This window comes from Cynocephalus volans, chromosome X (genome assembly GCF_027409185.1).
Source record: "Cynocephalus volans isolate mCynVol1 chromosome X, mCynVol1.pri, whole genome shotgun sequence".
Classification (NCBI taxonomy): Eukaryota; Metazoa; Chordata; class Mammalia; order Dermoptera; family Cynocephalidae; genus Cynocephalus; species Cynocephalus volans.
In genome coordinates, this window is record NC_084478.1 from 108,593,390 (window position 1) to 108,737,568 (window position 144,179).

The 144,179-nt window shown below is 38.7% G+C and overlaps 2 protein-coding genes and 1 pseudogene across 7 annotated transcripts; 2 read left to right on the forward strand and 1 right to left on the reverse strand.

Moving 5' to 3' along the window:
- The first annotated feature begins 20,380 nt into the window (after positions 1–20,380).
- On the forward strand, positions 20,381–80,103 carry LOC134368156 (high mobility group protein B3-like; annotated as a pseudogene).
- Positions 80,104–90,663: 10,560 nt separating this feature from the next.
- CSTF2 (cleavage stimulation factor subunit 2) lies at positions 90,664–115,883 on the forward strand. Of its 4 annotated transcripts, none has more exons than XM_063083650.1 (15): positions 90,664–90,721; positions 91,783–91,861; positions 92,205–92,374; positions 92,977–93,113; positions 93,595–93,714; positions 93,829–93,966; positions 96,533–96,656; positions 104,131–104,193; positions 106,499–106,558; positions 107,205–107,346; positions 108,136–108,311; positions 108,582–108,892; positions 112,564–112,674; positions 113,471–113,596; positions 115,667–115,883. In XM_063083650.1, exons 1-14 carry the CDS (start codon positions 90,664–90,666, stop codon positions 113,591–113,593), a joined length of 1,812 nt encoding a protein of 603 aa, XP_062939720.1. In that variant the 3' UTR covers positions 113,594–113,596; positions 115,667–115,883. The 4 variants fall into 4 exon arrangements, with proteins under 4 accessions (XP_062939720.1, XP_062939721.1, XP_062939722.1 ...); XM_063083651.1 differs by lacking the exon at positions 115,667–115,883 and adding an exon at positions 114,077–114,146; XM_063083652.1 differs by lacking the exon at positions 106,499–106,558.
- Positions 115,884–118,898: 3,015 nt separating this feature from the next.
- Positions 118,899–139,193, reverse strand: NOX1 (NADPH oxidase 1). 3 transcript variants are annotated; one of them, XM_063084135.1, is made up of 13 exons: positions 139,149–139,193; positions 135,640–135,735; positions 131,582–131,692; positions 131,257–131,341; positions 130,575–130,726; positions 130,290–130,471; positions 130,069–130,201; positions 124,086–124,178; positions 123,230–123,465; positions 122,851–123,013; positions 122,300–122,446; positions 121,869–121,993; positions 118,899–119,025 (listed from the first exon to the last, which is right to left on the reverse strand). In XM_063084135.1, the coding sequence occupies exons 1-13, from the start codon at positions 139,191–139,193 to the stop codon at positions 118,899–118,901; spliced, it is 1,695 nt and encodes a 564-aa protein (XP_062940205.1). The 3 variants fall into 3 exon arrangements, with proteins under 3 accessions (XP_062940205.1, XP_062940206.1, XP_062940207.1); XM_063084136.1 differs by lacking the exon at positions 131,582–131,692; XM_063084137.1 differs by lacking the exon at positions 122,300–122,446.
- Positions 139,194–144,179: the final 4,986 nt, after the last annotated feature.

Sequence of the window (144,179 nt, forward strand, 5' to 3'; positions counted from 1 at the left end):
TCTGAAATCTTAAATTCAAGAATCCCCACTTTCCCACCACTGCTCACTCTCTCTCTGCCTGTTCTTCAGCCTCATCAAGACCACAGTTTCTTGAGTTCTCCATTTTCTCTTAGTCTACTTACCTCCTGCTGATCTGTCTTCCTTCTCTACCCATCCTGGACTCCAGAAGCTTCAACATTTGAACCACTCTCACCAGTACCCCCCATATTCATGTACCTTCATCCCTCTGCCACAACTGCCCGTGAAAATCCCAAACCTGTACCAATGCTACAGCTTCCCTTGTCTGCTCCCATACCTAGGTACTACATAATTCCTGCTCTACAGACTCAGCTGGACCCTCACTGTCACCCATAAATCCTGTAACTTGTGCTTGTTCAGTTCCCTTACCTAGTCCCTTCGGGTTCTATTTTAAGTCTTCATTTATCTTACACCCCCACTTCCCTTCCCTCCAGTCCTATCAGGCATCCCTGTTTCATACCTGTAAAAAAATTTTCTATCTATCAGTTCCCTGCCTCCTCTCCCCTATCACTTGTCAATCTGACTCCTTTCAAAAAAAAAATTATATCCCACCCGCAGTTCTCCTGTCAACCATGGGCTGCTGCTGTTTCCAATGCTAATCCTGTTACCAACCAGCTCACTTGAGGTCAGACCTTGCAGAATCAGTAGTAGGGAGAAGAAAACACATTAAGAACAAAAATTAAAAGGCAAGGAGAAAAAGGAAAGCACAGAAAAAAAAAGAAAGAAAGAAAGAGAAAACAAAAGATGGTAAAAACAAGTTCGAACATATCAACAAATATCAAACACACCCTTTAAAATACAGGTATTAACAGACTAGATAAAAAAAAAAACAATCTAGCTATATGCCATTTATAAGGCACACATCTAAAACATAAATTCAAGGAAAGACTGTAAGTAAAAAAGATGGGAAAAGATATATCAGATAAATGCTAACAAAAGAAAGTTGAGGTAGCTATATTAAAATATAAAAGTAAAACTTCAAACTTCTGTGTATTAATAAAACTCCTCTAAATGTATAAAGGAAGATTAAGTATAACTAGAGAGAGAACTTGAAAAATCGACCATCAAAATGGGAGGTTAACATGTCTTTAAAGTATTATTCCAATTACTAATAGCACAAGCAGATAAATAAAATAAATATATAGACAAACTGAACAACAAAATGAACCTGATTTAATGGACATATGAAGAATTCTATAACCAGTTGGAGAATCACATTCTTCCCAAGCACATATAGATCATGTACTCAAACTGATCATGTACTAGGCTGTAATCAAGTCTCAGTAAATTTAAAAAAAAAAAATTTCACACAGACCATGGTCTCTTGCTTCAAGGAAATAAAATAAGTCAATAAAAAAGATAACTTTTAATCCCAATAGTTTTTGAAAATTTAAAAAGATACTTCTTTTTTCCTATTTTTTTTATTGCAACATAATTGAACATATCTGTGGAGTACAGCATTGAATATCAATACCTGTGTGCAATATGTGATGCTCATATCAGGATATTATCATATCGGGATAATAAGTATATTCAACATTATACAATGTAATTGTTTTCTGTGGCCTTTTACCAATTTCTCACTAACCCCCTTCCCCCCTCCCTTTCCCACCTCTGGTGGCCTCAGTTAAAAAGATACCTCTAAATAACCCATAGGTCAAAAAGGGAATCATATTGTGACTAAATATATGAGGGTACTTTAAAAAGTTCATGGAAAGATTTGTATTATCTTTTCATTGCATTTTTCCACAAATTTTTTAAAGTACCTTTGGATCCTTAACATCTTAGAGAAGAAAGCTGCCTCCTGCCTCATCACCACCCCTACCCCCATACCATGGGACAGAATGTTCTCTAGAAATTAAAAAGGGAAACTATGGAATAAAATAATGTTTCGTATGCAATGAATCAAATGATATCTTTTTATGGTAAATGGTACATTACATTTTGAAAACTAGAACTCAGAAAAGAAATGGAGGCACAAATACAGCTACAATAAGAAAACCAGACATGCTGTGACCATTCAGATACTCCCAATTTACAGATACTACAGAGAAATCAAAACCCAAGATAACTGGTTAAAGCTTTTCATCTACATTCAGTTGCAGATGTGTTGTCAAAAGGGCAAGGATTATCTAGTGTGAAGACCATGGCTCAGAAAACATGAGTGTCAGAACCTGAGCGCTCATGGACAATTTGTTCCATGTTAGTCCTGGGATGTCAAGACTCAGATGAAAAATCTTTTTTTTAAAAAAAATATATAGATCCTTGTGGGACCTATGCCAACAAAAAGATATTTTAGAAAAGGTGGCCTGTTTAGTTAGCAGTTATATACATTTATTGCTAAAAAACAGGATAATATTTTAATGCAAATACAAAAGCAAGGGGAAAACTGAAATATCTACCATCAAACTGGAAAACTAACATACCTCTCTCAATTAGTGATAGCACAAGTAGATAAAAAATTAGTAAATATACAGACAAGTTGAATAACACAATAAGCTTGATTTAATGGATATAGAATTCTACATATGTAGAATTCTATATCCAATTGGATATATCCAATCTATATCATAATCCTATAGATTAAAAAATAATAATTAATTAATAACATTAATGCTCACATTAACACAGCTGGTTGTCAAGAAGAGGAAGGGAGAGCTATTTCAAATTATTTCAAATTCTGAAGACCAATTTTAAAAATGAAAAGCTGGGCCAAACTAACACGAAGCATGGAATAACAAAAATGATGGTGTAAGACAGACTCGGGTTTAAATCCTAGCTCTGCTATTTATTAGCTATATGTCCTGGAGGAGCAAGGGCCTAGAATATTAAAAGGATTACCAAAAATATAGAATTCCTTATAAGAATAGTACTCGGATTAAAAATCATCGTTGGTGCTCCCAAAATGGAAACGAATGTGAATTAGGAAAACACCAAGTAATGTCTCCGCACTGGGCAGCAAATACAACAGATTTTGCTTTATCACATTTGTTGAGAACACTAGCACCCCTCTCTCTCTCAAACATGCAAACCACATATAAATAGGAAAATGATGACACTTGGGCTTAAACTAGAAACTTCTACCAGATCTGACCTCCTTGAGGGCAGGCACAGTATTTGGACCTCATATCCCCAAGAGCTTAGCACCATGTCTGACATATGAGTTCAGTAAATGTTTAGTTAAAGTCTTTACCTAGAAATCTATTTGTGTTTATATGTTTAAACTTAAAACCACAGAAACTGAACAGCAGTAATAGAGCTGAGGAAAAATATATATATTTTTTTGTTTTCCTGAGGGAATATGTGTGTTGTGGCTAAAAGCTTGGACTCTGGATACAGACTGCCAGAATTTGAATCCCAAATTCACCATTTACTAGGTGTGTGACATTGAGCAAGTTACTAAAACTCTCAGTGCCTCAATTTCTTCATTTGTAAAATAAATATAATAACTGTACCTACCTTTTGAGGTGGTTTTATAAGGATTAAATGAGTTTTTAAAATATGTAAAGTCCTTAAAGAGAATGTTCTCTAAGTGTTAGCTATTTTTTGTCAGTTTGTATATATGCATTCATGCTTTCAGATTTACTGGGTGTTGGAAAATGATACCAATTTTCTTTTAAAGAACAGCAACGAATTATGAGTTAAACTATATCTAGACATCATTTAAAGCTTCAAGTCATTTTTTTTTATTTTAAAGTGAGAAACTATGCTGACAACCTTATAGATGACAGAAGACTTTCCAAAAAATTGACCCATGCTCAAGGTTAGAAAGGCTGAACTGGTATTAAATTATTCTTCTAAACTTACAAGTAGTAATTATACAATGGTTTTGCATATAAATTCTAATGAATTATTGGTCATGTCCCACCAAAGTGATATGATAAAAAAATATCTTGCTGTTTGGGCTAAGGACAACAGATGATTTTGTTAAAATTTATACCTCACTTAACATGAAAAAATGAACCAGAGTCTTTCAAAGGATATTAGTTTAGCCAAAAAGCTCTGAGTTAAACTGCTCTTGTTAAGCAAATGATACTCTTTTACATGGAAGCTGATCAGTGGTGTGAGATTTATACTGCTGCATGCCAGATTCTGTATATGAATACTTTTGAACAAAAGTATTTCAAACTAATTTAGCTCTGTCAAACAAGAAATGTTATGGTGTCAACATTTTTGAAAGATGAGAATTGAAATTGGGCTACAAATTATAATTGGTCATGATAATTGGGGATTATAAAATGTCAGTGGACTTCTATTTCTGGCCAAGACGGAGTAACAAAGAATGAATTTCTTCCCTGCCTGAAACAACAACAGACAAAATACATGAAACAATGGTTTTCAAGACACTGATCATCAGGCAATGAAGGACTTAATCTCTGAGAGATGGGAAACAAATGAGGTGAGCCCTTTATTTTTCCAGCTTACTGTCTTGAGAGAGTTTCCAGGCCACAGTACTAGGAAGAAGAACCCAGGCAGAGCCTGGTAAATTCCCTGAGTTAAGGAAACAGAGCTGAGTCTGGAGAAACCCAGGTGGTTGGAGTTCATAGGTCAGAATACCTAAGAGAGCTTCAGAGAGAGAAAAAAGGAGAGAGAGAGAGAGAGAAATCTCTTAGGAGACCTACAGAAGGTCTCCCTCAAGTATTCAGCAAAGGACTGATCAGCACATGGTATGCCTGTGAGGAAACTACTCCAAGCCAGGGAAAGAACCACCTGAAAGGATTCAAAAGAACAGTGCCTGTCACTCACATAGGGCCAGGAACAGTGCCTGTTTCCAGCAGCCAAACTGCAAAACCTCATGATTCATAGGGCACTGGCTAGAGGACTCAGAAAGGTCTTGCCTCAGTAGTGGGAAATAATCAGCTGTAGACTGTGCACTCCTCTGGTCCTGCCTAGCAAATCTAAACAGCAAAGCCTGAAAGGATCAATCTGTTTCTAAGTAACTTAAGTGCATGCCAGAACAGAGTGCAAGCATATTTGCAGTAATACAAAAATATGCAGCACCCAACAAGTTAAAATTCACAATATCTTGTACACAATAAAAAGTTAACAGGCATGCAAAAAATCAGGAAAATGGATCAAAAAATGACCAAGAACTGATACAACTATTACAATTAGCTAACAAAGTCATTAAAAACAGTTATTATAACAATTCCATGTGTTCAAAGACTTAAATAGAGACATGGAAAATATATTTTTTTAAAAAATTAAGCCTAAATATATATAAGACAACTACAATGTCTGAGATGAAAAATGCATTGGATGGGATTAACAGCAAATTAGACATGACAGCAGAAAAGATTGTTGAACTTGTACAAACAGCAATAGAAACTATACAAAATAAAATACAAAAAGAAAAAAGGCTGAAAAAAGAGAAAAGACAATTAATGAGCTGTGGAACAACTTCAAGCTGCCTAATATACATGCAATTGCAGTCACCATAGGAAGCGGAGGCACTGGAAAAATATTTCAAGAAAGAGTGGCCTAAATTTGATGAACACTATAAACTCACAGATGTAAGAAGCCTGATGAACTTCAAGCAAAAGAAACATAAAGAATACTATATGACACACCATAGTCAAATTGCTTAAAACCAGAAATAATGAGAAAATCTTATAGCAGTGAGGGCGGAGGGGGGACACGTTACATATATGAACAAAAATAATGATGAAAGTAAATTTATCCTTGGAAGCAATGCAGTATGAAGACAGTAGAACAACATCTCTAACATACAGAAAGGGAAAAAAAAGAAACTTGTCAACCTAGAATTCTACACCCAGAAAAATATTATTCAAAAACAGGTGAAATAAAGACTTTCAGACATGCAAAAGTTGAAAGAATTAATCACCAGCAGACCTGCACTGCAAAAACTGTTAAAGGAAGTCCTTGAGTCAGAAGGAAAGTAATGCCACATAGAAATATGGGTCTACAAAAAGGAATGAAGAGAACATGCAATGGTAACTATATGATATAAATCCTTTTTTTGTTATTATTTAAATTTCTTTTAAAAATATAATCGACTATTAGGGCCGGCCTGTGGCTCACTCGGGAGAGTGTGGTGCTGATAACACCAAGGCCACGGGTTTGGATCCCTATATAGGGATTGCCGTTTAGCTCACTTGAGAGAACATGGTGCTGACAACACCAAGTCAAGGGTTAAGATCCCCTTACTGGTCATGTTTTTTAAAAAAAAAAAAAAATATATATATATATATATATATATATATAAAAAATCAACCATTTAAAGGAAAAATAGTGGCAATGTATTGTGAGGTTCAAAACATATGTAGAACAAAATACACAACCTGATTTCTAGACTCATTATAAATCCAAGTAATCAAGTGAGTGTGGTACAGGCATGAAGATAGAGAAATAGATCAATGGAACAGAATAGAGAATACAGAAATAAATCCTTATATTTACAGTCACTTGACTTTTGATAAAGGTACAAGAGAGTTTAGTGGAAAAAAGACAGTCTTTTCAACAAATGGTACTGGAAAAACTGGATATCCATATGCAAAACACATGCACATATTTCTGATATGATACCTAAAACATGATCCAGAACTTTATAAATTAGACTTCATCAAAATTTAAAACTTCTGTTCTCTAAGAGATAATTATGATAAAAACAACCTATATATTAGAAGGAAATATTTGCAAACAGAATATCTGATAGACTTGTATCCAGAATATATAAGGAACTCTCAAAACTCTGTAATTAAAAGAAAACATAAACCTTTTTTTAATGTACAAAAGATATGAACAGACATCACCAAAAATAGCAAATAAGCACATGAAAAAATGCTCGACATCATTAATCACTAGGGAAATGCAAACTAAAACCACAATGAGAAATCATTACACATTTATTAGAATGGTTAAAATTTAAAATGTACCAAATGTTGACAAGGATTTGAAGTAACTGGAACTTTCATACACTACAGTGGAAATGTAAAATGATACAACCACATTGGAAAACAGCTTAGTTTCTTAAAAAGTCAAACATACATCTCCCATATGACCCAGCCTTTCCACTTCTAGGTAAGCATACCTATTATGTGCATGGGTTTCCAAAACATGGGTGAAGCACGGCTCTAAAGGCTAGCAAAATCCAGCACCCGCTGGGAGCGGGGTGACCTAGTTATTTGATAATCTAAAGGTAAAAGAAAGCTGGTTTTAGAGCATTTTAGAGGAAAAATGAGACCAAATCCAGGGTATGTGGTGAGTCTGCAGAAATCAAAGAAAGAGGAAAAAGAAAGAAAGAAAAAAAACCTACGAAGAAAAGAAAGCTTTCAGGGATACATGGCTTCCCGAAATCCCTTTGTCTGGATCCAGCCACCTACTCATTAAGGCACCAGTTGATAACATCTTACTGGTAACATCTGAGTGAGCATACAACATTGCTTACAGCTGATAAACTGTTTACATTGGGATACTGTGTTGATTATTATATCAACTGTCCCTTTCAATTTTAGGGTGATGTCTCTCCTAGAAAACTACAAATATGCTTATTAAAATGTATCTGTCTTAGATATGTAGTCTAGGCTACTCAGACAAACTCACGGTAGATTCAAATTGCAAAGCTGCTAAGTCTGGCTTCTCAGAAGTTTCAAAATTCTCTGGATACAAACTCTACTCCCACCCCTGCAAACTCCTTCTGGCTCCTGGATTTTAAAATGTAAATTTATCTGGCCCTCAAAGATTCTTCTGTGAGATCTCTCTCTGCTGTCCTGGTAGTAATCTCTGAATGGCTATGTGGTTTCAGGCCTTCAAAATCCTACGTCTTTCTCTGCCCTGGAACTCTGTATTCTGCACTGTTTACAGAATGCTCACTAGTTAGGAGGGCCAGCTATGCGCTACGTGCTGTATTAGCTGGCTAAGGATTAAAGAATAAAGCATAGTCCATGCCAACAAAGAGCTCACAGTCTAGTGAAGGAGGTACCTAAATAATCATAAGAGAATATGGTGAGCAAAGAAATATATGCATGGGATATTACAAGAATACCAAGGTGGGGCATCTAACCCAGCTTGGGGAAAGGGAACTAGAAAGAGGATATCCAGCAGTGGCACATGAACTGACTGTAAATTAGTGTGTTTACCAGTTGGTTAACCAGGAGAAAGAGGGCTTTCCAGGCAGAGTACATAGCATGGATGCATAAAACAACATTGTATGAGCAAGCAGTGCAGTGATGCTGGGTGCTAAGTTGCAAGGGAGGATGTGCAAGAGGCAGGTGGGGATCACATCACATGGGGCAGGGGAAGCTCGATATGCTCAGAAACATGGCTAATTAGCCTTTGACAACAGAACCTCCGAAGGTTATGTTAGGTTAGGCAAGCACTTGTTAGAGCACTCTGACAGTTAGTTATGCAGAATACGGATTCGAGGAAGCTGTGGCATAAATCCAGGAGGAATATGGCAAGAACTAAGAATAGAGGGCAGTGTACTAGAGACGGGAAGGGGCATTTGAAGACACGATACTGAGGGAAAATCTGCAGGAACAGCCTCTTCTACTAGACTTGGAGTTCTAGTGTGCTAGGTTTCTAATTAAAGACAGTATAGCATAGAATAGTACTTAAAAGCGCTGGATCTGGGGCCAGGCTGCCTCGGTTCAAATTGCAGCTTCACTACTTTTTAGCTGTGTGAACCTTGGGCAAGTTATTTACCCTCTTTGAGTCTTGGTTTCCCCGTTTGTAAAAATGACAATTAATAATAACAGCTCCTGCCTAAGGCTGTGAGGATTCAAGCATGCATCATGAGTAAAAGGCATAGCATAGTGTCTAGCCTAGAGTAAGCACCCAATATTGGTAGCTGTTTAGTGTTAATTATTATTAGCCATATGTTTTGGAAAATATATGAGCATATGGCTGTTTTGACATCTTTATATGAAATCTGAGAAATCTAATCAGTATTCTTGCCAGATGGAAAGTCACTGTACCTCTCTGCATGGAGGTAGGCTGGCAAGCATAAATATTAAGCAAATGTTAGTAATTAGATATGATCAGTTTAAAAGATAATTATTTATACACTGTTCCAGACAGGATTTAAAGTGACATACAGATACATAAAACATAACAAAATAGCATAAATTTTAAAAAAAACAAGGATCAAAAAGAAAAACAAGAGTGGGGACAAAGAGGAGGTATCAGAATCAAGGCTCCAAAACCAAAGGGCAACTAAGGCTTCCCAGTGGTCGGCTAGGGTCTGAACCCTCATCGGCTCATGCATGGAGCACATCCATGCCTCACATAACATGCCCCAGGGCCTGCCCTCACTGGGTCCGTTCTCAAAAGTTTTATGGTAGCGAAGTTGTATTTTATTTTTCCCTAATGATGAGAAGTTTATAACTAGCTCTCAATTTTATAGGAGTCTGCCTTTTGGCTTGCTCTAAGGTTTTAGCTCCCTACAATCCTTTTCAAAGTTGGTTCTAAAAAAGTGGGGTTTGCATGTGCTGAGGCATTTTGCTGTTTTAGCTCCTTTTAAGATATTCACCAACTAGGGCCGGCCCGTGGCTCACTCGGGACAGTGCAGTGCTGATAACACCAAGGCCATGGATTAGGAACCTATATAGGGATGGCCGGTTTACTCACTGGCTGAGCGTGGTGCTGACAACACCAAGCCAACTGTTAAGATCCACTTACTGGTCATCTTTTAAAAAATAAAATTAAATTAAAAAGTAAGATATTCACCAACTGATGCAGATGGTGATGATGGCCACAGTAGCTAACATTTCTATAATGCTTTCTATATAGTAGGCACTTTTCAAAGCACTTTACATACATGGAGTTGTTTAGTCCCCACTACTATACTGCGAAGTAGGTATTATGTTATTATGTCCATTTTACAAATGAGGAAAGTAAGGCACAGATTGAACCAATAACTTGCCCTGTAAGTGACAGTCTGGTTTTCGGACCCACGCAGTCTGGTTCAAGAGTCTGAATTCTTAACCACTACACATACTTTCTCTTCATATTCTGGCAATATTGCTCTATATGGTAATATCTAGAAAGGGGGACATCTTACCCTCACGAACATGAGGTGAAGTTTTCTTAAAGTCCTCAGCTAATAACAGATCAATGCTTGAGAGGTCCTCTGTCTGGTTTACTATCTTAGTCCCCTAACCTCACCAGATGATAATGTGTAATAACAGGCTCAGAGCGAATCTACACATGGGAAAGGACCCATTCTCTTCATCCAGGACATCCCTTCTAAAGAATGGCAGGAGCATAATGGCGGGGGTGGGGGAGAGTAACTAAAATATAATCTTTTCTGTTAGCCCTTAGAATCATATGTGGGGACCATTTCCTCCAAATGGAATCCACATGGTTACCTTTCAATACCACCAAATTCTATTCATAAACAGTCTGAAGAAATTCCCACTTAAAATAATATATACTTCTTTAAAGTAACTCCTGAAGAGAAGCTAGATATCTTAATATATACATTTCTCCTGAAGAGTTATTGCTTTGGATACATGAAATATGATCTTATTTTCATGATTTCACACTTTTTTCCCCTGCTCCTCAGCAATTCCACATGCCTTAAACCTACCACCAATCAAGAAGGCAGATCTCCATAAATGTAGTACATACAAGTATAACATATCATAAAAATGAGACCATGTGTTCAAACCCCCCACCTGGCAACAAGGGAAATAGATATATTAAGACAAATTCCATTTATCTTTCCAGCTTTCAAAACCTACATTTGAAGCTTCCTCTCACATAAGCCAGGTAGGCTCACAAGAGCCCCTCTTCTCTACCAAAGGCCCTTTCCTTAACAGGTAAGAGCTTAGAAAGATCTAAAATCCCCAACTAAAGAAATGGAATGTTTTAAAATCCAGGTCATTTATATGCATAAAACATTTTTTTAAAGTCTGGTGAGAGTCGACACATTGTTATTTTTCAATAAGCCTCATCTCTATGTAGAACACCATTATCTCTCCTTAGTCAACAAGCTTTGATAAAGCAGCACCCCTGCAAGGAAGACCCTCTTCTCCTGCCAGGGTCACAGATGGTGGGGATTTCTAAACTGAACTCTAGCTGGCATCTGATTCTTTTTTGCAGGCCACATCACCTAACAATCACCCACGCAGTCCCCTTAAATGAGAAATCATCATGGTTCGTGACTAATCCAGCCCATGTTCACACATAACTGTGATTTCATGCATTTGGTTTCTTTTTAATTTTAGGGATGCTGTGATCTAGCTATGGCTATGAAAACCTTAACATAATCAAATAACCTGTAGTTGAACTTAAATTGAACTGTATACATGGCAGATAATTTTAAAGTGCTATTTAAGGCCTACAAGACATCAAATACTCATTTCTTTAAAATATTAATAAATATATACATGAGCATATATGTACAGAAAAAGGTAGGTATAAATTGGATAATAATATTAAATAAATGTAAGATATTAACTTACTGCAAGCCCTCTCTCCCTCCTAAACTGATTAAAAATAATTACTTTACACATCACATCAAATCCCAGAGCAAGATTAGTAGTACGTGCATTATCAACATCTGGTCTACAGCTAGAAGCAATGTCCTAACATTAAAAAAATAATAAAGTATAAAAAATTCAAACCATTAAAATGTTCAAATTAGATATGTATTTGTTTATCTTCAATACTGACATAGTACATAAAAGTACCTTAAACAGTTCTAAGGGGGGAAGAGGTACAAATTTTCATAATTTAGGTAGTATAATTTAAGATAAATCAAGGCACTCAAAATGTCTACATGGATTTTCCTAGTCCCAAATATGTAAACATTCGATCCTGGTATTATTATTGGTTCTAAATAGAACCACACATGCAGGAATCAGCACATCAGTGAGGATACGCTTTTATTTTATAAAAATGAATATTCTTCACCATTAGATTGTAAACTGCATGAAAGAAGGGACTTTGTTTTGTTCATCTCTGTGCCCTCAGTGCCTAGAGTACTGCCTGGCCCATAACACGCATACAATAAATATTTGTTGAACGAATGAGCTGGCATCAAGAATACCATGTATCACACTCAGCCACACCCAAGAGCTTATCATCAGGACTTCACCTTTGATATCCCTAATTCAATACTCCCCTCTGACTACAAACTCCTATCCTTCCAGCCTGTTCACTCATTGACCACCCCCAGGCCCATACCTATTCTCAGACCTCATGAAGGGGCAATCTTCTATAGAACTTTCTACTTTCACCTTGTCAGCTCCTTCCCGTCTTCACTTCCTTTCCTAGACAGTTTGGATTCTATTGTTTCAACTGCACTCGTGCTAATATCCTCGATAACTCATAACTTCATTGCAAATATCTGATAAAAATATAACCCTTCTGAACCCAACTGTTGTACTTTATATCTGCACAGGGACTCCTGAGATCTACCGGAGTGAAAAAATCAGTCTGGTAGATTATTATCCATATGAATTCTTGGTCACCAAGCTCACCTTAACACTGCCTGGCCCTAGAGTGCTCTCCTGTTCTCCACAACAGCTATTTCAAACCTTCCTCAAACACCTCAAATATACAACCTAGACCCTGTAACATTTCAACCCCTGCTATAAGAGACTGGCCTTACCTCTTACATCATAGAGAAATATAAATGCCACCAGACAAGCTCCTGCTGCTAAATCTATAAACCAATTTTTATAAACCAATTTTCATCTATACCTATTCAGGATACTCTTCCCATCTCATTCTGGATCCTCTTCCATCTGGTGTAAGGACTTTGCCCTGTAAGGACTATGCTCTATCAATTATCCCCTCCTTCCCATTAGCCTTTAAAGACATTAAAGTCCCTCCTAAAAGGGGGGGGGAACAATCCCTGTATCTCAACCCCTCCCCTGCTACCATCCTTTCTCTGCTCTTCAGAGCCAAATTTCTCTAAGGAATTGTCCGTATTTACTGCCTCCAATTCCTCATTTCCCCAGTCATTTCTCAACACACCATTTTCTAGCTTTCCACCCCACACTTTCCTGAAATTGCTCTCACTAAGGTCACCAAGAACATCCTAAATCCAGTGAACCATTCTCAGTCTTTATCTTCTTAAATCTCTCTGAATCTTTAGCACCACTCACCGTTATTTGATGGAACCATTCCATTTTTAAAAATTAGCCTACTAATATTCAAGTAGATTCACAAATGTATATAAAGAGGATGCTCAATGTTTGAAACAACAAAAAAATAAAGAACATAAACATCCATCAATAGGAAACTTATTAGTTCAGTATGTACATATGGAATACTATACAGCTGTTAAAAAGGAGGTAATTCTATATATATTGACACTGATAGCTTGCCAAAACACATTAAGTAAAAAATACATAGCAAAACATATATATTATGATTCCATTTGAATTTTTTTTTTTTTTTTTTACATATAATCATGGGTCACATAACAATGAGGACTGCATATGCAACAGTGGTAGGAGCAATAGGCTATACCATGTAGTAGGAGCAATAGGCTATACCATGTAGCCTAGCTGTGTAGTAGGCTACACCATCTAGGTTTATGTAAGTACACTCTATGATGTTCCCACAATGAAGAAATTGCCTAACAACACATTTCTCAGAACATATCCCCATCGTTAAGTGACACATGACTGTATAAGTGTACACAGATTGGAACAATAGGAGAGAGAGGGAGGGAGAAAAGAAAGAAGGCAGGAAGGAAATATTTTATATAAACAAAGAAAAATGTCTGGAAAGAAATACAAAGGGAATGGCCATAGAAACTGGAGAAAAATATTTTAAGATCTCCAGAGCTGAGGGGGGAGGTAGAGAAGGGTGGATAACAGTTTCAAACATGGAAAGAGATCTACTAAAAACAAGAGTAAATATCCAATAGACAGATAGCATGAACAGGTAATTCTTTAAAAATCAAATGGCCAATAGATGTCAAAAAGTTTCACCCTTACTGGTAATAAAGATTTTTTTTAATGTTTGTTTATCGATTTAGCAAAATTTTAGAAAGACAATATTCAATTTTTTTTTTTTTTAAGATGACTGGTAAGGGGATCTTAACCCTTGACTTGGTGTTGTCAGCACCATGCTCTCCCAAGTGAGCCAACCGGCCATCCCTATATGGGATCCGAACCCGTGGCCTTGGTGTTATCAGCACCACACTCTCCCAAGTGAGTCATGGGCCGGCCCCAACAATATTCAATTTTTAAAAAGGAGGTTGTAAGAGTTACTCTCATACTTTGTTGGCAAATGTAAATTGGTAAAGCCTGCTAGAAAACAATGTGACAATTTGATTTCTAAAAAACTGAACTTCACAGAACTTATCACGATTGCAATTAAATAATATATTATGTGATACACACTTAACACATACTTTCCCTGCTGAAATAAGTTCCATGAAAAAAAGGCCATTGTCTGTCTTCTTCTCCGCTATATCTCAAGCATCTAGCTGGATCAATGGATGGATGGATGGATGGATGGATGGATGGATGGATGGATGGATGGATGGATGGATGGATGGATGGATGGATCCACTGTAAAATCCTGGTACACTGTGGGCCTTCAGTTGGCACACTGTAGGCTCTCAGTAAATAAACCCATGCTTTCTGATAAATTGCTGGAATAGTTTAAAGATACTGATACTGAAGCTATTCTGATGCCTGAACTGACAAAGCTAGAAACAAGAAACGGTGCAGATGCCATGGAAAATTTCCATCTCCTAAAAATTACTCAAGTTCAAGGAAGGTTTATATAGTCACAGATGTGAAAGCCACAGTTATCCATCATTTCAACTATTCTTCTGTAAGCACCATCCAGTCTCCTGCCCTCTCATAGTTCTGTCAGAGCCACACAGAAAAATCCCCCAAACTAGACTGTCCACACTCAGTTCCTATACCTGGGCTGATGAGTGCTGCCAGAGAGAATGGATACAGGGTTCTGTGACTTGAGGCAGAGACAAATTCAAGTTATCCAAGCCTTTTTTTTTTTTTTTTAGTTATTTTTTTCCAGTTTTACGAAGGTATAATTGCCAAAAATTGTATATATTTGTGGTATACAATATGATGCTTTGATATGCATATGCATAATCTGTATGATATGCCCCTAAAGAGCTCCTCTTTTCATCCCTCTCAAATGCTATTCCAACCCTTCACCACTCTTCACTCTTTCGTCAGAGGAGACCTCCCTCAAAATATTGTCCCTCCTCAGCTCCTTACTTCTCCACAGCTTCACCAATCCTGCCCTCTTTCCTTCCTGTCTCAGTGGAAGAGCTACTTCCCTTTCTCTAAGGCCAGTCTTTCCCCTCCTTTCACTCTGGTGCTCCCACCCTCCGGCTTTATCAGGGACCTTGCTTCATCAAGCTCTATGCCACGTACACATAAATTAGACTATGAACTTTATGGAAAAGCCATAGCTAAGTGCTACTTGTGTAGTATTTGACTAGTTATATACTAGGAGGATTATGCAGCGTGAGGAAACCACTGTGTAACTAACATAAAAGAAAAAAAGTGCTGTTCTGTTTAAATGTGTTTTAAAATGCTCAGGCTCATCTCTCTCCTATATTTAAAACAAAACAAAATTACAGCCTTTTCTTGTCCCCTATGCCTTACAATCTATAAGAAACACTCTTTCGTTCCCAATATAGCTAAGCTTCTTCAATGTGTATATCATATTCCTTATCAGTGCTTCTCAGTCCTCGCTCCCCAACCCGCTAAAATCTGCCTTCTCTCCTCCTGCTGTACGGATGTCATCATTGACCTCCTAATTGCCAAATCTAATGAACATGTTTTTTAAATGTTTTATAGTGTGTTTTATCTGATTACAAGAGGGGTACACATCATGAACAAAGTTATGACAAATGACAGACTAGACTGAAAAAAACTTGAACTATATAACAGGCAACGGGTAAATATCCCTCATAAATATGTTCTAACAAACAAATTAAATATATAACCCAAAAGAAAAACATACAAAGGATATAAAGGAGCAAGTCTCAGGAAAAATACAAATAGCTAACACACATGAAAAGATGTTCAGCCTCACTAGTGATCAGAGAAATGCCAAGTTAAATCAATTAGATACTATTTTTCACCTATCAGACTGGCAAAAATTAAAAAGACTGTCCATCCCCAGCAAGGGCATAAGGAAAAGTACTCACAATGGTCAAAGTATAAACTCTTTTGGATGTCACTTTGGTGATGTCTATTCAAATTTTTAAGTGTACATATTCTTTGACCCAGCAATTCTCCTACTAGAAAGCTATCCCAAAAAATACCTGTGTATATATATCCTTGAGCATTGTGCAAGGATATTCGTTGCAGTCTTGTGGTGGCTTGAACTAGGGTGATAGGCAGAGGAGATGGAGACATGTGGCAAAATACATGATACCGTTTGAAAATCAGGTCAGCAGGACTTCCTGATGAATTGAATGTGAGGGGGTGGTGGGTAAGAGAAAGAGAAGAATCAAGGGTGACCCTAGACTCTTGGTTTTAGCAACTGGATGAATGATGGTGCCATGTTACTGAGATGGGAGGCTGAGGGAAGGGGTTGGGGATGTGAAAGCAATCAGGAGTCCTGTTTTGGCCATGTTACATGTTTGATAGACAAGCAGACATATAAAATTGGTCATTGAATATATGAGGCTGCAGCTTAGAAGAAAGGCCTAGGTCAAAGACATAAATTTGGGAGTGATGAATGTCTAGATAGATGTTATTTAAAGCCATGGGGCTGGTTGAGAGCCTCTAAGATATTCTGGATGGAGAAAAGTCCACAGACTGATCCCTAGATCACTCCAATGTTCAAAAGTTGGGGAGATAAATTTAGCAAAAGAAGAAGCTGAGCAGTTTCTTTTTATACAACCTTGAGTTTCAAAAAAGTTAGCATACATTAAATGGTAAGAATCACATATTTACTACTTTATCAAGGGCCTAACTCTGAGTCTGTCTTAAAGGAATTCTGGCTTTTTTCTTTTTTTTTTTAACTTTCTGAATATTTCAAAACACATTTAAACAGAACAGCACTTTTTTTTTCTTTTATGTTAATTCCTCACACTGTATAATCCTCCTAGTATAAAACTAGTCAAATACTACACAAGTAGCACTTAGCTATGGCTTTTCATAAAGCTCATAATCCAGTAACTACCTCATGCCTAAAAGACTAAGGGGACTTGAGGCTAGAAGCCTAACGAGTAGCATCTTTTAGTCTTTTGAGCTGTTCACTTCCCTGTTGTACTGTGACTTTCCCCAGCCTCTTACTGAGCTTGCCAAATGCCTGAAAGGCCTCAGGATATCTGACAATGCACATCCTCTCCTCCCAGTGCAGCCCCTCTTTCTGCCAACAAGAAGCACAGCATTTTTAAATTTCCACTTTTAGAAGTTTCCATCCAGAGACCCATATTTTTAAAAAAAGAGAGAGAGAGGAAGCACTTCCAACTAGGTCAAAGTTATCAGGAATGCAATCTCAAAGCAAAACTCAGTAGAAGAAAAGATGTGTAAGAACTGGGCCTGGGGCAACCTTATACCTGTAGGGTGACAAACTGCTACAAAGGCTTAGTTTTAGGTCCAGCAGAGCACAAAAAAGTGCCAATTCCTAGAATGGTACTATCATTCATTAATTCATTTAACAAATATTAGTACGTACCTATGATGTCTGAGGCTCTGTTCTGGGTCCTGGGGTCCACTGGTGAATACAACAGACAGCAATCCCTGCCCACGTGGAGTTTATGTTAGAGTTGGGGGAACAGACAGTAAGCAAGAAAAATGTAATGTCAGGGAAGGGGCATATCGAATGTTCAGGGAAGGAGTTGCAAGTTTAAGTGGATGGTCAGGATATGCCTCACTAAGAAAGTGACATTTAAGTACAAACTCCCAGCTGTGGGATTTCAAGTGCCTCAGGAAGGGGTCTTTTGTACATCAATCCCACCATCACCAAACTTCAGCCCCTTGAAGGCATGGTATCCCCAGTTTCTAGCACAAATGTTTGTTAATCTTTTGTGTTTAAGAGAAAGAGAGCACCAATATCCACACCTTGTCCTTAGAGAGGCTGAAACTTTCCAAGTGGAAAAACAACTAAGAATGCTGTTAAGGGGTGGGAGTAAAAAAAAAAAAAAAAAAAAAAAGAATGCTGTTAAGAGCTCTATTGAGATGTAAACAAAATGTTTTAAGACATAGGATAACCAGTTATTCTGCTTGGGGGAAGGAAGTGTGCATTCAGTAAGGCTGTCCCAAAGGAGACGGCTTTAGAGCTGAATCTTGAGGAGTTAATGGTGGGTGACGGGGTATGGGTAGCAAGTTAGTTTTTCAGGAAGAAAAAAAAAGAAAGTTTGAGCAAAGTCCCAAAGATGGAATCAAGAAGGAAATTTTCTTCCTGACTATCCCTGCCTAAGATACTCCAGCCATTCCATGATGAAACAAGCACAAGATCACCCTTATTTAGGCTCTCTGGCCTAACTGTTGGGAAGTCCTTACCACTTACCACACCCTCATTTCTCCCCTAGCCAGCCTGAGAGGAAGAAACTGAGTCAGGTGCACATCCCTAGAATCTAGGCACACATCCCTAGAATTCATGGTTATCCTCTCCTAACTTCAGGACAATTACCACTGAACTGAGAGCCCAGGAGGTTTCATTCATCCAGGTACACTCAGGAGTATGTGCTTATAGCGGCAACGTGGCAACTGTCCCCATGTTGGAAACGAAATGGGAAGACATCAGTGAGGTAAGTGGCCCAAAGTCTCTGCAACACATCTAAGGTGGAACCCAGGACCAAAACTTATGCTTCAGCTTGAAGAGGAATTTTTAATCACTTAGTACTCACCTGTGAGCTATTTAGTGCTCCTAACATCCAAAACAGCAGAGGCGGTGTGACAGGATAGGAACAGAAGCTCTGTCCCCATCAGTTGGGTGACTTGGGACAAGACACTTAATCTCTCAGAGTCTCCTTTTCATTATGACATGCTTATATTTGTAGTGCTTACCGCATAGAGTTATCATGAGTATTGTATGAGACAATTATGTAAAGACCTTATTACAGTGCCTGGCTCAATGTATTCTAACAACCATTATTAGTAGCAGCCTTCATCAACCAGAATGCTACATACACTCACAGATCAACTTCCCCAGAACAGGCCCCCAAGCTCCGTTTCACTGCTCTGACCTAGGGAGAGGAACCTGAGATTGTGTTAAATGTTCATCCCCTACCCAAGAAGAGCCTCACAAGCTACGTTGGTGGTCTTTTTCTAACAGGATTTCTGGCAAGTGCTAAAAAACAAACAACCCCCAAAACTAGAAAACTTCATCAGAGATGCAACTCTGCATTAAATAAACACTTTAGGTCATTAACACCATAATATTAATGGATTTATGAGAGGTGGGGGTGGGGAGCTGAAAGAGCAGAAAAGAAGCCAGTTAAATATAGCAGGTCCAGGATGTACTGAAGACTAATTTCTGCCACATATGTACAAGGTCTAAAGTCAACCCTGCCAAAAGCAGTATTCTGGGTCCCTAGGTCCTCTGGTCCTGAAGAAGCAGGGGATTGGGGTGGGGGAGGGGTGGGGGTGGGAGAGAGAAAAGGTTGTTTAACGAGAAACATCATCACTTTTTCAAACCACTAGAATTCTAACTAAATTATTTCACCACCAAAAACCCCAACTCATTCAATGTTAAGGACTAGGGGAACACCTCATCTGCCCCGTACAAACCATCACAGGAGATGGAAGTGTCCTGGGCCTCTTCTGAGGGCTCTGGGACTTTCCTCCAGGAGCAAATCCCCACAGCCTGCTTGAAGGGCGGCAAGATAAATCAGTTCAGCTCCAAAACACACAGCCCAGTTCCCAGCCCCAAGCGCAGAGGGAACCCACTGAGGCAGGACTGGAGTTGGGGGGGCCGCAACCGGCCTCCAGCCTTTACCTGTGGAGCACCGGCTGAGGCCAGAGAAGCCGACGCCGTGAGGTCCGAAGTCCGGAGACAGTGCGGGACAAAGACCTCACGCAACAGCCGAGCCTGCGAGAGGAACCCACCAAAAGGTGACTGGAGCCTCCGAGGGCAGGGCGCAGTTCCCGCTAGGAGCTCGGCCCCACCCCCGACCCCAGAGCCCGCTCCTGGGAGGGGCTCCCGCTCCGGCTCTCGCTGGCGGGAAAAGTAGCGGCACTCCGCGCAAGGGGAGACAGAGAGGAGGCAGCTCCCAGAGGGGCGCAGCCCCCGTTAGCGACGGGTGGGCCAGGCAGGGGCCAGAAGCGGCCCTGGAGAAAGAAAGGTGACGGGGAGGGACCACCCCAAGCAGAAGGGAGTCAAAGCGTTGGGGGTGCGGTCCAGAGAGGCGGACTGGGGAGAGGGAACAGGAGGGCAGCTAGGGAGAAGGAAAGACGAAGAGAGAGAAGTCAGGTAGGGAAGGACACAGATCCCTGAGATGGGGGTGGGGGCGCTTCAGCAGCGGAAAGGGGCTGGGGGCCCAGAAGGAACCCTGGACCGAGGACGAGGGGGTGGCTGCTGGCAGCGGACCTACCTGTCACCTGCAACAGGTGCCGCGAGAGGGCGAGACGTCTCAGTGCTGGATCAGGGGAGGGTCTCCTGCTCTGGTAAGACCGCAACCCCGCTTGGGCGGCCGGCCCTTCCCACCCTCCTGGGAGGCGGAAAAAGCTGCAACTTTCCCTGGAGCGGGGAGGAGCTGGACTCTTAAAGGGGCCGCATAGCACTCGGGGCTCCCTAGTAGGGGGCCGCTCAGCCCGAAGGGGAACTCTGGAAGCCAAAGCCTTAAGGCACTGGAGGGATGTCCCGGATTAGGAAAGGGAGCCTGAGGACTGAGTATAGGGGTCTAAGACTAGACGTGCCACCCCCCCATTCACCCCCGTTTACTTCCATCTGTGGTCACTCTCTTAAATGGTAAAATCACCTACCTGTTCCGTTCAGCTGAGCCAAAAGTTGTCAAATTGTCGCTTACTTCTTAGAAGATAGAGTCTGAACTATATGATTTGGGAAGATAAAATATGATACCATTCTGATCCTTTGACTTTTGGCCTTTTATGGCAAATAAAAGTGTCTGTCGAAAATAGAAACGTTTTGGGCAAAGGACAGACTAAATTCACACGTATACACTCAAGTACACAACTGGTTAAAATATTCAACTCACTAGTAATCAAAGAAGAGCAAATTAGAAAAATAATGAGACTTGGCAAAGAGTTTTATATATATACAACTATATATATATATATATATATATATATATATAACATATATATAAAGTGTTATATGATGATGACAAAGTGGCCACCAAAAAAATCTCATAATTGCTGGTAGGCGTGGTATATAGGTTAAAAACTGTTTTAGAAAGCATGTAAGCAATGTATATCAATAGACTTTAAAATGTTTATATCTACCCAGTAATTGCAGATTCCTCTCTCTCCCTCCTCCTCCCTCCCTTCTTCACATCAGGATAAAACATGCTTAAGTCTCTTTCATCTGTCATCAGCCATTAAACATGTTCAAGTCTCTACCATCTTAAAAAATCTCCTGACTACACACAAGTTATCTCTCCAACTCCTCTTTATGGGCAAATGTATTGAAAATGTACTTTATAGGTGCATTTGCAATTTTCATTTCCTTACTTCTCATTCATTTCCCAACCCTCAGCAATCTGGCTTCCTTCCCCACTGAAACTGCTCAACAAGATACCAAACTAATGACCTCTGTGTCAATAAATCCATCAGTCAATCAATAAATAAATGGGGCATTTTCAGTCCTTATCTTGCTTGATCTCTCCCCTACGTTAATACTGTTAACCATTTCCTTTTCCTTGAAACTTTTCCTGTGGCATCTATAATATCATTCTCTTTTGCTATTCCTCCTACTCCTTTGCTCTCTCCTCAATCATCTTTGTGATTTCTTCTGCTATCTGACTTCTGAAAGTCAGACATTCTCAAGGCTAGGATACATATACTCTCTCTCTAAATGATCTCTTTCACTCACTGGGCTTTAATTACCCTCTATATGACCACAACTGTAATTCTATAACTCTACTCATTGAGCTCTGTTTTCTTAACATCTCCACCCGGATGTCCTGCAGGCATCTCAAATTCAACACATCCAAAGATGAACGCACCATCTTTTCTCCTAAATTTGCTCCTCTTCCAGTGTTTTCTATTTCAGTAAATGTTACATGCCATTCAAAACAGAAACCTGGCACCTAGCTTAGTACCAAGCACACAGTAGGCCCTCAGTAACATTTATATAATGAATAAATGAATGTGTCCTAAGGAAAAAGAGATGTACACAATGTTTTTGTTCAACTATGTTAATCCCAGTATTGCTTAGAATAATAAAATATTTTTTAAAAAAACTAATGGTATAATGGCTAAGTAAATTATATAGTTTTTAATGACAGGGAAGTGCTTCTGCTATAATATCAATTGAAAATAGCATACATTAATATAAAATATGATCACAACAATTAATGAAAATGGAATATGCATGGAAAAATTAGAAGGAAATATGCAAAATATTAATAGTAGATATCTCTAGGTGGTGGAATGAAATGAATTTTTAGTTTTCCTCCTACTTTTCTGTATTTTTCAACTTTCCTATAATGAACATATATGGCTTTGATAATATAAAAAAATCTTTTTGAAAAGTCTTTAAAAGGGGAAAAAAAACATTTTAATTCTAGGAGACAAAACAGTAAAAATTCAGTTCTCAGGCTCTAACCAGAGTTTTCTTCCATATTTTAGCCCTTCAATATCCCGCCCCCACCCTGAAGTGTGAAGAAGCTACTTAAGAAAGAAAATCCTTTTGTTCTGTCTGGCTTTGCCAATTCAGCCTTCCCTCTGGACCCTTCTGCTCAGCCCTGGGGAATGTGTTCCACCCCCAAACCTGGCCTGTGGGAACTCAGATGAAGTACTTCTCTGCTCCTTCTGTGTACAGGTAGTTCTTGGCAGGAGCTGGAAACACCTTCAGCCAGAAGCAACTTCAGAAAACATTTAGACCAATCCCCATATTCCTCAGCAAAATTTTAAACTTTAACTTCTGTGTGCAGTTTCTTACTCTCCAAGGTCCACCTCACTAAAGAGTATATGAGAATCTGACCCCTCTTCTCTAAGACAGTCTCACTGACCCACCGGCAAATACACAGTGAGAGACAAACATAAAAAATGAACCAAAACAAGATTAGTCAATGACCTGTTTACACATATTCTGTGCTTTGCAAACTGTTGTCCATTTCTGTTTGATCCTCCTTGTCTGCCATAAGGATTCTGTGCTCAAATTCTTATACTAAATATTGCAAGGGGTTCAATGCAAACAAATCCAGGCACTATACTGTGCAAAAATGAATACAGGAACTTATGGATTATCATCCCATCTCTAGTATGTAATCTCCTGTCCTATAGTGAATGATTGGATTCAAGGAGTTGTTCAGTTTTGCCACAGTGAGGAAGTTCTGGCTAGTGCAAATTTAAAAAGATAAGAGATTTTCGCAGCCCCAGGTGACAGGATATTGGGGTAGTGAGCAATTATTCTTTTTAAAAAATATTAAATATTTCAAAAATATACAAATATATAGAGAATAACCTAACAAGGTTATGCCCACTAAGAAATAAGGCATTAGCAATATAATCAAAGCCCCCTGTGTGCTCTTCATCCTGAGGTTTTCACAATCTCACATTTGATCTTAATCATTTCCATTATGTCTATATACATTTACTACATATGTGTTTATCTCTAAACTATATGTAATACTTTATGCAAATAGTATTACTTTTCTCAGTCAACATTATGCTTATAAGATTTATCCTTCTTGATAGGTGTACCTCTAATTAATTCATTTTCACTGCTACAGAGCATTCCAGGGCATAACGATATTGCAACTTATATATCTGTCTCATATTGATCAGGTACTTTCTAATTGCCGAAGTTTTAATTCTGGATGCCAGGACACTCCCTCTTCATCTCAGGTTGAGTAATGGTTTACTTTTGTTAAAAAAAGAAAAAAGCTTCCTGACAAAGCAAATTTAGTGCACTAGTGGTTGACAGTGAGTACAGGGTATAAAAAGTAGATGTAGTCTCTCATTCATTCAAGATCAGAGTTTCTCAGCCTCTGCACTATTGATGTTTTGGACTGGATACTTCTTTGTTGAGGGGTGGGGGGGCTGTCCCATGCATTGTAGCATGTTTAGCAGTATCTCTAGCCTCTATCCACTAGATGCCAATAGCACTTCCCCAGTTGTGATAACCAAAAATGTCTCCAGATATTGCCAAATGTCCTCAGTTGAGAACCACTGGTCAAGATGTACTGAATACCCACAACATGCAAAGCACTTTAGTAGGTGCTATGGAAAGACAGAAGATAAACAAACAGTGAATAAAAGACTATTCATTCAAAGATATGTATTGAGCATCTACTGTGTGCCAATTATCCTGTGCTAGGCTCTGGGATTTGTGTGACCCTTTTTTCAGGGAATTCACAGTTTATTGAGTGGGGTAGGGGGAGGCTGGCAAACTATAAACATAAAATTATAATATAGCATAAAAAGTGCAAAGCTGGGGAGATGTTCAAGATATACGGGGACACCTAGGAAAGCCACTTACACCACCCTGATAGGGGAGTGGTCAGTGAAGGGTCCCTGGAAGAAATAATAGCTTCTCTGAATCTTAAAGAATAAGTAGGAATTAGCTAGACCACAAAAGGAAGAAAAGCATCCAGGCAGAAAAATAGCATAAGCAAAAACAAAAAGGCTAGAAACACTAGGTATGTGCAAAGGAAGTACAAGGAAGTTGGTGTTGCTGGAGCGTAAAGTATAAGGAAAAACCGATGATAGATGAGGCTAAAAAGATGGTGTATTAGTTTGCTAGGGCTGCCATAACAAAGTACCACTAACTGAGTGGCTTAAACAACAGAAACTTATTGTCTCACAGTTCTGGAGGCTAAAAGTCTGATATCAAGCTGTCTGAAGGGTTTGTTCCTTCAGAGGAATGTGAGGAAATCTGTTCCCTGCCTCTCTGCTAGCTTCTAATGCTTTGCTGAAAATCTTTGGTATTTCTTGGCTCACAGAAGCATCGCCCCAATCTCTGCCTTCATCTTCACATGGCATTCTCCCTGTATGTGTGTGTCTGTGTCCAAATTTCCTCTTTTTATAATGACACCAGCCATACTGGATTATTTTTAACTAATTACATCTGCACTGACCCTATTTCCAAATTAGGGCACATTCTGAAGTACTGGGGATTGAATTTTGGAGCATACAATTTATTTTATAACAGATGGGTAGAGGCTAGAACTTAACAGGCCTTGTGAGTTAGGTTGAAGAATTTGCACTTAATCCAGTAGCTAATTACAGCCATTCATGGAGCCCTGGATTTCCCTACTCCACCATTTTTGGTGACATCACTCAAATCACTCATCATCCTTTACATGAATGAATAATATTCCACTGTATGTATAGACCACATTGTTTATCTATTCAGAAGTTGATGAACATTTGGGTTGTTTTCACATTTTGGCTATTATGAATAATACTGCAATAAACATTCGTGTATGAAGCTTTTGTAAACATATATTTTCAAAATGCTTGTGTACATACCTTGGAGTGGAATTGCTGGGCCATACAGTAACTCTATGTTTAACCTTTTGAGGAATCAGCGGACTGCTTTTCAAAGTGGCTGTAGCACTTTACATTCCCACGAGCAGTGTAAGAGGGTTCCAATTTCTCCACATCCTTGATAACACTTGTTATTACTTTGATTAGAAACATCCCAGTGGGTGGGAAGTGGCATCTCATTGTGGTTTTGATTTGCATTTTTCTATTTTTTTTTTTTTTTTTTTTTTTTTTTTTTTATTTTAAAGATGACCGGTAAGGGGATCTTAACCCTTGACTTGGTGTTGTCAGCACCACGCTCAGCCAGTGAGCGAACCGGCCATCCGTATATGGGATCCGAACCCGGGGCCTTGGTGTTATCAGCACCGCACTCTCCCGAGTGAGCCACAGGCCGGCCCTGCATTTTTCTAATAATAATTAATGTTGAGTATCTTTTCATGTGCTTATTAGCCATTAGTATATCTTCTTTGAAGAAATGTCTATTCAGATCCTTTGTCAATTTTTAATTGTGTTGTCTTTTTGTTATTAAATTATGAGTTTTTATATATTCTACTCATACTTTTGAAAAAAGAGAAGATGGGGAAGAAGGGAGAAGGACATTCTTAGGAGGAGAAGTCACAAACAGCAGGTTTTGTTGTTTGATGCAAGAGGAGAGTCCAGGTCAGGGAAGAATGTACTGAACTGTATTGAGGATGGGTCCTTTGTGGTTATAGCCAAGACTAAGTAAGTGCAGGACTAGTTTGTTCTTTGGAGCTTGGTAATGTAGGGCTGACAACTTTTAAGACCTATTTTCAAAGATTTATTCTGAGTGGTCACTCATTTTAATAAAAGCATCTTTCAGGGGGAAAAAAACCCACAATATCTACCAGGATATAAAAGCAAAAACGGGCTCCTTGTTACAGAATGCAATGACTGCCTTTTAGTTTTATTTTTCTTTGACCTTCTAGCAAAGGAGTGTTGCCCAGTCCTTCCTTATTAAAGTCTCTCTCATATGGTCTCTGGAACATCATGGCCTCCTTGTTCTTCTGTCTCTCTTTCTTAATCTTTTCAGACTCCACTTTTTCTACCCACATCCTAACATTAAAGATTTAAATGTCACATTAACTTATTTAGAAGAAGTCTGAGGGCACTAACATTTATGAGTGCATATAATACACACTGTTTTTTAGGAGCTGTAAATGCAGCAGTAAACGAAAAAAGATCTTGCATACACGGAGCTTACATTCTAAGTCAGAGAAAAATAAACAATTGCACTAATAGCAAACGCATATAGAACTTACTATTATTCTAAGTACTATTCTAAGTTACTAATCTAAGATACAAAAGCACAAGTGCACACACACTTGGTCCTCACAAAAATCCTATGATGTATATACTATTATTATCTCCATTTTACATTTACAGAGAAGTCAAATGTTTAACTCAGTATTTGAAGCCAGACAGTATGGCTTCAGAGTCCATATTCTTAACTAGTACTCTATATTGCCTCTCAGCAATAAACAAATATATCATACGTGTGTGTGTGTGTGTTGCTACATATATTGTAAAAGGATATTAAATGCGACTTTTTCTGTTGTTTCTCAAAGTTTTCACTGAGGCCTCAAAATTGAAGGCATACGAGGGTACTTCGAAAGGTTCATGGAAAAATAAAATTAAAAGGTAATATAGGCTGGCCAGTTAGCTCAGTTGGTTAGGGCACAGCCTTGTAACACCAAGGTCGTGGGTTCAGATCCCTGTACCAGCCAGCTGCCAAAAAAAAAAAAAAAAAAAGGATAATGCAAATATTCCTACGAACTTTATGAAGACCCCTCACACACTCTAAGAGTAGCCATACATTCTAAAGAGAGGTGCTGTACAGTTTCCCACAGGACTTGCTAAGAGGTAGCCAAACTGGTACTTTAATTATTAATCCCCACCACTCAACTCTACTCTATATAAGATAATTCTAGAGATTACTGGAAGAATAAAGAGGATTTTTTGAAGGGAATTCATGGGAGTACAAAGCATTATGGTTTCCTTGTTCAAGCCAAGCAAAAAAGATTCTGATTAAACCTTTCAAAGAGAGGAGACTGGCATCTTACTCACAGGCTGGAGGCTTGTTGCACTACAGAAATTTTTAGGCCTGCTGTGTTGCTACTGAAACAGAAAGAGTTCATGGGAGAACCTCATATGTGTCCTCTGGTGTTAGGAAAAGATAGGAACTTGTACTTGAATTTTACTTGAAGTCTGAAGAAAGAAGGGTGGTCGAAGTTGCTCACAATGGCAGGACAAAGAAAGAGATCTAATTTAGACTTCCAAAGGACCAGGCTGTGGGCCAGGTAATTTCTTCTGAGCATAGCTGGCAACACCAACATAAGAATGAGGATCCCATGAGAAGAAAGTTATGTGGGCAAATGCCAAGAAGCAAGACAATCAGATGGTACATTGTTTCTATCAGGGAATGATGCAGGGAAGAGGTCTCCACTAGGGAAATGAGCAGTGAGGGAGTCCCTGAATAAACCACAAAAGCACACCACAAGAAACAGTAGTATTTCGGGCCGAGCCCGTGGCGCACTTGGTAGAGTGCTGCGCTGGGAGCGCGGCGACGCTCCCGCCGCGGGTTCGGATCCTATATAGGACTGACCAGTGCACTCACTGGCTGAGTGCCGGTCACGAAAAAAAAAAAAAAACGACAAAAAAAAAAAAAAAAAAAAAAAGAAACAGTAGTATTTGGGAATCTACCTCACAAAGGATATTGATAGCCAGATTACACCAGCACCAGTCAATTAAGCTTCTCACCATCCCTACCCACCCCACCCTTCAACCCTGGAGGAGTCTTGAAGCAGTAGAGCAAATAGGGAAGGAGATGGAGCAAGGAGAATGAAAAAACTGACTAAGTCACTTTTCTTTACTGGATATCTGTGGTATCTTTAGTCAAGCTCCACTGGAGGTTGGGGGTTAGAGGAGAAGTTTTAAATTAGATGTGAGATGAGAATTTGGGTTTTGAGTTGTTGACTTTTTAATGCCTGAAAATTAAACTATTGTAAATATCTGAGAGTAACCAAAAAGCTAATGGTTTAAATACATAACATAATAAGGGAGAGTGATGTGTTACCAGAAAAATCAAAGTAAAGGAATAGAGGGTGATGGGAGTGATATTTTATAATATGTTAGTCAAGGAAAGCCTCTCAGAACAGAACTGAGGCTAGCAGAGGTGGGAAGGGGGTGGGTAGCAAGAAATTGGTAAAAGGCCACAAAAAATGATTACATTGTATAATGTTGAATATATTAATTATCCTGATTTGAGCATCACATATTGCACGCAGGTATTGACATTCAAGCGGTACCCCAACAGATATGTACAATTATGTTCAATTTTAAAAAATGATTTAAAACAGAGCACTCAACAAGCTTGTTGACAACAAACAAATTGAATAAAATTTTTAAAAAGAAAAGGAAAGCCTCTCAGAGGAGATGACACAAATGAAGTGAAGATACAAGCCATGAGAATATCCGTGGCCCTCATCTCTTTTCAGTACACACATTATCCTTGGATGATCTCATCCATTCTCATGCCTTCAATTTCCCCTGATGACTCTCGATCTTGTATCTCTACCCTAAATTTTCTCCTGCCTTTGAGATTTATAAATTAATGCCTACCAGCTATCCCCACCTCAATGATCGCAACCACCTCAATTCAACTTTTCCAAACTTAAACTTTGTCTTTCCAAACATCTTCTGTCCCCAATGTTTTCCATCCCAGTGAATAGCATTACCATCTACCCAATAGCACAAGCCAGAAATCGTCTCCACACCCAACTAGTCCCCAGATTCTGTTATTCTCATCACCTAAATAGATCTTGATTTCCTTCCCTGTATTACTACCCAAACTCAGGCCATAGTCATCTTTTACCTGGACTACAACAATAGCCTCCTGACTGGTCACCCAAATCCAATCTACTTTCCACACTGCTGCCAAAGTAATCTTCCCTAAATCCAAATCAGATCATGGAGAAACTCAATGGCTCTTGGTGGTTCTCAAAATTGAGTCTTTTATTTGGCTTAGAAGGACTTCTGTGATCTGCTCCCAGTCTATCTTACAAGCCTCTATTCTACCACTCCTTGTTCTTGACCATTCTGCTCCCAGTCAACCTAAATGATTTGCATTTCCCTCCAAATGCGAAGTTCTCTCATGTCTCTTCCATCATTCTTTTTCTTCTCCAAACTAATCCTTACTCATCTTTCAGCTCAGATGCGACTTCTGGAAAGCCCTCCCTGCAACCCACTAGGGTGGGCACCCCTTCTCTGTGCTCCCATTTCCCATAGCACCATTTATATATTTCTGACATAGCACTCACTACACAGTATTATGTTTCCAAGTGGTTGCCTCAGACACTAAAATGTGAGCTCCTAGAGAGCAAGACATAAGTCTTATTAATCTCTGTATCCATAAGGCCTGGTATATAAAATAGGTTGTTTTTCAAAATCCAAACTGTTCCTCTACCTGAATTCTTCTTTCTCTTGCCACCCCTTGCCCTTTGAATTTCCACTCACTCCTAAATATTCTATTTACTCTACCCCTACAGGCTGTATGCCAAACAGCTAGCTGATTTATTTATTTTAGGGCTGGTTCTCAACCAGGGGCAATTTGTCTCCCTCCCCAGGGGACAAATGGCAATGTCTGGAAACATTTTTGGTTGTCACAACTCAAGGGAGGGATCTAATGGGTAGCAGCCTGGGATGCTGCTAAACATCCTGTAGTACACAGGACAGCCCCCCACAATAAAGAAGTATCCAGCCCACAATGTCAATAGTACTGAGGCTAAGAAACTCTGCCCTAGGGCAAGCAAAGCCCCTCAGCTACAGTGTACTTTTGAGCCTTGTTTCTCTTATTTTGAATTACAGAGCTGCCTATAAAATTCAGTCCTGTCTTCTGGAGTCTGAGATAATGATGAGGAGGAAAAAGGAGTCATAAAGATAAAGTTCTTGTGGGCTGAGGTTTCATTTGGTCTTGCTGGATGAGCAAAACACATTTGAATGTATGCTGAAACCCGTATTTGGGAAAATGCTCACTTACAGAGAGATAAGTCATTTTACAAATGGCACAAAGAGCTTTATCTAAATTCAGAGAACTCTTTAGAGCCACTATTTTTGACTCAAGCTAAGCATACTAGACAAACTACTGTACAAGTGGAAAACAAAAGGGAAGTGATCATTTGTTGAACTATTTCTATATGCCAAACACTGTATAAAGTGCTTTACATGCATTATCTTTTTAATTCTCACAATAGCACTAAAATTAGCACTGTTATCTCAATTTTACAGATGAGGAAACTGTGGCTCACAAGCTAAGTGAAGAAATAAGGACTTTATTTATTTATTTATTTTTAAAGATGACCGGTAAAGGGATCTTAACCCTTGACTTGGTGTTGTCAGCACCATGCTCACCCAGTGAGCTAACTGGCCATCCCTATATGGGATCCGAACCCATGGCCTTGGTGTTATCAGTACCATGCTCTCCCAAGTGAGCCACGGGCCGGCCCCAGAAATAAGGACTTTAATATCTCTCTATCACACCATGCTAGGATGATTCAGTGCTCAAGGCACATCAATATCAAGTTCCCAAAGCAGAAGAAAGCAGAAGATATCTTCTAATACTTTCAACATTTTGTTTGCTTCTGTCAAACTTGAAAAAAAGCAGTTTGGCATGCACTCCAAGTCCAGATAACCCTTTGTTTGATTCTTCATACTTGAATAGGAACCATCTTCCTTTGGGGTATGTCCATTCAGGGACACCGTAGTCCAATAGGATCATGCCTAAGCTGGGAATTAAAAGATGTGAACTTATTCAATTAATCATGTGTACTTGAAAAAATGACTGTGACAATTATCTCACTATTCTTTGGTTTCTCAGCTGCAAAATGGTAAGTTCTGATTTTGATAATAATAGGCTATGATGGACGTGATATATCCCACAGAAAGGCCTTTCTAATATGCAACCCTAAAGTTGAAAGAGGGCCTGAAAAGGCCCTCTATTAGTCCGTTCTCTGTTGCTTATAACAGAATACCTGAAACTGGGTAATTTATATAGAAAAAAAATTATTATTTTTTACAGTTTCAGAGGCTGGAAAGTCCATGGTCCAGGGGGCACATCTGGTGAGGACCTTCTTCTGGGTGGGAACTCTCTACAGGGTCCTGTGGCAACACAGGCAATCACATGGTGAGGATGGCAAGAGCTCTTTAGCATGCTCACTTATTCTCTTTATAAAGCCACAAGTGCCACTCCTATGACAACTCCTTAAGCCATTAACCTATTATCCCACAAATGGATTAATCCATTCACAAGGGCATAGTCCTCACGATCCAATCCAATCACCTCTTAAATGCCCCACCTTTCAACACTGCCATAGTATGATTTCTCACCCTCTTAACACTGTTACAATGGGGATCAAGTTTCAATGAGTTTAGGGGAACATTCAATCCACAGCAGGCCCAGACCTACTCACTACTCCCTAGCCAAAGGCCCCTAGGATTGTCTTCTTTTCTCTCTTTTCAAAAGTTCTGCCACCCTCTCTATCCCCTTGGGGTTCTCCTCGGTATTCTCCTTCCCCCATTCTGTGGAGTGGGACACAATCTCAATACTCCAGAAGACAATCACAGGAGTTCCTTTTATGTAACCTATTATAGCACTATTAAACCATCTTCCCCTCACAGAGAGACTATTGTATGGACCAGTATCAGAGGAAAACATGGCCTGTGTAACTTTTCTGTTGTTATTAACAACACCGACAAAGACTGCTCTAGCACCATATGTAATGCTTCATAGGAATGGTGGTCACTGTAATAAGAGTGTGCATGTCTTATAATGCCTCAGTTACTCAATCATCATCAGTTGCATCAATGCAAAGCAGTTTGTGCTGATGCCGTAGCAGATGGTCTGACCATTGCACACCACAACCTGCATCACTAGCCTTTCCTCCACTCTGCTTTTATCTACTTTAATATCACCAGCTTCATCTTCAAGGATCTTGAGATCACATCTCCACCTGCCTTGCTGTTGCCATTCCGTTTTTGATAATGCAGCTCAAAATTTCTCTCTTCAGATTTACAAGCAGGAGTTATCTGCAAATCACTTCATCTGAGTTTAATCCCTGCTTCCTTCTTCTAAAATTTTCTTTAAGGTTCTTCTCATACTCCTTAACAATTTTGAGGCTGTTCTTAATGTGTAGCCAAAGGTATGTGAGAATGAAGCTTGACAAAAATAAACTGCAATTAGATATGCAGGCAGTTACTAGGGAGCTTCAGCAAATTTATTGAGTCCTGGCAGTCACTTTGAGCAAACAAGCAAGTTTATTGAGAGTCCACCCTGCCCAGATACCTTTCTATTTGAAGCTCAGTAAACTTACAATTATCTCACCACAGCATGAACTGAAAGGGCGCAACAAGATTTCAAAAAGAAAGGTATTTGACTGGCAAAGTTAAAGTGAACACTACTCTTTTTTAAAAAAATAAGAAGGCTGTTTTCTAAGTCCTATGATTGGCCTGTGACATATTTTTCACATTGATATTTCTTCTTTTAGGTCTTCAGAAAAGCAGACTCACTAACAAGATCTTTTTAGAGTGAAACTAGGGGCTTGAAGAACAATAGAACAAGAAAGGACAAGCAAGAAGGATGATGTCCAAATTCCTTCCTTCTTTTGCTACTGCTAACTGTTCAGAAAAGGTAACTGGTAGAAAGTTGATGCTTCAGTTGCTCTGATGTAGTGAGGCAAAAAATCAGATGGGAGCCCCCCCAGGAAAAAAGACTGTGCATTTGTACCACATCAGCTAGCACAGAGTAGCCTCCACTTTGTGTATGTCTCTGCCTCTGCAGAGAGATTCCCTCTCTCGGGGGGGGGGGGGGGGGGGTTTGATTACTTGGGGTCAGCATAACTCTGGGCAGTGGAAAAGCAATACAGGAGACAAGATATACTACACATACATAATAGTGTCATTCCTTTTGAGGAGACACAGGAATCAAATAGCAAGGATGTTTAGCTCTTCGGATTCTGAGGGAAAACAAAACGACCTTGGCATCTAACAAATAAGCTCCAGTTCTGAAGATTGAAGTTATTACCCACAATAAGATTAGATTCTGCCCTGTGGGAACACATTTGTGTTCCGCAGTCAATTTGGGATTAACCTTTTCAGGGCTGCTGGAGAATTAATTGGTTTTTAACTTCTCTCTCTGGGCTGCCTTATGCTCTAGAGGTTTCCATGTATTCCAAAGGAGCTTTGTGCAGGGCAGCTAGCTGTGCAACTGTGGCTTATTTACCCATGCTTCTGGCATAGATTCCTCTATGAGAACTGGAGGAGGCAGTCCCTCCCAGAGAGCACACAAGCCCAGCCCAGCACAGCAGGACTTAGTGCAGGTGGAGTTCATCTAGTGCATCAATTACAAGTCCAGAAAGGGCGGGTGGGGGGAGGGGGCCCGCTGGACTATTGAAAACACCCCTGATTTGCTTCCTCCTCCACTGTGCTTCTCTTTCCTTCACTTGCTCCTGCTTTGTCCCCATTACCATAGATAAGGGCAGTTATGGAAATTCCAAAAGACCAGCAATTCAAGCTGGTACCGTCTCAGGAATTGTGAATTTTTAAAGAAGTATATAACTTAGATATATGTAGTTAAAAAGGATATTTGGCAAAATATTGACAGTGGTTATTTCTGTGGAGTGGAATTACTGAAGATTTTTATTTTTCTCTTTGTGATTTCCTAAATTTTCTGTCATGACCATGTATTACTTGTGTAGATTTGTTAAACTTCTTTCTAAAAACGGTAACCTTCCTAGATGAGTCATTTTTATTTCCCTAGTGCTCTATCTCCAAGCACTGTAGAACAGCCCAGAAAGTGTACAGAAAAACACCCAAGTGGGGAGTTTTCCACTTCCAGCATTATTGTTCTTTAAAATCACGGAGATAAGGCAAAGGACGAAGATATAAACAGACTTTATCAGCAGGGTCTTGACAGGAAAATAATTCACTCCAGACAGTTCAGATGAAGAAAGTTTGTGAAAAGACTAGGTATTTACAGGGAGTGGTCAGGGTTACAAGAAATAAGGGATAGTGAGGTTTGAGTGGAAACCGTTACCACCCCTAGAGCCAGGGGATCAAGGGAAGAAATAGTTACCAAAGCTCAGTGAGTGCCAGGACGATGGAGAAAGAGTTGCCCAGTGGATGCTCTAGTTGTGCAGGAACCAGCTACTGCCAGTGATGTAGAGCCATAGCAGGGAGAAAGTGGGGAAGAAATACCCTAAGCCCGCTCTCCTCCCACTATTTTATCTCTTACAATTTCTACCCCTTTACAATTTAAACCCAACTACAAGCAAACAGGGAAGGGAACCAAAACTATGCAGTCTGTGGGGGTAAACTTCCTAGGACATAGAGAGAGACTAGTTAGAGTAGAAAATGGATGGAGGTAGGGGATAAAGAATATCTAGCACAGTCTCTCCCTTTTATTAAAAAACCACTTTATTGAGGTATGACTGACATACAAAAAGTTGTACATATTTAATGTATACAAGTGGATGAGTTTGTAGATAAGTATACACCCATGAAATCATCATCACAATCAATGCCGTAAACACATTCACCACCTCCAAAAGTTTCTAACCAGTCTATGCAAGGCTGTTGTCCTCATGTCTGATTCTGGAGCTTGGAGTCCACAGTTAGAAAGGGAAGACAGATGTTAAGTGGGGAAAAGCAAGGAAAAGAGCTCAAGCCGGCAGTTCTTGTTGCCTCTGACCTTAGTGGTGTGGGTATCCTGCAGGAATTGGGTCCTTCTTCATGGAGTTAAGCACATACCTGGCCCAGGAGCCAGAGGAGTTGAAGGAGGATCTAGGGGAAGTTGGAGAAGTTGCAGGCCCAGATGGTACACCACACCAACAAGGTGAGCTAGCAGATAACAATGTGTGTGCACTACAAAACAGCTGCTGCTTCACTTCCGCTTTCCTCTCCCACAAGAATCTCTTTTGGTGGCCCACCTTAACAAGGAACATACAGAAAAAGGAATTCTGGAAAATGTAGTTCAGCCTAACCAGTTGACAATATTACAAAGCCACCAGAGATACAGAACATAAATCTAATCATGAACACATATTAGAATAATCCAAATTGAGGGACAGCTTACAAAATAACTGTATTCTTCAAAAGTTTCAAGATGATAAGAGTTAAGGAAAGACTGAGAAACCATTTCAAACTAAGGGAGACTACCAGGGACATCACAACCTAATGCAATGCATAATTCTGTCCTGAATCCTTTTCCTCCAATGGACAACTGGCACAACTTGAATGTAGTATGAGAATTAGATGCTAATAATGTATTAGTATTTATTGCCTGATACTGATGGTTGTCTTGTGGTTATATAGGAGAATGTCCTTATTTATCAGAAACACACACTTAAGGGGGCGGCCCGTGGCTCACAGGCTGAGCATGGTGCTGACAACACCAAGTCAAGGGTTAAGATCCCCTTACCAGTAATCTTTTAAAAGAAAAAAAAAAGAAATACACACTTAAATATCTGGGGAAATACACACTTAGGTATTTGGGGGTAAATGGGCAGCAAGTTGGCAACTTATTCTAAAAACATTCCAGAAAAAACTTATTTCTACTTGTCACTTCTTTATGAGTTTTCTGTTCACTTGTAATTGTTTCAAAACTTAAAAAAATAATAAAAATATGCATTGGTAAGGAGAGTACCTGTATCTTTGACAAGCTCAGTAGTGGCCATTCTCTGAAAGCCAGAGATGATGATGAGGGATACTGCAATGAATTTGGGTCCCCTGATCTCAGATGGGAATAATGGGATCCCAAAGTGGTAAAGGTCAGGTAGACAAGACAGGACAAGATAAGAAACATTATCACCATAATACATAGGGACAGAATGGTAATCTGAGCATTTGATCCACAAGGATCTGTGGCAATGGCTAATTGACCACTGGGTCCCTAGAAATGAAATATGTGGTGATAGAGTTTGGACATGTTGTCCCCACCAAAACTCATGTGGAAATCTGATCCCCAATGTGGCAGTGTTGGGAGCTGTTTGAGTTACGGGGGCAGATCCCTCATGGATGGATTAATGCTCTCCCTGGGGGAGGGGGACCTGAGTGAGATCTCGCTCTATTAGTTTCCATGAGAGCTGATTGTTTAAAAGACCCTGGCACCTCCCCCCCTACCTCTCTCTCTTGCTTCCTCTGGCCATGTGATCTGCTTGTACCCACCAGCTGCTGCCACTTTCCACCATGAGTAGAAGCAGCCTGAGGCCCATGCCAGATGTAGCTGTCCCAGAATCATAAGCCAAATAAACCTCTGTTCCTTATAAATTACCCAGTCTCAGGTATTCTGTTATAGCAACACAAAACAGACTAATACATATGGTAAGTCTACAAAAGTGCTGTTTGACATACTGTGATGGTTAATTACAGTTGTCAACTTGATTGAATTAAGGGATAACCAATGTGACGGTTAGTTTTAGGTGTCAACTTGACCAGATTAAGGAATATATAGAAACCTGGTAAAGCATTGTTTCTGGTGTGTCTATGAGGGTGTTTCCAGAAGAGATTAACATGTAAGCCTGAGTGGACTGGGTGGGGAAGACCCGCCCTCAATATGAATGAGCATCATCGAATCTACTGGGGGTCTGGAGAGAATAAAAATGGAGGAAAAAGCAAATCTCTCAACTCTATTTCTGCTGGAGCTGTGTGATACAGTCTTCTCTCCTGTCCATGGACATCCAAACTCGAGACTCTTCAGCCTTTGGGTTCCAGGACTTAGGCCCCAGCTCTTAGTCCTTTGGCCTGAGACTGAGAATCACACCATTGGCTCCCCTGGTTCTGAGGCTTCCAGACTTGGACTGAGCCACGCTACAGCATTCAGTTTGCAGAGGGCCTATCATGAGACTCCTCAGCCTTCACAACTGCATGAGCCAATTCCCCTAAGTCCCCTCTCACATATTTAAATACATATCCTATTGGTTCTGTCTCTCTGGAAAACCCTGACTAATATACCCAAATAGCTGGTAAAGTATTATTTCTGGGTACGTCTGTGAGAGTGTTTTCAGAAGAGAGTGGCATTTAAATCAGTGGATTGAGTAAGGAAGATCTACCCTCCCCCAATGGGAGTGGCATAGTACCATCCATTTGGCTGAGGGCCCAGAGAGAACAAAAAGGCAGAGGAAATGTGAATTTGTGCTTTCTCTCCTCTGGAGCTAGAATACCCATCTTCTCCTGCCCTTGGACATCAGAACTCCAGGTTCTCCAGCCTTCAGACTCCAAGACTTGTACCAGCATATCCCGCCCCCCGCCCCAGGTTCTCAGGCCTTCAGCCTCAAACTGAGAGTTATACCTCTGGCTCCCCTAATTCTCAGACCTTCAGACTTGGACTGAGCCATGCTACTGGCTTTCCTTGCTCTCCAGCTTGCAGACAGCATATTGTGGGACTTAGCCTCTGTAATTGTATGAGCCAATTCCCCTAATAAATTCTCTCTCATGTATCTAGACCTATATCTATATCTACATCTATATCTATCTCTATCTTGATTCTATATCTATCTTGATTCTGTTTCTCTGGAGAACCCTGACTATTACACATATATAGGAGGAAAAGTTATAGATCTGCTGGGTAAAAACCTAACTTCCTTTGGTCACCATGGAGGAAATTCTTTTTTATTTTTTTCTATAGCAGAAAAATAATATATAAATTTATTATTTTTTTTATTGAACCATAGTTGATTGCACATATCTGTGGTATACAGAGTTGAGTATCAATACCTGCATGCAATGTGTGATGTTCAAATCAGGATAATTAGTATATTCGACGATATACAATATAATCATTTTTCATGGCCCTTTACCAATAACTCCTTTACCTCCCCCTCCACTCCCTCTTTCCCACCTCTGGTAACCTCAGTTCTGTCCTCTCCTTTTGAAAGTTCAACATATTATTGTGATTGTTATATCTTTCTTTTTTTATTTATTTGTTTAAACTGAGGAAGTTCTTGGCCACTTAGCCAGTTCCCAGTCCTAAGCCAGTTCACAAACACAGAGCCCCTTGACCAAAGAAGCACCCTGCAATGCAGCCACAGGTACGTATCATCAATCTTCCCCTAAGGGTCTTGCGGTAATTTATCAATGTAACCACACTGGAGAAAGATACATACCTAATCTTTCTGGGGATTATTAGATAATGGCTCTAACATATGCTCATCCCTAAACAACAGAGTAGGGGACCTATGGAGTATAGATGAAAAATAGAGTCTTGGCTTGAATATATCTTACAATTAGACAAAGGACATATCCTATGGTTATTTCCCAAGATTCACAATATATAGTGGGAAAGGATATACTTATTAATTGGCAGAATTATCAAATGGGTTCTCTGACCTATGGAGTGAGGACTATTAAGGTAGGAAAATCCAAGTGGAAGCACCTAGAACTGTTCCCACCCCTGCCATGATAGTAAACCAAAAGTAATAGTGTACCCCTGAGGGAACTGCAGAGATCAATGCCACATCAAAAATTGAGAGATGTTACAAAGGCAATTTCTACCAAATCTCCATTTAACTTACCTACTTGGCCACTGTAAGCCAGATGGTTTGTGGAAAATTAAATTATCACAAACTTAATCGAGTGATACCAATTGTAGCTGGAGATCCTTCCATATATGGCATCTCTACAGGTATGCAGCTATCAAACTGGAAAATACATTCTTTTTCATTTCAATCAATAAGCAAAATCAGAAACAGTTTACATTTACAGGGTAGGGGCAACAGGGTAACAGTATACCTCTACTATTTCACCAGGGCTACATTAACTCTATTGCTCGCTGTCATAGTCCAGAGGATACTTTATTTTCTTGCTATCCCAAAGAACATCACACTGGTTTATTACATTGCTGATAACATGCTAAGTGAACCCACTGAACAGGAGACAGCAAGCACCCTAAATACCTTAGCAAGATATATATGTGGCAGAGGATAGGGGATGAACCTTGGAGAAGTTCAGGAGCTTGCCACATCAGTGAAATTTCTAAGGGTCCAGTGGTTTGGGGCATATCTGGATATGTAGTGGGGAACTCTGAGCATTTTCTGATTGTTAAACCTGCCCCCTTCCACTGGAGAAACTGTTTTAGAAATTTTATGCTTGGCTGTCTTAATCGTGAACTTTAGCTTCTGTAACCTAGCTTGCTTCCTGCACCCATGAAAATTAGGCTCCAGAACTGACCAGTGAGCTATGTCTCATAGCCAACCAATCCAGACTAACAGACTTGTGTCCCACATTTGCATAAGAGGACCTAAGTGAGAACTTGAGCATGAAGTTTTTGGCTATATAAGGCGGGCCTTTTCCCTCATTCGGGGAGATATGAGCCTAATGCTTGTGCTCTCCTTGCTTGCAAGCAATGAAGCACTGTAACACCAAAAAGAGCTGTAACACCAAGAAGAGCTGTCAACTATTAAAAGAGCTATAAAACCAACGCTGGTCTTGGATCCCTCTGTGCGAGTGCCTCACAACAGATATCCCTTATTAAATGAGATATAAGCCCTGGCACTCGGTACCATTTACTGTGAAGAAAGAGGCACAATATTTGGTGAGACTCTGGATTTTGAAAGTAACATTTACCACATTTGATTATGCTGCTCTGACCCACTTACTGACAACCTTGTAAGGCTTCCAATTTTGAATCTCAGAGCAAGAAATGGCTTTGCAGCAGGTCCCAGTTGCAGTGCAAGCTGATATGTCACTTGGGTCTTATGACCCAGCAGACTCAATGCTACCCAAAATGTCATATCTGTGGCAGTACAAAACCTCTGGCAAGTCCCAATAGGAAACTGCTGTGAAGATCACTATGGTTTATGAGTAAGGACATGCTTTCCTCTGTTGACAACTATCCTCCATTTGAACTATTCTCCATTTACTACTGAGCCCTGGTAGAGACTGATTATGAGACACAAAGTAACTATGCAACCCAAAGTGGTCTTCATGAACTGAGTGCTATCTGATCCTCCAAACCATAAAATTGTTCACACAAAGCAGCATTTTGTTAAAGATGGAAGTAAAGGGATTCCACATCCAGAATGATGCTGAGTGGCACTGTAGAACCTCTCCAGGATGAAACAAACATAACTGATGAAAATCATTTTAAAAACCAACCAACCATTTAAAGTCCCTGGAAATTGTCCTGGGGTGGACAGCAAATGAAGAAACATTTCTTCAAGAAAATCTATTAACTTAGTAAGAACAGCAAGAATCTGTGCCAGTTCAGCCAAAACCCATTTCCTCCCTCTCCATCCCCCAGCTGTATTTAATAGCAGATACATTCCAGAAGGGTGTAGCCAGGAAGACAGGTCTCTCTTACCCTTCAGCTCCAAATCAAGGATTACCATATCCCTTGGAAGAGGCAGGACATCAGAACTTCTCATGCCCTCCCACTCCAAGTTGAAGCAGCTAAATTTCTGGTGAATACAACTGAGAGGCTAGGGCTTCCTTCCTTTACTCAGCTCCCACTCACAGGGCAGAGACACTACACCAGGTGTGGTAGGCCAAGAATACTGGGGCCCCAATTGCCCTTGCCCCATCACACTCTAAAAATGGAAGCTCCATGTCAGAAAAGGGAAGCTGAGAAGACCAGTGGCCACTGTACCCACTTGATGCCCAGAGAATGGCTCAGAGATTTTATCAGGAGAGCAGTCTGCAAGAAGAGAATGCTCCAAAGGTCTTCCTACAGGAACTGACTTTATTTGAAACAAGTATGTGGAAAAGTTCAGGCGTAAGGGTGCTCTTGGAAACAATGGATATTTGGGTAATAAGCAATTAAGAAGAGACTGACAACCACATGAAAGCAAAAAGCTAAACTTTAGATAAGCTAATTTACCAAGAGAACCAGGGAAAGAGAAAGCAAAGACTAGCCCTCCAGAAATGAGAACAAACCCCAAATATGTGCCTCAAAAACTACCACAGCAAAGGAGCCCAAATTTAATTGGGTCAAACTGCGAAGCAATTTAAGCCCTAAGGCATTTTCTAGAACAATAGAGCAATCAGCCAGCAATCAGTGAAGCTTAACAGCGAGGTGTAATACCAACAGAGATACAACTTAACAGAGAAATTAGGGAGACCGGCATTCAAAGACAACCCTGCTGAAACCACTGTAATTCCAGAGAGACTGTGAGCATGCTCAAGGCCACACCTTTTAAGGAGCCACATCAAAGGCTTCACACTGCATGGAAAATATACAGTTTAGGAAAATAGTCTAGCCAAGCCACTAAACAAAGAAGCAAACAACTAAAACAAATCACAGATAAGAGGGAGGGAAATCTATGTTCAGACTTCCCTACAATATATTAATGCCCAGTTTTTGGAGGGCAGCCCCAACTGACAGCTGGCAGGAGAACACAGGAACCTCAGGAACCAAGGGTAGACCCAACAGACAACAGGGTTGCATGGGCAGCCCACTGCTGCCGCAGACACTACCACCATGTGGGTGGTCCATCACAGCCACTACCACAGACACCACTGCTGCCATAAAAATGGCCCACTGATAAAGCAGCCACCACCACTGTGCAGGCGGCCCATGAACCTCTTGACTACATTGACACAAGGAGGGTCAACAGTGGAGTACAGGGAAAGAGGTGAGCACAGACCAGGTACCCAGTGACCAAACCATGGGGGGAATTATGCTGCACCCTGTGATAGTGCACCTGGAGGTGGGAGGTACATACAAAGCTCATGGGACTGCCTTGATCCAGGGAGAGAAACACATGGAACCCCAGAGTGTAGAAACCCAGGATAGCCAAATAGAGTAAGGAAGAAAATATCCAACCTCCAAGAACCCATCCCTCAACCAGAGGAAGCAAGGATCCAGGAGGAGACTCTGCCTATAGGAAAGAGTAAAAAGAAACACTGCCCAGGGTCACCCATTCAAACTGAGGAGTGCCAGTATACCCCAGTGCACCCATCAGGGTCACAGGATGCTAACCAGGGTGCCAACAAGCCCACCCAGGGTCACCCAACTGAGCCAAGGAACAACAGGGCACCCAGGCACTTCTCCCAAGAACCCAAGAGCTCACCCATGTCCTTAACAACCCAACACAGTGTCACTAACATCAGCAAGGAATGCTAAGTGCCCCAGTGCCTAGGCCACAAAGGCACTCACACAATTCAGACACTGAATACGCCTGAAGTACCCACACGAAGACTACACTACTGTGTCTACCCAGAAACAATATTAAAACACCCTACTCAGCAGTCAATATAAAATATGTCCACAGGACAAAGTCTCTCTCCTCAAAGTCCACTCCAGAGTAACAGAAGAAGCAATTGCTCTACCAGGTGACCAGACATCAAAATACGGATACTAGAAATATGAAAGAAAATAAGAAAATATAACACCACCAGAGAAATACAATAATTCTCAAGTACCAGACAACACAGAGCAGAAAACCCTTGAAATGACTGAAAAGAAATTCTGAGCAACAATCTTAAGGAAACTCAATGAGATACAAGAAGACTCAGATAACACAATGACATGAGGAAAAGTGTCCAGGATACAAAGGAGGAAATTTATAAACAGATTAATACTTCAAAAAAGAATGTAGCAGAACTCCTAGAGAAGTAGTCATTCAATGAAATAAAAAACACAACTGAGAGCTTTAGGAGCAGGCTACAGAAAGCAGAAGAAAGAATTTCTGATCTTGAAAACAGAGCTATCAGACAACCTTAAGTACACAAGCATCTGAATCATAGGTATTCCAAAAGGGGAGAAGAAAGTAAAGGCATTAAAAACATATTCAATGAAATAATAGCAGAAAACTCCCCAGGTATAGGAAGAGATGTGGAACTTCGGATCCAGGAAGTTCAAAGATCCCCAGATAGATTCAGTCCAAAAAGGTCCTCTATGAGGCACATTATAGTCAAAGTGGCAAAACTCAAAGACAAGGAGAGAATCCTAAAAACAGCAAGAGAAAAGCCTCAAGTCACATATAAGGGAGTCCCCATCAGTCTAACAGGAGACATCAATAGAAACTCTACAGGCCACAAGAGAATGGAACAATATATTCAAAGTACTAAAAGAAAGAAACTGCCAGCCAAGAATACTATACCCAGCAAGGCTATCCTTCAAAAATGAAAGAGAAACAGTGTATTTCCCAGACAAACAAAAACTGTGGGAGTTCACCACCATATGCCAGCCCTAGAAGAAATCCTCAAGGGAGTCCTGCATCTGGAATCCAAAAAATGATAATCACTACCATGAATACACAAGAAAGAACAAAACCCACTGGTAAAACAATAATGCAAATGAAAGAAAAAGAAACTATATCTTACCAATTTTAAAAAATCAACAAACACTGAAGACACAATAAAAGGGGAAGAAAGGAACAAAAGACATTTAAAACATCCAAACAAATATTGATAAAATGCCAGGAGTAAGACATTACCTTTCAATAAAAACCCTAAATATAAATGAATTAAATTCCCCACTCAAAAGACACAGACTGATTGGATTAAAAAGCTACACCCCACTATATGCAGTCTAAAAGAGACTCACCTCACTTGTGAAGATTCACACAGACTAACAGTGAAGGGATAGAAAAAGATATATCACACAAATGGAAACCAAAATCAAGCAACAGTAGCTATTTTTATATTGGATAAAATAGACTTTAAACCAACAGAGAAACACAGGATATAGTGCCCTTCTTTGTCTCTTTTTATGTTTTTGGTTTAAAGTCTGTTTTATCTGATATAACAATAGCTACTCCTGCTCATTTTTTGTTTCCATTTGTTTGTTATATCTTTTTCTATCCCTTCACTATTAGTCTGTGTCTTTACAGGTCAGGTGAGTCTCTTAAAGACAGCATATAGTTTAATCTAGTTTTTTAATCCAATCAGTCAGTCTGTGTTTTTTGAGTGGGAAGTTTAATCCACTTACATATAGGTTGTTATTGAGGTAATGTCTTACTCCTGGCATTTTATCAACTTTTGTTTGGATGTTTTAAATATCTTTTGTTTCTTTCTTCCCCAATTATTGTCTTTGATATTTGTTGGTTTTTTGAGATGGTAAGATTTATCTTTCTTATTTGCATTTTTGTTCTACCAGTGGGTTTTGTCCTTTCTTTTGTATTTGTGGTAGCGAGTATCATTTTTTGGTTTCCAGATGCAGGACTCCCTTGAGGATTTCTTCTAGGGCTGACCATGTGGTGGTGAACTTCTGCAGTTTTTGTTTGTCTGAAAAATACACTACTTTTCCCACATTTCTGAAGGATAGCCTTGCTGGATGTAGTTTTCTTGGCTAGTAGTTTTTTTCTTTTAGTATATTAAATATATTATCCCACTTTTTTCTAGCCAGTAGAGTTTCTTTTGAGAATTCTACTGTTAGTCTGATAGAGACTCCCTTATAGGTGACTGCCGTGAGCCATCCTGCTATAAGGAACAGCATGGGAGGCTGAGGAGTGATACCCCTTGTTTTGCAGGCTACAAGGGGGTCCCATGTTTGTGGTACGGCTCCATGGAGATTTCTTGTTTGTTCACCTTTACTTGATGAGGTTTCCCAGAATTAAACAGCCTAACCTTTTGGCTTAGTATGGCTTTGGGAAATTCCCTGGAGTTTCTCAAAGGACATGTTAAAATACATTAAAATTAACTAGTTTATTTAAAAGACATTGTCAGTACTAAAGGTGTTTTTGATGAATGTTCCCGGTATGGGTTGGCTCTATTTAATTTCATTATTCTTCCTTCTTGGTGATGTGTGCATGTACCCATTGTGGCTGTGGTCATGTTCTTGTACATGTGGAATGAAGTTATTGTGCTGGATTTCTATCCACCTTCCCCCTGGGAAACGGTGGGTCCAAGTGCAGTGGTGCTTACAACTAATTGATCATCAACCAGTTACAGATTTCTTTGTTTCTCCCCATTCCCACAGTTTCACTTGATTTACCAAGAACATGTTGTTTTCCCGGTAATAATAAGAATGATATATTGCGTTTTCATTAGTTTGAGTAGGATCATTTAATTTTTCACTTTGTTCCTTGTACTGTTCCCAGAGTCAATTGGTAAAGAAATTAGAAAGTTATACTATAAAGATAAATTGGTAAAATAGTAAAAATATATAATAAGGTTTTTGATATTAATAGATTTTGTTTAGATTAGTTTATAGCATAATTGGTTTTTTTTTTTTTTTTTTTAAAGATGACCAGTAAGGGGATCTTAACCCTTGACTTGGTGTTGTCAGCACCACGCTCAGCCAGTGAGCTAACCAGCCATCCCTATATGGGATCCAAACCCGTGGCCTTGGTGTTATCAGCACCACACTCTCCCGAGTGAGCCACCGGCTGGCCCTAGCATGATTGTTTTTAATAGTAGTTAAAATATAATAGAATGTTATAATCAAGTTTTACTATATAAAATCATCTTGTATATATTGTGATTTTGGTCATAAATTAAAATAATAAATATAAACATAAGACATTAAATTGTTAAATATAAGTAAGATTTTATAAGAATTTAGAATATAAGTTTGTGTAAGTTTAAAAGGTCAAGAATTGTGATTCAGACCAAAAGTCTGACGCTCTCTAATGCCAAGCATGCTGCTATTGCATAGTTTCCTGCCACAAGCCACAGGCTTTGGGGTGAACTATTGATGCATGAGCAGATGTTTTTGTCACAACATGAGTGCCTTGGAACGGTTTGACCTTTCTTTTTCAATAGAAACAAAATAAAAAATGTTTTGATTAAAAAATAAATCAACATGTAAAAGATTAGGTAAAAACATATAAATAAAGCAAGATTCTTGTGGTTGTTGTCCACACTTGCACTAGACATCTGTGGTCTGTCTCTTTCTTTCCTCGCCAACGCCACACCACCTATTCAGGTCCAACGAATCCTGCAGAGCTAGTCTCCAGCAGGTGACGTGACGCTTTTCTCTTGCTTCTTTTAAGATTCTCTGTCTTTGAGCTTTGCCAGTTTAACTATAATGTGTCTTGGATAGAATCTTTTTGGGTTGAATCTGGGGATCTTTGTGCCTTCTGGATCTTAAGGTCTGTGTCTCTCCCTAAACCTGGGAAGTTTTCTGTTATTATTTCATTGAATAGGCTTTCCATGACTTTTCCTTTCTCCTCCCCTTCTGGAAAACCCACAATTCAAATGTTTGTGTGCTTAGGTTGTCTGCTAGCTCTCTTACGTTTTCTTCATCTTTAAATTTTTTTTCTTTTTTTATTCTCCTGTGTTATTTCAAAGACTATCTTCAAGATCACAAATTCTTTTTTCTGCTTGTTTTAGCCTGCTGCTTAAGCTCTTTGTTGTGCTTTTTATTTCGCTGAATGAATCTTTCAGTACCATGAGTTCTGCCACATTCTTTTTAAAGGTATTAATCTCTTTGTAAATCTCTTCCTTCATATCGTGGATTTTTTTTGTTTGTTTCATTACATTGAATCTTCTTGTATCTCACTGAGTTTCCTTAAGATTATTGCTTGGAATTCCTTTTCAGTCATTTCAAGGGTTTCCTGCAGTATAGGGTCCGGTATTGAGAACTCCTGTATTCTTTTGGTGGTGACATATTTTCTTTGATTTTTGTATTTCTAGTGTCTCTATATTTATGCCTGGTCATCTGGTAGAGCAGTTGCTTCTTCAATTACACTGGAGTGGGCTTTGAAAGGAAAGACTTCCTCTTTTTGCAGTATCTGATGGTGACTCTCTTTGTGTCAATGCAGTTGAGTGTCTGATAGGCCAGCTGCACAGTGGTTGTGGCTGCTACTCTGGCAGTGAGTCAGTTCTGTGGCAGCCATGGCTGTAGAAGTAACTGTGGTGGAACACTCAAGTGGACATGGTGTTTTTGGTGTGCTCCTGCCTTCTGCCAGGCAGGGAGTGCTTCCCTCAGCTCTTGTCTAGGACCCCAGGCATGCTCAGGCCTTTTGCCAGGCAGGGAGCACTGCACTCAGCTCCTGCTTGGGACCTTACACATGCTCTTGCCTTCTGTTTGAGGTACTTAATGCCACTTTTTATACACTTAAAAATGGTTAATATGGTAAATTTTATGTTATGTGTATCTTAGCACAATTTTTTAAAATGAGATTTTTTTTTTTTTAAGTAATTACTGATAGGAAAGGACTTACCATTGCCGTTTTGTTTGTTGGGTTTTTTTTTGGGGGGGGGGTTGTATATCTTGTAGCTTTTTTGTCCCTCCTTTCCTCTCTTGCTGCCTTCCTTTGTGTTTTTTTAAAAAATTTTTTGTAGTGACATGTTTTGATTCCCATCTCCTTTCCCTTGTTGTATATTCTATAGATATTTTCTTTGTAGGTACCACTGTAATTGTATAAAAGTACTTAAAGTTATAATAATCTATTTTAGAATAACAACTTAATTTCAATCACATACGAAAACTACTCCTTTACATCTCTGTTACCCCCGCTTTGTTATTGAAGACACAAATTACCTCTTTTTATATTGTGTATCCATTAATATTGATTTAAATTAGTTATTATGATTTTTTAAAAATTCTAGACCAGATTTCTTAAGTGATTTAGGCACTGACACTATTACAGGATTCTACCTTTGTCTATAATTAACTTTTATCAGGGAGTTTTTAATATTTTCATATGGTCTCATGTGGCTGTTAATTGTCTTTTTGCTTCAAATTGATGAACTCTCTTCAGCATTTCTTCTAGGGCAGGTCTGGTGTGATTAACTCCCTCAACTCTTGCTTATCTGGGAAAGTCTTGATTTCTTCTTTTTTGAAGAGCAGTTTTGCTGGGTATAGTTTTCTTTTCTTTTCTTTTTTTTTTTAAAGATGACCGGTAAGGGGATCTTAACCCTTGACTTGGTGTTGTCAGCACCATGCTCTCCCAAGTGAGCTAACCGGCCATCCCTATATAGGGATCTGAACCCGTGGCCTTGGTGTTATCAGCACCGCACTTTCCCAAGTGAGCCATGGGTTGACCCCTGATGATTCTTTCTTCTGTCTGATCAAGTCTGCTGTTGGACCCCTGCAGTGAGTTTTTCATTCAGTTATTGTATTCTTTAGTTCCAGAATTTGTTTGGTTCTTGTTCATAGTTTCTATTTTTTTATTGATATTCTCATTTTTTTGTGTGCATCATCTTCCTGATTTTTTGTCCTGTTGTCTATCAGTGGTCTCTTTTAATTCACCTTATGATGGTTATTTTGAATTCTTTGGTCATTCACGTATCTGTTTCTTTAGTGTCATCTTCCAGATATTTATTCTTTTGATTGGGTTATGCGTCCCTATTTCTTTGTATGCCTTGTTATCTTCTCTTGGGACTTAGGCATTGAAAAAAACAGCCATCTCTTCCAATCAGTGGAGTCTGGTTTTGTACAGGAAGGACTTTCTCCATTCGGTCTGGCTAGAAATTCTGAGGACCTCTCAAGCTTTTTCTGGTGACTTGTCCTCCCTGGGCTTCTGCATGTAATCTAATTGAAGAGATTTGCCAGTTTCTACTCAGATTTGCTGGTGTTTCTCTGTGGTACTGCATACTCTGGTGCACATTGATCTTTGTTCTCTGGGACCCCCAACCTGGCTCGTGACTCTTGTCAGCACTTTGCTTTAGGCAAGATAGAAACTAGTCTCTCAGGAAGCCCTTCCCCCTAACAAAAAGTCAGAATGTTGGATGTTTATTCCATTCTTCTCTTTCTCGACTCAGGGAAAAGTCAGGAGTTGGGAGTTTTCTCCCAACTGCATCCACTGTTCTGGGAGGAAGGGCTATGGCAAGTAAGTGTCACAAACTTTTTTTTTAAAAGATGACCAGTAAGGGTATCTTAACCCTTGACTTGGTGTTGTCAGCACTACGCTCTCCCAAGTGAGCTAACTGGCCATCCCTATATAGGGATCCGAACCCGTGGCCTTGGTGTTATCAGCACCACACTCTCCCAAGTGAGCCATGGGCCGGCCCACAAACTTTTCTATTAAGCTTCAGTGTGGTTGGCTTCCTGCTGGTCTAGGGTACAGGAACTTCTTAACTGGTTCTGCATTTCTTATAAAGGCAACTGGCCCATGTATTGTTGTTAAGTCAGTATCTCCATGGAGGAGGTAAGGTCTGAGTCTCCCTATTCTGCCATCTTGTTGACATCACTCCTTTGAGCCTATCCATCTTTTTAAAGACTTTTATTGAGTTACAATTTACATAGCATAAATTCACCCATTTAAAGTGTACAACTCAATGGCTTCTAATATATTCAAAGATATCTGCAACCACCATCACAGTCAATTTTAGAACGTTTTTATAACCTTAAACAGAAACCCTATACCTTTTAGCTATCACTCCCCCTTTCATTCCTATCCTCCCAATCCATAAGCAACCACTAATCTATCTTCTGTCTCTATAAATTTTTCTATTCTGGACATTTGTTATAAATGGGATCATATACTATATGGTCTTTTTGACTGGCTTCTTTCACTCAGCATAATGTTTCCAAGGTTCATCCATGTTATAGCATGTGTCAGTACTTCATTACTTTTTATTACTGAATACTATTCCATTGTATGGTTATATCACTGATATAATTTGGATATGTTTGTCCCCCCAAAGCTCATGTTGAAACCTGATCCCCAGTGTGGAAATGTTGGGAGGTAGAGCCTAGTAGGTGTTTGGGTCACGGGGGCAGTTTCCCTCATGAATAAATTAATGCCCTTCCTGGGAGGTGAGTGAATTCTCACTCTATTAGTGTTCTATTTGTTCAGTGAGGGTTGGTTGTTAAAAGGAGCCTGACACCTACCCTCCCTCTCTCTCTCTCGCTTTCTCTCTCACCATGTGATCTCCTTGCACCTGATGGCTGCCTGCCACTTTCCACCATAAGTAGAAGCAGCCTGAGACCCATGCCAGTTGCACCTCTTCCAGAATCATGAGCAAAATAAACCTCTTTATAAATTACCCAGTCGCAGGTATTCTGTTAAAGCAACACAAAGACAAACTAATAAAGCCATACATACAAAAAAAGAAATCTACAAATATCTCTCACGTAATTAGATGCAACAATATTCAACAAAATATTAACAAATTAAACTCAGTAATGTATATAAAGGATTATATACATGGACTAGTTTATGTAAGGTTGGTTCAATATTTGAAAATCAATCAATGTAATCCATTATATTAACAGGCTAAAGAAAAAAACTCACATATTAATTCAAGCTGAAAAGTACTTGACAATTCAAGACCCATATGTGAATCTTAATACAGATAATTTTTTAATGTCTCAGCAAACTGGGACTAAAAAGGGAATTACTGTCTTGCCGAGGATTTTTGCATTTACACTCATAAGGAATATTGATCTATAATTTCATTTTTTGTGATGTATATGCTGACTTTTGGTATCAAGGTAATACTGGTCTCAGAAAATGAAGTTGAAACTCTTCCCTCCTCTTCTATTTTTGGGAAGTGTTTGTATAGGATTGATATTAATTCTTCTTCAAATGATTGGTAGAATTCACCTGTGTAGCCATCTGGTCCTTGGCTTCTCATTATGGAAATATATTTTATTGATTTATAATTCACATACCACAAAATTCAACCTTGTAAAGTGTACAATTGTGAAATAGACTGAGTTGTGTAACCAGCACAATTATTCTTAGAACATATTCATCACCCCAAAAGGAAAGTCTATATCAATTAGCAGTCATTCTCTTGCCCTCCTTACTCCCTACCCCCAGTCCTAGGCAATCAATAATCTACTTTCTATCTGTGTATTTTGCCTAATATGTACATTTCGCATAAATAGAAACTACATGGTCCTTTGTGACTTGCTCTTCCACATAGCATATCCATCAGTTGATGGATATTTAGGTCATTTCCACTTTTTGGCTATCATAAATAATGCTGCTATGAACATGCATGTACAAGTTTTTGTGTGAATGTTTTCAATTCTCTTAGGGTATACCTAGAAGTGGAATTGCTCTATGTTAACTTTATGTTTATCCTTTTGAGGTTTCATTCTACACAGAGGATACACCATTTTACATTCCCTCCAGCAATGAGGGTTCCAATTTCTCCACATTCTCACCAACACTTGTTATTGTCCATTTTTTTTATTATAGCCATCCTGTTGTATGTGAAGTATCTCATCGTGGCTTTGGTTTGTATTTCTCTAATGACTGATAATGACAAGCTTCTTTTCAAGTGCTCATTGGCTATTTGCTTATCTTCTTTGGAGAAATGTCTACTCAAATCCTTTATCCATTTTTAAATTGGGTCATTTGTCTTTTAAGTTGTAAGAGATCTTCATATATTCTGGACACTAGACCCTTATCAGATATATGATGCAAATATTTTCTCCCATTCTATGGGATGTCTCTTCACCCTTTCACTTTATTAATAGTGTCATTTAAAGCACAAAAGTTTTTTTTTTTTTGATGAAGTATAATATATATTTTCTTTTGTTGCTTTTGCTTTAGGTATCAGTTTCTTAAAATGGCCTAATTCAAGTACAGAAAGATGTACATCTATGTTTTCTTCTAATAATTTTATAGTTCTAGCCCTTACATATAGGTCTTTTATCCATTTTGACTTAATTTTTATATATACTCTGAGGCAGGAAGCCAGTTTTCCAAGCAAGATTTGTTAACAAAACTGTTCTTTTCCCATTGAATTGTCTTGACACCCTTGTTGAAAATCAAATGACCATCAATGTGTGGTTTTATTTCTGGATCCTCAATTCTCTTATAGTGAATTATACACCTATCTTTATGCCAGTACTATACTGTCTTGATTACTGTAGCTCTCTATTAAGTTATGAAATTGGCAAGTGCAAGTCCTACAACTTTGTTGTTCTTTTCCAAGGTTGTTTTGGCTACTCTGGGTCCTTTCAATTTCCATATGAATTTTAGGATCATCTTGCCAATACTGGCCCCCAAAAAAGGCAGGTGGAATTTGAATAGGTATTGCATGAAATCAATAAATAACTTTGGTGAGTATTACCATTTGCTATGGGTCAAACGTATCTCCAAAAAGTTCACATATTGGAAACACTATCTCCATTGTAACAGTGCTAAGAGGGTGAGAAATCCAACTATGGTATTTAAAAGGTAGTGCCTTTAAGAGATGGTTAGATTCTGAGGACTGTGCCCTCCTGAATGGATTGACACATTTATGGAGTAATGGGCATGGTTCTGATGGCTTTAAGAGGAGAACAAGTGAGCAGGTTAGCTCTCTTGCTTGGCCCATTCTCACCATGTGACACACTGCCTCACTGTAGAAGAAGGTCCTCACCAGATATGTTCCCTGGACCTTGGACTTCCCAGCCTCCAAACAGTAAGAAATAAATTGCATTTCTTTATAAATTACCAGCTTCAGGTATTCTATCATAAGCCACAGAAACAGACCAATACACCATCTTAATGACAGTAAGCCTTCCAATCCATGAACATGCAATGTCTTTCCATTTATTTAATTTCTTTCAATGTTTTGTAACTTTTAGTCTACAAGTCATGCATTTCTTTGATTAAATTTGCCTAAGTATTTTTGATGCTATTGTAAATTATTTTAATTCATTTTTGAATTTCTCATTGCTAGTTTACAGAAATACAACTGATTTTGTACGTTGATCTTGTATCCTGCAATGTTGCTGAACTCATTTCCCAGTTCTAATATATTTTTTGTGAATTCCTTAGGATTTCTTACATATAAGATCATGTAATCTGCAAGTAAATAGTTTTGCTTCTTTTCTTCCAACATGGATGTTTTTATTTCCCTGTCTAGCTTAATCACCCTGGCTTAAGCCTCCAGTACAATATTGAATAGAAATAACAAGAATGGATATTCTTACTTGTTCCTAATCCTAGGGAGAAAAATTTTAATTACTCACCAGAGTATGAGGCTAGTGTGGGTTTTGTCATATATGTTCTCTATCAGTTTGAGGAAGTTCCCTTCTGTTCCTAGTGTGTTGATTGTTTTGATGACAAAAGGTTGTTGGATTTTTTTCAAATGCATTTTCTGTATCTGTTGAAATGATCGTGTGGGTTTTTCCTTCATTCTAGTAATACAGTGTATTACACTGATACGTTGAAGCAACCTTACATTCCTGGGATTAATCCCATTTGGTCATTTGTATAGTCTATTTCATATGTTGCTAGAGATTCCATTTGCTAGTATTTTGTTGAAGTTTCTTTTGTCGATCTTTATCAGGTCTGGAGTTTTCTTATGTGTCTTTGTTTTGATATTTGTGTAATACTGCCTCATAGAATGAATTGGGAAGTGTTTCTTACTCTTCTAATTTTTGGAGGGGTTTGTGATTGTTACTAGTTCTTTAAATTTGCCAGAATTCATCAGAGAAGGCATGTGAACTTGGGCTCTTCTTTGTGAATAGTATCTTGATTACTAATACAACCTCTTGACTATTATAGATCTATTCAAATTTCCATTTTTTCCTAAGTAGGTTTTGGTAATGTATGCTATTCTAGTAATTTGTCCATTTCAGCTAGGATACCTAATTTGTTGGCTTACACTTGTTCATAATATTCCCTTCTATTTCTCCCTCTGTAAGGTCAGTGGTAATATCCCCTCTTTAATTCCTTATTTTGGCGAACTGAACTTCTCTCCCTCTCTTCCTCCCTCCCTCTCCTTTCCGCCACTCCTCCCCCCCCACACGCACACAAACACACGCAATTGGTTCTGTTTCTCTGGAGAACTCTGACTAATACACACTGTATGATTTCAGTTATTTTAAACTAGAGGCTTGTTTTATGGCCTAACATACATTCTATGCTCTATCCTGGGGAATGATCCATGCGCACCTGAGAAGAATGTATCATTTGCTGTTGTTGGGTGGAATGTTCTGTAGATGTCTGTTAGGTCTAGTTGTTCTATTGTGTTATTCAAGTCTTCTGTTTCATTTTTGATCTTTTGCCTAGTTGTTCTCTTCATTACTGTAAGTGGGGTATTAAAGTCTCCAATTTGAATAATCTATTTCTTCCTTCAATGTTTCCAGTTTTGCTTTATGTGTTTGGGGTTTACAATTATTATATTTGTTTGACTGATTGACCCTTTTATCATTATAAAATGTCTTTTCCTGTCTCTAGCAATAGTTTTTTTGTCTAAAAGTCTATTTTGTCTTGTATTAGTATAGACACTCCAGCTCTCTTTTGGTTACATAATGCAAGGTATATATTATTCCATTCTTTTACTTTCAAGCTACTTGCATCTTTGAATATAAAGTGTGTCTCCTGTAGTCACTGTAGTTGGATCATGTTTTTTAATCCAGTCTGCCAATGTCTGCCTTCTAATTGGAGAGCTTAATACATTCATATTTAATGTATTTACTGATAAGGAAATTACATCTGTCATTTTTTGACTTTGTTTTCTATGTCTTATTAATTTTTGTTCCTCAATCATTCCATTACTTCCTTCTTTTGTCTTAGACATTTTCTTAGTGAACCATTTTAATTCCCTTGTTTGTTTAACTATATATTTTTTAGTTTTTTTTTTTTTTTTTTTTTTTGCCCTGGGGATTACAATTAATATGTAATAATCTAGGTCAGATTAATATCAATTTAATCTCTAAAGTATACAAAAACTTTGCTACTACATAGCTCCATTCTCCCTCCCTTTATGCCATTATTGCCTAAAGTAACATCTTTATACACTGTGTGCCCATCAAAATAGATTAATGATTTTTCACAAAGTTGTCTTTTAAATGAAAGAGAGAAAAGAGGAATTACAAACAAAAAATACACTAGTACTCTCTTTTATATATTTATCTACGTGTGGATTTGAGTTAGTGTTTAATCTCCTTTGAGTTTTTAGAACAACCTTTAACATTTCTTTCAGGGCAGGGATGCTAATGATAAACTATCTCAGTTTTTGTTTTTCTGGCAATGTCTTAATTTTGTCTTCATTTTTGTGGTAGAGTTTTACCCAATATAGGTGTCTTGGTCGAAGGGGGGTTTGGTTTTGTGGGGATTTTTTCTTTCTTTTTCTTTCTTTCTTTTTTTAGCACTTTTAATGTCTTCTCACCACCTTTGGACTTCCATGGTTTCTAATGAGAAATCAAGTGCTAATCTTATTAAGACTCCTTGTATGTGATGAGTCACTTCTCTCTTGCTGCTTTCAAGATTCTCTGTTTGGCTTGGCTTTCGACAGTTTGGTTACAATGTGTCTCAGTGTGGGTCTTTTTGAGTTTACCCTACTTGGAGTTTGTTTGGCTTCTTGGATGTGTAGATTAATATTTTTTATCAAATTTGGGGAGTTTTCTGCCATTACATCTTAAAATATTTTTCTTTCTTTCTTCTCCTTCTGAAACTTTCATGATACATGTGGTATAACTGACATTATCCCAGAAGTTCCTTAGGTTCTGTTAATTTTTCTTCATTTTTTTGTTAACCTTCTGTTCCTCAATTAGATAATCTCAATTGAGCTATCATTAAGCTCATCAATTATTTCCTCTGCCAGCTCAATTCTGCTGTTGAGCCCTTCTAGTAAATATTTTCACTTCAGTTATACTTTTCAACTTCATTATATCTATTTGACCTAATATTCTCTTCAGTGAAATCATTCTTACTATAATTCTTCTTTTTTTTTTTTTTTGACCAGTAAGGGGATCGCAACCCTCGGCACGGTGTGGTCTGCACCACACTCAGCCAGTGAGCACACCGGCTATCCCTATTATAAGATCCGAACCTACGGCCTCAGCGCTACCAGCACCGCACTCTCTGGAGTGAGCCATGGGGCTGGCCCTAGAAATGAATTCCCTTAGTTCTTTGAACATATTCAGAACAGCAGACTTAAAGTCTTTGTCTAATATATCCAATGGCTGGGATTCCTCAGGGACAGTTTCAATTGATCTTTTTCTGTTTCCTGTGTGGGGGCCATGCTTTCTTGTGTTTTGTTTATGCATGCCTCATAACTTTTTGTTGAAAACTGGCCATTTTGAATATTATAATGTGGCAACTCTGGAAATCATATTCTCCTGTCTCCACAGATATAACTACCATAGTTATTGTTGCTGTTGTTTGTTTAGTGACATTCCTGGACTAACTGTAGAATCTGTATTCTCTCCCATGTGTGACCAAAAAATTCACTGCTCAGTCAACTTATTGGCCAGGTAATAATTGGACAGAGCTCTATAAACACCTGAAATGAATAAATTCCTTAGTCTTTGCTGAGGGCTTTTGTGTCCAACTTGGGATATGCCTTTGACACTCAACTAGGCAGCTGACAACTCTGACTCAGACATCAATTCCTGCTTGTGCAGGACTGCAAAGTCAGCCAGAGGTAAGAAATGTCCTCCTGTCTTCCTTGGGTGTGCACAAATTTCTGCACGTGTGCAGTCTTATAGATCACCAGGAATATGTCAGAGCTTTTCAAAGAAACCCATTGATATCTCATCCCCAGATCTTCCTTTTATGTTTATGACCAGGCACTAGTTTACCCAAACTGGTATTGCCAACTAAAGCAACTATAATATCAGACGATTACAACTGTTAGTAACAAATGCCCTAGAGATAGGGCTTTTCCCAGAAAGCAAATTCCCCATTAGGTCAAATAATAACAACACCTTGCATATGGAGCTTTCTCAGAGAGCACTGAGGCAGGTCAAATAGTGATAATGCTCTTAGAATGGGACTTTCTGAAGAGTACCAAACCCAGTCTACCTTTTCTGGTGGCTGCAAGCCTGCTGGTTTTCAAGGCTACCATAAAGCTAGGGAGAGGAAAATGGGAATTGGGTCAAGTTAAAATGCCACAAACCTGGCACTTCTTACCAAGGCTCAGTTATTTTTCTTGCATACACACTGCTTAGATTGTTGCAGGCCTTTGGTTAATTTCCAGAGTACTGAAAAAGTTAATTACGACAATTTTTGCCTGTGTTCCACTGTTGGTTTTGGCTTTTTTTTTGTTTTTTTTTTAGGGGATGAATTTATGAAGGTCTTACTTCCACCATTCCAGAAGTCCTGCACCCCCAACTGACTTCTGACAAAGGTATAAAAGGAATTCAATGATGGAAGGGTAGTCTTTCCAGAAAATGGTGCTTGAGCAATTGGGTATCCACTGGCAATAAAAGGAACCTCAATCTGAACTCACACCTTATATGATATTTAACTAAAAATGGATCACAGACTTAAATGTAAAACATAACAATAAAAGTTTGAGAGAAAAAAAGGATAAAATCTTCAGGGCTAAGTAATGATTTCATAAACATGGCACCAAAAGACATGATGCACATAGAAAAAATTTGAAAAATTGGGCTTCATGAAAATTAAAAATGTAGGAAAAAGAGAAGACAGGGAGAGGTTGGCCAAAGGATACAAAATTACAATTAGATAGGAATAAATGGTGTTCTATTGCACTGTAGGGTTACTATTCTTAACAGTAAAGCATTGTATATTACAAAATAGCTAGAAGAGAGGCTTTTGAATGTTCTCACCACAAAGAAATGATAAATGCATCAGGTGATGGATACACTATCCTGTCATGATCATTATACAACATGCATATGTATCAAAACATCAAATTACACCCCATTAATATGTATAATTACAATGTGTTGATTAAAATAAATTTTTTTAAAAAATTAAAAACTTTTGCTCTGTGAAAGACCCTGGAAGAGGATAAAAAGATAAACTGCGAACTGGGACAAAATATTTGGAAACCATACATCTGATAAAGAACTATATCTAGAATACATTTTAAAACTCTCAAAACTCAATTAATTCAATTAGAAAGTGGAGAAAAACCATAAGGAAACATTTCAGTAAAGAGGAGATACAGATGGCAAATAAGCACATAAGAAGATGTTCAACATCACTAGCCATTAGAAAAATTCTGACTAAAACCATAATGAGGCATAATTACATACCTATTAAGAGAGCTAAAAAAAAAAATAGTGACAATATCAAATGCTAGTGAAGATGTGGAGAAACTGCTGGATACCGCATACACGTCTAGTGCAAATATAAAATAGCATAGCCGCTCTGGAAAAATTATGGCAATTTCTTACAAAACTAAACATACACTCACCTATACCCAGTAATCATATGCTTGAGCATTTATCCCAGGTAAATGAAAATATATGTCAATGAATCCTGTACATGCACTTTCACAGAAGCTTTATTCATAATAGCCCAAAACTGTAAAGAATCCAAATATCCTTCTAAAGGTGAATGGTTAAACAAACTGTGATACATTTGTATTATGGAATAATATTCACCAATAAAAAGGAAAAAGACTATTGATACATGTAATTTAGGTGGATCTCAAGGACATTACGCTTAGTGGAAAAAAAACAGTCTCAAAAGGTTACATAATGTATTACTCCACTTATATCACTTTCTCAAAATGACAAAAATAGACATAAAGATTGGACTAGTGGAGGTGGGGTATGGTTGCAACTATAATGTGATGGCACAAAGTACTTCTTTTGTGAACAGCTCTCTATTTTGATCTTGGAGGCACTTATAAAAACTTATACATGAGATAAAATTGCATAGAACCACACAAATGTATGGGAATAAAAACTGGTAAAAACTGAATAAGCTTTTTAGTTTAGATAATATAATAGTGTTGTACCAATGTCAATTTCCTGATTTTGTTATTGCACTGGAGATATATTAAATGTTATTACCAATGGTGTAATCTAGGTGAAGGGTTCAAAGAATGCTATGTACTATTTTTACGAATAATATCTTTATTGAGATGTAATTCAGATACCATACTTTCCATGGTCTGAATGTTGATCTCCCCTGCCAAATTCTTATGTTGGAACTAAATACCCAATGTGAAGCTATTAAGAGGTTCCTTTGGGAAGTAGTTAAGTCATGAGGGCTCTGCCCCTTATGAATGGAATTAGTGCCCCTACAAGGGGTTGAAGGAAGCTGCCTTGCCCCTTCTACTATGTGAGGCTGCAGCAAGAAAACACCCTCTTTGAAACAGAGAGCAAGCACTCACCCACCAGACACCAAATCTGCTAGTACCTTGATGTTGGACTTCCCAAGTATCCAGAACTATAAGCAACAAATTTCTGTTGTTAATAAATTACCCAGTCTAAGGTATTTTGTTATAGCAGCCCAAATGGACCAAGACAATACAGTCATCTAGTTGAAGTGTACAGTTCAATGGATTTTAGTATATTCACAGAGCTGTGCAACAATTACCACAATCAATATTAGAATAATTTCATCACCCCGAAAGAAACTCCACAACCATTAGCAGTCACTCCCACTTCCCCCAACCGCCTCAGCCCTAGGCAACCACAAAACTCTCTGAATCTATAGACTTGCCCTTGCTGGGTATTTTATATAAACGGAGTCATACAATATGTCATCTTCTATGACTGGCTTGTTTCACTTAACATGTTTTCAAGGATCATCCATGTTGCAGAATGGATGTATCACTACTTCATTTCTTTGTCCTTCCAAATAATATTCCATTGCATGGATATATCACTTTTGTTTATCCATTCATCAGTTGATGGGCATAGGGTTGTTTCCACTTTTTCACTTTCATGAATGCTGCTGCTATAAACAAGTTTTTGTGTGGACTTATCTTTCCATTTCTCTTGCTTATATACCTAGGAGGGAAATTCCTGGATCATATGGTGCCTGGATTGAGTGTCTCCCCAAAACTTGACCTGCATTGTGACAGTGTTAAGAGGGTAGGAAATCCTATTACGGTAACTGAAAGGTAGGGCCTTGAAGAGGTGATTAGATTACAGGACTATGCCAAAGTGAATGGATTAATAATGGTGGTCAGGGGCATGGTTCTGAGGGCTTTAAAAGAAGAGCACTAGAGGTGTCTCTTTCTGCTCCACCATATTCGTCATGTGATACCCTGAGTTGCTGTAGTCACCACCAGAAGACAGTCACCAGATATGTTCCCCGGATTTTGGACTTCCCAGCCTCCAAGACTGTAAGCAATAAATTTTGTTTTCTTACAAAGTACCCAGTTCCAGATATTTTGTAATAAGCAACAGAAAGGGTAACTCTGTTTAACCTTTTCAGGAACTGCCAGACTGTTTTACACAGCAGCTGCACCTTTTTACATTCCCGCCAGTAATGTATCAAGGTTATACTTTCTCCACATCATTGCTAGCACTAGTTATTTTTTTTATTATAGCCTTCCTAGTATGTGTGAAATGGTATCTCCTTATTGTTATGATTTGCATTTCCTCAACGACTAATGCTGTTGAACATCTCTTCATGTACTTATCAGCCATTTGTACATCTTCTTTGGAGAAATGTCTATTCGGATCCTTCATACATCTGTTAGGCAGGTTTTCTTTGGGGGAGGGTCATTCTGATAGTTTTTATTTCCCATTCCTGTCTGCCTCATAATAATTTTTTGATTAACAGACTCCTTTTTTTTTTTTTTTTGAGTAATTTTAGGCTTACCAAAAAAATGAGCAGAAAGCACAGAGTTCCACATATATTTCCTCTCCTCTATTATACCCTATGATTAACATCTTGCATTAATATGGCATATTTGTTACAACTGATGAACCAATACTGATACATTATTTATTTATTTTTTTAAAGATGACCGGTAAAGGGATCTTAACCCTTGACTTGGTGTTGTCAGCACCATGCTCACCCAGTGAGCTAACCAGCCATCCCTATACAGGATCTGAACCTGTGGCCTTGGTGTTATCAGCACCACACTCCCCCAAGTGAGCCACAGGCCAGCCCCCTGATACACTATTATTAGCTAAAGTCTATATGTTAGTTTTCACTCTTTGTGCTATACAACTCTATGGGTTTTGCCAAATGTATAAGGTCACATATCCACCATTACAGTATCATTCAACATAATTACACTATCTTAAAAACGTCTTGCACTCCACCTATTCATCCTTTTCCCCCCTTGCCATGACTACACAAAAGCCCTGGCAACCACTGATCTTTTTAATATACTTACAGTTTTGCCTTTTGCAAAATATCATATAGTTGGAATCACAATAGTATGTAGGCTTTTCAGACTGGCTTCATTTATTTAACAATATGTATTTAAGGGCTGTCTGTTTTTTTGTGGCTTTGTAGCTTCTTTCTTTTTAATCATTGAATGATATTCCATTGTATGGATGTATATACCAGAGTTGGTGGTGGGGTTTTTTGGTTTTTGGTTTTTTTAAAATCCACTCACCAATTAAAGGGCATCTTCGTTGCTTCCAATTTCTGGCAATTACAAATAAAACTGATATAAAGATTCATCTGCAGGATTTTGTGTGGACATAAGTTTTCAACTCATTGAGGTAAATACCTAGGAGCGTGCCATGGGTTGAATGCCCCCCAAAAGTTCATATGCTGGAAAAGACCCCCATTATAACAGTGTAAAGAGAGTGGGAAATGCAATTATGGTAATCAAAAGGCAGGGCCTTTAAGAGGAGATTAGATTGTGAGGACTGTGTTTTCATAAATGTATTAATCCATTGATGGTTTAATGGGTGTGATTCTGATGGGTTCAAAAGGAGCAAGTGAGGAGGCTAGCTCTCTCTTGCTCAGCCCATTTACCATGTGATACTCTGCAATGCTGTGGAGAGTCACCACCAAGAAAAAGGCCCTAACAAGATGTGTTCCCTGGACTTTGGTCTTCCCAGCCTCCAAAACTGTAAGGAATAAATTTCATTTCTTCATAAATTACCCAGTCTCAGGTATTCTGTTATAAGCAACAGAAATGGACCAATACAGAACATAAGTATATGTTTAGTTTTATAAGAAACTACGAAACTGTCTTCCAAAGTACCTGTCCCATTTTGGGGTCCCACCAACAATGAATGAGTTTCTGTAGTTCTACATCTTCACCAATTGGTATTATCAGTGTCTTGGATTTTAGCCATCCTAATTGGTGTGTAGTGGTTATCTCAATGTTGTTTTAATTTTGCCTAGGGACATGTATGTTGAGCATCTTTTCATATACTTATTGCCTTAGTCCGTTTTGTGTTGCTATAACAGAAATACCTGAGACTGGGTAATTTATAAGAATAGAGGTGTATTTGGCTTATGATTCTGGGACAGCTGCATCTGGCATGGGCCTCAGGCTGCTTCTGTTTGTGGCAGAAAGCAGCAGGCAGCCAGTGGGTACAAGCAGATCACATGGCAAGAGGAAGCAAGACAGAGGAAGCAAGACAGAGGAAGCAAGAGAGAGAAGAGGTGCCAGGGTCTTTTAAACAATCAGCTCTCGTGGGAACTAACAGAGTGAGAACTCACTCATTACCCCTCCTCCCCCAGGGAGAGCATTAATCTATTCATGAGGGATCTACCCCCATGACTATAAACAGCTTCCAACACTGTCACACTGGGGATCAGATTTCCATATGAGTTGTGGGGGACAACACATCTAAACTCTATCACTTATTTTCCATGTGTATACCTTCTTTGGAGAGGTATCTGTTCAGGTCTTTTGTCCATTTTTTAATTGGGTTTTTCATTTTCTTATTGAATTTTTAGAGTTCTTATATATATATGTTTGATAACAACCCTTCATCAAATATGTCTTCTACAAACATTTTCTCCTAGTTATTGGCTTGTCCTTTGATTCTTTTTTTTTTCCCCCATTAGAAACCATTAAAGTTTACTGGTGGTCACAATGCTTACACTGTTATACAGCAAATACCCTCAGAAGTCTATCTGCAACCTGATCATACAAGAAAAGATTCACCACACAGTTGCCAGAGGAGAAGGAAAAAAAAAAATTAACAAGCTTCTTTCTGGGGGCAGAAGAGAGAAGTAAAAATAAAACCTAATTGATGAGTGTTTCATGGGCAAGAGCTGAACTAGAGATGTGTACAACAGTAGCAAACAACTGTGGGAAAAAGTACCTTTTCGTTCCCTTAACAATGTCTTTCATAAAGCAGAAGGTTTTAACTTCGATGAGGTCCAAGTTATCAATTTTTTCTTTCATGGATCATGCTTTTTGTGTTGTACCTAAAAACTCACTGCTAAAAAACAAGGTCACCACTATTTTCTCCTGTATTGTATATATATTAGTCGGTTTCTGTTGCTTAAAATAAAATATATGGAACTGGGTAATTTATAAGAAATTGAAATTTATTGCTTACGGTTTCAGAGGCTAAGTCCAAAGTCTAGGGAACACATCTGGTAAGGGTTCTCTTTGGTGGTGGCTTTACAGCAATGCAGGGGTCTCACACGGCAGAAAATGACAAAGCAGAAAGAGACTAACCTCTTATGTGTTCTTCTTTTAAAGTCCTCAGAACCATGCTATGACCACCGTTCTAAATCCATTTACTAGGCATGGTCCTCAGAATCTAATCACCCCTTCAAGGCCCCACTTTTCAATTACCATAATAGGATTTCCCACACTCAACGGTTAGCGGTAGAGATTAAGCCTCAATGAGGTTGGGGAGGCATCCAATCTACAGCATCACCAGAAACAGAATTAGCTAGCACCTTGATCCTGGGCTTCCCAGCCCCCAGAACTGTGAAGAATAAATTTCTGCTGTTTAAGCAGTCTACAGAATTTTGTTATAGCAGCCCAAGCAAACTAAAATGGAGCCCTTAGCATATTAATCACAGTTATTTTAAATCACTGGTCTCATAATTCCAAAATCTCTACCATATCTGAGTCTGGTTCTTATGCTTGCCTTGTTTCTTCAATGTTTTTTTCTTTCTAGCATGTCTTGTAATTTTTTGTTGAAAGCCAGGCATGATGTACTGGGTAAAAGAAACTGAGGTAGACAGGTCTTTAGCATGATTTTTATGTCTATCTAGTTAGACTTAAGTTGTGTTTACTGTTTGCTGTAGCAGTGGTGTTGGAAGCTAAAATTTCCTCTAGCATCCTTGTTTTTGTCTCCCCTGTTGTCTCTGGATTTCCCTAAATGTTCCTTCCTAAATAGAATTTGAAGCATGCTGTTCTTTCAGCTCTAATACCATTATTATACAGAAGCCCTGTTGATATGATGGTAAGGTGTCAGGGAGGATAAGCATTCTATAATCCTGTAATTAGGTATCAGTCATTTATTGTGCCTGTGTCCCTAGGCTGTGACCTTAAGTGTTTCTGAGCATCACACCTCCTTATGTGAGACAGGAAAGTAGAGGAGGTTCGAATTGGATATTTCCCTTCCCTCAGGTTGGTTAGGCTTTGATAAAATAAAAATTGGTTAGGACCTGGTAAGATAGTTTCCCATCAGGACAGGCTTTTTAAAGGAGAACAGAGCACTCTGGGTGTATTTCAAAATGGTTACTTTTACCTCATTCCTGGCAGAGGCATAAAGGGATTTTTCTCTGATCTTTACCCTGAGAACCTGGTGGGACTCCTGGAGGTAAAACTCATGAAAGTGTAGGGTGCCCCTAAGGCTGGGCCCCTAGAAGTTTATGTCTCTCAAGTTACTCCACACTCAGTCTCCAGCAATTGGTCAATTACTCTATGTTCCTACCAGGCTCTAGCAGTTGCTTCTAATCCCAGTAAGCTGGACATGCATAACACACTCTCTCCAACAACAACAGAATATACTTTCTTCTCAAGTGAACATGAAACATTTTCCAGGACAGACCATATGTTACACCACAAAATAAGTCTCAATTAATTTTTTAAAATTTAAAAAATTCTTAAAATCATACAATCACCCTCTGACCATAATTAAATGAAACTAGAAATCAACAGCAGAAGGAAATCTGGAAAATTCCAAATATATAGAAATTAAACAACATACTCCTAAGTAACCAATGGATCAAAGAAGGAAATCACAAAAGAAATGATAAAATACTGTACTTTGAGATGAACGAAAACAAAAACACAACATGCCAAAACTTATGGTATGCAGTAAAAGCACTGCCTGGAGGACAATTTATAGCTGTATCCACTTATGTTAATATATATATATATATATATATATATATATATATATATATATATATATATATATATATATACATATATCAAATCAATAACAAACCTTTCACCATAAGAATCTACAAAAATAAGGGCAAAGTAAATCCAAAGCAAGCAGAAGGAAAGAGAGAATAAAGATTTGTGCAGAAATACACAAAATATGGAATAGAAAACCAATAGAGAGAATCTACAAAACTGAAAGTTGGGTATGTAAAAAGATCGACAACACTGACAAACATTTACCTAAATTGAACAAGCAAAAAGGAAAGAAGACTCAAATTACTAAATTCAAGAATGAAGAGTGAACATTACTTCCAACCTAAGAGAAGTGAAAGGAATCATATAGGAATACTAAGAACAATTACCTGCCAACAAGATAGATAACCTAGATGAAATGAACAAATTCCTAGACAAATACAAACTATCAAAAGTAACTCAAGAAATAGAAAATCTGTATAGATCTATTACAAGTAAAGAGATTGACTCAGTAATCAAAAACTGCCCAATAAAGAAAAGCCCGGGACTACACAGATTCATTGGTGAATTTTATCAAACATTTAAAGAATACCAGTCCTTCTCAAACTCTTTCAAAAAAGAGAAGAATAGATAACACTTCTTGATTCATTCTATGATGCCAGTGTTATCCTGATACCAAAGTAAGACAGACACCGCAAAAAAAGGGCAGACCAAATCCCGAACATACTCAACAAAATATTACCAAACCAAATCTAGCAACATGTTAAAAAGATTATACATATGATCAAATGGAATTTATCCCAGAAATGCAAGGGTAGTCAACTTACAAAAATCAATGTAATACACCATATTAACTGAATAAATAGGGGAAAAACCCACAATCTCAGTAGACGAGAAAACACATTTAACAAAATCCAATACCATTTCATGATAAAAAACACTCAACTACAAATAAAAGGAAACTTCCTCAGCATGATAAAGAGCATGTCTGAAAAACCCATAGCTAACATCATACTCAATGGTGAAAGACTGACTGAAAGTCACAAAAAAGACAAGGATGTCAACTCTTGCTCCTTTTATTCAACATTGTATTGGAAGTTCTAGCCAGAGGAATTTAAGCAAAAAAGAAAAGGAAAAGAAAAAATATCCACATTGGAAATAAAACCATCCCTATTTGCAGATGATATGATCTTACATATAGAAAACCCAAAGAATATACCAAAAAAAACCCTATTATATTTAATAAACAAGTTCAGCAAAGTTGTAAGATTAAAGACCAACACAAAAATCAGTTGCATTTCAATATACTAACAATGAGCAATCTGAAAAGAAAGTTAACAGTTCTATTTACAATAGCATTAAAAATAAAACACTTAAGAATAAATTTAATCAAGGAAGCAAAAGACTGGTACACTGAAAACTACAAGATATTGTTGAAAGAAATTAAAGAAGAGCTAAATAAATGTTAAGGCAGCCTGTGTTCATGTACTGAAAGACTTAATATTAAGAAGGTAACACTTCCCAAATTGATCTACAGATTCAATGAATTCCTTTCAAAAATTCTGTATTTTGCAGAACTAGGCAAGCTGATCCTAAAATTCAAATGAAATTGCAAGGGAATCTGGATAGCCCAAACAATCTTGTAAAAGAAGAACAAAGCTGGAGGACTCACACTTCTGAATTTCAAAACTTTCTACAAAGACAGTTGGTTTGACCATCACACATTATATATATGTATTGAAATATAACTCTGTACCCCATAAATATGTATATCAACACATGTCAATTAAAAAATAAATAAATGAAAAACACAGTGATACAGGTGTAAGGATATACATAAAGATCAATGGGATAGAATTGAGGGTCCAGACTTAAACCCATACATCTATGGTCGATTGACTTTGACAAGGGTGCTAAGGCCATTCAGTAGGGAAAGTTTTTTCAATAAACAGTGCTGGCTATTCACAATAGCCAAGATATGGAAAAAACCCAACTGTCTATTGACAGATAAGTGGATAAAGAAAATGGAGTATATATATATACACAATGGAATACCACTTAGCCATGAAAAAGAGTGAAATCCTGTCATTTGCGGCAACATGGATGAGCCTGGAAAACATTATGTTAAGTGAAATAAATCAGGCACAGAAAGATAAATACCATATGCATGTTCTCACTGATATGTGGGAGCTTAAAAAAAATAAGTTGAACTTTTAGAAATAGAGAGTAGAATTATGGTTACTAGAGGCTGGCGGGGGGGGTAGCAGGATAGGGAGAGGTTGGTTAATGGACACAAAATTATATATAGCTAGAAAAAGTAAATTCTGTGATGTACTGTAGTGCTAGGTATCTATAATTAACAATACTTTATTGTATGTTCTCAAATGGCTAGAGAGGAGCTCAATGTTCTCACCACAAAAAAATGATAAAGTTTTGTGATGATGAATGTACTAATTATCCTGATTTGATCACCACACATTGTACACGTGTACTGAAATATAACCCTGAACCCCATAAATATGTACAATTAATACATGTCAATTAAAAAAAGTAGATTCCTTTAACAATACAATAAAAATTAAAAATAAAATAAACAGTGCTTGGACATCCAGATAACCACACTCAAAACAATGAATTTGAACTCTGTTATACTGTACACAAAAACTAAAAAAAAATGGATCAACAACCTAAATGTAAGAGCTACAACTATTAAACTCTTAGAAAGAGGGCTGGCCAGTTATAACACCAAGGTCAAGGGTTCAGATTCAAATACTGGCCAGCTGCCAAAAAAAAAAAAAAATAGGCATAAATCTTTGCAAACTTGAATAAGGCAATGCTATCTTAGATATAGCACCACAAACACAAGTAACAAAAGAAAATACAGACAAATTGGCCTTCATCAAAATTAAAAACACCTGTGCATCCACTTTTTATAGAGAAACTGAAAATACAACCCTCAGAATGAAAGTATTTGCAAATCATATTTGTATATCTGATAAGGGTCTAGTATCTAGAATATATAAAGAACTCTCACAACTCAACATGACAAACAGCCCAATTAAAAATGGGCAAAGCACTAATGATTAACAATCCAAAAAAGAAATCAAGAAACAATTCCATTTACAAGAGCTCCAAAAAACCCTGAATATTTGGAATAAATTTAACCAAGGAGGTGAAAGACCTGTACACTGAAAACTACAAATCACTGAAGAAAGAAACTGAAGAAGACACAGATATCTCATGTCCATTGATTTAAAAAATTAATACTGTTAAAATGTCCACACTTCCCAAAGCAATCTACAGATTCAGTGCAATTCCTATTCAATGATATTTTTCACAGAATTAGAAAAAGCAATCCTAAAAGACCCCAATTAGCCAAAGCAATCTTGAACAAAAAGAACAAAGCTGGAGGCATCACACTACTGGATTTCAAAATATACTACAAAGCTATAGTAATCAAAACAGAATGGTACTGGCATAAAAACAGACATATAAACTAATGGAATAGAATAGAGAACCCAGAAATAAATTCACACATGTATAGTCAATTGATTTTCAACAAAGGTGCCAAGATCACACAATGGAGAAAGGACAGTTTCTTCAATAAATGGTGCTGAGAAAACTGAATATCCACATTGAAAAAACTAAAATTAGACCCTATCTCACACTATATAAAAAAATCAACTCAACATGGATTAAAGACTTAAATGTAAGATATGAAACTGTAAATCTACTAGAAGGAAACACAGGGAAAAAGCTCCATGACGTTGGTCTGGGCAATGAATTTTTGGATATGAGCCCCAAAGCACAGACAACAAAAGCAAAACCAAACAGGATTATCAAACTAAAAAGCTTCTGCACATCAAAGGAAACAATCAGCAGATTGAAGAGACAACCTATGGAATGGGAGAAAATATTTGCAAAGTATACACCTGATAGAGATTTAATATACAAAATATATAAGTAACACAACAACTCAATAGCAAGAAAACAAATAACCCAATTAAAAAATGAGCAAAGAACCTGAATAGACATTTCTCAGAAGAAGAAATACAAAAGGCCAACAAATATATAAAAAGACACTTAACATCACCAGTCATTAGGAAAATGCAAATTAAAACCACAATGAAATATCACCTCACACCTAATAAAATGGCTATTAACAAAAAGACAAAACATAACAAGTGTTGGTGAAGATATGGAGAAAATGGAGCCCTAATACCACTGTTAGCAGGACTGTAAATTGGTAAAGCCATTATGGAAAACAGTAAGGAGTCTCTTCAAAAAATGTAGTACCATATGATCCAGCAAACCCAATTTGGGGTATATATCCAAAGGAAATGAAATCAGTATGTTGAAGAGATATCTGCACTCTCATGTTCATTGCAGCATTATTCACAATAGCCAAGATATGGAATCAACCTAAATGTCCATCAGTGGATGAATGGGTAAATAAAACGTGGTATATGTACACAAAGGAATACTATTCGGTCTTAAAAAAAGAAGGAAATACTGTCATTTGCAACAACTTAGGTCAACCTGGAGAATATTATGCTAAGTGAAATAAGCCAGGCACAGAAAGACAAGTACTGCATGATGCCATTTACATGTAGAATCTAAAAAAGTTGAACTCACAGAAGCAAAGAGTAGAATGGTGGTTACCAGGGGTTTTGGAAAGAAATCTGGTGCGAGGATATAAAACTTCATCTACATAGGAGGAACAGGTTCTAAGTTCAAGAGATCTATTGTACAACATGGTGACTGCAGATAACAACAATGTACTGGATTACATAAAATTAAAAATAGACAAAGGATTTGAATAGACATATTCTGAAAAAGCTATACAAATGACCATAAAGCACGTGAAAAGATGTTTAATGGCATTAATCATTAACAAAATGCAAAAAAGAAAAACCACAATGAGATACCACTCACACCCAGTAGGTTGGCAATAATAAAAAAATAAAATGTTTTGCAGTTTCTCAGAAAGTTAAACAGGCTTACCTCATGACTCAGCAATTCTACTCCTTAGTAAACACTTAAAACAATTGAAAAAGTGTTTTTAAATGATCTAAAATGACTGATAATTACACAATTCTGTGAATATATTAAACACCATTAAATCGCTCACTCTAAATGTGTGAATTATATGGTAAATGAATTATATCTCAATAAAGTTGATATATACGTACATACATACACACACACACTGCCCCCCCCGAATGAAGTACCAATATGTTATAATATGAATCAACCTTGAAAACATTATGCTAAGAAGCCAGTCACAAAAGGCCACATTATGAGATTCCATTTATATGAAATGCCCAGAATATGTAAATCTGTACACACAGAATGTAGATTAGTGGTTGCCTAAGTCTTAGGGAAATAGGTTGGATATATTAAGTTTGGCCCAAAGGTTTCTCCAGACATAGTGAACTGTAACCCAACTTGACAAATAAACAGACTGTAACCCACTCTTGTAGTAAGTAGCTGAGTCTCAGCCAATTACAGGCAGCCAACTACTCAAATTGTGTTCAAATAAGGCAAATGCCTAGCTGTAACCAATCTATCTATTTCTGTACTTCATTTCTATTTTCTGTACATCACTTTCCTTTTTCTGTCTATAAAATCTTACCTGAACACACAGCAAGTCCAGGAGTCTCTCTGAATCTATTCTGGTTCTGGAGGCTACCCGATCCGTAAATCATTATTTGCTCAATTAAACTCTTAAATTTAATTTGTCTAAAGTTTTTAACAGGTAGTTATAGCTAAAGGGTACAGGGATTCTTTTTGAGGTGATGAAAATGTTCTAAAATTGATTGTGGTGATAGTCTCACAATTGTGAATATACTAAAAACCACTGAATTGTATGAGGGGGGGTCTTCAAAAAGTTCATGGAAAGATTCATATTATTTTCTTTTCCCAATTTTTTTTTACGGTGGTAAAATACACATAACATAAAATTTACCATCTTAACCATTTTTTAAGTATACAATTCAGTAGAATTAAGTACATTCATATTGTTGTGCAACCATCACCACCATCCATTTCCAGAACTCTTTTCATCTTGTAAAACTGAATCTCTGTACCAACTTAACGATAACTCCTGATGTCCCCCTATTACCAGTCCCTGGCAACCATCATTCTACTTTCCGTCTTTACAACTTTGACTACTCTTAAGTATTTCTTTTTTTTTTTTTTTTTTTTTTTTTTTTTTTTTTTTTTTATTTTGTCGATATACATTGTAGCTGATTAATGCTCCCCATCACCAAAACCTCCCTCCCTTCTCCCTCCCCCCCTCCCCCCCAACCATGTCCTTTCTGTTTGTTTGTTGTATCAACTTCAAATAATTGTGGTTGTTATATCTTCTTACCCCCCCCCCGTTTGTGTGTGTATGTGTGTATGTGTGTGTGTGAATTTATATATTAATTTTTAGCTCCCACCAATAAGTGAGAACATGTGGTATTTCTCTTTCTGTGCCTGACTTGTTTCACTTAATATAATTCTCTCGAGGTCCATCCATGTTGTTGCAAATGGCAGTATTTCATTCGTTTTTATAGCTGAGTAGTATTCCATTGTGTAGATGTACCACATTTTCCGTATCCACTCATCTGATGATGGGCATTTGGGCTGGTTCCAACTCTTGGCTATTGTAAAGAGTGCTGCGATGAACATTGGGGAACAGGTATACCTTCGACTTGATGATTTCCATTTCTCTGGGTATATTCCCAACAATGGGATGGCTGGGTCGTATGGTAGATCTATTTGCAATTGTTTAAGGAACCTCCATACCATTTTCCATAGAGGCTGCACCATTTTGCAGTCCCACAAACAATGTATGAGAGTTCCTTTTTCTCCGCAGCCTCGCCAGCATTTATCGTTCATAGTCTTTTGGATTTTAGCCATCCTAACTGGGGTTAGATGGTATCTCAATGTGGTTTTGATTTGCATTTCCCGGATGCTGAGTGATGTTGAGCATTTTTTCATATGTCTGTTGGCCATTTGGATATCTTCCTTAGAGAAATGCCTACTTAGCTCTTTTGCCCATTTTTTAATTGGGTTGCTTGTTTTCTTCTTGTAAAGTTGTTTGAGTTCCTTATATATTCTGGATATTAATCCTTTGTCAGATGTATATTTTGCAAATATTTTCTCCCACTCTGTTGGTTGTCTTTTAACTCTTTTAATTGTTTCTTTTGCTGTGCAGAAGCTTTTTAGTTTGATATAATCCCATTTGTTTATTTTTCCTTTGGTTGCCCGTGCTTTTGGGGTCGTATTCATGAAGTCTGTGCCCAGTCCTATTTCCTGAAGTGTTTCCCCTATGTTTTCTTTAAGAAGTTTTATTGTCTCAGGGTGTATATTTAAATCCTTAATCCATTTTGAGTTGATTTTAGTATATGGTGAGAGGTATGGATCTAGTTTCATTCTCCTGCATAACGATATCCAGTTATCCCAGCACCACTTGCTGAAGAGGCAGTCCCTTCCCCAGTGAATAGGCTTGGTGCCTTTGTCAAAGATCAGATGGCAGTAAGTGTGAGGGTTGATTTCTGGATTCTCTATTCTATTCCATTGGTCAGTGTGTCTGTTTTTATGCCAGTACCATACTGTTTTGGTTATTATAGCTTTGTAGTATAGCTTAAAGTCAGGTAGTGTTATGCCTCCAGCTTTATTTTTTTTGCTCAGCATTGCTTTGGCTATTCGTGGTCTTTTATTGTTCCATATAAATGTCTGAATAGTTTTTTCCATTTCTGAGAAAAATGTCTTTGGAATTTTGATGGGGATTGCATTGAATTTGTATATCACTTTGGGTAGTATGGACATTTTCACTATGTTGATTCTTCCAATCCAAGAGCATGGGATATCTTTCCATCTTCTTGTATCCTCTCTAATTTCTCTCAGCAGTGGTTTGTAGTTCTCATTATAGAGATTTTTCACCTCCTTGGTTAACTCAATTCCTAAGTATTTTATTTTTTTGGTGGCTATTGTAAATGGGCAGGCTTTCTTGATTTCTCCTTCTGCATGTTCACTATTGGAGAAAAGAAATGCTACTGATTTTTGTGTGTTGATTTTGTATCCTGCTACTGTGCTGAAATCATTTATCAATTCCAACAGTTTTTTTGTAGAGGTTTTAGGCTGTTCGATATATAGGATCATGTCATCTGCAAACAGGGACAGTTTGACTTCATCTTTTCCAATCTGGATGCCCTTTATTTCCTTCTCTTCTCTGATTGCTCTCGCTAGTACTTCCAACACTATGTTGAATAGGAGTGGTGAGAGTGGGCATCCTTGTCTAGTGCCTGTTCTTAAAGGAAAAGCTTTCAGCTTTTCCCCATTCAGGATGATATTGGCAGTGGGTTTGGCATATATGGCTTTAATTATGTTGAGATACTTTCCCTCTATACCTAACTTATAGAGGGTCTTTGTCATGAATGAGTGCTGAACTTTATCAAATGCTTTTTCAGCATCTATAGAGATGATCATATGGTCCTTGTGTTTGAGTTTATTAATATGGTGTATCACATTTATTGATTTGCGTATGTTGAACCAACCTTGCATCCCTGGGATGAATCCCACTTGATCGTGATGAATAATTTTTCGTATGTGTTGCTGTATTCTGTTTGCTAGTATTTTAGTGAGGATTTTTGCATCTATATTCATCAAGGATATCGGCCTGTAGTTTTCTTTTTTGGTTATATCTTTACCTGGTTTTGGTATCAGGATGATGTTTGCTTCATAGAATGAGTTTGGGAGATTTGCGTCCGTTTCAATCTTTTGGAATAGTTTGTAAAGAATCGGTGTCAATTCCTCTTTGAATGTTTGGTAAAATTCTGCTGTGAATCCATCTGGTCCTGGGCTTTTCTTTGTTGGGAGCCTTCTGATAACAGCGTCAATCTCCTTTATTGTTATTGGTCTGTTCAAATTTTCTATGTCTTCACGGTTCAGTTTTGGGAGCTTGTGTGTGTCCAGAAATTTATCCATTTCCTCCAGATTTTCAAATTTGTTGGCGTATAGTTGTTTATAGTAGTCTCGAATGATTCCTTGTATTTCAGATGAATCAGTTGTAATATCGCCTTTTTCATTTCTAATTTTTGTTATTTGAGTCTTCTCTCTTCTTTTTTTTGTTAGCCATGCTAATGGTTTGTCAATTTTATTTATCTTTTCAAAAAACCAACTTTTTGATTCGTTGATCTTTTGAATTGTTTTTTGGTTTTCAATTTCATTCAGTTCTGCTCTGATCTTAATGATTTCTTTCCGTCTGCTAACTTTAGGATTGGATTGTTCTTGTTTTTCTAGTTCTTTAAGGTGAAGTGTTAGGTTGTTCACTTGCCATCTTTCCATTCTTCTGAAGTGAGCATTTAATGCAATAAATTTTCCCCTCAATACTGCTTTTGCAGTATCCCACAGGTTTTGGTATGATGTATCATTGTTTTCATTAGTTTCAATAAACTTTTTGATTTCCTGCTTGATTTCTTCTTGGACCCATATGTCATTAAGTAGAATGCTGTTTAATTTCCATGTGTTTGTATAGTTTCCAGAGTTTTGTTTGTTATTAATTTCTAGTTTTAATCCATTGTGGTCTGAGAAGATACATGGGATAATTCCAATTTTTTTGAATTTATTGAGACTTGATTTGTGACCTAATATGTGATCTATCTTGGAGAATGATCCATGTGCTGATGAGAAGAATGAATATTCTGAGGTTGTTGGGTGGAATGTTCTGTAGATATCTGCCAATTCCAATTGGTCTAGAGTCTTGTTTAGATCTTGTGTTTCTCTACTGATTCTTTGCCTAGATGATCTGTCTAATATTGACAGTGGAGTGTTCAGGTCCCCTGCTATTATGGTATTAGTGTCTATTTCCTTCTTTAGGTCTAATAGAGTTTGTTTTATAAATCTGGCTGCTCCAACATTGGGTGCGTACATATTTATGATTGTTATGTCTTCTTGATGGATCAGTCCTTTTATCATTAAGTAGTGTCCCTCATTGTCTCTTTTTATGGTTTTTAGTTTAAAGTCTATTTTGTCAGATATAAGAATAGCCACTCCAGCTCGTTTTTCTTTTCTGTTTGCATGGTAAATCTTTTTCCATCCTTTTACTCTTAGTCTGTGTGAATCTTTATGGGTGAGGTGGGTCTCTTGTAGGCAGCATATAGTTGGGTCCTGCTTTTTGATCCAGTCAGCCAGTCTGTGTCTTTTAATTGGGGAATTTAAGCCTTTAACATTAAGAGTTGTTATTGAAAGGTGTTGATTTATTCTTAGCATTTTATTGGTTGTTTGGTTGTCTTAGGTGTCTTTTGTTCCTTGCTTTCTGATTTACTGTTTGGTTTCTTTGTTTGTTGGTTCCTTAGGTTGTAGATAGTGTTTTTGTTAGCTTGTTTTCTCTTCATGAATGCCATTTTTATTGTACTAGCGGGTTTAGATTTTTCTTAGGTTTTTATGGCAGTGGTAGTTATTTTTCAGGAACCAAACCCAGTACTCCCTTGAGGATTTCTTGTAAGGGTGGTCTTGTGGTAGTGAACTCCCGCAGTTTTTGTTTGTCTGAGAAATATACTATTTGCCCCTCATTTCGGAAGGATAGCCTTGCAGGGTAGAGTATTCTTGGCTGGCAATCTTTGTCTTTTAGTATTTTGAAAATATCATCCCATTCCTTTCTAGCTTTTAGGGTTTGTGATGAGAAGTCTGATGTTAACCTGATTGGGGCTCCCTTATAGGTGATTTGACGCTTCTCTCTTGCAGCTTTTAAGATTCTCTCTTTGTCTCTGAGTTTTGCCAATTTGACTATGACATGTCTTGGAGAAGGCCTTTTTGGGTTGAATACGTTTGGAGATCGTTGAGCTTCCTGGATCTGAAGATCTGTGATTTTTCCTATACCTGGGAAGTTTTCTGCCACTATTTTGTTGAATATGTTTTCAATGGAATCTCCATTTTCCTCCCCTTCTGGAATACCCATGACTCGGATATTTGAGCGCTTGAGGTTGTCTGATATCTCTCTCAGATTTTCTTCCATGTCCTTGATTCTTTTTTCTTTCTTTTTGTCTGCTTGTGTTATTTCAAACAGCCCATCTTCAAGTTCAGAGGTTCTCTCTTCAACTTCGACAAGCCTGCTGGTTAAACTCTCCGTTGTGTTTTTTATTTCGCTGAATAACTTCTTCAGTTCAGCAAGTTCTGCTACATTTTTTTTCAGGACATTGATTTCCTTGTATATTTCCTCTTTCAGATCCTGTATACTTTTCCTCATTTCATCATGATGTCTAGCTGAGTTTTCTTGTATCTCATTCAGTTTCCTTAGAATTATCACTCGAAATTCCTTATCAGTTATTTCAAGGGCTTCTTGTTCTATAGGATCTAGAGTATGGGATTTATTAACTTTTGGTGGTGTACTTTCTTGATTTTTTGTATTTCTGGTGTCTTTTTTTTGGTGTTTATTCATTGTGGCAGGGGGTTTCACAGTCCACCGGTTTAAGACTAATGACTAACTAGGATGTTGCTGTGGTTGCGAATTTGGTATGGCTCCCGCCGTGACTGCTCAGTTGGCCTCTAGTGTCTTGTGTGTGTGGTTGCCTCGGGTCTTGGGCTTCTCCGGGGATCCACCTTTCTGGTCAGCTTGTACTCTGCTGGGCTGGTGGATCACGTACCACAGGGTGTGTGATCTCTGTTGAGCTTTCACTTTCTGTACAGGACTTCTCCCCGTTCAGTGTGCTCTGGCCCAGGCTGTTAGATCGTGCAGTGGCGACCCCACCGGGTGTGTGGTTTCTGTCGAGTCTCCGCCTCCCTGGCCGCACGTCTCCCCCCTCTGTGCACACTGTGCTGGGCTGGGGTGTGTCTTCTGCACCCCTCGTCTATCAGCTGGGCCTTCAAGACCCTGCTCAGCACCGCCTCGCCCAGGAAGTCTACCAGGTTTCTGCTAGGCACAGACGACCAGTCTCTCTGGGTGCCTTTGTAGCACTGTGTAGATCTTTCTCGGGTCTTGTTCACCTTTGTATCCCCCCGGTATAAACCGAATCTAGTGCCCGCCTGCAGCCTGCTCTCCGGCAGGTTCAAGCAGACCTGGGAACTCTCCTACCACACTATTCCCAACCAGAAATTCGTTAGGCTTTTTTCCAAACTGGTGGTCGCAGAGATGGTATCTGCCTCCCAGTAACAGGAAGTTTACCGGGGCCGGAGTCCAGGGTGTGGTGGAGTGACAGTCGGCCCGCCCGTACTTCCTAGCCCTCCCAAAACTGGTCGGGACGCCCCACACCCCCAGCCCTGCCAGAGAACCGTGGAGGGAGTGGGAGAGGAGGTCGGCCCGCAGGGTCCGGAAAGCCCCACGCCAGGCCAAGCAAATGGGCTCAGTGATGGCCGAGCAGGGCGGAGCTGCCCGCACCTGGGAAAATGGAGGCAGCACCGGGGCAATGAGTGGCCTGGTGGTGCAGGCGGGGAGCCGCGTGGGCATCCACCCCCCGAACAGAGCTTTGCCAGGGATCACTCACAGTGCTGTGCCAGGTCGGGCGCTCGCTCTGTCTCTGGTTTGTTGCCTTCCGTGTTCTCGGCGCTGCCGCCTCCTACTCTTAAGTATTTCAAATAAGTAGAATCACACTTTTCTTCTTCTTTGTGACTGGCTTATTTTGCTTAGCGTAGTGTCAGGTTCATCCATGTTGCAATGCATGATTCCTTTTTAAGACTGAGTAACATTCCACTATATGTATATTACTACATTTTGCTTATCCACTCATCTGTTGATAAACACTTGGGTTGCTTCCACAAATATCTTTGAGACCCTGTTTTTAATTCTTTTGGATATATACCCAGAAGTGGAATTGCTGGATCAAACAGTAATTCTATTTCTTTTTTTTTTTTAAGGAACCACTATATTGTTTTCCACAGTGGATGTACCATTTTACATTCCTACCAACAGTGCACAAAGGTTCCAATTTGTCCATGTCCTTGCCAACACTTTTTTTTTTTTTGATAGTAGCCATCCTAATGGGTGAGAGGTGCTGCCTCATTGTAATATTTTTCGTACTCTTTTAATTCCATTTTTCCACAAACTTTATCCTCATATACTTTAAATGTGAATTATATCTCAATAAAGCTGTTTTTTCTAAAACAAAACATTAAAACAGATCAGTAGGTGACAGGGGGACTAGAACTTGGGTTCAGCTAATAAGTTAAGGGCTTCAACTATGGAAACTCACTCGCATGTGGAACCCTTGTGCCCAGGATCCACTTCCTCTAGACAACTAGGGGACATGGGTGACAGTTCAGATCCAGGACTATGGGATCCACATGGGAGCATAAGATTTCACTGGCTGTATATGCAGGATGAAGTTGCTGATGAAGAATAGCAACACGAGTTTCTACAGATTGAGCCCACCTTTGCCACTCTGGCTTGGTGGCTGCTGCCAGCATTTTTCTCACAGAATCCCTGGTAGCTTTCTATTTCCACTGGTTGTGATAATTTGCTGAGGATAATGACAGCACTTCTTCTCCTCTATTTTCCTGCTTTCAGGAAGCTGGAGATTCTTCCCTGGGAAAGAGTTCATGGACAAGCAAAACACTCCCAGTATCCTGAGGTAACACCTGGTAGGCAATGAACCAGCTTTCTTCACCGCTAAGGAGTAGCCACAGGTTTACTTTGTCAGCAATATTTAACAGTTTCAGCTATAAGTGGTGTAAAGAAAATAGAATGAGTAAAACAGCAGTATCATCAAATGGGATACAGCCATAGCACAGCAAGTGGGAAAATTACTACACAGACTCCTAATTCTTTTTTCCAACAGTGTATCTTGAAAGGAAAAGAAAACTAAAAAAAAATTCTTCTCCACTTTATTATATAGAAAATGGGGATGACTTACCTCTCATCAGTTTTCACTCTAACATAACATTTTCCCCATTGTTTTCCTCTCCAATTTCCTTTAGAGCAGTCCACATCTTTAAATAGCATTTAAAATCTAAATTTCCATAGTTTTATTTCAACCACTTTATTATCTCTCTGTAGTGGATCATTCAACTTCTCTGAATAAAATCATTCAGTGTAAGAGAAGTACTTTGTATGGTGAGATGATAAAAACAAGTAGTACAGTCTGTCTTATTTTGTTTTTGGAGGAAGGAATATTTTCTCAAAGTCACTGCCTAGTAGTATATATAAAAGGTCAACTCTGAGTTGTCAAAAGATATATTTCAAGACTAGCAAACAATACATCAAGGTGGCTAAAAGTGACCCTCAGAAACCAAAGGACAAGATGTCTGCTTATGCCTTCTTTGTGCAGATGTGTAGAGAAGAACATAAACACCCAGAGGTCCCTGTCAATTTTGTAGACTTTTCCAAGATGTTTGTTCCGAGAGGTGGAAGACAATGTCTGGGGAAGAGAAGTCTAAATTTGATGAAGTGGCAAAGGCGAATAAAGTATGCTATGATCAGGAAATGAAGGATTACGGACCAGCTAAGAGAGGCAAGAAGAAGGACCCTAATGCCCCCAAAAGGTCCCTGTCTGGATTTTTCCTGTTCTGTTCAGAATTCCACCCCAAGATCAAATCCACAAACCCTGGCATCTCTATTGGGGATTTGGCAAAGAAGCTGGATGAGATGTAGAATAAATTAAGTGACAGTGAAAAGCAGCCTTACATCACCAAGGCGGTGAAGCTGAAGTACAAGAAGGATACTGAAGACTGTAAGTCTAAAGGAAAGTTTAATGGCACAAAGCGTCCTGCTAAAGTCACCCAGAAAAAGGTGGAAGAGGAAGATGAAGATGATGATGAGGACAAGGAAGAGGAGGAGGAGGATATAAAACTGTTTCTCTCCTTGTGAACCTCAGAGTAGGGGAGCACCATAACCAACACATCTCTGATTTCAAGAGTGTCTTTTGCCCTCATTAGGTTTAACTACAAAATTTGATCACAATCATATTGTAGTCTGTCAAAGTACTGGTATGGGGATCCAAACTCTTGACCTTGCTGTTATCAGCACCACACTCCACCGAGTGAGCCAACCCACCAGCGCTCCAAACGTTTTTAAAATGAAAAGGCACTCTCATGTCCTCCTCACTGTGCACTCTGCTGTTGGTGTGACAAGGTGTTCAAAAATGTTAGAAAGCATTTTTTTTTTTTTTAATTTATAAGGTCGTGTAACTGTATGGTCATTGGCTAGAGAACCTGAGTTATTAACTGTACATATCTATAGCTTGTAAAAAGAACAAAACAACAGAGACAAACTCTTTGATGCTCCTTGATTTGAGTTGAGGCTGTGGGAGAAGATGCTTTCTGGAGGAGCCATATCTCGGGGTGTGCACTGTGAGGCTAGTCCTGTTGACACTGTGGTCGGCATCCATTTAGCTTCCGGTTGTCTTGTTTTTGTATACAGTGACATAGCATTCTGCCATTCTTAGCTATGGAAAAAGGAGAGTCAGCTGGCATGAGAAACGTTCAGATTTTTTTTTTTTTTTACTTAAGTGCAGTTTAAACTGTTTTTAAACAAACTATAGAACTCTTCGCTGTCAGCAAAGAGCCACGGCATTGATGAAAATTCAAGAACCTCTGTACTTAAACACAATTTGCAATGTTCTATTATTTTTTTTGTATGTTTAGAATGCTAAAATGTTTTTGAAGTTAAATAAATAGTATTACATTAAAAAAAAAAAAATATATATATATATATATATATATATACTTGCACTGCACTCACCTTCCTGTTATCTTCAAAGTATGTTTAGCACCAATCTGCTACTCTACCCTTAGATTTTTTTTCCCAGGGCAGCTACAGCATGAGGATTATAATCACAGGTAAGGACAAAGGCAGCACCATAATGAACTAGGAATGGTGATGTAAAATAGTCAATCCCTATAGAAAGATGAGACACTGTTTCAATTTATGACCCCCAAGTGGCCAACCATGAATAAAGGTTCCAAGTTTTGAGACTCAGAAATAGCAATCTCCTTGAGGGAATACCTACCTTAGGACTGAGTTGAGAAGAAGTCTTATTCAAAGTTGAGGTGATGGATATGCTAAGCATCCTGATATGATCATTTCACACAGTATGAATGTATGCAAATATCACTGTACCCCATAAATATATATAATTATCATGGGTCAATTAAGAAAAACAAAAAGAGAGAAAAAAAGAGAAACAGAGAGTAGAACAGTGTTTACTAGAGGCAGGGAAAGGAAGGGGAAAGAGGTGGCTGGGGAAAGGTTGGTATACCAATACAAATTTACAAAGGTACAGTTAGATAGGAAGAATAAGTTCTGGTGCTTTAGGGTGACAATAGCTAATCATATTGTATTGTATACCTCAAGATAACGAGAAAAGAGGATCTTGAATGTTATAACCACAAAGAAATGATAAATGTTTAGGTAACAGATATGCTAACTATTCTGATTAGATCATCATACAATATATGCATGTACTGAAATAATAAACTGTAACCCGTAAACATGTACAATGAAAAAAATAAATAATAAAAAAACAAATTTGTAGGCCATATTCTAGATATTTTACAGAGCATCATTATCTTCCTCATTATCAAAAAGCAGACACTTAGTACTATCTTGACTGGAGTGCTTACATATATGCTCTTCAGGAAGACATTAATACAAATATTTGGAGGATATACAGAAACATAACGAAACATTGAAAACTCTCAGTATTCACACCATACACATGCCAAAAGCTAGTGCATTCTAGAGAATGACAACTGAACAGTAGTGTTCAAGAGATAACAGACAGGGAGGTATGAGTGCTCTTTAAATTACTCTAGGTAGAGGCTACAAAGTTATTTTGATGATAGTCTAATGAAGGAAGTTACGAGAAAAGAGCATGTCAGGCGTAAGCATGGGGAAGGCTCACAGGTATAAAAAGTGTGGCACTCTAATATGGGGTACTGACATTCAGGAGGAAGATTTTATTCCTAGAATTGTGACCTGCATAGAGAACCCCCAGCATTTTTCTAACACAGGGTAGTGATACCACTTGCAGCTTTTCAGTAATGAACCCAAAGGAGAACATGAACTGGATCACATCAAACTTATACCTAGGGAAAGAAATATAATAAAACACCAGCTAAATCACATAGGCATCAAACAAAAAAAGTGAGTGCTCACAATTGTCCGTGACATTATAGTAGTAGTTCAGACAACTAAAAAATTGAAACAACAATAACTAACATGAATACGTATTGTGCCAGGTATTGTGCAAAGCATTTATTCTATCTCATTTAATCTTCATCACATGTAATATGGTCATTATACCCATATTACAGATAAGGAAATTAAGGTTCACAAACACACAGAAAGTGGGACTTGAACCTAAGGTATCTGACTTTTACTTTGTGCTCTTAAATTGCCTCTAAATGTATAATAAACTATCACTCAGGAGAAAATTGGATTATGACTCTTCCAGCTTCCTCTTTTTCTTGTGTCCCTGTTAACCACCCCTTACACACACATACTCCTCCAAACGGGTTCCCACTGGCTTTACTACAACCTACTAGAATCTTTTATATTCTGGAAGACATTTTTATTTACTAAAAGGAAGCAGGGCTACTTGGAGAAATGGCTGATTCTAGGGCTGTGGCTTGGAATATACAAAATAAGCATCTTGTAGTGCCAGAAAGTAAGGAAGTGCTCAAAAAAAAAAAAAAAATTATGGAGATATGCCAAAGGGATACAGGAGACAACCTGAAAGAGCTTCCAATGGGCAAATTTGGAACAATTTGAGCAACAAAATAAATAATTCTTCCTTATACAAGAATTCCGAATAATTTATGTAGATACTTGCCCTCCAGGAAGTGGCACTTAATCCCCTTCAACCCCTCTTAAATGTGGGCTGTACTTAGTAACTTCCTTCCAAAGAACAGAGTACGGAAAAGGGAGAAAGTAACTTTACAGTAGAAAAATCTGGCAAATACCACCCTGGCCAGCTAATCAAAGCCTTGATATGACATGATGAGAATTACCTCTGTGGTGTTCCTCCCAAACACCCATAACTCCCATCTAATCGTGAGGAGAGCATCACACAAATCCCAACTGAGGGACAGTCTACAACTACCTGAGTAGTACTCCTCAATACTATCAAGGTCATCAAAACAAAGAAAGTCTGACAAACTGTCACAGTCCAGAGGAGCCTAAGGAGACATGACAACAAAACGCAATGTGGTGTCATGGATTGGATCCTAGAACAGAAAAAGACAATAATAAAGTATGAACTTTAATTAATAATACTGTATCAATATTGGTTCATTAACTGTAATGAATGTACCATACTAATTGAAGATGTTAATAAAGGGGATAACTGTGAGCAGGGTGGGGGGAAGGCGAGTGGGCAGATATGGGAACTCTCTGCACCATCTCTGCAACATTTTTTTTTTTTTTAACCCTTGACTTCGTGTTGTCAGCACCATGCTCACCCAGTGAGCTAACCGGCCATCCCTATACAGGATCCGAACCCGTGGCCTTGGTGTTATCAGCACCACACTCTCCCAAGTGAGCCACGGGCTGGCCCATTGGTGAATTTAAAATTACTTCAAAATACAAAGTTCCTTTAAAAAAAAAAAATCACAAAATCTGGAAAAAGAAGAATTAGTCAAATCCCAGCTGTACTCATTAACTGTGTAACCTTGTACAAGTCACTAGCGACCATTGGTATTCCTGTTTATAAAAGGGTAGACTAGGAAGCTCTAGACCCTTCTTCCCCCAATAGAAACATTAAAAAAAACAATTAGAGATTGGCTAAAATAACTTTTTAGGAGGCCTGGAAAACAGTCAAAAGTCTACAGGAACCAAAGAAATACCCAACCAAGAAAAAGCCATATTAAAAATGGTACAAAATTTCATGGCATTTTTACTTGCCCGTACCCCATGCCTCCCTCCTGGCATACCTAGGGGAGCAATGGCCCAACTGCCAATTCTCTCTCTGGAACCCCAGAGAGAGGAGAGTAGACTTTACTTGTAACATTCTATCCTGTCTAGGGGTTGTTGGAGTAATGGTCTCCGTTTCGCCTAACCGGGAGCTCAGACAGAAAAAGTGGCATAGCTCAGACCTCAGGCTAGGAAGAGCCACCGGAAATTGTAGGCACTGCTCATGAACTCTTCAGGGGAACTACAGACTCAAAGATACCTGGGGCAAGAGATCAGAGGTAGAGGAATACAAAAGAACATCTAAGGTCCACACAAGAAGCAGGGGTAAGACTCTGGGAAATTCAGACATTTAAAAGCAGTTATGTATTCAGGGGAAATGGGAAAAAAAACACATACACAGGCTGAGGCAAGATGCATGCCCAAAAAAGGCCTAAGAAGACCTTATGACCTCACATGGGGCTAATCCCAAGGCTCAGAGCATAACCTGCTAATTAGTAAACATCTTCCCTGGCACAGCCTATCTGCAAAGGCGAGGAGAAATGGCTGTTTTTTTCAAACGCCCAATTTTCAACAAAAGATCGCAAAGCATATAAAGAAATGGGAAAATATGGCCCATTCAAAGGAAGAAAATAAAGTGTCAGAAAGTGTCCCTGAAGAAACACAGGCGTGAGAGGTACTGAACAAAAACTAAAACAACTGTCTGACACATGCTCAAAGAATTAAAAGAAAACTCAAAGAACTATAAGAAATCAGGAAAACAATACATAAACAAAAGGAGAATGTTAACAAAGAGAAATTATAAAAAGAAGCCAAACAGAAATTCTGGAGCTGAAAATATAACAACTGAACTGAAAAATTCACTGTAGGTGTTCAAAGAAGACTCAGACAGGAAGAAAGAATCCACGAACTTAAAGAAAGGTTCTTTGAAATTATTAAGTCTGAGGAGCGAAAAAGAAAAAGAATTAAGTGGACACGAGTAAGAGACGTATGGGATATCAAGCTGACCAATACAGACATTATGGAAGTTTCAGAAGGTGAAGAGATTAAAAAAAAAAAAGGAGCAGAGCAATTATTTGAAGAAATAATGGCCAAAAACTTCCCAAATTTGAGGAAAGACACTGATTTACAAATCTAAGAATATCAGGGCCAGAACATGACTCACTTGGGAGAGTGTGCTGCTGATAACACCAAGGCCACAGGTTCGGGTCCCTATATAGGGATGGCCGGTTAGCTCTCTTGGGAGAGTGTGGTGCTGACAAAATCAAGTCAAGGGTTAAGATCCCCTTACCAGTCATCCTTAAGAAAAAAAAAAAAAAAAAAAAAAGAATATCAATAACCTCCAAGTAGGATAAACCCTAAGAGGTACATATCATACTAAGACACATTATAACTATCAAAAGCCAAAGACAAAGTGAGAATCTTGAAAACAGCAAGAGAAAAGTAACTCATCGTGTACAAAGGATGCTCAGTAAGATCATCAGCAGATTTCTCAGCAAAAACCTTCGAGGCCAGAAGGAAAGGAATAATATACTTAAATGAATGGGAGAAAAATGCCAACAGAGAATTTCACATCTGGCAAAATTGTCCTTCAGTCTTAAAAAGTAAAGAAATTCTGACACATGCTACAACATGGATGAACCTTGAAGACATTATGCTAAGTGATATAAGCCAGCCACAAAAGGACAAATGTTGTATGATTACACTTATATAAGGTACCTAGAGTAGTAAAATTCATAGAAACATAAAGTAGAATGGTGGCTACCAGGGGCTGGGAGGAGGAGGGAATGGGGAGTTGGTGTTTAATGAGTAGGAAGTTTCATTTTGGGAAAATAAAAAAGTTCTGGAGATTGATGGTGGTGATGGGTGCTCAACAATGTGAATGTACTTAATGCCCCTGAACTGTACACTTAAAAATGGTTAAAATGGTAAATTTTAAGTTATATATTAACCACAATAAAAAAATAGCATACTAAAATTATCCCATGGGTTTTGTCAGAATCAAATGAGATCTATGTAGAAAAGCCTTGTAATCTATACAGCCCTTCACAAATGTTAGCTCTTCTTAGTCATTATCATCCTGTTTTCCCCATCCTGACACCATTATCAACATGCTCTACCCAGCCATGCTTACCCAGCAACATGCTGTTGGAGTCTGAGTGCTATCCAGTGGTACCCACCTTTGTTTTGCTAAACCCTGGATACCATGTGCTAGGCAACAATATCCCAGAGTTCTGGTTCTGAAATAGAACAAGCCTACAAAAAAGACAGGTTTTAGACCAGCCTCATGAATGCTAACAACTCAAATAATTCCTCCTCTTACCCAGCTTATCACGATGCTTGGCTTGAAAGCAGTCCTCATTTGGTATCAAGAGGTCACCATGCCATTGCCAAGAATAAGGCAAATCTTCTTCCAATTCAGTTGACCAATAAACTCCCTGGCCTTCTACCAAGCAATGTATTTCATAACACAGCCTTTGAGCAGGTGAACAACGCTGAACCTTCTTTGGAGAAACAGGATTCTAGAAAAGGAATACAAGAAATACACGGCATGCACTGAGAGCAAAATTAGGTAAGAAATAAAAAATAAAAATGCTAAAATCAAAACACCACAATGACCAGCTCTGACAGACTGGACAACTCTTTGTAGAGCTGTCTCATGGATAAACTCTCAAATATTCCCAGAAAGTGTAGATACTGACGCAGAACCAGTCTGATAATATAGCAGTGCAGAACTTAGGGATGGTGTTTCTTTCTGGAAAGCAAACCAATTGATGACTCTGTCCAGAAACTGACCAGGATTTATGTCAGCATTCAGTTGCTCTCTGGGAGCCACAAGTTTCCTTAACTCTTGCAGGCACTCACAATCTTGCTCATTGAAGATTTCTCCTAACACAGATAATGCTACCAGTCTCATCTGGCATCTTTTCCGTGCAATGATACCTATCTAGGAATTGCTGCCTTTCTAAATATTACCTGCGGGAACAAGGAGGGATTTCATTCCATGACTTTGAGGAACTTCAAACATGAATGAAACATGAAGTAGTACTTACCCCAGCCTTGGAAATTTGGTCTTCTACGACCAAAAGAAAGGATTCAAGTCTCTGTGCCCTCACAGTCTTGAACGTCTTTGCTTGCTTCACTTACATGTGTCTCTTCCAAGATTCTTAGTGTCATCAACAAGACTGGATAAAAACTCAGGACTTTTCTACAAAACTTTCTGCCAATGCTCCACAAATCTTGACTGTGGTTTCCCAAATTCTTTGATTCTTCATTAAGTACCCTTTCTCTTCTGTTCAAAGCCCAGGTAACATTTTTCACATAGACATAGTCCCATTTGTGTAGAAATGCTTCTTTCCTAGTGTTCCCCCACCTCTTTCTACTACACCTGTATTGTTGTGTTAATTGAGTTTCAGTCATGATGCCTAGAGCAACATCAGGTGTTCCACCTTCTGTCTTCACTTCGCTATAAACTGGAGGAAAAAAAATGCTGTCACTCAGGGAGCGTCTCAATGAAAGGAAAAGACTCACGGAAAGGCATTGGGCCAGGGGTCACTAGCACAGAGCCTATAAGTGAAAACCAAAGATTAAAAAAGCAAACACTTAGGATATATCCCTTGCACGCACCTACTCTTTTATAACCAGTAGAGTGGGATTGGTTGCTGAAGTAATACAATCAATATTTCATTTCCACAGATGGTTGATGACAGTAGAACAAGCCCTGGCTAAGTGTCTCGACCTTTTCTTGGGTGGTTTGTTATTATGAGCCACCGACCACCATTACCAGGTCATCTGCTCTACACTCTTGCCCAAAAATAGTAATAAAATATGTTGAGCCACCCACATTTTCTCGGTTATACTGGAAGGCAGTAGATACAGCAGTTACACAGTCTCTGCAGCCAGAGCAATGTGAGTTCAAACCACGCCTTAGTTGCTTGCTGTGGAACCTAGGGCAAGTACTTAAACTTCTTTAAACATGTTTATCAATAAAATAGATGTGGTAGGCAGAAGTCTAAGATGGCCCCTAAGACTTCCTGGTCCCCTAATGTATTTGCCCTGAATAATTCCCAGGACTGTGATTATAATGAATTTTACTCTCATGATTCGGTTATGTTACATATAAGGGTACATAGCTGAACTTTATATAGGGAGATTATCTGGGTAAACCAGGCCTAAACACAAGATCCCTTTTAAAGCAGAGTTCTCGCCAGCTGTTTGCAAAAGAGGAAGTCAGAGATTCAAAGCATGAAAAGGTTTCGATGTGCCATGGCTGGCTCTGACATGTAGGGGCTCACATGCAAGGCCCAAAAAGAAGCCTCTAGGAGCTGAGAGCAACAGCCCCCAGACAACAGCTAGCAAGGAAACAAGTACCTCAGTCCTACAACCACAAAGAACCAAATTCTGCCAACAATAAAAATGAGCTTGAAAGCTGATTCTTCCCCAGACTCTAGACAAGAGCCCAACACCTTGATTTCAGCCTTGTGAGATCCTAAGCAGAAAACCCGGCCAAGTCCACCGGGACTTCTGACCCACTGTGAGCTAATAAATGAGTGTTGTTACAAGCCACTAAGTTTGTGGAAATTTGTTACACAGCAATAGAAAAGTAATGTAATGAGGATAGAACAAATGCTCAATTAATGTTAGCTTTTATCATTAATATCTCGTTAGGATCAGCTGCACAGTTACGAGAAGGCTATGGTACAAGTTATCTATGCAAGGCTGGCGATGCAACATGGCCTTCAGATCCAGGGCCCATTTGATCTAGTATGGCTGATATTAACAGGGTTTTTCAAGAGCTAAGACATTATTGGTATTTGGTGGGGGGAGGAGTTCACTGTGTAGACTGCCCTGCACATGGCAGTCCATTTATCATCTCTGGCTCCTCTTTCCCCAGTAATAGTGCTCCCCCAATCATTGCAACAGCCAAACCCCTACATCTCCAAACATCCTCCCCCACAAGGGGTAGTTCTGGGTTGAGAACTTTGAGAACTACTGTTAAGGGAAATTTCATAAGAAAGTACGGTTGTCCTAAATGTTGCTGTAAAGCTACCTCAGTAACTACAACGCTACCCAAATCGCCAGACCTTAAGAATCACCAGAGGCACTTGTTCCTTCCCTGAAATCTCATTCCTGGGCCCAGGAATCTGTACACTTAAACACCCCAGGTGAGTCTTTTGTTCGTGTAAGCTTGGAAAACATTAAGTTAGAAATATACTCGGTCATACATACATTTAGCACCAGTTCACCACGCTAAAAAAATGACTCACACCAAAAGTCTTTGAAACTGTGCCTTTTGCAGAGTTGTAAATTTCGTTTTGGACTACCGTATTCTATTACATGAAGTGACCTTTTGGTCACAAAGTGACTGCAAGTGGGACTCCAGAGTCAGGAAAATGGGAATTCTCCTCCGAAACTTTCTATCTTTACCAGAATTACTTCCTGAAATGAAATACTCTATAGTGTAAAGTAGCACTTACGAGTATTTGTTTTTTCTAAATATTTCTCGTATTTCAAGCAAGGACTTACACACAGACACACACATTCTAATCCATGTGGAATTAAATACGTTCGTGTCTGAAATTCTGTGGCTAACTTTACTATCTCTTATCTTCCCTTTTCGGACCGTAAGTCCCTCAAAGACAGCGCTCTTGACTGCTTTCTTTTTTTCTCCCCTAACTCTGTCGTCCTTAGGTGCCGTCCTCCGGATTTCCTCTAACCCCCCGGCAGTATCTGTCTCTCCGGGGCACGGCGGGTGGCAACTTAGGTCCTGCACGCCATAACCTGGGAGCGTGGGCACCAGAGTGCGATATCACCAGTCAATGATGTTTCTGTTGCTTCCAATACTCTGCCTACAAATGTCCCCTGCCGCACCCCACCACCACTAAGCACAGGAGCCCACGGGCTCCACGAGAGCAGACAGGAATCTGTTCTCTCTTTACCTCCTCATTTCCTCAGCTATGTCGGCGCCTAGACGATAAACGCCGCTCATTCTCGAATTCTCTCAGCTTGCGAGACTCTTTCCCCACCTCACTCGGTACACTCGCAACTCTAGCAAAATAAGAGTACACACGCCGCTCGGGCGGGCTCAAGCATTTCCTTCCCCTAATAGGGCGGAACTAAAATGAAAGTGCCACGGCTGTTAGCAAATGGCTTCCTTGTTGCCATGGTAAAGCCGTTGCCGCCATCTTTATTGTGGTCGACGAAAACTTGCGTCAGCCTGTGAGAAAATAAATAATAAGGAAGTCTGCAGACTGAAAGCCTTCCAATTAGCCTGGATCCGCCTGAACCCGGATCGGAACCGAATTATTCTCAGTCTGCAGGCCCGCTCAGAGGGGTTTAGCTTCTCTCGTGGACAAAACGCGCGCATGCGGCTGACGGAATGACGCCAGGGGAGGGGGCCCTCCTCTCGCCCCGCCCAGGAGCTTCCGGTTCGCGCGCCGTACGGAAGCGTGGTCGGCGCTGGGTTCGCGAGCCGTACGGAAGTGTGCTTAGGCTTACCGGAAGTCGCCTGCTGGGACGATGGCGGGTTTGACTGTGCGAGACCCTGCGGTGGATCGTTCTCTGCGTTCTGTGTTTGGTGAGAGGAATTCGGTGGAGCCAAACATAGGGGAGGGACAGAAAGAGGCAGGGAGTGGCGAGGAACGCCCCCTCCCCGCCCCCACCTATCTCATGGATCGCGACGGGAGCCGGCGATGGGTCAGGCGTGCAGCTCTCCCTACCACCTATCTTGTGGGGCTGCCAGGCTGGTGGACTCGTGAGCAGAGACGCTCCCCTTCCCCCGAGGTCTCGCAGGCTTTCCGCAGTATCGTTGAGGAAGTTAGACTAGCGTTCAGCTTCTATGCGTTTCTGCATTCGTGAGCTTCAATTATTGTCTAGAAGAGACGGCGCGTCGCAGCAGCCCCCCACTGTCCCGTACTACTTCTCACACTCATCCGTGCATACATATTATATGCTGTGGGTATAGAGCCCTGTGTCCACTTCCGGCCCTCTCCTAAAAACTTTCATCCTGTGCTTTTATCCGTAGCCTTTGAGTTCATCGATAGTGGTAGCGGCCACCTGGCGTCTTGAAGTGGATTGTTAATAAATGAATGAACGAACGATTAAGACCTCGTCAGAGGAATTTTAAAGAGGACCGAAACTATTCTGAGTAATCTTTTCGGCTGAAATAAGTGGTGATTTTAAAGCACCTTTTGAAAGGGACATGATAAAACAGTTCCGAATAACTTTTAAACATCTTCCACTACATTCATGGTCATTCACCCCTAAGTATGTGTGGAAATACAGACATATGAACCTGTTTTTAAAATTATAATATTACTGTTTTTAGTAGTCACTTATAAGACTTACAGACCTTCAGGTAAATACTGATGCCTGAGTATTTATTTTCACCAAAGTTAAGGAAAATCTAACGCTTGTCAGATCAGTCTGAAAACTGACATTTAGGAGTACCTACACCTTTTGTATTTAGTCTTAATGGCTTATTTCCATTGTTAAGAAATCTGAAGAAATACAAGGGGATTGGGAGAACACTATTTTGAACTAGTTAATATATATTCAATGATATAAGTAGATACTTTACGTTTTCACTAAAGATCTAGGTTATAAACTCAGAATTTTAATATGTATTTTCTTCCTCAGTGGGGAACATTCCTTATGAAGCTACTGAAGAGCAATTGAAGGACATCTTTTCTGAGGTTGGACCTGTTGTTAGTTTCAGGTGAGATCCCCTTTTACTTCTTGATGGGAGTTTCTTAAAAATCACCATAAATTTGGCTCTTGTAATAATGACATGTTGGTTTTTTTTACCGGTGACTTTTCACATGCATTTTATTTTTGTAACAGCTTTACTGAGGTATAATTCACATACTATACAATTCACATTCATTCTTACCTAAAAGATATGGTTTTTTTCATTAAAAATGTTTAAAAAATATTTCAGTGAGGTAGTCAGAGATATAAAGTTATATATCTTACCTTGTGGTAAATTAGAGCATGGCAGTATTAGCAGGACCCCTGTATGTGTGTAACATTTATGCCTGACACTTGGTTCTGCTCTTCAGATTGGTATATGATAGGGAGACAGGAAAGCCAAAGGGTTATGGCTTCTGTGAATACCAAGACCAAGAAACTGCACTTAGTGCTATGCGGAACCTGAATGGGCGTGAATTCAGTGGAAGAGCACTTCGAGTGGACAATGCTGCCAGTGAAAAGAACAAAGAGGAGCTGAAGAGTGAGTATAAACCCAAGTTGTATGCAGTATGAGTTAGTAAAGATCGAATAATGAAGATTTTCCATTTATGATATGTCTTAGAATATGCTGAAATGGTTGACCACACAGCTTCTTTGCTTGACCAACCTGCAGTGCCTGAGTTAGGGAAGTGTATATCTTTGAGAAACAAGGTAAAGTTGACTTTAGAAATCCTTCAGTTGCCAAGGAATTGAGTCCTAGTTAAAAATGAGGCCAGGTTCACCAAGTCATTAGTAATGCTAACTATATCACTAGTCACTTCTGTGACTATGTTGCCAGATCTATAACTTGTGGGGGTACTAAATCATTTTTATGGCTTTTTTCATGAGGTTATAGATTCAGTGATTTTGTTTTGAAGTTAGCATCTTTTTATATTTCAAACCTTTTGCTTCTGAAATGACTTGTCAAAAGAAGTCAATTTGCCTAGTTCCCTAACTTAGGTCACTCTCACTTTCCTCCACAGAACAAGAGACTTTCAAATCATTTATTTCTCATCTCCAGAGAATTTAAAGTTATCTACCAATCCTTACAGCAGCCCTGTAACTTTTGCCTCCCTAACTTTCCTGCACTTTCTTCCTGATCAGGCCTTGGCACTGGTGCCCCTGTCATTGAGTCGCCTTATGGAGAGACTATCAGTCCTGAAGATGCCCCTGAGTCCATTAGCAAAGCAGTTGCCAGTCTTCCACCAGAGCAGATGTTTGAGCTGATGAAACAAATGAAGGTAGGAGGAAGCATTAGGTTATGAATAAAGCAACTCACATCATATTTTTAAGGAGTCAATTCATAAAGTTATTGGAAATGGTTCCCCAAGCTGAAATAGAAATTGCATTTATAGACCACCATTTCTTGCACCTTCAATATTCCGTATAGGCACGGTATATTTTATGTCTTGTGCAAAGAGTTTTCTATTTTGGTACACAAACACACCTACCCAAGCAATTTGGTTGGGTTTTTGTGGCCCAAAGATATGTAGATATTAAAATGTGGCTTTTTTCCTAAATGAGAGTATTACAGTATTTGGAATGCCTCTTCCTTCTCTTGCCCTGCCGTGATCAAGATTTTGTGTGCCATGCAAAAAGCAATAAACTTTAAAGAAACAGCCTCTTTAATTTTACATTTCTCAGGTGGGAATGGCTCTAAATCACTATCAATTTCTAAGTAATACATACTGAACCTGATGATGAATCTGCTTATCTTCTCAGCTCTGTGTCCAGAATAGTCCCCAGGAAGCAAGGAACATGTTGCTTCAGAACCCTCAACTGGCTTATGCTTTGCTACAAGCACAGGTAGTGATGAGAATTGTGGATCCAGAGATTGCCCTGGTGAGTGCTTCTGGTTCTTTTCTGGAAATGGTGGGGTAAACCTTGAGTGGGATAGGAACTACCTGATTGCTTTGTTAAACAGACAGCTCATAGATTTATCTTTTCACTTTTTAGAAAATTCTGCATCGCCAAACAAATATTCCAACGCTGATTGCAGGCAACCCTCAGCCCGTCCATGGTGCTGGGCCTGGCTCAGGATCCAATGTCTCAATGAATCAGCAGAATCCTCAGGCCCCACAGGCCCAGTCTTTGGTAGGGTTTTATCCCTTAACATTTCTTTTATCTGTCTTAGAATGTCATTGTAAGAAGAATGGTCAGGAACCAGAGATGATAAAATTGAAATTTCAATTTCCTGGCATAAAAGCAGTTTCCAAGTTGCAGAGTACATGCCATCTTAGTGAATATGGATTTAGTTCCAAGTCTGTAAAACAAAGAGATCTTTCCCATATAACCTTTTCTTATAAGCAAATTTTGTGTGTATATATATGCTTGGCACTGTGGTTGGCACTTTGTTATACCATATGCATTATCCTTTAATCCTCACAGCAATTGTATGAGGTTGGCATTCTTGTTATCTCCATTCTTACCAATGAAAAACATAAAGCTCACTTTCCAAGCATGACCCAAAACCCTGAAGCCATAAAAAAAAATTGATACATTTGAAAACTGAAAATTTTTATATAAAGAAATAAACACCAAAGACAAATGATAAATTGGTAAAAAGTATTTGCCACACATATGATGGACAACAGGCTAATTGCTTAATAAAGAGCCCTTAGCCTGTTCAAGAATTCCTATTGCCACATCATAATAGTGAAGCATTAGAAACATCCTAAAGGTACATCAGTGGAAGAATGGAGAAAATGTGGTATATTTATTCAATGCAATACTCTACAACAGTTAAATAAACTATATGTATCAACCTGAATGGCTTTTAAAAACATGATTCCATACAGCAGTTAAGATGAACTAGGATACATAACTTGAAAACATAATACCATACAGAAGTGAAATTAAGTGAATGTGGAAGCATTCCTGAAATGTGGGATATATGCATGTACATAAATCTCAAAAATATGTTGAGTGAGTTGCAGAAGAATATATTTAGTATGTGATGATTCATATAAATGTTTAAAATATCTATAAAATTTTTAGTGGTTGTCTAAGGAGAAAGGGATATAGTATGCAATTGGGGAAGATGCAGCGATACAGGAGATCTTGGTTGTATATGTAATTTATTTCCTAAACTGAGTGGTTATTTTATTTTTTTATACAATTTGTATATCTACAATTTTTCATAATAAGCAAAAAAAGGCCTCCTATAAATTAGTAAGAAAATTATCAATAATCCAGTAGAAAAATGAGCAGTGGACATAAACAGTTTACAAAAGTGGAAATATAAATATAAAGTAAATATATGAAGGGGCTGGCCAGTTAGCTCAGTTGGTTTGAGCATGGTTCTGATAACACCAAGGTCCAGGGTTCAATCCCTGTACCAGCCAGCCACCAAAAACAAAAAGAATCCCAATAAAACCAATTGAGATCTTTAAAAATAATAATAATTTTTTTAGAAAAATAAAAAGTGTTCAACCTCAAAATAAGATAAATGTAAATAGAAACTATAATAACCTACCATTTTTCACCTATCAGATTGGCAGAGGTAAACAATTTGAATGGATTATACAAAGACAGGGCAGGGGTCAGCAAATACTTTCTGTAAATGGCTAGATAGTAAATATTTTTGGCTTTGCAGGCCATACATAGGATCTCTGTCAACTACTCTTCCATAATAGTGTGAAATCAGCCATAGATGATAGGTAAACTAAGTGTGCGTGGTTGTGTTCCAATAAGACTTTATTTATAAAAGCAGGCAATGAGCCAGATTAGACCCGTGGACCATAGTTTGCCAACCCCTGCTCTAAGTAAATAAATACTTTTTTAGAGCTAGAAAAGAAATAAACTAAGGCCCAGACAGGTTAATTGGTCCCAAAATAACAAAACTGTAAATGGCAAATCTAGGATCTGAAACTGGTTCTGTCTGATCTCTTAGGCTGTTTTCTCTTAACCACCTCCATATGCAATTTCCTCTTTTTTGTTTTAGAGTTTTGTTTGTGTTCTCTAAGCATATATATGTGATATTTTGATAATTTTATTCTTTATTTATTGAGCTCTTTCTATTCCAAGGGACCATTCAGTTCTCTGGGGAATACACAGATTAAAAAGATAATACTCCCTTTCTCTCAAGGAGCTTTAATGTAGCATTTTTAAAAAATTCACATTCCCCCACAAACCAGATTTATATCCAAGGACAGGAGTAAGAAAAGACTAGTCAAATTAAAAATTTTTTCGTCTTAAAAATGTGAACTGCCAGCAGTTGATTATTTTTAAAAGGTCCCAGTTTTCTCCTTTTCTTCTTGGGTTCAAGACTATATATATATATATATGTATGTATGTATGTATGTATGTATGTATGTATGTATTTTTTTTTTTTTTTAATTCTTATTGCCAGGCCTCAGTCATGAAGTTAACAGTACATACTGCCTTGCCCACAGATTAAGATTTGTCCATCTCTACATTTAGAATATGCTCCATTTTAACCATGTTCCAATATAACCAGGCTCCTAGCATGTATTGCAGTTTGCTTCTGTGGAATCCAAAGTGTGTGATAAATCCAATGCTATATAAGGCATGCTATACAAAAGGGATTTTTGGTAGAATATTTGGGACTGTCAATCTGGAGAGGATTTTTGAGATCATAGACTTAGTGTATTGAGTCTCCACAGAGGCATGTACATATTCTGGTTTTTCTCTTGGGCAGGGTGCAATACATGTCAATGGTGCACCTCCTCTGATGCAAGCTTCTATTCAGGGTGGAGTTCCAGCACCAGGGCAGCTACCAGCCACTGTCACAGGACCTGGCCCTGGTTCCTTAGCTCCTGGAGGTAAGTTTCATTTAGAGTTTTCACCATTTTGGTACTTTGCTAAAGTTTTGTCATAGCAACTGCCACAGTGCAGTCAAATTATTATATGGTAATGGGATATTGATATAAAATTAATATACTGCTAGAAGGTACATATCCTAGGTGGAGGAAATAGTTGATTTCTTATATACAAATCCTATATGTCTGATTATGAGAGCAGGTAAAGGGACAGTAAAGTGGAAAAGTACAGTAAAACTTCCAAATGAACAAGTGGAAAAATGGAATGAATGGAAACTAAATCAACCCAGTAAAAATAGAAAAAAGGAAAGGACAATGTAAAGTAAGTAACAATAAACATAAAGTAAAATGGAAGGAATAAAAACTAGCATAGTCATTATTCTGCTAAATGTGAATGGACTGAATTCTCCCATCAAAAGCCAGAGACTATTAGATTAGGTTAAAAAGCTCATGAAGAAAACAGACAAAAAAATACATGATCACATTTGTTATTATTATATTTAACAGACGTAAAATTACATTTCAATACATATGATCAGACCAAACAACAAAAAGAAGAAAGATGAATTTAAAAATTGTATACAGTATTGAAAATGTATAGATAGGCAATTAATAGAGTATTGCTATTACACTTGTAACTTTTGTCATTCAACTAGCATAACAAAAAATTGTATGAAATAGTGACTTTCCATATGGAACACCTGTATGAACACACAGTGTATTGTCAATATTTAAAGTTTCTTATGTGACAAACTTGCTTCTTGTTAATTTATCTAATCTGGGTTAGATTGACTATAACACTACTCACAGGGGCTAATTTACTTATTTATTTTTAATTTAAATTTAAATTTATTAAAATCAAATACAATTTAAAATTCATTTCCTCCTCAGTCATACTAACCACATTTCAAGTGTTTATAAGCCCTATGTGGCTGATGGCTACTGTGTAGATCTAGCTCAAATTCCCTGGACTTATAGACAAAAGAAACTGAAGCCCAAAGAGGTTACATAACTTGGTTAGGGTTGTTGTCAGTTGATAGTGAGCCAGAGCTAACTCAAGCTTTCTTTTTTTTTTTTTTTTAAAAAAAGATGACCGGTAAGGGGATCTTAACCCTTGACTTGGTGTTGTCAGCACCACGCTCTCCCAAGTGAGCTAACTGGCCATCCCTATATAGGGATCCTAACCTGTAGCCTTGGTGTTATCAGCACCACACTCTTTCAAGTGAGCCACAGGCCAGCCCTGAACTCAAGCTTTCTAACACTGACTTTTCTACCACACCGTGGGTAGGGAGGCACTGTTAAACTGATGGGTTGATTTACTGGCACTTTTTGGGTCATTCCTCAAACTGACCACATTCCCATCCTAGCCCTCTTTCTACTTGGATGAACTTTCCATGGAGATTCCTACATCCTCATACAGGGGCTAATTTAAACCTAAGTTGTTCTGTTTTGTAGAGAAACCAGTCTATAGAGCTAAGATGATGAGGAATAGAAGAAGAGATTTTTAAAGAAATTTCAACAAACTCACAATTTTCATTTATCTGCTTTATCCTAATAGAGCTATTGTTAAATTAAATTTCCATGAAGGAAATGGATTCTACATACATTTTTAAGTTATAGGTACCTTATAACTTACCTTAAAATATCACAAGTTGTAATATGGTCCTACTGCACATGACAAGTATGCAACACATGACATATGAAGCCTGTTGCACAACTTAAAAAACACTCGGACTGGTCTATACCCTGTTCAGTAGACAAGTGCACTGATCACACATTTGGGTGTCATAGCAGTGTCAACTTGCTATGAAAGTTTCTAAGTGTCTGCTCTCCATTTTTGTACTTATCATGAACTTTTAACATACAATTCATAGATTAACACCATCTGTGGACCACACTTTGAATACCATTGTGCTAAGGGACAAAAATTAAATAAGGACATTGAGGAATTAAATAATAGAATCAGTAAGTTTCATCTAATATAGAGAGGGAGCCTTATATCTTTTGACTAGAGAATAAACTTTTTCCTCCCCCAAATGACCATGGAACAGTTAAAAAAAAAAAAAAAAGACTATGTACTTTGCCATAAAATAAAACCTTAACAAATTCAAAAAGGAGATTTTTACAGACTATAGTCTTTCATTATAAGCCAAGAAAATTAGAAATAAGTAAAAGGTTACTGAAAAAAACCTTTACTTGGAAAATTAAAGAATATACTGTAGGTAATCCTTGAATTAAAGAAGAAATGAAATTTATAAATTAAAAGACAACAAAAAGTAGTGTATATATACTTCACACAAAAAAGTATGGGAAATAGTGAAGGCAGTGCTTAAAGGAAAATGAATATCCTTAAATGCCTGTATTATTAAAAAATAAAGAACTCTAAGTACTAGTTTTAATGAATTAGAAAAATAGTAAACCAGAATATACCAAGAGGAGGAAATTAAAGATAAAAGTTGAAAGTAAGTGATGGAGTTTGGATGTGTTGTCCCCTCCAAAACTCATGTGGAAATTTGATCCCCAATGTGGCAGTGTTGGAAACTGATTGAGTCATGGGGGTGGATCCCTCATGAATGGATCAGTGCTCTCCCTGGGGGAGGGGGGATAATGAGTGAGTTCTCACTCTGTTAGTTCCCGCAAGAGCTTGTTGTTTATAGGACCCTGGCACCTCCTCTTTCTCTCTCTCTTGCTTCCTCTCGCCATGTGATCTGCTTGTACCTGCCGACTCACTGCCACTTTCCGCCATGAATAGAAGCAGCCTGAGGCTCATGCCAGATGCAGCTGTCCCAGAATCGCAAGCCAAATAAACCTCTCTTCTTTATAAATTACCCAGTTTCAGGTAATTCTGTCATAGCAACACAAAACAGACTAAAACAGAAAATTGGTACCAGGAGTGGGGTGTTACTATACAGATACCTGAAAATGTGGATGCATTTTTGGAGTTGGGTAATAGCCAAAGGTTGGAGGAGTTTGGAGAACTTAGAAGAAGACAGAAAGACAAGAGAAAGTTTGGAATGTCTTAGAGACTTATGTGGTGGTGAGCAGAATGCTGATAGAAATGTGAACAGTAAAGGCCATGCAGACGATGAGGTCTCAGATAGGAATTAGGAACTTATTGGGAATTGGACTAAAGATCACCCTTGCTACACCATAGCAAGGAATCTGGCTGCATTGTGTCCATGCCCTTGGACTTTGTGGAAGGTGGGACTGAAGAGTTGTGAACCAGAGCATTTGGCCAAAGAAATTTCTAAGCAGCAAAGCATTAAAGATGCTGCATGGCTACTTCTAACAGCCTACTCTGAGTTATGGCAACAAAGGCATGACATAAAGCCAGAATTTAAAAAGGAAGCAGAGCATAAAGATTTGGAAAATTTGCAGCCTGGCCATGCAGTAAAGAAGCAGAGAGCCGGAGAACAATGCAAGGGTGAAGCAGATAAACTGGTTGCTAAAGACATTATCTTGGCTGCGAAGCAGCCAGATGCTAATAGCCAAGACAATGAGAGAAAAGCCCTGAAGGCATTTCAGAAGTCTGGAAGGGTGCCCCACCCATCACAGACCCTGTGGCCTAGAAGGACTGAATTATCCTGGAGGACAGACCTGGGGCACAGCTGCCCTCCGGATCCTGCTCCCTGCATCCCAGCTGCTCCGGCTAGAGCGGCCCCAAGTATGGTTCATGCAGCAGCCCTGGAGAGTAGAAGCCCAAAACCTTGGTGGCATCCACGTTGTGTAAGTCTGCAGGCCAGCAGGATGTGAGAGCAGTGGAGGTGTGGCAGCCTCTACTCAGATTCCAGAGGATGTATGGAAAAGCCTGGGGACCCAGGCAGAGACCTGCTGTAGGGGCGGAGCCACTGCTGAGGACATCTACTAGAGCAATGCCGAGCAGGAAAGTGGGGTCAGAGCCCCCACAGAGAGCCCCCACCAGGGAAATGTCTAGTGCAGCCAATGCAGCAGGGCTGCCACCAGGACCCCAGAACTTCGGGACCACTGGTAATGTGCAATGCAGGCCTGGAAAAACCACAGGCACCAGCATGGCCCATTGGGCTGTGCCTGGCAGAGCTGTGGGAACAAGGCTGCCTGATGCTTTGGGGGCCAAGGTGCCCAATTGTGCCCAGGATGTAGGACTTGGAGTCAAAGAACATTATTTTGGAGCTTTAAGACATAATGTCTGCCATGCTGAGTTTCGGACTTGTTTGGGACCTGTTTTTCCTTTCTTCTGGCCTATTCCTCCCTTTTGGAATGGGAGTGTGGACCCAACATCTGTTCCACCATTGTATCTTGGAAGTAGATAAATTTGGTTTTGTTTTTACAGGTTCACAGCTGGAAGGACTTTTGCTTTTGGTCTCAGATGAGACTTTGGACTCTGGACTTTTAAGTTGGTGCTGGAACAAGCTAAGACTTTTGGGACTGTTGGGATGGAATGATTGTATTTTGTATGTGAGAGGGACATGAGTTTTGGGGGGCCAGGGGTGGAATGATGGAGTTTGGATGTGTTGTCCCCTCCAAAACTCATGTGGAAATTTGATCCCCAATGTGGCAGTGTTGGAAACTGATTGAGTCGTGGGGGCAGATCCCTCATGAATAGATTAATGCTCTCCCTGGGGGAGGGGGGAGTAATGTGTGAGTTCTCGCTCTGTTAGTTCCCATGAGAGCTTGCCGTTTATAGGACCCTGGCACCTCCCCTCTTTCTCTCTTGCTTCCTCTTGCTGTGTGATCTGCTTGTCCCTGCCGGCTGCCTCCTGCTTTCCACCATGAGTAAAAGCAGCTTGAGGCCTACATCAGATGCAGCTGTCCCAAAATCATAAGCCAAATAAACCTCTGTTCTTTATAAATTACCCAGTCTTAGGTAATTTTGTTATAGCAACAAAAAATGGTAATTTATAAGGAGGAGAGGTTTATTTGGCTTGCGATTCTGGGACAGCTGTATCTGGCACGGGCCTCAGGCTGCTTCTACTCATGGCAGAAAGTGGCAGGCTGCTGGTGGGTATGAGCAGATCACATGGTGAGAGGAAGCAAGAGAGAGAGAGAGAGAGGAGGTGCTAGGGTCCTTTAAACAATCAGCTCTCACAGGAACTAATAGAGCAAGAATTCACTCACTACCCCTCCTCCCCCAGGGAGAGCACTAATCCATTCATGAGGGATCTGCCCCCATGACTCAATCAGTTTCCAACACTGCCACATTGGAGATCAAATTTCCACAAGTTTTGGAGGGGACAACACATCTAAACTCCATCAGTAAGTATAAAAGAAATTTAAATAATTAAACTTTCAAGTGATATTATTTGTGTTTGTATTATTTATACTCTTCTGAATTTATTAAAACTTAAAACTTGACTAAGATTCTTGAAATATACTGTACAAAACTCTTTGACAGTTGATGAGAAGAGGGAAATGACCTAGTAGAAAATTAGGCAAAGAAAATGAGTAGGCTCTTTATAGAAGAGCAAATCCAAATGGCCAGCAAAATCAAATTTATTTATAGTTAGGGGATTAGAAATTAAACAGTGAGATTTCAGTTTACTTAAAATCATCAGACTAGCAAAAGTTTCAGAGAGAGATGACACTTAATATTGGTGGGGAAAGTGGAACTCATATTGCTGGTGGAAATATGAAGTTTTTCAGCCTTTTAAGAAAGTAGTTTACCATTAAAAATTCATATACATTTTGAGCCACAGATTCCACTTCTGGGAATTTAGCCCATACAAATAAAAGTGCCATTATGTTGTAGTGTATAAAATAAGAAATTATGCCTGTGATGCCTTCTGCTATTACTTCCCTCAGATCCTAAATCTTTGTATTGTTTTGGTGATTGGTCTAGATAAAATGATTAGAATAAAAAGTTATGGCTAGAATAGAGCTTTGAAATCATTCAGACCAGTGTTCTCAAACTTTAGTGTGTATTAAAATCACATGAAGGGCTTATAAATCTCAGATTGCTAGTCCTCACCCCCAGACTCTAACTCAATAGGTCTGAGGTGGGGCCCTGAGAATTTGCAGTTCTAGCATTCCCTGATGATGCTGATGCTGCTGGTTTGGGGATCACATTCTGAGAACCACTGGTTTAGATCAGCTCTTTCACTTTACAGATGAGGAATCCCAAGAATGTGTTAATTTTTATTAAGTCACTAGTTTAAAATCACAATTACTTAGCAGCAAGGGCAGGTTAGCACCCAGTTCTTTGGGTTCTTAATCCATAGCTCTTTGGTGCTTGGCATGTTAAATGAAATAAGGGAATATGACTTGTACTTGCTATTTTAGGGAAGTATTAATTAACTGCAAACAGATCAACTTGTCTTTTCTTCCCACCGCAGCATATATTGCTCCTTGAGGAAAAGAGAATTATTGCTGTGAGGAAAAAACCAGACAAGGATGTGGTGTAGGATTATTCTTGGTATAGCAATTATCATATCCCAACTGGTTAAAGTAGACTAGTGGCTCTCGAGCCTATTAGATCCACTGTCCCCTTTTCATAACAGATATTTTGCAATGACTCTACTATCCTGAGATCAAATGCACAGGGAATATAACCTATATAACATGATTTCAAAATCAGTATAATGTCCTAACGATAACATAAAGGAAATATAAAAGGACAGTAATTTATAGTAAACAAAAATTTCTTAATGTGCAAGTGTTCAGGCACAACTACAATAGAAAACAATGTAGTAAGGTGCTTACACCTACACCATGAATATAAAAGCTAAAAATGTAGACAGATGCAGGCATGTTGTTTTGGCAACTCAAATACTATAAGGACTGTTGACACTGGTGATGTGATTTTCTGAATTGGTGAAAACTCATGATAAAGTTTTTAAAACAAATAGCAGTACCCATAATTTACTTAGTAATTACATTTCTGGAAAAGTCAGTGTATATATATTAAAACAGTGCAAACAACCTTTGTGTTTAACAGATAAAACAGACTTGGGTTCTAAATTTCGATGACTATCAACAGGTTTTCATTTGTGTGAATATTCAATGAGACATTTGGAAGTTTTGTAAAATACAGGGTAATTCTTGGTTTTGTGGAGCTGTCTGATACATTGCAGGACATCTAGTATCCCTGGCACCTTCTCATTCAATGCCAGCCATTCCCTCCCACCCCCCAGTCTTTATCACAACTGAAACAGTCTGTCCACACATTTGCAAAATACCCCTGGGAATAGTCCCACCTCCCATCAGAGGAGGTCTGTGGGTAACTGGCATTGTTTTCCTGTATTACAGAAGAGCTTCCTGACAAGGTTTTGGTAACCAATGAGATAAAGTATTCTTATTAAACTCACTTTTCTGTCACTGAAGCATAAAGTATACTAACAAACCCCATCTTCTATCTAACTGCATTGTCAAATAGTAGTTATCATCTTCCTTTGTAGGTTTTTGTTTGTGGGGCAGAACGAGGAAATTTGTAAACCCAACCACTGTTGTAATTTTTTCCCACCATCCTAATTTATGTTTTTATTTTCGTCCCTTTATCTTTTAGGGGGAATGCAGACCCAGGTTGGAATGCCAGGAAGTGGACCAGTGTCCATGGAACGAGGACAAGGTGAATAAATATTAATTTCTGATTAACATGGACTGGACTTGGAAATGTTCCATATCTGCACTGTCAAATCCAGCAGCCACTAACCGCTGGTGGCTATTTAAATATTAAGTTAATTGAAATTAAATTGAAATTAAGTAAAACATAAAACTCAGTTCCTCAGTCACACTTGCCACATTCCAAGTGCTCAATAGCCACATGTGACTAATAGATATCATACTGGACATTGCAGATATAGAATCTTTCTCTCGTTGCAGAAAATTCTATTGGACAGCACTGGTCTAGTGATTCAGAGCCCGGCTCTACAAGAATTGATGATGAAGCAAATGGATCCTTTGTTTCCTGATAGTCTAATGATTCCACTGACATGTTCTCTTTCCCTCTGAATATCTGTTGACGAAGTAAGGTATTTTAATAATGAGCATGTAATAATGTGGCTGGATAGCTAGAAGACTCGACTTAAACCCCAAAGAAAACTGAGGGGATCATAGGTCTATGAAGTCCATTTGATAAGTGTCTGTTGTGCTGTGGCAGTAACACTGTACACAATAGCAGCAGCCACTCCAAAATCTTCGTCTTATTTCTCCGTATGACTGGAGTTTGAAGGAAAAGAAAATGCGGTGGTTCAGTGGAAAACAATGCTAGAAGGAGAGAAGGTGAGATATATTAGGCACTTTTTCATAAACAGCCTTATGAGTTGGGTGGCAACACCTTAGTTTTACAAGTAAAGAGTGGAAGCTCAGAGTTTTAAGTTACTCAAGGGGACAAGGTAAGTAAATACAATGAGTAATGTGGACTGGATTTGGTGCTCTCATCCTCTCTTCCACCTAATAAGTGGCAGAGCTAAGATTCAGAAGTCTCTGATTCCAAAATCTATCCTCTTTCTATCACTCCACACTGCCTCTGTTAACTTCCAAAAATATTCTTCAGTGTCTTCTACTCTTAATTATTGGGTCCCTGTGATGGGAAAAGACTGCATTGGACAAGCATAGAAAAGCTTAAGTTTTTTCTTCTTAGCATATGGCTTATAAGTGAAACCCATTTAAAAAGCAAAATATTAAGATAAAGCTTATGGTTTGTACACTGGGTTAGTTGCTGAAGTGAAAGAACTAATAATTTTTTTCTTGGTAGATGTCTGGCAGCAGGATAAACTCCTGGCCAAATACCTCGTCATCTCTCTCAGCATCCCACACTTTTGTGCTATTGTGCATCCCCCCTCCCCCTGTCTCCCACCACTGCCAATAGATCATGTATGTACCCCAAAGTATTTTTCCAGTAGTGAGAAGGGATTAGGGCTTCGGTCATACTTCTACTGCTCCCTGGGCCATCAATCAATCAGTCAGGCTTTAGCGGTGTAATGCATAGTTCACAAGACATCTTCCTTCCTGCTATAGTTATCTTTACCTTTCTGGTCAAAAACTAACAAAGGGAAATGACTCATGTTTTGAGGGTATTTCAAGGATTTCTTCATGAAGAGACAAATTGAGATGAGGAAGCAAAAATCTTGTAATTTGTACCTAGTTTGTCTTACTTTTTCTGTAATCCATGCTTCTTTTGCACAGTTGTAATGGTGAAAGGTGACAGATGTTTGAGAAGATGCTTCTTGCTTTCCTACCACCTTTGTTTAGTTTCAGTGCCCTTGTTATCTCATTAGTCTTTGTTTGCTGTTGTCATGATGTTCGTTTATTATCAAAGACTTGCTGTGGCAGAAGATCTCTTGTGGTGTGATATTCTCTTTCCTCGTCCAAAGTTCATTCACTGCATTTTCCCCATTTGAAACTTTTTTGATAGGAGAAACTTTTGTGCTTTAAAATATGACAAAAATAGTACTACCTCACTTCTGTTATGGCCTCTCCAGAATAAGTCTCACCTTCCAGATTCAGTGCAATTTCTTTCATGTTTTGCTTCTGAAAATATGGTTATGTTCTTTGCTTAACTAGAGATTCAAAACCATCCTTTTTATATTTTTTTCTTTTTTTTTTTTAGTGGTCTCATAAGGAGATTTAGGGGGAAACGTAGTAGTTGCAGAGGTAAAGATAGAAATTGGCTGATTATTCCTGCCCAGATAAAACCGGAGGCCCACAGGTTTCCCTTTAGCAAGCTATCTGGTCAGAACAGAACTGTTTCAGATATCCAAAAGACCTAGTATGGCTTAGGAAGATTTCGTAGCCTGGGGCAAGATAATGAACTCTTGGCTCTTTAACTTACATGTGTAAATCTCCAGTCCCGCATGTGTGTGTTTCTGCATGTGTGTACAAGCTATTTTAAGTGTCTGCTCTTTCTCCTTTTGAACTTACTGCTTACCTAGGAACCCTACAGCACTCTCCCGTGGGACCCGCCGGGCCTGCATCAATTGAGCGAGTTCAAGGTACCCATTGTATCTGTGGGTTTCCTTTTGCTTGTGGTGTTCAGGGTGGGACGTTGAGAGGAAAAGAGCTGCTTGGCAGTCATCCTCATGTTTAGAACCCAAAAGGGTAGTATTTTTGGGTTTTTGTTTTTTAATTTTTTCCTGTTGAGGCCACAAACCTAAGATTGACCTCTTCACACAGGGCAGAGAACATGGATGATATGGGCATCTGTCCGAGGCTGTACTCCCTCCCTACTGGTGTCAGGAGGCTTGGATGGAATAGCAGTCTGTAAGGAGACAGCGGGTTCTTGCAGAGCCATGGCAGTGTTCACATATGCTAAGACCCTACCTCTCTTTTGTGACTCTGGTCCTTGAACTAAGATTGATTAGAAGGAAAACCAGAAGCATAAGTTTCTTCAGGTCGCAGTGCTAGTCCTTGGCAGGTTGCTCCCCAGTTTGCTCTTTATATAATTCCATCCATACCTCTGACATGGTACAGATTCTGCCTACACCCTGCTTCTGTTGTTGAGCTCCAAGAGGATTCTGCTGTGGTGAGGTTTCACCCACTCTAAGGTGTCTGAATTATGTTGTCAGTGGTATATAGAGTCATTTCTTGTTTCCTTATGTGTCCTTCACAGCAGTAACTCCCCGTTTGTTTCCCTGTCAGTGCCGATGCAAGACCCCAGAGCAGCTATGCAGCGGGGATCCTTGCCTGCCAACATCCCAACTCCTCGAGGTCTGTTAGGTGACGCTCCGAATGACCCACGGGGAGGCACTTTACTTTCTGTAACTGGAGAGGTAGAGCCTAGGTAAGCACTAACATAGAAGGAAACAGTTTGAGAAATTAGGATTTTCCCATCTTTTGAGAACAAAGTCTTCCCGTACCAGTCGTACCTGTTTGCCTATTTCAAAAGATAGTTAAATATTCATGGCCACTGTCCAAAACTAAGCACTTTTCCTAAGGGAAAACTATGTAGCTGAGTTTGTCATTTTGAGCTAACCATGAGTGCTATATTTTCAGAAATTGGAAATTCTAGTATACATACGTGAATAGGGAAAACTTGTGGTAATATTAATAATAGCAATAATAATAATAATTGACATTAATGGGCATCATGTTTCTGATTCTGCTGTGAGTAGTTTACTTAATTCATCTCATTAAATCTATACAACAACCTTGTGAAATGGATACCATTGTAAGTCCCATTTCATAGGTGAAGAAACTGAGTCATAGAGAAGTTAAGTAAATGTACCCAAGATCACACAGCTAATAAGTGATAGAGCCTAGATTTGAACCTATACAGTCTGAATACAGAACCCGTGTTGTTAAGCACCATACTGCATACTCATACACATAATGAATATCTATTAATTCCTCTCTGAATTATGAGTGCCCCAACCAAATATGAAATTCTACAGTACGTGGATTTACGTTTCTATAGCTTTTCTTCAATCTGTTCAGTGTTATTCTCTTGTTCTCATTCATAGACTAATGTTCTTATCAGTTCTTTGTCAGATGTTTACTTACTGATCTTCTGATTGACACTTTTTTGTTGTTTTGTTCTGTTTTAAAATATAATGTTTTTCTTCTTCTTTAGAGGTTACCTGGGACCACCTCATCAGGGTCCTCCCATGCACCATGTACCTGGCCACGAGAGCCGTGGACCACCCCCACTTGAGATGAGGGGAGGGCCATTAGCTGAGCCCAGACCTCTAATGGCAGAGCCAAGAGGACCCATGCTAGATCAGAGGGGTCCACCCTTGGATGGCAGAGGTAAGGGGAGACCACATCACCAGGCTGACTGGTAGTTGTGGGCTGATGATGAATGTGGCTGTCTTAGGCTGTAATCTGGGATAAAGATAAAGTAGGGTCAATAAGCATTTTTAAGGTTTATCTACAAATCTGAGAAACTGGGAAGGAAACAACAGTCTCATATAGTTGAGAAGAGATGTGACTAGAAGAATAGATTTCTTTCTTTCTTGGATTGTTCTTACAGTACAGGTGAGTAGCTACTTAATGATTTTCTTACAACTTTTTTTATAGGTGGAAGGGATCCCCGAGGAATAGATGCACGAGGGATGGAGGCCCGAGCCATGGAGGCAAGAGGATTAGATGCCAGAGGATTGGAGGCCCGTACAATGGAAGCCCGCGCAATGGAGGCCCGTGCGATGGAAGCCCGCGCGATGGAAGCCCGCGCGATGGAGGCTCGAGTGATGGAAGTCCGAGGAATGGAAGCCAGAGGCATGGATACCAGGGGCCCAGTGCCTGGCCCTAGAGGACCTATACCTAGCGGAATCCAGGGTCCCAGTCCAATTAACATGGGGGCAGTTGTTGGCCCCCAGGGATCCAGACAGGTATGTGTAATATTCACTTCTGGCATTCACATGAAATCTTGATCTATTCAGGAATTGATTATTAATCCTGATTATTACTGCCTTCTGACTTGGGCTCTTTCTCAGCTTGTTAGAAAGGGAAGACTAGTATCTCCCTGTAATTTTTCTGTCCCTTATGGTAGTGATTTTCTGGCCACCAGGATTGTAGTCCAAAAGAACAACCTTGTTCACAATTTTAGTAGCTATTCCATTCAGAGCAGAGCCCCTGAAAATTTAGGGGTTAGAGAGTACCCTTTGTGGGGGTGGAAACCAACATCACATACAAGGTTTTTTCCAAAATAATACTTACCTGGGTCTCACCCCAGGCCTAACTCTCAGAGTCTCTGTCAGTAGGATCTGGGCATAGATAGTTTGAAAAACCTCCCCTGCAATGTGCAGCCCTGACTAAGAACCACTGGGTTGGAGCATATGAAGAGCTATTAGTGGTCCTTTAGATAATCTTAGGCTTGCAGAAACTTGGGTTAATTTGCTGTCATCACATAGCCTAAGCGAACAATGGAATATGAAAGGTAATTTACTAATGAACACCTTAAAAAGGCTGTGGAACTGAGGTCTTGTCTCCTGTCCTTTATTTGGCTCTCTCCAGCTTATGTGTATATGGTGGTCTATGGTTATCATCTCCTTCATCATCCCCAGCTGGTTGTGAGGAGGTAATATGTGTGTATCTTCCCTGAATTTTTATATGTTGGCACCTTTGTTTTCCTCTAGTTCCTCCACCTTGCTTTTTCTTCCTTCTTCTTTGTTCTTGTCTCTTTCCTCTACTGTATGTTTATGTGTCTTCCTCCCCTCATGTGAGTATGTGCGTGTGTGTATGAGAAAGAGAATGTTAGAGCTGGAATGAAACATGTCAGTCATCTAATTCCTTCATATTATAGGTTTGAAAACTGAGGCCTAAGAATTCAGGTGACTTTACCAAATTCACTTAACTAAAAAGTGGCAGAGCAGGGAATAGAACCCACTGTCTTTTCCACTCTACTACTCTGTCCTGTTATTTGCACCTTTGTTTTTGTGTAGATGTGTAGGTATGTCTACCTCTTTCTCTTTAATAAAAAATAAAAATACGTTTTTTTATGGTGTGCGTAGAATCAAACTATTCTCTATTGTTTTCCAAGTTTTGCTTTTGAAAAATGCACTCGTGGGCCCTGATTTTTACTGTCCTCTATGTTCACTAGCCTCATAATAGAAGTGGTTTTTATGCACTCATTCAGTCTTTCAACAGATGTTTATTGAGCACCTACTATGTACCAAACATAGACCTAGGTACTAGGCATATAGCAGTATGAATAGAACACAATCCTTACCTGCATGGGGGCTTATATTCTAGTTGGGGAGACAGACAGTAAACAATTACCATAATATGCTTATGTAATTCCACTGATAATTCTGTGGAGAAAGACATTGAAAGTAATGGTTGGAAGACCATTTCTGGATAATATCTTGCTCCTTTTTCTCTGCTAGTGCTTGAACTCATAACTCTGTAATACTAGGTTGATATAGTTTTCATTAGTAGATTCTATAAAGCCAATTAGATCCAAGGTGGAGAAAATAAAAATTCTGTCTTTAACCTTTTTAAATTTTTTCAAATCAATGTATTCACTTATAATTAAGTATATTTAATGCATTCACTCATCTATAAGATAGTACATTCAGAACCTCACTTCCACTCCTATACCTGACTCTCCTATGACCCCACAGCTCCTATAGATAACTGCTTTTATTAGATTTTTTACATACCTTTCCAGAAAATGTGAATTCTTATTTTTCCCCTTTTTACTGTTTTGCACCTTGTTTTTTAACTTAATCATATTTTAAAATCAACTCCATGCCACCCATTTGGAAACTTGTGGGTAAAAGCTTTATTATTCCCTAGAATGATTATATAATTTATCATCCAAAGAAGGACACGTTCGAGAATGAAAGAGTGCTGTTAATAATTTACTCTGGAACAAAAGCATAAATTGGGACTGTCTTAGGCAAACCAAGATGTATGGTCACTCTTGCTAGTACTTCTCTGCCTATAACAGGCACTCCTGGAAACTTAAAATGCCCCTGATTGAGTGTTTAGATCACATTACAGTACCTCAAATTAGTATTGACCAAAGCTTCGAAAGATTATATTCATAGGTCTTTTAGATCTATAGCAGATTGTTAAAGTTCAGACTGGTCTCTGGATTCAGTATTAATAGCAGAACAGAACAGTGATAATATTCTAGCAATCTGTACAGAACTATACTAATGCTTCATCTATCCAGTGTCTTTGCGAGATGAGAATGCATGTAAGAGAATGTTCCAGATAATATAACTATTCTACCAAGTTTTTAGGCTATTTTAATGAAAAATTATTTCTAAGGTGTATTTTATGCTTCCTTTCTTTTTTTTTTTTTAAGAGATGACAGGTAAGGGGATCTTAACCCTTGATTGGGTGATGTCAGCACCATGCTTACCCCGTGAGCAAACCAGCCATCTCTATATGGGATCCAAACCCGTGGCCTTGGTGTTATCCACACCACACTCTCCCATGTGAGCCACAGGTCGGCCCCTATGCTTCCTTTCTTAAACAGGATACAAAAAATGATTTTAATCCTTTTTGATTACTCAAGGTCATAATTAAATAGATCCGTTATTGTATATGCTATAACGTAAAGTAGTTATCTTCTTTTTGGTTTCTGGTCTCCTTCAGTGTCAGGCTGTCACCTGGCTCTTCACATTGCTGTCATGGTTTCTGCTCCTAACAGTTGTTTATCCATATTTCTTTTATACTTTGCTGCTTCTAATATGCTGGGGAAGCAGATAACAAGTTTGTTAACCATTTGTGTTTAATAAGAGTACGTAAGCTCTGGGTGAATGCCTAAGTGTGAACATAACTCTAGTGTAGGGACCTTCTTACAGTTAGGTGGTCAGAGACCTTTTCCTTAGGTTCTGGTAGTCTTCCAAAGGCTTGAACTTACTGAAGATCTAAATTACTAGTAAGTTTGATATAACTGCACTTTGTTGTTTTACTTGGATCAATCATATTTCTTGGTCCAGATTTAGCAGAAAGTGTCTGCTGCATATTCTCTATGGGAAGCTATAAAAAGCAAATTTGGGGCTAATAACAATCTTTTCCCCAGAGGCCTTCCCATCTCCTTTCTGCCTCTCTGACATTATGATCATCTCTGCCTTACTTGTGGGATAGGGCCATTTGGGACAAACTACCTGTGTCTGATTGAACTAGAGATAGGTGGTAGCCCTGCAAATGTAGCTTCCCCACTGGAGTAGCACACATTTTTTCTAGAATCTGTTGGCTTTCATTTGTGTTTCCATTGAGAAGTAAATTCCAGGGTGCTCTCAGTTTTCCCTGTGCTTATTTGCTGAATTTTAATTTGATGGTATCCAGTTGTGCTGTGTGATATTTGTTGATGATGCTAGAACTCTTGTAAGCAAGTATGTCTAACTTGCTAGTTGATCTCTGGCTAAACCCTGCCTTCTGCCATTCCTAACAGTAAAAAGTAATCTTCAGAGTCATTAATTTGCTTTTTTTTTTTACCCATATCCATATAGAGATTACAATTTTTCACATTGCTGTTACTTTATTTGGGTTACCTCTGTGTCAGGAGGTCCGAAAGTCTCTCCTCCTCTTTTTGTGCACATAGGTCCCAGTCATGCAGGGAACAGCCATGCAAGGAACAAGCATGCAGGGTGGAAGCCAGCCTGGTGGCTTTAGTCCTGGGCAGAACCAAGTCACTCCACAGGATCACGAGAAGGTAAGGAACACTGTCTATTTCCATAAGCACAAATCTAGTCTTTTTGATTCCTCTTTTCACAGTTACCATGTGGCGATCCTGGGTCTTCAGAGTCCCTTTGGAGGTGATGTTTACTCTAACTTAGAACTCTTTTGATGATCTTGTCACCTGAAAATTTGTGGGCCTGGTCCTAAAGTTCTTAAGTGGATGTAAATGGCAGCTTATCTTGCATTTCAGACTCATCTGCCAATAGCAGTTTTTTTCATGCAGGCCAGATTGATCTGAAAATCCAAACCCCTTTCTTCCTCTTCTTTCTACCTTATCCCTATAAACAATAGCAGATTCCCCATGAGTATATCTTTCTGTTTTAATATTTGGCCATTGTGGGGAACTCATATCTAATGGAAAGACTAAAACTTATGAAAAGGAGAAACTTTCAAAATAGGATTAAAAGTTGAAGAACTCCCAGAGCTCACAGATACCATCTTAGTCTGCAGGAACTTTGAGTTCACAAAGGTGTCTGTTTTGAATCATCTAATCTTAGGTATTTTAACTTATACTTGTTATTTGCATTTTGCTTTTTCTTACTGGATTTTGGTTTTGGGGGGTTTTTTTGTTTGTTTTTGGTGGCTTTTGTTTTTTGCTTTTTTTTTTTTTTTTTGGCCTGCTGTTTGTTTTTTGTGTGTGAGATGTCCTTCCTTTTTCCATTTTGCTTCACATTTAATTCCAGTAGCTTTTGGGCAGAAGCTGGTGGCACTTTTTTTTTTTTTTAGCTTCCATCATTAAAACTCACTACTTTTTTTTTCCCTCTGCACAGGCTGCTTTGATTATGCAGGTTCTTCAACTGACTGCAGACCAGATTGCCATGCTGCCTCCTGAACAAAGGCAGAGTATCCTGATCTTAAAGGAACAAATACAGAAATCCACTGGAGCACCTTGAAAGGTGAGCAAACTTAATCACACCTGAGTAGGACTAGCTCATTGTGTATCTTGGATATGTACTTTAAACTTTAACCAACAAGATTATTTTCTCCGAGACCCTCAATCCTCTTAGCTAGACTCTCTTTACCCTTCAGTACATCAGCCCGTATAGAAATAAGGTGAGGCTATAGAACATTAGTTCAGTTGTTGAATTGCTTATAATCTTCTTTAACCTTCCATTCTTAATGTATGATCAGTTTAACAAAATTAATCAGATACAGAAATATAGAAAGTTAAAGGTAAAAATCCCTGCTTCCTCAATCTCATTCCCCAGACTTCTAAATATAGTTTGGTGTGTATCCTTCCAGAATCAGTTGTATTATTTTATTCCAAACTGTCCTATCAAAATGGAAAAAATACAAAGTATTTCAATAAGATGTATAAATATTTTAGTTTCCAGTATATGTTTTATAGTGAATATTTTGATGTTAAACTTCCACAGCACATAATTTAAGGTAGTAAGAACCCACCAACACCATCAGTTTCTATACATTTTGGAGATTGCTATACACTGCTCATCGGTCAAGTAAAAAGGATCCAGGTAACCTTCCTCATAAATAATCATGTGCCTAACTTGATTACACATATTGCTGTTTCTTTGTGTTACAAGATCTTTGTATTACGTAAACAATTCTGTTTTCTAAAAAACAGTTTAAAATTCACATTGTCCCAGTATTGGCTGGAATATTACATTTTTAATTTCTACTTTTTACCCCATCCATATTATAATTCCTGTTCGTATGTTATCATATAATAGTAAACTCATTTATACTAATTAGCAGTCTTAACTAAATATATTGTATTTTAATCCATATTTTAATGTTTTTAAAACATCCAAACTGCAAATATGCATCATGTCTATATTTAGACTTTAAATGACAGAACTACGTAGTAATAGGAAACTATCATAGACAGATGGCTGTCAAGACTTTTGGTGTGACCAGTACTTTAACTTTTTATTCCAGATACCCAAGCATTCTATTTTCTCCAGTAAAAGTATAGACTATCTATTATAGTCAGAGGAATAGATAAAAACTATTCCTCTCGTTTACTTTTTCTATTTTATTTATGGAAGAGAAGGCGTTCCTTACAATTTGAGAAAATTACTGGTTTTGGATAGTTGAGGTAGATATGTTTCGAAAGTTCTTTTGTTATGTATTCTTACTTATGAGATAACTCATTTAAAGCCTTGCATATTAACTACAGGGCAAGGTTTTTGTGTGTTTGTTTTTTACCTTTTATTTTGATATAATCATAGACTCATAGGAAGTTGGAAAAATAGTACAAAGAACCACATGTACCTTCACTCAGCTACCTGCAATGATAGCATCTTAAATAGCTGTCATATAATATTTTTTTGCATTGTAGTACAAAACCAAGAAATTGACATTGGTACATTACTGTTAACTAGACTACAAACCTTATTCAGTTTTCACCACTTTTTTTAAAACCTACAGTAATTTGTGCATATATTTGTGTAGTTTTGTGTGGGCAAAATTTTACTGTATGTCTACTGATATTTATGCATACTGTGGCTGACGCGTTGGCCCTCCCTCCATCCTATCTAGCTAGTTGTGATCCATCTCTGCTATCACTGACAGGCCATTAGGGATCAGTGGTTCTCAACCAGGGCCAGTTTTGCCCTCAAAGGGACATTTGGCAATGTCTAGAGACATTTTTCGTTGTCACAACTTTAGGGAGTATGGTATGTTACTGGCATTCAGTGGGTAGAGACCAGAAGTGCTGCTACATATCCCATAACGCACAGGACATCCTCCCACCCTACCATCCCACCACCTCCGCCATAACAAAGAGTGCTTTGGTCCAAATGTCAATAGTGCTGAGGCTGAGAAACCCTGCTTGCAAGAGATTTGCTTTGGGGAGGCAGGAGACAGACATCTTAGAAATCTGTCCTGATAATTTGATCTTAGGCATATCCTCCTTCCTGCAGCTTTTTTATTTTTTTCCTGATGTTTGGGGAAGAGCACTTTGTCTCCACTTTTAATGACTTTCTCTCAACTTTTCCTCACAGGTTTTCAAAAATACCTGGCAACAAGTCTAGAAATTAGTTCCAAAACTTTGTTGAAATGTTGAAAAAAAGATGACTTCTGCATCCTAACCCTGGAATGACTCAAATTGGCGCCAGGTGGAGGACTCCTATCACCTTCTCTCAGAACAAAATCAGTTCATTTTGTTGTCTTAGTTTGTATATTTTCTGTGACTTGAAATAAACTTTGAACACAATTTTAGTACACTGCAAATTGATATACATGACCTTTTTGCTTTTAAAAAGCTGAACACCAAGGGTGAAACCTTAGATGCGTTTTCTACCCTTAACTGCAGTATTGTACTTTAATGTTATATTGCCATTGCTCTGTTTTTACTTTAGGTTGACCATTTATTCTTTTCGATGATATTTGAGAATTTTTCAGAAGCAGTGTTTTCTGGAACTTAGTTTTTGTTTAGTTTGCTTCCAGCAAGAATAATAAGGCTTTACCCTCTGAAAACTTTCTAGAACTTTTAAGTCTTCTGGGAGAAAATAGCATGTGTGTAGAGCTGTAAAATGGTCAGAAGGCCAACAAAGCAAAGAGCCTACTAGCACAGCAGTGTGTTTAGTTTATAAAAATCCAAATATCAAAATGCATTTTTTGTCAATAGCAGATCTGACTGAACATGCATAGTTCAGAGTTAAGACAGGTTGTGTTAGCACTGGTTTGAGTGTGTGTCAACAACACAAGAGACATTTACTTGTCTCTCTCTCTCTCTTTTTTTTTAACTTGGCGTTTACTTTTCTATTCTAAAGCTCTTCTGTCTAGGTAGTCAATTTTAAGAGTTCAAAAAGCCACTAATTTTTCACATGTTCAAGACGAAATAAAAACTACGTTTTATCCAAGATATTTCGTAACAAAATACATTTCATTCTATCTTTCAGGAAATCACTAACCTGCAGCCCTACTCTATAACCAGATTTATTCTGGGAACTTAAAACACAGAAAACCCTAAAACTTTTTCGTTCTTCTCAATCATTGTAAGAGGACCAAATGCAGAGCACAAGCAGCCATATCACCCATTAGGTCTGATCCTGCCTGCTTCCTTACAGATAGGTATGAACGTAATTAGTGCCACTAGCTCTAACCTATGGGTCTTCCTGCCTAGCATTCTCTCTCGTAGTGTCATTAAGGAGGAGCATGGTTTCTCTTCATCAGGCCAACCTCAAGAGGGTAAGAGTTGCCTTAATAGTAAAGTTCTACTGGAACTACTTTTGAGCCTATTTATGTTCTCAGAATCCTACCCCCTGGGTTAGGATTATGGTCAGATGAATTAAAAGCCTGGCATAGGCTTAGAGAATGTAATAGCATATTGCTTACATGTCAAGCAAAATAATGCAAAGATAACTTCATAAAAGACATTGAAATTGAGGGATTTTCTACTCTGATATACAAACATTACAACAGAAATTTGGTGGATATTTTATATTACAGCCAAGCAAGAAAAACTTGCTAAAAACAGCTGAGGAGCTTTCTGGGTATCCCGCTCATCCCCAATTCAGCTAGGATTTTGATTATGCATAGGATTTATTATCTTCATTATCTTTTCTGCATAATTCATGAATATTCAGGCCTTGATATGTTGATTTTGGCAGCCAGCATATCTCAAAGTGTCAATGTATTTAGACATTGAGACCAAGAGTGAAACCTTTCTCATTAGGAACTCTTAATAAGAAGTGTCAAGGAACACTAAGATTCCAAATCAAGGTCATTGAAGATGAAATTATTTGGCCAGCAGTTGTCTAATAGGAACATCTTTAAGGTTCCATTGTGCATTTTCCAAAGCCTTATCAAACTTAATTTAGATAGCTAAAATCTAGGTAAACAAATTGACAGCTGCAGTGGTATCCCAGTCTATCCCTACAGAAACACCCATCAGTATTTTATAGTGGTATAATAAAACACAATCAGCTACCATAAGTTAATGACCTACCTTTATTGTGTTCAGACTGGTGACTGAAAAAAGCAATCTTACTAATCCTTCAAGCGATGAGATTCCTGAATAACCAGAAATAACCATTTGTTCATTCTTGGTCACCTAATAGTAGAAAAGTAGGTGCTATGATGCTAATTCATTAGAAATATTCCTCTAATCTATAATGAGTTGAATTGTCTTTGGGGCACAATGAAGTGTGGGTTTTTTTCTTTTAAGAGCCAGGGGCTTCTTTCCTCCTAGTGATTCACTGTGACTACTAACATCCCAGCACTGGTGTGGTAGGCTAAGATTGAGTAAATGGGAGAAATAAAAAGCATTTCGCTTATGTCATTAGGTGAATGACTCCTTAGAGAAAAGGTAGGTAGGAGCCAAAAAAAAAAAAGAAAAACTATCAAAATTGTAAATTCTTTATTATTTTTTTAAACTAGACATGAGTAAAACCCCTTAAAAATGGTGATAAAGAGCCCCTGTTGACTAAGTCATCCTAAGATGGAGTTCAAGTTTTCATAGTCATGTCCAACAGAACAATAGAAGATGACAATATAGCTGACTTTCAATTATAATACAATTTCAATTACAATTAGCATACTATCAAGATTTTCTTTCCCAAATAGAGAGCCCAGAAAAAGTAACAGACGACTCATTCATTAAGCAAAGAAGAAAATCCTTCATTTTTTGACAAGTAAAATTAAGTAAAGCATCAATGGCTGTTCACACTGGATAAGACCATGTTTAAAGTAACAGTAAGAATGTACGTAGTTGGTGTTATGTGGGGATGGGGTTCTAGGTAATTTTATGTTCATTGTTTATTATTTATGTTTATTGTTATATTTTATCATTATTCAATAAATTTTTATTTAAAAAGTCACCCTACTTAGAAATCTTCTGTGAGGGTGGGTGGAAGGGGAGATTATGAACCAAAGTCCAGGAAATGGTAACATTTGGAATCAGCAAAATCACATGGGGTTATTTCACTGTCAACCACCAAAGAAAGCTCTTCCATCAAGCCTTCCTGCAGTCATGGCTTTCCAGAAGGATTTACAGTTATTTTGCCCAAGAAAGGATCCATGGGCTTTGCAATTACTGTGACTTCTGATGTTCTTAGATTGGTGAAGCTCAAGTAATGAAGTTGGATGCAACCGAAAAAATGCCAGAGAGTCAAAGCTTGAGATGCACATTATTATCCTAAAGTGGCTGCCCAAACCTGACCAGACCAAGTAAGTTGTTGAAGATACAAAGGTGAGATACAAAACGCAGATTACTGTTCTTATTTCTGTAATTCAGAAATTTTCTTTGTTGAAGTAGAATTGAACCTTCCTAGGATCCAGACTGGAGTATCGGTGACAGCATTTCTGCAGGCTCCTTGCCAAAGTCCGGGGACCACACAAGAAAACTCCCACCACAGACCTGCAGTAATACAATAGTAAGGGTTAGAATGCAACAAAGGCTGCTGATGTTGTTAGTGAGAATGGAGTAACTGCCTCTGCTAGGCTTCTGTTACTCCCAAGAACCTTGAGTAAAAATTCAGTTGTTGACTCCCTCTTCGTGGTAGTTTTTTAACCTTTTCTGCTCGCAAGCTCCAAATATGTTCTCACCACTTACCCCTCTCAGCACTCAGCCTTACCTATTTGATTGAGAACACAGCTCTGACATTTATCCCACCTGCAGGACTTCAGGCAAACTTCTTAACCTCTCTATTTCAGCTTTCCCACCTGTAAAATGGCGATATAGTACCCACCTCATAGGGCTGTTTTGATGATTAAATGGAAACATGTAAAGCAATTAGGAAAATGCCTGGCACATAGCATAGCATGTGTTAGCTGCCATTAAAACCATCCACCATGAGTTTACCCCCTCAAAATTTTTCATGTTGAAGACGTGGTATTCTTGCCAAGGCTAATCTTTCCAACCATGCTCTGGGTCTCTCACCCTCTTTCCTTCTCTCATGCTTTCCTCTCCCCTCTTTTTTATTCTAATTATGGTATAATTCGTATGCCATAAAACTCACCCCTTTGAAGTGTACATTTAGTGCTTTTTAGCATAGCCGCAAAGTTGTGCGATCATCACTACTAATTCCAGAACATTTTTATCATTCCCCCAAAAAACCCATCCACATTAGCAGTCACTCCTCATTTCCTCCTAACCACCCCCCCAGATGATCACTAATCTACTCTCTGTCTATATATTTGCCTATTCTGAACGTTTCATATAAATGGAATCATACAATATGTGTATGTGCCTTTTGTGTCTGGTTTCTTTCATTTAGCATAATGTTTTTAAGGTTCATCCATGATGTATCATTACTTCATTCTTTTTGGTAGCTGAATAATATTCCATTATGTGGATAAAGCAAATGGGTTTATCCTTTTATCCATTCACCTGTTGATGGGCACTTGGGTTGTTTTCACTTTTTGGCTATTATGAATAATGCTGCTACACACAACCATGTACAAGTTTTTGTGTGGACATGTGTTTTCGCTTGTCTTGGGTGTAAGAGGAATGGAATTGCCAGGTCATTTGAAAACTCTGTTTAACACTGAGGAACTGACAAAAGTTTTCCCCAAGTGCAGCGACATTTCACATTCCCACAAGCAATGTAGTAGGATTCCAATTTCTCCAGTTCCTTGTCAACACGTGGTACTGTCAGTCTTTTATTACGGCCATCTTAGTCCTCTCCCCTCTTCTGTATATTTATTTTATTCCTATGTACTGCCCCCTGTTCGGTCTATAAATATGCTTAGATCATCCTTAAGCTAAATAAGCATTTCCTGACCCTGCCAGTCTTCCAACACTGTTGACCACACTCTAATAATTTCTCTGCATTCTCCTGCTTCTTCCCTGGTTTATCTTTCTCCCTTCCCATGTAATGTAGATATTCTTTAATACTCTGTCCTTTGCCACTCCCTCCTGGCAGTTTCATGCACTGTTATAACTTCAAGTATGTTCAACTCAAATGCATGATAAATAGCATAATCTCTTTTGCTTATATGCTGCCTTACAATTTACAGAGCATTTTTCTTTTTTTTTAAGCTTGATTTTTTTTTTTGAAACATAATTGGTTATACATATATGGGGTACAGAGTTGAATATCAATTTATGTGATCAAATCAGGATAATTAGCATGTTCATCATTACAAAATGTAATCATTCTTTGTGACCCTAAGCCAATTTCTCACTAACCTCCTTCCTCCTCCCCCTTTCCCACCTCTAGTAACCACAGTTCTGTTCTCTCCTTCTGAAAGTTCAACATATTATTGTAATTGTTTCTTCCTTTTTTTCTTTCTTTCTTTTCTAGCTCCCACTTATGACAGAACATTTTTCATGTATTGTTTTGCTTAATCTTCACAATAACCCTGCATTTACTAATATGCAGGCATTTACTAATATAACCCCCATTTTACAGATGAGAAATCTGAATATCAGAGGGTTTTCTAGCTCAAGGTCCCAGAACAGGAAAGTGTCAGAACCAGCATTAGGACCAATGATCACATGAATCCAAGTCACTAAGGGCTCGCTGCTGCCTTCCTGAAGACTTTCCTAATCACCCCATGTGCCCATAGACTTTTCTTCCCTTCAGAGTCCGTGTACCTGTTTCATGGTGTGCATCATTCTGCTTTGAGTTGACTGTATGCATCTCTTACTCAAATATGTGCTCCTTGAGGGCAAGAACCATATCCTATTTCCCTTTCAACCTCCAAAGCTTCTAGAATTGTGAATGCTGAGCTTATAGAAGGTAACCAGTAATGCTTGTAGAACTGAATTGATCTTCACCTGCCAACTTGTGCAGGGAGTTTATCTACCATGATCAGCTTCATCTCCTTCCATTGGAATGGTGGGTTTCATAGCACCAGGTTTTCCTGTATGCTCTAACATGTCTCAAAGTCCTCTAGAAAGACTGAGCTCAGTACTCTTAAACCCTTGTTACCTTAAGTAAAGGTCATCGAGGCCCCCACAAATGCATTTGAATTGATCCAGTTCTCTATTTTATTTGGTAGTATAGATCAGAACCGAGTCTCCTTGCCTCACTGAATGGGGGGTTGCTGGGGCAGCACACACCTCATCAGTTATAAGATCATGACCCTCATTTTGCTAAAACCCCAGATGAAATTTCCTCCATTTTAAGCAAGATTCTAAGAATGACGCAAATAGTTTCTGCCCCTGACATCTTTCCTCAAGAGTGTTCAACATGCTGTAGTACCTTTCCTAAACCCTAATTCTGCAAACAACTAACGAGAGAAGAATATACTTACTTGGGGTGGGCAGTAGCTATTGAAGAAAACTCATTGTCCCACATTGGTCTCCCAAAGAAAGTTTTCTGTTTCAGACCTGTCAGGATGTCAGTGGCCCTGTCAAAGTTTAATACTGCATGACCAGCCTGGAGTCAGAAGATAAGAAGTTAGAAAAAGTTAATACTGATAGTGCCTCTTCCTTTAGCCACTTTATTTATTTTTGGTGGCTGGCCAGTATGGGGATCCAAACCCTTGACCTTGGTTTTAAAACACCACACTCTAACCAACTGAGCCAACCGGTCAGCCCCCTTTAGCTACTTTTAAACTTGGGTGTGAGGGTGAGGGCAGGTAGGAAATCATAAGAAATAGTTATTTCCAACGACCATGCACTATCATTTGTCTGACATTCATCTTACATTTAACATGGAAAATCGTGTATTGTTTGAACTCACAATGTTGCTGTCCCATCCGGTAAGAAAGAGGCGGTAGTTTAGAAAACCCACTCTGCCTAAATCCTCCATTTCCTGTTCCAGGGAAGTCAATAGGTCATTGAACCAGGCAAAAGCACCTGTCTCCCTGCAGATCCAGTAGAAATAGATCTGGAATCATCGAGAGAGAGCATAGCCTTATTAAGTGCCCTTTATAATGTACATTGTGGTGATATAAATATATACTCTATATTTGGATCAAGTCTAAGGCTGACCTGACAAATCACCTTTACAGAGTGGCAGACCTTAGGCAGCATATCCAGAGTTCTGACAATTTCCCTTATAGAAAGAGCCCTCCAAGGTCATCTTATGATTTAGGGCAATTTTAAACTCCAAATTGAAAAGAAAACCCTGCTCTTAATGGTGACTGTAGAAGCAGATGCTCTGGCAGAGAGAAGTGATCACTCATAATTCTAGAGAGGTTACTCCCTGATTAACTGTAAAGAGCTTAGCCCATGAAGACAAACAGACCTGTTAGACCCAGGCCAGATAAAAAGTGGTATGTAGGAGTGTACCTTTTGTGTTTTGAGGTTGTGGTCTGCATGCCGGAATTTGTGCCAGATGGATTTCAAGATGGAAGCAAAGGGGGTGACCCCAATTCCTGCTCCAACCAGCATAGCAACTTCATACTGGAAAACATCCTCACTGACTGTGCCAAAGGGACCATCCACCTCAATCCTGGCAAAAGACAGAACACAACTGGCAAGTGAAGACTCACCTCCACTCTCAACTTCAAACATCTTCCCTGAAGCATAGCTGTTCCCATGGCTGACTTCCACTTGTTTATTTTAATCATACTCTATTGTACCAGACTTAAGGTTCAAGGAGGAATTGTTTCCTCTTTTCTGCCAGTCTGCATCCTGGTCTGGGTCTCTGCTGGTCTCAAAGACCTACCTGGGAAAGGGTGAATGCTGTTGTTCAAAAGCCTTTATGAGCTTTTCTGTCCAGTCCCCCGCTGCTCGGATATGAATGGAGAAGAAATCTTCCTCTGGAGCGGAGGTCAGAGTAAAGGGATGCCACTCCAGTAGGGAGATTGAGGGGCAGTTAACAAAGATATACTGTCCCACTTCCATTCTGAAGCCACACTTGTTCATTTGCAATTCCAACACTCTGGATGGATGCATGACAACCTGTGAATGAAGCACGCAGACCAAAGGAGGCAAGCTCGAGTGGCAATAAAGTAAGTGAGTAAAGCTGGCAGGCAGGCAGATAAAGTATGAGTAAAGCGGGCAGGCAGGCAGATAAAGTATGAGTAAAGCTGGCAGGCAGGCAGATAAAGTAAGTGAGTAAAGCTGGAGGGCTGGTGACGGTGGTGAGCACAAGTCCTTTTTAAAGGCAAGAGCAGCCGCTTAGTTCCAGACAATGGTTGCAGTACGAACCTGCTCAGTGTTATCAGGTTTCCTGATTCTTCAAGAGAAGCAAGAAATGCCTTTTTTTTTTTTTTTTTTATGTGAAAGCCTCCATTGAGATTTTTAAATGTTGGCAACCAATTCAACTTTTTAAAGAAACATCGTGTAAATGAAACAAAATAAATCCATGGGCTAGATCTGACTCCGGCTGTCTGTCTGCAGTCTCTGACAGAGACCCATCCTGATCTTGCCCATAGTTCTATCCAGCACTGGAGGAACTGAGGTATGTTACCCCCAAATCCCTTTTTATTCCCTTCAAGGTGACAACATGGCAGTTTTGTTCTATAATCAAGTAGAACAGAACCCCTTATCACAGCAAGAGGAAAGTGCATATTCTTTACCTTGGTAATCACAACCTTCTGCTGGGAGCGATAAAACCGGAGGATCCTCTCAAAGATATAAAGAACGACTGGCGCAAGAATCCACTTCCAAGACTGCACAGAGCCAGGGTAAAAAGTGAGGTGACACATTAGTCTCTCATTTAGGACTTATTTGTGTAACAGTTCATTCTTTCATTCAATAATTTTTTATTGAGTTCTCTGGGGTGTATCATTATCCAGTCACTAACTTCACTAAATTTTGAGGGTATAAATTGAAAAGAATAAACTATAATGGTTTTGTTTACTCATCTGTTACTCATAAAACAGATAATTTCCTGAAAATTTATAGGTCTAATCAGGAAGCAAAAGAAAAGAACAGAAATAAAATACATGGTTACATATATATACAGATATATATAATTTTAAGAATCTAAGACTATCTTCCGGGACAACCTGTCCAATCTGAAAACCCAACAGAGAAGGTAGATGTGAAATAAAAGAAGATGATTAAAAACAAAACAAACTAACAAAAAAGGGAAAATATTTGACTGATGCTATTGGTAACAACAATATATAAAACCTGGTATTGCACTAGCCAGTAAGCTCAGTTGGTTAGAGCACAGCCTTATTACACCAAGGTCATGGATTCGCATTCCCCATACCGGCCAGCTGCCAAAAAATAAACTAAAAAATAGTTGGTACTTACTTATTCATCACCTCTTTTCTCAGGTGTTCAAAGCACTTAACATAGTAATACATTTTTTATCTTGTCTATATATTTTTTAAAAGCAGCCTTTCTATCCCTGAGATCTTCTCAAGGTAGCAGGTTGTTTTTATATGCACAGGAGCTACTCAGATTCTAATCCCTAGCAATACTAAATCATGTTCTTTCTTGCACAATTGCACAAGCATGCTACTTTGGAACCATGTGGAATGGGGTTTCTTATGCTGTTGCAGGCAAATAACTTCCTTGGGTATCTCTGGGGAGCAAAGAGGCAGAGATGGGACTAAACTGAGAGTGGGCATTGTACCATTTGATGCTATTTCTTGTTTGAAAAAAAAATCCCCAGCTGAATTTGTAATACATGAAAAAACATATTTAAGAAACGGATAACAATAATGTGGAAAACATATTGCCCTCAGAAGTCGTCAGTGAAATGAATATTAAAACAAGATAGCATTTTAGTTTCTCAAATTGGAAGGCAGCTTAAACAATAATGCCCAGCATTAACTGGGATTCAGGGAAACAGGCATGTTTACACATGGGCCTTGTGAAAATGCAAGTTGGCCGCAGCTTCCCGGAGAGTACCTTGGCAGTGTATTTCAGCCTGGAAAGCACTCCTTCTCTTTGACGCTCACTTCGAGGAAATGGAGACAAAGAAATAAGGTGTGCATAATGTACATGAGTATAGTAATGGCTACAATATTTACTAAGAAAAAAGACAAAAATGTTATACCATACAGCTATTTTAACACAAATGTTTCAGAAGAATATTTGACAACAGAGGAAAGCATTCATGATAAAGATCAAGGGGAAAAAATGATTACCTCTAGGGTGTAGAATGCTACAAAATTTTTACTTACTTCTAAATATTTTTCTGTATTTTACAAACTTTCTACAATAAACACGTTATTTTTCTAATTTTTAGATGGGGGGGATGTGAAGAAAATGTTTTTAAATGTTTACGGAAGAAATGAAGCAGCACGTTCAGATGGCAAAACTGGTGTTCTCTCCCTTAAGGTATCACATGACCAATCAAAGCAATCTCTGAGTTTTAAGTATCCCTCTAAATAGGCCAAATATAACTTATCTTAGGTAATAGACAGAAAAAAGATAGAAGCTGATGTGCAAGGTAACACAGGGTATTAACCACCTTAGCTGGTAAGCTGAGCTGATAAGCCTTAGATAGCTCCCGTCTTTAAGGTCTTCTTGTCTACTAGTCAGATAATACAGAAGAGGTCTCTGGTTATAATCTTACAATTTCCTCTGACGTTAGAAATAAAATGTGTATTAACATATGCCTTTCAAAATTACTTTTTAAATAGGTAATACATGTACATGGTACAAAATTCAAAAGCACAAGAGTATACGGTGAAAAGTAAATCTCCCTTGCATTCCTGTCCCCCAGCTCCCAAGAGGCAAGCAATGTTATTATTTTGTGAATCCTTCTGGAAAATATGCATTTGAGTGACCTTTTTAATGTTCATGATAGCAGACTATACACACTGACCTGCCTTTTTACATTTAACGTTTTGGTGACTGATCCCTATTAGTACCTTATAGAGCTGCCTTTTTACTGGCTGCAGAGTATTCCATTGTATGAAAGTCCCATAATTTAATTAGTCCCTTATTTACGGACACTTGTTTCCAATCTTTTGTTCTATCAACCAGTTTTGCAATGAATAACCTAATACATGTAATTTTATATACAAGTATATTTGTATAATAAATTCCTGGAAGTAGAATTTTAAAGTCTGATGAATACTGCCAAATCACCCTCTACATGCAACTGTACAGGTTTACGCTTTAACCAGTGATGCATAAGAACATTTCCCCACACTCTTGCCAACACAGTATGTTAGCAAACTTGCTGATCTTTGCTAATCTGTTAGGTTAAAAAAAAAAGTATCTTTTTGTAGTTTTATTTTATATTTCTTCCATTATAAATAACTTTAAGCATCATTTCGTATATTTAAGATTAAGATGTTTATTTCTGTGACCATTTGGTTCATATCTTCTACATTTCTTTTTATCAGGTTGTTAGGCTTTTTCTTATTGATTTCTAGGAGTTATTTATATATTAGAAAATTAGTCCATGATCTATGAGTTGTAAATACTTTTCCTACTTAGTAATTTGTCATCTGTGTTTATTTATGATTTTTTTTTGTCATGCAAAATTATTTTTTATTTTCTGGCTTCAAGGTTGTTTATCTTGTTTCTAAACATCTTCCCCCACTCCTAGTATTAGAAAAAAAAATCCCCATGTGGTATTAGGGAGTTTTTATGACTTTTTTTTTTTTTTTACATTTAAATCCTTGCTCCATGCATCCTGATCCATATTTTAGTGTAAGGTGTGGAATGAACATACAGATTTTGTTTTACATGACTATTATAACCCAGGGTTCAGAGATGAACTCTGGTGAATCTCCACCCAAGGAGGAGCTGGGATCTCCACACCTACCTGCCCCTGTTTTGTCATGAGTCATCCATGACAGGAAGTTTCAATTTACCACTGTAACCTGTCCTGCCCGAGTGCTCAAGGTTTAGCCCTGGCAACAACTTCCTTAAGTCCCACTGTATCCCAAAGGCACATTCCTTCTGGGTCCAATGCAAATTTGGCTTCAGAACTGACCAATGAACTATGATATCCCATAGTCAACCAATCCAAATTGAACAAGCTTTTATCCTTCACTTACATGCGAGGACCTAAATAAGAACTTGTGCAGGAAATTATGCAGGAATTTTGGCTATATGAAATGACCCCTTTTTGTTCAGGGAGATATTGCTTCGGGAGCCAATCCCCAGTGTTCTCCTTACTTGAAAGTAATAAAGCCTTTTCCTCCTACCCTAGTCTTGGTTGCCCTCTCCGAGTGACAGATTCCTGTTGTCTGGTCACACTATCTGTATGAGTGAGTGGGAAAAACACACACTGTCTTTCCTCTGCTCCCACAGCACAATTATCAACACAGAAGACTGACTTCTGTGACCAAATGTGTGGGGACTTCTCCCCACTGGCAAGCAAGCAATTCTGCAGTGGGCACCAGCAATGTGTCCTCCAACTCAATTCCAATACCATCTACCTGGAGATAGCATAAGATCCCACAGGTTGAGGGCTCAGTCTCTAAGACTGCCCCCACTTCAGATGCCACTTGCAAGTCTAGGCCTCTGGAAATTTGACCAACCAGCTATAAATCAGGGTTCCCACGACCTCTTCCTTGGGTTTGATTAGTTTGCTTGAGCAGCTCACAGAACTCAGAGAAACACTTACTTACGTTTACCGGTTTATTAAAAAGGATATTACAAAGGATACAGATGAAGAGATGCATAGGGTGAGGTATGGGGGGAAGGGGGCAGAGCTTCCATGACCTCCCCAGGTGCACCAACCTCCAGAAACCTCCAAGTGTTCAGCTATCTGGAAGCACTCCAAACCCAGGCCTCTTGGGCTTTTATGGAGGTTTCATTACATAGGTATGATTGATTTAAATCATTGGCCACTGGTGATCAGCTTAACCTTCAGTCAGTCCCTCTCCCCTCCCTGGAGGTTGGGAGGTGGGATTGAAGGTTCCACCTCAGTCTTTCCTATAACAAGCCCCCATCCTGAAGCTACCTTGGGGCTGCCAGCCATCATTAGCATACAAAAAGACTCTTACCACCTTGGAGATTCTAAAGATTTTAGGAGTTGTAAGTCAGGAGATGGGGATGAAGACCAAATTTATATTTTCACAATATCACACTATCTTATTGTCCTAAAAAAATATTTATCTGTCTTTTTCCCACTGAATTGAAATGCCAGCTTTAGGGAACTTTTTGTTTTCGATATTTTTCCCCTCCTAGATGAGGGCTAAGCTATTGCTCTTAATCCTGCATCTGACTTAAAGACTTCAATCATTCTCAGAGCACTTTGAGACACCACAAGTCAACCTTTCCCTTCCATTTATTCCTCAATGTAACCTATTTCATGAACAAGTAAAGGTAATCATAATATCCACAATAACTACCTTGGGGCACACCTTGAATTCCCCAGAACCCAGTTTCATAATCATCCACTATTTAACAATAAACCTAAAACATGTTGTAACACCAAAGGAAGCCCACTTCAAGAATGCTTTTTTTCAGGTTGATCTCACAGAAGTAGAGAGTAGAATAGACTAGTCAGAGGAGGTGGGAGGGGAGAGGGTGGTCAACGGATACAAAATGTAGAGCGATAGGATGAATAATATCTAGTGTTCTATAGAAATATAGGGAGACTACAATCAACAACAAATTACTGTATAACTTCAAGTAGCTAGTTGAGAGGATTTTGAGTGTTCCCAACACAAAAAGCTGACAAATGTTTGAGGTGATGGATATGCAAGTTACACTGATATGATCATTGCACACTGTATAAATAAATGTACCCAAATATTACATTGTACTCCATAAATATATACAATTATCATGGGTCAATTAAGAAAAAGTAAATTTAAAAGAAAAAAATTTTTCAGAGACAGGAGCAGACTAGAGGTTACCAGAAACTGGAGGAAAGGAATAATGAGAAGTTATTGATTAATGGGTACAGAGTTTATGTTGGGATGATGAAAAAGTTTTGGAAATAGAGGTGATAGTCACACAGCATTGCGAATGTAATTAACTCCACACAATCGTCTGTTTAAAAATGCTAAAAATGGCAATCCTTATGTTATATATATTTTATCACAATAAGAAAGCAAGCAAGCAAGAAAGAAACAAACAAACTACAAGGAAAAAAAGAATGCTTTTTTTCCCCAAAAAATTTGACTGGGATTTCATGGATGAATTTTGGGACAGTGGTTAAGGGTACAATCTTTGGAATCCAAAAGGCCTGGGCTTGAATTCAAGCTCCACTACCTACTTACTGCTAGAGCTTCACAGCTTGACAGTTTACTTAATCCTTTGGAATCCTAGTCTTTTTGTCTCAAAATGGAGACAAAAGATGTACCTACCTCATATATTGCTGTATATAAACTCCATATTACGCGGCAAGGCTGGCGCATGGTAAACACTATCAGTAATGCGGGTTATCATTATTACCTTTGCAGAAGGTCTCACAACATGCCACAAACTTTAGTCCTTCCCCTTCCAGACCCCCTGCTAATTGCCTGTTGTCAGTGATACTGGAAGTTCTTGAAAGTAGGAACCCGTGGATATCCTTCACAGGATAGCACAGGGCTGTGCTAATAATAATGATAATAATAATAGTAATAATTACAATAATAAAAGTAACAGATCCTAACAAGAGTCTGTCCTTGTCCATAGGGTTCTTACCTCGGCGGGGTTCCCTTCAAATTGGGGGTGTCTGCAGTAGGAGTCAGGATCATCCCACTTCTGAAAAGCCTCTGCACACTTGTGAGGATGACTCTCATTCATGCTCTCTTCTGTTTGACCCCGGACAATTCCACTGAAAAAGACAAAGAAGGTCAGTTTGGGATAAAGAATTATGCAAGGTCAGGGGATGGGGTATGAGAATGAAAGTTTGAGGACCTTACCCAATGCCGTGAATCCCTAAGCCGAGGATATAGACAATAAAAAAGTGGTGAGTATACCAGAAGACCTCAAAATAGTTCCTCCGTATAAACTCTGTAGCTGAAGTTACCATGAGAACCAGGGCTATTGTCATGATTACTCCAGTGAGACCAGCGATGCTTGTGAATGTCACATACTCCACTGTCTATGAAAGGAGAAATGTCAGCCTGACACAGTGTCCACCAAGGATACCATGACCTTCCTGCTTATGACCAGATCCCAGATGATTTGCCATTGAGTCAACTCACCATGTTGGGGGAGTGGATGGGATTTAGCCAAGAACCCCCGTCTTTCTCATGATGAGATAGGTTGGAGAGAATGGAAGCAAGGGATCCATCTGTGGCCCGTCGGCTTCTGCTGTAGCGGTCAAAGTTAAACAGGTGTGCAATAATGTGAATAGCTAAATGAAAATATGGAAAGGAATGTAAGCAGTGTCTCAGGAACATCATGGCAGGCGTGCCTCACCACCATAGGAGGATCCTAGTGCCTTGCAAAATGCCGAGTTCACAGAAGGTGCCCAATAAACCCTTGATTGCGAAGAGATCCAAGATCTTTTTAATACTCACTTGGTTCCCAAAGGAATAGAATATAAGCTCTGAGAAAACAGGCCTAGAAAAGTGCCTGACAAATAGTGCCACAGGTGCTCAATAAATATATATATATATATTTTTTTTTTTTTTTAAGATGACCGGTAAGGGGATCTCAACCCTTGGCTTGGTGTTGTCAGCACCACACTCAGCCAGTGAGCAAACCGGCCACCCCTATATAGGATCCGAACCCATGGCCTTGGTGTTATCAGCACCGCACTCTCCCGAGTGAGCAACGGGCCAGCCCTTCAATAAATATTTTTTGAATGTGGATGTTCATGGATGAATGAAACTAGACTCTGAATACTCTGGAGTCTGCAGTTTCATGGTTTGCCTGAGTTACCTGTGTGTAGGCAGATCATATATGCCACCAGCTTGTGGAAGGTGAGGTTGTGATCCAATTGCTTTCTCATTGTGCGGCTGCAAAACTGCAAATGTGAAGTTATCATGGTCAGGTGTCCCCAGCCAGCCTTATGAAATTCACTAACCCATACCAACATGTCTTAACGCATAGCATTCTAATATCCACCCACCTTTACCCACCCCTTAGCTACCAAAGGAAACCTCTGGCTTCCATTCCTAGAGGATTGGTGTTAGACTGTCCTCCTGAGGAGTCCAGGGTCTCTTTCTTTAATGGAAAAATTGACTTAGGTGTGGTTGGGACTTACTGAGCAGGTGCCCCTCAGGAATGACAGCAGATTGCGACACATGGGAAGCAGGATCAGCATGCTGTTAAAATTCAAGCAGAAAGCAGATGCTCGGGCACAGGCCAATGTCGACTAGAGCAGAGGAGAAAAGAGACCATGAGCTGCTCCATCTCACCATCTAGCAGGTGGCCCAGTCCACTTTTCTGAGACTTGCAAATGGACAGGGCTACAGCTTCCTCACCTCTCTAGCACAATCAGACCAGGCTCTCTGTTTGCAAAAGACAGAAAAAGTGCGAAACTTAATACTGAATTGAGAAATTCCCATGACAGTGGTTTGGAAATGTTTGACTATACGTTTATTAATATGAACGAGAATAGGATTTAATGATTCCACGTTAGCAAATACATTCTATAGATGTAATCTTTTGCAATGAATACATTTGTTTAATATATTCAACTATGGGCCGGCCTGTGGCTCACTTGGGAGAGTGCGGTGCTGATAACACCAAGGCCCCGGGTTCGGATCCCATATAGGGATGGCCGGTTCGCTCACTGGCTGAGGAGCGTGGTGCTGACAACACCAAGTCAAGGGTTAAGATCCCCTTACCGGTCATCTTTAAAAAAATATATATGTGTATATATATATATATATATATTCAACTATGATTTTGTTATTTGTCATTTGTAAAAGTCTTGAATATCATATATACTTTTATTCACATTTTAGAGAAAGCTCATATTTAGAGGTATAATTACAGATGGTGACTATTTTATTCTCTTTTCTGTATTTTCTAATGGTGCAATTATAAGCACGTAATAGTTATATAATAAAAACAATAAAAAATTTAACCACCTATATTTAAGATGTCTTTAAAAATTGAATAAATCTTAAGCAAGACTAGGAAAATCTTACAGCAGAATTTTTAAACTTAGGTAGAGATTTGAGAAGGGAGAACTTCTGAGAGCAGAATTTCGAACTGATTTCCTTGGATGGCCAGGCAGCATAAATCAAGAGCAACCCAATCCAGCAATAAAAGCTGCTAAAAGGAGACAATTATTGCTTTAAAGAAGTATTTAGCCCAGAAACAGGACTGACTAGGTATTGTCTGGACAGCATATGCTCAACTCTATAGGAGCTAAGTCCGACTTCTCTCCTCAGTTCTGTACAATTTGTGTCTGAGTCTGCTTCATGTACTTGGAACTACAGGCTATGGGGTGTGACAATCTTGAAGTGGTAGTGGAGGTGGTGGCAGCAGCCAGGCAATTTTTGTCACACTTCAACTGACTGGCCAGCCTTACATGTATGCCTGTCAAAGACTTGTTGAAAGAAAGAGTATGGGTTAGAGTTAATTTCTTGGTCTTTTTCTAATAATCTTTAAGGCACAAAAACCATTTTTCCATAAAACCTTAACCTAGAACAATGTGATATCAATTTAATAAGCCAGGTCAAGATCTTCCTTAAGTCCATAATGGCTTACAATGTGAGGCAACAGTGAACAAAAGCTGCGCTACTGTTTTCCATGTCTGGCTCTTCCACATGACCTGTGTTTTCTCCCTCTGCTGAGTCACTCTCTGACTGTTTTTGGTAGAGACAGCCTGTTCCATGTCTGAGTAAATTTTCTCTGCTCATCTCAGAGATCCTGCATTTCCACATTGGTTCCCACAGCTTGCTTATGTGAGTCACAGAGTTTTCTTAAAGTTAAAATTGGCAAGTGAATTGAAAATATAGGACTATAATTTCACAGCTCCATATTCTGTATGGAATGAGTTCTTTTTAGAGAAAATCTTTTTTCCCCATTGCAGCACATTGGAACATCCCAATGTATGTTCATTTCTCTATATCAACACTCACTGGTGTTATCATTGAACTGCTGCTGTCATTAATGCCTCATTGACTGTGGATTTAAGCTCCTTCCTCTGCTACTCTGTTGCTTTGCTTTGTAGTGAATCAAATTACTCTCTGTATTTTCCAAAGGTGAGCATGAATTTAAGAAATACCTTATGGAACGATTAAATAAATTATGGCATATCAATGCAATAGACTATTACTCTCTCAAAAGGCTGAGATCTTTATGCAGTGGTGTAGTGGCGGTAAATGTCTTAACAACCAACTTTTTGGAGGGAGAGGGGATTCTCAATTTCCAGCATTTGCCAGTTTTTAGGATATAAATACTGCTACTGTGGCAGATTTCAAGATACCCCACTTAATGTCATTGAACTCCAGTGAATGCAGAGTTGGGAAGAGATATACACAACTGGCTATTGCAAGCTGGTACGAGCTGGTTCCAGCACACCACTGGTTAAATACTCATCCGGAAAGATATCTGAGATACATTAAGCCTAAGAGGCAATTTCCAGCCAATATGTGCAATGATTTTTTTGATCCCTTTTTTGTTAAGACAAAAGACTATGTGTCCTCCTCTATGAGGGTACTTCAAAAAGTTTGTGAAAAAATGGAATTAAAAGATAATACAAATCTTTCCATGAACTCTTTGAAGTATCCTTTGTACGTGTTTTTCAAGACTCATAGCTCTGTACACCAAAAAAAGAGCAAGTTTTACTATATGACAATTAAAAGGTGAATAAACAATAGTACCTACCTCAAAAACAAAAACAAAACATGTGTGCACTATGTCTATATATACGTACACTGAATTATTAACAGTGGTTATCTCTGGGGAGCGGGATGGATGAGGGATTTTCACATTTTACTTATACACGTCTGTGTGGTTTGATTTCATTAAAAACATTATTACCCATAATTATTTTTTTTTTTAATATGGCTTTTAAAAAATGAAACATCCATAGGACATCAGCATGATTCATTTTTGTGCTTCTGACTTTTTGGTCATGAAGTGATCAAAGCTCTTAATAACTAGTCACATTTATTGCATCATTCTCTTAATAAAAGCTATTTTTAAAACAAATTAATGCTTCCTTTGGAGCTATGGTTTCTAAAAAAGGATCAAAGGGCGAACATTTAAAATGGAAAACAGCGGGGTGAAAAAAGCCATGAATAGAACATTCAAATTAGTTGTGATCTCCACGTGAATCCTTTGATTAGGGAGAGAAAAGAAGGATTTTTTTAAAAGGACAAGCTGCCTTTAAACATGTACATTGGGCGGGCCTTTGTGAAAGCTACTGAAAAAAGGCACCGTCCAGATGAAAGTAATTTAACCAAATCTCTTACCTGTTACTGCATAATAGACTAGAGACAGCAGTCAGATTTGCTCTTCTAACCAGGTAGTGCCCAGGTTCATCAGCCTATGAGAGAACATTCTCACCTGCGCACGTCCTACTGGTCACCTCCGCGCCCACCTGCCCCACCCAACCCCGCCCCTGCCTCTTCTGTTCTCGATTTTCCACTTCCCCAGCCTTCTTTGTTCTGCTCCCCTGGCCTGACCCCTCCGTTCTGCAGCACACTCCACCCCCAGACCCCCCTAAATATCCCTTCTGTTTGTTAGAGAGGTATTTTTGTGTAATGTTAGTCCACAGCAGTGGTCTTCAAATTGTTTTCTGGTTTTTTCCTTTTTTCTTTTTCTTTTTTTTTTTTTTTTTTAACCAAACCCTTTCTTAAAATCATAAGCAGGAGTCTGTGAGACAGACGTAGACTGCTGTGGCTGAAGTAAGGCAGAGCAGGAGCACTGCCCCGTCAGCCTTCCCCTCACATCCTGTAAGGAGCATCTGAGTTTCTGGAAGCCAGTTTGAAAATAATAGTTTTCTTAACTGCCTAATAGTTTTCTTTATTGCATTTTTTTCTTAATCAAGTCTGGGGAGTGCACCCTAGATAGGGTTGTCAGATTTAGTAATTAAAAATACAGGACGGCTAGCTAAGTTTGAACTTCAGATTTTTTTTTAATAAATATTTTAGCATACCTATGTTCCATGCAATATTTGGAACATACTTATATAAAAAAATGATTTGTTATTTATCTGAAATTCAAATTGAACTGGGCGTCCTGTATTTTTTCTGGCAACCCGAGCCCTAGAGGAAATCAGGGCATTGGGTCCCAAAGGAGTCGGAATCAGAAATAAGAAAAAAAAGTAGAGATTCTCCACATTGCAACTGTGGTACTCACCCCAAGGATTTCTCTCGTGTAGTAGTACTTGTCACCTTTCGCGTATTTCAGGTAGGCATACACAAACAGGAAAATATTCAGCCCCAACCAGACAGCCTAGAGGAAGAAAAAACAAACAAGGAATGAAATGAAATTTGGGTATGGGAAGGAGTAGACAAGGGATTGGAAATAGTGTCACCATTTTGGGTATTTTGTGTTTACTTTCATTTTAAATGAGTATAATCAAAAGAAGAAGATTTCAGTGACCATAATAAATAAAGTGATACTGGAACTTAGCCACACCTACTCATTTCTGGATTCTTTATGGCTGTTTTCATGATACAATGACAGGGTTGAGCAGTTGGGACAGACCATATGGCTTGCAAAGCCTAAAATATGTACTATCTTGCTTTTTACAGAAACATTTGTCAATTCCTGGACTAGAGCATTCATACTATTGCACCTAAAAGATGGCAATAAGTGAATAAGTGGATTTCTGAAGAAATAAAGACTAAATTTAGCGACTATAACAATACCCTTCTGAAAAGGACTAAACCATTCCAGATGGGCCTGCCTCTTTAATTACACCCTGACACATATTTTTCTATTTTTAGATTGTGAGTTATTTTTCAAATTAACCTATTGTTGCTTTGGACTCATTAAACTCTTAAGACTGTTTTTGCCTGTCCCAAGTTTTGTCTCTGCACTGGCTAAGGGGGAAATTTGGAATCCACTGGCTATTGCCTTTGCTATGGATTAATTAAATCATGTCCCCAAAGTTCATATAGTAGAAGCTTAATTCCCACTGTAACTGTTGAGGGTGGGAAATCCTGCTATGGTAATTGAAAGGTGGGACCTTGAAGAGGTGGTTAGATTCTGAGGACCATGGCCTAGTGAATGGATTTTAAATGGTGGTCATGGGCATGGTACTGAGAGCTTAAAAAGGAGAGTACATGAGGAACTCTCTCTCTCTCTGCTTCCACCATCTTGCCATGTGAGACCCCTAGGTCATTGTCACCACCACCAGATGTGTTCCTTGGACTTTGGACTTCCCAGCCTCAGAAACTGTAAGCAATAAATTTTGTTTTCTTTATAAATCACCCAGTTCCAGGTATTTTGTTATAAGCAACAAAAACGGACTAATACAGCCTTAGAGGCCAACCACTGGACTCTAGCCCAAGTTTGGAGGTGCTAATCTGTAATTCAACAGCCCAATGCTCCAGGGCATTGGGATGCCTCTCTAGTATATATCCCTAGCCCCAGAGTGGGTCAGAGCCATCTCAACCCACAGGTAAAGGGCATTTAGCCTAGGACACGGCCCACGCAGGTTTCCTAGAGCTGGACACCTCTAGCAGCACAGCATAGAGATATTGGAATCAAAGTCCTTGGTCTCAAATTCTACTGCCACTACTTACTAGTTCTGTAATCTTAGACATGTTATTTAACTTTTCTGAACATCAATCTCTTCATCTGTAAAATGAGGATATTAACAGTATCTGCCTCACAGCAATGCTTTACACGAGCTAACACATATAAAGGGATCAATGTGATGCTTGGTGCATAGTAAGAGCTCAATAAATGCTGTCTACAGAGTTGAGTCCTTACTAAACTGGCTTTACCAATCAATTTCTTCCTGTCTCCTTTGTTTAGATGTTCTTTCCAGAGTTGAGTGTCTTCCAGAGACTCTTTGACTCCAATGGAAAAAGAGAATTGAAAGCCACAGATCCCTCAAGAATTTAGAAGATAGAGGAGAGAAGCTTATTTAGAGAGAGCAGAAATATTTCGGGATCAGAGAGGGACATAGAGGCAAAGAAGTCTGTGTCAGCCCACCGTCAATTGTAGGCAAAGCAAATGATGAAATACAGTGACATCTAGGACTAAGGAATTCCGTTTCCCACCTTGGCTGTCATTTCCTTCACTATGAATGGAAAAGGAGGTGGAGTACAAGACCTGGCAGGAAGGAGGAATAAAAACATTTTTTGAGTAATTTACTTTTTATTTAAATACATAGTACATAGGAGTATTTTTGGAGATAGTGTGAAGTCTGAGCCTGCCAGCAGGATTGGCGGGGGTGGAAATTCAAAGTTAGAGAGTCAAATGTGAGTCACTAACACGGGTGATGAACTCCCCCAGCAAAATATGAGAGGGGTAAAAAATGCCGTGGATTTTAGAGGTAGAAAAACTCTTATATTTGTACCTAATCTAGTCACTTCCTTAATCCCTTGCTCCCCTAAACACACGCACGTGCATAAACACACACAGGACTGAAGTCTAGAGAGGATAAATAACTTGATTAAAGTCACTGAGTTAGTAGCAGAACTGAAAGCACTTGACAGGTTCCCTGTCTCCTAAACTAGTGCTCTTTCCCTTACAATGCAAAAGGAACTAAATATAAGGCATTGAGTACTAAAAATATAAAGCATGTGATAACCTGACAAAACAAGCACTTGCCTTTTGTTAAGTGCAAAGCAAACAACCCTCCAGGGTAACTCCATACCTTTTTCCCTGGAGCACCTGGGCAAGTACTATGGGACCCAAAGGAAAAACAGAAGAAAAGAGAAAGAGCCCCAAGAGGAGTGTTGGATGCAGCTCTGGGAAAGTGAGAAAGGAGACAGAAGCCCCAGGCTCAGTCATGGCTCAGAAATGAAAAAATGAGAGTGGAGAAAGGCATGTGCGTGGGCGCTGGGAGGAAGGAATTGTGAACATGGGGGTGCCAAAGGGTTTCTGGCCTGAACATCGGGGACCTGGGTTTGAGTGATGGCTCTTCAGTCAATTCATTGTGTGGCATCTGGGTCTTGTTTGCCTTTGTAAAAGCAAGGAGTTGGTTTATGTCTGCACTATGCAATGCCATAGCCACTACCACATGTGGCTACCGATCTTTTGACATGAGGCTAGCCCTAACTGAGATGTGCGGTGAGCATAAAATACACATCAGATTTCAAAGACTTAGTAAAAATAAAAGAATATAAGTTATCTTATTAGTATTTTCAATATTGATTATATTATGAAAGAATATTTTTGGTATATTGCATTAAATAAAGTATATTGTTAAAAATTAATTTTGCCTGTTTCTTTTTATTTATTTTTTTTTTCAGTGTAGGTATTAAAAATTTAGAAATTACCTATGTGGCTTGCAATATATTTCTAGTGGGCAGTGCTGGGCCAGATGATCTCTAAAATCACTTCCATCTCACACATTCAATGATTTTATGAAATCTTGATGGGAGCAATATAGGAAGAATAAAGAGAAATGTATGTTCCATGGCAGCAGTTAGAAGTGAGATGGGAAAGAAAAGAAGACGGAAAATATAAACAGACTGAAATTCCAGATATTCATAGTTTAGCAACATGAACGTTTGCATATTATTTGTTTCTGTTTTCTCATCTGGCCTAGAGTTGGATTTTTTAATTAAGAAGCCCAATATTTGGCATGGAATTTATCCCTTTCAAATAACTACAAATATTAACAAACATGGTATCTCCTTGCTCTGTTAACCTTCCTAGTTAATAGGAAGTGAAACATCACTTACCAGAACCAAAACTGAGAACCAGTGGTTAACCACCCAGTTTCCCATTGTCAAGAAGTGGTTTGGAGCTTCTCTAGGCAGCAGGGAACATTCAGCAATCTGGATTCTGGAGCAGTCCTCCAGAGTTGGAACTTCTGTCCAGCTCAGGGTCTGTGAGTCTTTAAGATGTGAAAAATGCACAGCTACCCACAAAGCTTCTGAACAGAACTGTGTAATTCGCTTAGGTAGACCAGCCCTGTCAATGAGAAATACAGGGATTTTCCCTGTTGGGGTTTTTACTCCTTCAGGAAATAACAATCTTCCTGGGTAAATGTACCCTCTCTCATCGTCTTATCAATATGACCTAAAGTGAAGCACTGACTTCCTTGATAAGAGATTTGCTAAGGTTTCTCATAAGAAGGATAATTAGGCTGGGACCATAAACTGACTGGCTAAGCAGAAGCAGGAAAAGAAGCACGTATGCTAAGAAGTTGCTTTGAGGTGAACTTTCAGAAGAGTTGCCGTATCTGCCAGCTCCATTTGGACCTCAGCCAGGCTAGTCCAGAAATTGCAATATGCCAGTTTCCCCAGAGGATGATCCATGATTGATGGATATGATGATGGCTCTGGGGTAAGCTTGACCGGCTACAAGGACAAGTGAAAAAAGTGCCAAATAGAATAAGAAAAAAAAACTAACAAGTATAAATGTACACCTTGCTTCAAAATAAACAGAGGCAGAGCACTCAAAACAAGGGAGGTGATCGCCTTCCAGTATGATGGATTAGCTAGAGCTGTGTGCTCAGCTCTGAACCCTGATCTTTTTTCCCTTTCCTAAGATGGTAAAAGATATCATACATAGAAGAGTGTATAAAGCCTATATATGCAACTTAAAGAATAATTTTAATGGATGGATATGTGTTCATTACACAGATTTAAAAAATAGAATACAGTTGACCTTCGAACAACACAGGTTTGAATTGCACGGGCCCATTTATACGTGGATTTTTTTCCATAAATATGCAGTACAGTACTGTAAATGTATTTTCTCTTATGTTTTTCCTAATAACATCATCTTTTCTCTAGCTTACTTTATTGTAATAATACAGTATATATCACATATAACATACAAAATATGTGTCAACTGACTATGTTATCAGTAAGGCTTCCAGTCAACAGCAGGCTATTAGTGGTTAAGTTTGGGGGTAGTCAAAAGTTATACCTGGATTTTTGACTGCGCCAGGGGTCAGTGCCCCTAACTCCCACACTGTTCAAGGATCAATTGTACTTACTTCCAGTATCTTAAAGCCCTCTGTGTGTTCCTCCCTGATCGCATTCTTCTTCCTCCCCTCCCCCTCCCCCTCCCCCACCAGCTGTAACCACTATCCTGAAATTTGGGGTAATAATAATTTCCTTGTTTTTCTTTATAGTTTTACTAACTATAATTGCATTTATAAACAATATATTGTTTAGTTTTTCCTATTTTTGAACTGTTTAAAATGGAACCTAGCTGTATGCTTCTGTGATTTGCTTCTTTCAACAATGGTTTTTTGAGATTCATACACGTTGGTACATGTAGTTGCAGTTCATTTACACTGCTGTGTAGTATGCCATTCACGAATATACCTTAATTTATTTATTCATTCTACTATTGATGGATGGAACAATGCTAATGGATTGACACACATATGTTACGATTTCTCTAAGGTTTATACCCCGGAATGGAATTCTTGGATCCTGAGATTTGCACGTATTCAACTTTACTACATAATGCCAAACTCTGTTCCTAAGTGCTCACATAAATGTACACTCCAGTGAGCCATCGATAAGAGTCCCATTTCTTCCACATGCTTACCAACAGTTGGTATTTTCCAGACTTTTTTATTTTTATGATTCTAGTGAGTATGAAATTCTATATTATTATTATTTTAATTTACATTTTCCTGATTACTAATGAGGTTGAGCATGTTTTAATTTAACTACTGGACATCTGAGTTTTCTTTTTTGAGAAGTGCCTATTCTACTTTTTGGCCTATCTTTCTATTGGCTTATTTTTCTTTTGCTTATAGATTCTTAGAGTTCAATTTATAATCTGATACTAATCCTTTATTGGTTATGTTTATGACTTATCTTTTTACTCTTTTAATTGTATTTTCTGATAAATGAAAAGTTCTTCATTTTAATGTACTCTGACTTACCAGAATTTTCCTTTATGATTTATACAGTTTGTTTTGCTTTAGAAATCCATCACTACCCAGAGATCAAGATATTCTCTTATATTTTCTTCTAAAACTTTTTATTTTTGCCTTTCACATTTATGTTTTGAATCTACCTGGAGTTGACTTTTTATGTACGGTGTGAGGTAGGTGTTTGTATTAGCCCATTTTCTATTGCTTATAACAGAATACCTGAAACTGAGTAATTTATCAAGAAACAGAATTTATTTCTTACAGTTTTGGAAGACAGGAAATCCAACGTCAAGAGGGTACATCTGGTGAAGGCTTTCTTCTTGATGGGGGACTCTGTACAGAGTCCCATGACTACACAGGGTATCACATGGCCAGGGCTGAGCGAGAGCAAATTTCCACATGTTTTCTTCCTCTCCTCATAAAGCTCCCAGTCTACTCCCTGATAACCCATTAAATCATTAGCCCATTAATCCATAGTCATCATGCAATCACCTCTTAAAGCCTCCACCTTTTAAATACCATATTGGGGATTAGTTTCCAACATGAGCTTTGGAGGGGACAAACATTCAAACCACAGCAGGTTCAATTTACTATTTTTCTATATGGAAAACTAACTGTTACAGCACCATTTTGGAAAAGTATATTTTCTTCACCAATCTAAAATGCTAGTTCTATCATACATCAAATGTCTATATATATGTGAGTTTTTTCTTGAGCTCTCTGTTCAGTTCTCCCACGCCACTGCCTTAATTACTATGGTTTTATAATAAGTCTTAACTTGATAGGACAAGTTTTCCCACCTTGTTCTTTAAGAGTGCTTTGGCTATTCTTGGCCTTTTGCACTTTCATGAAAATTTTATAATCAATTTCCTCTTGCATCTCCTCTATTACATTTATTGCTAAGAACTTTATATATTTTTATTTTTAATTATGGCTATTATATTTTAAAAACTGTTTTTTACATTTTTTTAATCCAGCAACATTGCTAGACTCGTTAATTCTAATATTTTCTTTTTATTTTATTTTATTTTATTTATTTTTTTTTTTAATTTTTATTTTTTTAATTTTGTTTTGTCGATATACATTGTGGCTGATTATTGCTCCCCATCACCAAAACCTCCCTCCCTTCTCCCTCCCCCCCTCCCCCCCAACAATGTCCTTTCTGTTTGCTTGTCGTATCGACTTCAAGTAATTGTGGTTGTTATATGTTCTTCCCCCCCCATTTTGTGTGTGTGTGTGTGTGTGTGTGTGCGTGCGTGTGCATGTGTGTGTGAATTTATATATTAATTTTTAGCTCCCACCAATAAGTGAGAACATGTGGTATTTCTCTTTCTGTGCCTGACTTGTTTCACTTAATATAATTCTCTCAAGGTCCATCCATGTTGTTGCAAATGGCAGTATTTCATTCGTTTTTATAGCTGAGTAGTATTCCTTTGTGTAGATGTACCACATTTTCCGTATCCACTCATCTGATGATGGACATTTGGGCTGGTTCCAACTCTTGGCTATTGTAAAGAGTGCTGCGATGAACATTGGGGAACAGGTATACCTTCGACTTGATGATTTCCATTCCTCTGGGTGTATTCCCAACAGTGGGATAGCTGGGTCGTATGGTAGATCTATCTGCAATTGTTTGAGGAACCTCCATACCATTTTCCATAGAGGCTGCACCATTTTGCAGTCCCACCAACAATGTATGAGAGTTCCTTTTTCTCTGCAACCTCGCCAGCATTTATCGTTCAGGGTCTTTTGGATTTTAGCCATCCTAACTGGGGTTAGATGGTATCTCAGTGTGGTTTTGATTTGCATTTCCCGGATGCTGAGTGATGTTGAGCATTTTTTCATATGTCTGTTGGCCATTTGTATATCTTCCTTAGAGAAATGCCTACTTAGCTCTTTTGCCCATTTTTTAATTGGGTTGCTTGTTTTTTTCTTGTAAAGTTGTTTGAGTTCCTTATATATTCTGGATATTAATCCTTTGTCAGATGTATATTTTGCAAATATTTTCTCCCACTCTGTTGGTTGTCTTTTAACTCTGTTAATTGTTTCTTTTGCTGTGCAGAAGCTTTTTAGTTTGATATAATCCCATTTGTTTATTTTTCCTTTGGTTGCCCGTCTCCTTTACCCATTTTTTAATTGGGTTATGTGTTTTAATGTTGAGTTGTTTGAGTTCTTTGTATATTCTAGTTATTAATGCCTTGTCAGATGCATAGTTTCCAAATATTTTTGACTGATCTGTAGGTTGTCTTTTCTCTCTGTTTTTTGTTTGTTTGTTTTTTGCTGTGCAGAAGCTTTTTAATTTGATATATTCCCATTTGTTTATGTTTTCTTTTGTTGCCTGTGCTTTTGGAGTCTTATTAATAATGTCTTTGCCCAGTCCTATATCTGGAAGTGTTCCCTTATGTTTTCTTTAAGAAGTTTTATAGTTCCAGGTCTTATATTTAAGTCTCTAACCCATTTTGAGTTGACTTTGGTATATGGCAAGAGGTACGGGTCTACTTTCATTCTTCTACATATGGATTTCCAGTTTTCCCAGCACCATTTATTGAAGAGGTAGTCTTTTCCCCAATGTATGTTCTTGGTGCCTTTGTCAAGGATCAGTTGGCTGGGCCGGCCTGTGGCTCACTCGGGAGAGTGTGGTGCTGATAACACCAAGGCCACGGGTTCGGATCCTATATAGGGATGGCCGGTTAGCTCACTTGGGAGAGTATGGTGCTGACAACACCCAGTCAAGGGTTAAGATCCCCTTACCGGTCATCTTTTTTTAAAAAAAAAAAAAAAAAAAGTATCAGTTGGCTGTAAGTATGTGAACTGATTTCTGGGTTCTCTATTCTTTTCCAATAGTCTGAGTGTCTGTTTTTATGCCAGT

Bases quoted from the DNA above. Each gene is read 5' to 3' on its own strand.
- CSTF2 (XM_063083650.1), top strand. From the start codon at position 90,664: ATGGCGGGTTTGACTGTGCGAGACCCTGCGGTGGATCGTTCTCTGCGT. The intron at 90,722-91,782 runs GTGAGAGGAATT...TTTCTTCCTCAG, and splicing joins TTCTCTGCGTTCTGTGTTTG to TGGGGAACATTCCTTATGAA. The intron at 96,657-104,130 runs GTAAGTTTCATT...TTTATCTTTTAG, and splicing joins TGGTTCCTTAGCTCCTGGAG to GGGGAATGCAGACCCAGGTT.
- NOX1 (XM_063084135.1), bottom strand. From the start codon at position 139,193: ATGGGAAACTGGGTGGTTAACCACTGGTTCTCAGTTTTGGTTCTG. The intron at 131,342-131,581 runs GTAAGTCCCAAC...TCACATTTGCAG, and splicing joins TCCTGAGGGGCACCTGCTCA to TTTTGCAGCCGCACAATGAG. The intron at 130,727-131,256 runs GTAACTCAGGCA...ATTTTCATTTAG, and splicing joins TATGATCTGCCTACACACAG to CTATTCACATTATTGCACAC.